At 39.6% G+C, this 141,553-nt stretch overlaps 8 protein-coding genes and 1 long non-coding RNA gene across 21 annotated transcripts; 4 read left to right on the top strand and 5 right to left on the bottom strand.

The window, feature by feature from the left end:
• The first annotated feature begins 12,422 nt into the window (after positions 1-12,422).
• Positions 12,423-18,632, top strand: adra2db (adrenergic, alpha-2D-, receptor b). The gene has a single exon (XM_042493828.2). It carries the CDS (start codon positions 12,842-12,844, stop codon positions 14,111-14,113), a length of 1,272 nt encoding a protein of 423 aa, XP_042349762.1. The 5' UTR covers positions 12,423-12,841; the 3' UTR covers positions 14,114-18,632.
• Positions 18,633-24,933: 6,301 nt separating this feature from the next.
• Positions 24,934-28,073, bottom strand: LOC148188936 (uncharacterized). The gene is made up of 3 exons (XR_015777134.1): positions 27,923-28,073; positions 26,308-26,420; positions 24,934-25,267 (listed from the first exon to the last, which is right to left on the bottom strand). It is a non-coding gene; the product is annotated as an uncharacterized LOC148188936 (long non-coding RNA).
• Positions 28,074-51,367: 23,294 nt separating this feature from the next.
• slc34a1b (solute carrier family 34 member 1b) lies at positions 51,368-71,816 on the bottom strand. 4 transcript variants are annotated; one of them, XM_042493740.2, is made up of 13 exons: positions 71,610-71,816; positions 70,333-70,403; positions 69,554-69,736; positions 68,956-69,102; positions 68,536-68,679; positions 66,858-66,969; positions 66,136-66,331; positions 65,309-65,404; positions 65,084-65,150; positions 64,756-64,923; positions 64,424-64,540; positions 59,141-59,265; positions 51,368-58,652 (listed from the first exon to the last, which is right to left on the bottom strand). In XM_042493740.2, exons 2-13 carry the CDS (start codon positions 70,388-70,390, stop codon positions 58,059-58,061), a joined length of 2,007 nt encoding a protein of 668 aa, XP_042349674.2. In that variant the 5' UTR covers positions 70,391-70,403; positions 71,610-71,816; the 3' UTR covers positions 51,368-58,058. The 4 variants fall into 4 exon arrangements, with proteins under 4 accessions (XP_042349674.2, XP_087937298.1, XP_087937299.1 ...); XM_088081172.1 differs by lacking the exon at positions 71,610-71,816 and adding an exon at positions 70,488-70,702 and having other exon boundaries at positions 64,756-64,881; XM_088081173.1 differs by lacking the exon at positions 71,610-71,816 and adding an exon at positions 70,488-70,701 and having other exon boundaries at positions 64,756-64,860.
• A 3,439-nt stretch (positions 71,817-75,255) lies between these two features.
• Positions 75,256-97,186, bottom strand: rgs14b (regulator of G protein signaling 14b). Of its 7 annotated transcripts, none has more exons than XM_088081168.1 (19): positions 97,007-97,186; positions 92,426-92,447; positions 92,111-92,262; positions 91,870-91,962; positions 90,127-90,270; positions 89,868-90,041; positions 89,676-89,751; positions 89,465-89,553; positions 89,060-89,278; positions 88,730-88,806; positions 88,244-88,370; positions 86,870-86,951; positions 85,977-86,029; positions 84,587-84,665; positions 81,860-83,919; positions 76,452-76,550; positions 75,940-76,017; positions 75,780-75,833; positions 75,256-75,625 (listed from the first exon to the last, which is right to left on the bottom strand). In XM_088081168.1, exons 1-15 carry the CDS (start codon positions 97,127-97,129, stop codon positions 83,639-83,641), a joined length of 1,791 nt encoding a protein of 596 aa, XP_087937294.1. In that variant the 5' UTR covers positions 97,130-97,186; the 3' UTR covers positions 75,256-75,625; positions 75,780-75,833; positions 75,940-76,017; positions 76,452-76,550; positions 81,860-83,638. The 7 variants fall into 7 exon arrangements, with proteins under 7 accessions (XP_087937294.1, XP_087937293.1, XP_087937292.1 ...); XM_088081167.1 differs by having other exon boundaries at positions 84,566-84,665; positions 88,730-88,803; XM_088081166.1 differs by having other exon boundaries at positions 75,780-75,865; positions 84,566-84,665; positions 97,007-97,185.
• Positions 97,187-99,631: 2,445 nt separating this feature from the next.
• LOC121948540 (uncharacterized) lies at positions 99,632-104,098 on the top strand. Its single transcript, XM_042493956.2, has 8 exons — positions 99,632-99,785; positions 100,010-100,064; positions 100,177-100,242; positions 100,383-100,424; positions 100,763-100,795; positions 100,910-101,170; positions 101,414-101,512; positions 103,481-104,098. Exons 2-8 carry the CDS (start codon positions 100,019-100,021, stop codon positions 103,561-103,563), a joined length of 630 nt encoding a protein of 209 aa, XP_042349890.2. The 5' UTR covers positions 99,632-99,785; positions 100,010-100,018; the 3' UTR covers positions 103,564-104,098.
• A 775-nt stretch (positions 104,099-104,873) lies between these two features.
• Positions 104,874-109,102, top strand: arl3l1 (ADP ribosylation factor like GTPase 3, like 1). Its single transcript, XM_042493698.2, has 6 exons — positions 104,874-105,119; positions 106,042-106,185; positions 107,463-107,579; positions 108,020-108,070; positions 108,183-108,368; positions 108,597-109,102. Exons 1-6 carry the CDS (start codon positions 105,102-105,104, stop codon positions 108,642-108,644), a joined length of 564 nt encoding a protein of 187 aa, XP_042349632.1. The 5' UTR covers positions 104,874-105,101; the 3' UTR covers positions 108,645-109,102.
• A 4,271-nt stretch (positions 109,103-113,373) lies between these two features.
• Positions 113,374-125,179, bottom strand: LOC121948476 (soluble guanylate cyclase 88E-like). Of its 2 annotated transcripts, none has more exons than XM_088081164.1 (19): positions 125,029-125,179; positions 124,678-124,883; positions 124,360-124,500; positions 123,084-123,223; positions 122,820-122,954; positions 122,124-122,247; positions 121,911-122,030; positions 121,659-121,776; positions 121,210-121,296; positions 119,731-119,848; positions 118,948-119,077; positions 118,603-118,749; positions 117,509-117,655; positions 117,268-117,424; positions 117,083-117,192; positions 116,907-116,996; positions 116,125-116,283; positions 115,878-116,015; positions 113,374-114,139 (listed from the first exon to the last, which is right to left on the bottom strand). In XM_088081164.1, exons 2-19 carry the CDS (start codon positions 124,795-124,797, stop codon positions 113,987-113,989), a joined length of 2,334 nt encoding a protein of 777 aa, XP_087937290.1. In that variant the 5' UTR covers positions 124,798-124,883; positions 125,029-125,179; the 3' UTR covers positions 113,374-113,986. The 2 variants fall into 2 exon arrangements, with proteins under 2 accessions (XP_087937290.1, XP_042349810.2); XM_042493876.2 differs by having other exon boundaries at positions 121,692-121,776.
• A 1,315-nt stretch (positions 125,180-126,494) lies between these two features.
• LOC121948286 (myozenin-2) lies at positions 126,495-135,363 on the top strand. 3 transcript variants are annotated; one of them, XM_088081163.1, is made up of 6 exons: positions 126,495-126,636; positions 128,676-128,760; positions 129,784-129,950; positions 132,217-132,298; positions 132,975-133,158; positions 133,976-135,363. In XM_088081163.1, the coding sequence occupies exons 2-6, from the start codon at positions 128,685-128,687 to the stop codon at positions 134,157-134,159; spliced, it is 693 nt and encodes a 230-aa protein (XP_087937289.1). In that variant the 5' UTR covers positions 126,495-126,636; positions 128,676-128,684; the 3' UTR covers positions 134,160-135,363. The 3 variants fall into 3 exon arrangements, with proteins under 3 accessions (XP_087937289.1, XP_042349578.2, XP_087937287.1); XM_042493644.2 differs by having other exon boundaries at positions 132,217-132,370; XM_088081161.1 differs by having other exon boundaries at positions 126,534-126,648; positions 132,217-132,370.
• A 209-nt stretch (positions 135,364-135,572) lies between these two features.
• On the bottom strand, positions 135,573-140,980 carry rbm22 (RNA binding motif protein 22). The gene is made up of 11 exons (XM_042493643.2): positions 140,832-140,980; positions 139,507-139,560; positions 139,387-139,416; positions 139,131-139,263; positions 138,915-139,015; positions 138,387-138,559; positions 137,954-138,154; positions 137,696-137,860; positions 136,963-137,051; positions 136,580-136,708; positions 135,573-136,309 (listed from the first exon to the last, which is right to left on the bottom strand). The coding sequence occupies exons 1-11, from the start codon at positions 140,883-140,885 to the stop codon at positions 136,155-136,157; spliced, it is 1,284 nt and encodes a 427-aa protein (XP_042349577.1). The 5' UTR covers positions 140,886-140,980; the 3' UTR covers positions 135,573-136,154.
• Between the last annotated feature and the right edge of the window lie 573 nt (positions 140,981-141,553).

Below are 141,553 nucleotides of genomic sequence, written 5' to 3'. Positions count from 1 at the left end.
GGAAAAGATTATGTTGTGGCTTAAGACACCCATGGTTGGTGGCACAAGAGCAGCTGGAAAAGCAGCAATGAGTTGTTGAAAAACACCCAGGTCTGATGGTTCAGATGGTACTGGGAAATGCAGTAAAGCATCAGTGAAAAACAACAAGGTTCAGTGGCTCAAATGCTACAGTGTGTTGGTAAAAAAACAATCAGGTACAGTGTCTCAAATGGCGCTGAAAAACACTGCAATGTGTTGGTAAAAAATACACCCAGATCGGTTGGCTCAAACGCTGCTGGGAAACGCCATGATGTGTAGGTTAAAAAAGAACAAAAAACAGTTGTTTTTTTTTGTTTTGGCTCTAAGGCAGCTGGCAAACATGATTTTTTGGTAAAAAAACACTCAGGTTGGGCTGATGGATTTTTCTCACTTTGAACAGAGTCACACCAACTGTTTCCCTCCGTTTTCAGTCTTTAGCTAAGACTGAAGACTAAGCAAAACTTCCCCTGGCTGTAACTATTCCTGTAAGTGCACTATAGCCTTCTGAAGAGAGAAATTCTCAGGTTGTTGCTTGAGTTTTCAGTGCATCAACTTTTGATTGCCTTGCTGAGTCATCAGTGAAGGGCAGACCTCTGAGACTGTGTGTGGTTAAGTCCAGTTACTGCGCTTGTTGTCTGTTTGTTGAGTGCACTACAAATACTGTATATTGGCAATCAACAAAATCCTAGAGCAAAACAATATATAGAGTCATACAGAAGTAATTCCTCTCAATCATCAGTTATGACCCACTAGAAGTGTGTGGTGGTATGTTTATCTGCAGAGACTCTGCCTGTATTTTATTATTTTCTTCTTGTTTTGCTTTGTTCCTGGGGACAGTGCGCAGGTGATGTCGGGACTCCATGTAAAGGTAAACAGGTGCCAGACTGTAAGCGGAAAGTTTTCAAGAGAAACCTATAAAAATCTTGGACACAGTGCAGAAAAAATTGCAAATATAGCAAGGCGAAACACCAAGAACTTTACAAACAGTAGCCAACAATCCCTACATAGTACACCTTTACGTTTCAGTCTTTATGAGCTGTCTGACATACTTGACAGCAAACTAATAACACAAAAGAAAAAATAAATGGTATTTTCCTATTTCCATTGCTTTTGGCTGCATCAGCAGAGATCCTCACAGGATATGGAGGCCCATAAGGACAGGCTGCAAAGCATGCTGGGAACAGTTATTATCCATCATGAGTGCAGTGAAAACATCACAGCTTCACAAAGTTTATTTTCAAGAGTTGAAAAGAAGTCTTATCTTAAAGTTCGAGAAATGAGCAGAATCAGGGTTTGAGTAACTGCCTCAAGACATAAAACTTACTTTAAGTGTAAAGGTTCTCTTGGGACATAGAGAACAAAAAAATCATTGTTCAACCACATGCCTAAGCAGAAAAGGTTGATAACAGCAATAGAATCATCAAAAAGTATGAGGGCAAGTAGTTTGAAATGGGAGATGAAGCAAGCAGAGCGGAGGGCCGAGTAAGTGAGACAGCTATCTTTGTGTACTGAGGAGCTGACAACCGTGTTTATCCCTTCCTGTCCCAGCCAGCCAGACAGTCCAGGCACCCTGAGACACTGATAGGGGAGTTAGCCAACACTCTCTGCCGAGGTAGGTCAGAGGTCACATCTGTTGTCTTATCACATTTAGCAGAGAGTGAAAAATATTTAAACAAAGATTTGGGGTTCAAAAATCCTCGCATGAAAAATCCACAGTCTCTGAAGAACACTGTCTTAACCACGTGCAATCATTAATATAACTCATCAAAGAGCTATAAATAAATGCCAAATATTCTTGGCACAGAGTGATAGTAGTTTTCAAGGGAGGAACATGTTTCACACTGTCTGAGTGATAGCTAAGTCATAATGGGCAGGATGTGTGCTGATATTCAAAAAGTGACAAGATGGAAGTGAAAAACAGCACCTTGCAAAGCCACTTCCACAAAGTAGATTTAAAAAAAAAAAAAAGATATTATTTTTTTTAACATCAGGACTTTGAGTTTATTATATATTATAGATATTTTTACTTAAGTAAAAGTACTTTATTGGCTGTTGTATATCAATATTATAAGCCAAATATACTTAAATTGTCAAAGTAAAAGTACCAAATCCATACAGAAATCCCAATTTTCAGTGACTCCAATTTTAAAGGACTAGCTCTTCCAGTTGCACACAAAGTTAATCTGGGGTTTTCTATGTGATACTTTAGGCTAAATTCTGCGACATGTTTTTTTATTTTACCAATTGTTTATGTTATCTATAATCTCTGCTTTTTTGTGGAATATTGGATAATTTTACCTTTTTGGGCCTCCAACTTATTAAAATGAAGCCACCTCATAGGGTTAAAGGCAAATCGCTGAATGATGGCACCGCTCTTTTGTAAGTGAGCAAGGGCCAATTAAGGTTGGTAATCACAATGTATATTTTAGAGGCTTATCATATGTTTGTTTTGAATATACAAAACTGTAACCCAATCTGTCAAATAACTGCTTAAATCAATATTTTTCATTGAACTGTAGTGGGATATAGTTATCAAGTAACATAAAATGGATATACTGATGTTGAGTACAAGTTGGTTTAAAAAATTAGTCTTAGCAAGGGACAAAAGACCACAAATGAGTTAAAACCCAAAGTTGAAAAATAAATCTACACTCATGTGCTCCTCAAGCTCTCCTGACTATAAATATGTCAGTGTCCTACTTAACAGGGGAAAGTGGGGGGGCAGTCCAAGGCCAAGGGTCAGCAGATCTCTTGCTTCTTCAGTCTAACAACTTCACATACTTGATGGCAGTTCTCTTTGAACCGACGCTGTGGACAAGGCCGGCAACACTTTAGAGTTCCAAAAACCACAACTCTGCTTTTTGTCCGTGGCACCTTGAACGGACCCTTGCCTGCACAGAAAAAGCACACAAAGGAATGAGAACAAGCTTTGCTGTGTAACTACAATATTCACTTAGATATCACAGCCATACCACACCTGCACAGACAGAGCACACAAAAGGATGGAGAACGAGTTTCGCCATTTAAATACAATATTTACTCAGACATCACATCCATACGACAGCTGCACAGAAAGAGCGCACAAAGTAATGAGAGACAACAGCGTTTGCAACACATGCTTAAATAACCTACAGAGTGAGGAGGCACATCCAGACACACCTGCCAGCAATCAGACCCTAACAACCATTGGCTCACAGCAAATGTGAAGTCCCCCATCACAGACAAAGACACACACACACACACACACACACACACACACACACACACACACACACACACACACAAAACAACTCCCAACAGTGTCAATTAGAGTCACAGTGAACTGGATGATGCAGGTCTGCCAGTTATCACCAGAACATCAGTACCTTAAGTACAGTACCTTGAATGAAATGTTTATGTGTTATGTGTTAAGTTGACATAGTAACGTCAGTAACGTGGTTAGATTAAGCCACAAAAAACACATGATGGTTATTAAAAAAGATAATGTTATGAATGATGTAGTGGTGCAATCCTGGCCAAAAACACAGCAATGTCTTGGTAAAAAAACAACTTTTTCATGGCACTATCTTGGCAGGAAATTCGGCAATATTTCCGTAAAGTAAAACCACTTCTCCTGGAAGGATCCCAGCTGAAAACACAGCGAATTTCTTTAACAGCTGCTTTTCTTTGCACTATACCTGGAATGACAGCAATGACTTGCTTAAGAACAACCGTTTTTGTTTGTTGGTCTCAAACACTAGTCTGCAGTTTGGCAGGTGTATTGCCTAAGTGCCATGTCATCTACCATCCCCTTCTCCTGCAGTCACTTCAGAAACATTGATATGATATGTAGAAAATGTTACATATTTGTGGTTTGCAGAAACATATGATGTATTTTCTTCTTCTTTTCTTCTGTTCGGCCAATGGTGTTCAAATCATATGGTCCTTCTCAAAGTTTGCTCATATTCCCTTAAACTTGTTATTAGGTCAGTTTCAGTGAGAGGTATAGTACATAGTCTCAAGTAGAACAGTTATTGCTATGGTTACCCTATAGTATTAACATGGGATGATGAGAGTATTAGGCAGGCTTTATCGTGTTAGCAAGCTTGCCAGAGTCACAGTAGCTTTTGGACACGGATCCACGTAGGCAGTGTATCCTGCGGTCTTGTGGGATTACGGAAAAAGAGACGTGAGCACCAGAGCTACAGGTTTGTTACCACAGAGCAGCATGGCAAGGGAAAAGGGCTGAGCATCCCAAAAAACCCCACCAGATGGTCAGGGCAGAGAGTCCCATCTCATGGAAATGAACCGTGACAACAGGGGAGCGAGGCAGGTAGAGGAAGATAGAGGGGTGAAGCAAAAAGGCTTACAGAACCAACAAGTGTCAGCTGTCAGTGCAAGAGCAAGAAAGAGACAACAAGAGAAAGAGGTGTGACGAAGTTAGACAGGGATGGGTAACACGAGGACGCTGTCTGAAAAGTATCCAACAACCGCCTCCTCACTTTTCTGTTTTGCTGTCCACATCCATGTCATGCTCTTAAGCTGTTTAGACCATGCCTGCCACACATCCTGCCATCAAATTCAGGACTATGTTAGTCTTTTTTTTGTGTTGTTGTGGAGCACTACAGTACCCCTAACAAGGTTCATTTGACTAGCAGAATGTGCCAAATCCAGAGACAGAGCAGGCTGATGGTGGACCAGAGCCTGATGACTCACTCTGCAATCTGTGACCTTAGAGGCTGATGGATGTCACAACAGGATCCTTCACTGGACTGCTATATATAATGTTTTATAAACTACTGGGCACCATGTCACAGTGACTGGAAAGATATTTTAGTACCTGCTATTTTGTTAACACTAAAAAAATCAAAAATGTCATGCATTTTTTTAAGATGCCTGTTTTTGCTTGTGCCTTTGTCAGGGATGGAGAGTCATCTTGATCTCTTGTTGTCTCTAAAGCTATAAAGCACAGGGTGTGTTCCGAATCGCATACTAATTCTTTTTACTTTTACTACTGCAGCTGCTCTTACATAGTATATACTGTTGCATACAGTATGCACACAATCAGAACATACATTTTCTCCATAATGCTGTTAATTTGCAATATTTAACTTTTAATTAATTTTATGCATTAAATTTTGCCTTCATATGCATTCCTCTATAAGTTATTTTCATTTTGTTGTTGTTGAAAATCTGACTATTTTGTTCTCTCAAACAATCTCACATTCCTGTTATTAACATTCGACTGGTCCTTAGTCACTTGAATATGCTGTCATCCGTCATTGAGGCTTCTGTCAGCTGTCAACTAGCTGTTGAGATGTGACTTATCTGCTGCTGCGCAGAGGATTGTGGGTAAGAAAAGCCAGAAATGCATGTTGGTTTGCATACTGCAAAATCCAACCAGATGTAGTTAAACATCCTGGTATTTTTGGCACAGATTTGACATACGATGTACTGGGCTAAATCTTTAAATCTTTTTTGTAATACTATATAGAATGGGAGTATGGGTATTGGAACACACAGTCTGTCTAGCAATACTAAGTATTATATATATATATATATATATTTACATATATATATATATATATATATATATATATATATATATATATATATATATATATATATATATATATATATATATATATATTTACATATATAGCACAGGATTCATTTCATGGATGCTGGAAGCTTGTGAGCTGAACTCCAGTGGCAGCCTTGGTTATACGAGAAATCTGATAGTTACCAGATGCCTCTAAAGATTCTATTAAAATAAAGTTGACATAAAACCCAGGATCTTATTGTACAACATAAAAAGCCAGACATTCCCATTATGTAATTTGTGTTCTTTATGCAATATAATGGCTTTAATCTGTGACCTTTGAGAGATTTAATATAGAACGGATTTTAAACTAATAGGACAAAAATACTAGTGAATCAATCATGATAAAAAGTAAAGATAAAAGAAACTGTTCCTTTTCCTTTCTCCAATTTTTCGGTAAGGTAAATAATCTGCTGTATCTGAGAGAGCAGCATTGTGTGCCAAGAAAAACGCTTATGGTTGATAAACAGAGATGTTTTCTGTAATAAAAAGCCACAATTGCACTGCGCAGGCTGACGCAAGAATAACAGGGAACAAGGCCAAAGTCAAATTCAAAATGAATGCTCTAATGAGCACTTGGCCTGGTGGCAGGCTGCAGAGGGATACCTTGAATACTAACAATTCACTTTCAAGAGCTGGGATGTGTACACAGAAGAGTTGGAGAAGTAGCAAATAGTAGAGATTAAGAGTTAACAAGAAGTGCTTCGAGGTAAATTACTTCATTTTCACAGCTGACACTTGAGGACAGAGACCATGAAGCCTGATTCGAAATCGCTTAATATGGCATTAGACAACTTTCTTTGTGTCACAAAGTCACAGAAGTAAAAACTGTGTAACAAGTATACGAGACTACAGCCTTGCTAGCACCTCAATGAGGCTGTTCTTGGTCACAGTGCTTTGATCTAAATCGTAATGCTAAGCTAAGATGTGTTGAGTAGAGCTTTGATTCGCAGCCTTAACCCAACTGGTCTTGATGCGACCCACCCACACATTTCCCCATGTTCACATGTGGTTGGGTTCTTGCCAATTCCCATTGTTAGAGACTTCTAGCTCTAGGCTATATGAACTGACAAACAGTTAAGTTTTATTTTCACTGTGCTTGGTACTGCGCTTGGCACTCTGCTTCTCTGCCTCCAAAGTATGTGCTGCCTCTCTGAGAGTTCGCTGCTGACCATGATGTGACCAGGTGTTTGATTTGTAGATAAAATTAAATTTTTCTGGACTCACAAAGAACGCCACTCTGTCAGCAGCCTTTGGCATCAAATATGGACACACAATGCACCTTTTTGCATCTGAGATGCACTGTAATTTCATCCAACTCCAATGTTAAACCGCAAATGTCATTATGAGACATTACGAGAGCACAAGTGTAGTATAGAGAGCAAGAAAGTTTACTCAGGGCAAGTGGGAGGGGAGAATGATTGGTACAACAAGCACAGGACTTTGACCCTGTAGACCAGTGTTCGTGCTCCATGTGAAACTAAAAATTAGCATTTAGTTATTCTGTCACATCAGTTTTTTGTCATTTAAGTCAACCGGTGTAAATTACATCAACCATTATCTTTTCCTAAACCCAACTGAACATTTTAGTTGCTTAAATCTAACTGCCAAAAGGCTTCAAGCTTCTGCACAGGTGTCAAAATATGGTGATTAGAGGTGACATGCAGCCCAGTTTTTCTAATGCTGGCAGTCATCTGGATCCCTCAGCCTTGTGTCTGACATATAATGACGCTAGTGATCCACTGATTTGTCGTCCAGTGCCACCAGGATGTCAAAATGTATGTATTTGTCCAACACTTGATTTTTGACCAATTAATTCCTGACAAAAGTAGAAAATACAGATTTGATTTTGGTAACAAAACACTGTTCTGTGCCAAATCCTCAGGCCTAACTGTAGGCTTACGTTTTGTTCATTCTGTCATTTATTCATTGAATGAACACCGCCTCATTGAGCAGCGCCTTTGAATCTCATTCTCAGCACACCCCATCTAAAAGATCAAATGAATTAAATCACGTCAGTAGAGCATTCACAATCCCATATTTCCTCTAATCTACGTCATCTGATAACTCATGTTTAATAGTTTATTATGATGGCCAGATCATAATGACTTGTGAGTCATCAGTGAGTTCTGAGTCAATGCTGTTCTTCTTACTGTAAATGGGGTGAATTTTGAAGATTTTTAGACAAAGTATATAAAATGGAAGGACTTTTCTGTACCTCACAGCATATAGAATTGATCCCAATAGGGATTCATTTGCCCTAATACTCACATGTAGCTTCATCCATTTGTTTTTTTGTTTTTTTTTTTCATTTTAAACCACAGCTCCCAGTCAACGAAGACATAAACCAAATCAGACCCAACACTCTGAACACAAGCCACTATTAACCAACTACAAGTGTGTACCTTCCCTTAAAATGAGATGTGGAGGATCTCATTCACTGAAGTGTTTTTGCAGGAAGCCTATTCTCTAGGGTCTTGGAAGTGAATTTTAAAAGCTCCTTCCTCTGCTGAATGTGTACACAACCATTACAACTCTTTATCAAAGATACAGTCCTTTATACCACATTCCAATTCAGAGAGCAGCTGATGAAACAAGTCGATCATTTCCAGTTTAAACATATTGAAGGCAATTTTAAGGATCTACAGATTTGGTGCCATGCCTGCTTTAGTTTTTGAAATTATTAAAATATTTTTTTAAAAGTAAATAATTGCAGATACGGTTTTTTTTTTTTTTTTTTCCCTTTGAGCCTCGGCGACTTTCCTGATTAAAAAAAAAAACATCCCAAACTTCTGCAGAAATTCAAGGTGAAACTTTCATCATGGAATGTGCCGACACTTGTGACCTTTAAGGCTTCATTAACCCGCTTATGATTTTATATTCCAGTGCGGCTATGTCTTAAAGCTGTGGAAGAATTTGAGGGAAACCTTGTTTGTTTGGGACACAATAAAGGTCAGCAGTCATGTATATATCCAGATCTGCCAAGCCTACTGACAGCAATAGCAACACTTGAAGAAGGTGGGAGATGTGTGAAGATGTGTGATCTCTGAAAACAGAATGTGAATCACAGTGTGGCTGTGACACGCACACGCACACATACACACACACACACACACACACACACACACACACACACACACACACACACAGTCCTCTCCCACTTCCTCGTTTCTCCCACAAGTATATACATCAACAAAAGCTAAGCATCCTGTCATCACGCATATGCGGTTATCATATGGGGTTCTGACTAAAGTTCTGTAGGCTGAATTGTCTTCATAAAATGTTTACTGTAACAAATCACCTGCAACCTGAGATGAGGTTTTCACACACCACCTCGGGCCATTTATTCCTGGAACGTTACATAACGCAGCAGTGGGCTCCGCTCACAACCAGCCTGAGCAGCCTCCTCAGAAGAAAACAGGAAGGTAAGAGGATTGAGGCAGCAAGGGAAACACAGCCATCAATCGCTTCTGAATATGGCTGCCCTCTCAGAGATCTTTTTTGTCTTGTCTGGCCGGCAGAATCATCATATCTCAGCATGCCACATTTTTACCGCCCATAAAGGCTGAGCAGAAGTGGAAACCTCTTTTTTTAGTCTCCTGCAAGCCTGGATGTATAGGAAACACTTTTTTTAAGGGTGTGGAGCTTATAATAAGCGCACTGATTTGGCAGTGAAATGGTGTTCAACCAGAGTATTAATAATCACTGAAGCTAATGGATAATTTCTTGGAGCTGTAATTATCACTAAAACAACATCACTCAAAACATCACCTGCTGGCAGTGGGACAACTTGTCAAACCATGGTGCATATCTACTGATTGATGAGTTGATGGGATTAAAGCCGTTTGGGAGACTTGGTACCTCATTTTTCTTGCGTTTTTGTGGCCGCAGAGAGCTTCTAATATTTTAAAATGTCACAGTAAATGAACCTGGCATGTGCGTCACAGAGGGGTCACCTATTTCATACAGATGTCAAACATGTAACACGTTGTATGGCTGATTCGTTCTGCCTGTTCACTGATGCTTTTTACTCGCAATTGGAAAGTAATTGCTTGAATGATTGCTTGATTTGATTCTCAATTTGTGGGAAAACCTTTAGCTGCACAGAGGCGGGGACCTCCGGATGGACTTGCATGTATATCCACCCCTCATTTGGTGTGGCGACTGCATCATAACAGGAAGCTGGATCCAACATGACAGGATGCTGGGTATTGTTTTAATACTCAGAATAGAAAGTACAAAAGGGAAGGAACATGTGTGTAATTATTTTTTGTATTTAGTTTTCCTCCAATCACAAAATAATTTTACTGTGATGGCATAAAAATGGTTTAAACAGCTTGTTATGTCAAGACAAAGTATATAATAAAGAGGAAAAGTATTAGTCTATAAAAACACTGTGGGTATTTCCATGTGCCCTTTACTTTTCCAAAGTATTTGTGCAGCATATAATTAATTACATATGCATTTTTTATGATATGTATGAAATGTATGAAGGTGTGTGGTTGTCTGTACCAGTGAGTTGTGAATTACCTCATGGTACAAAGCAGTGATTTTCAGCCTCAATAGATATTTAGCAATGTGTGTTATACAACTCAAATTTCTGCACTTATCAAATTCTGGATTAGACAGGACAGAAGTATTAAGGAGACAGCTTTGTTCTTTCTCTCACAAACAATATGTCTGAACAAAAGTAGAGGCAATGGAGCAACAAGACAAAACACATTGTTGTTATGTTGACGGGATTTTGTCAACACCTGCAAACAGGACAAGAACTGTTGCATAACTTCTGTTTTTGACAGGCTAAAAGTTACAGGTGCAGACAGGTATTGTAACATAACCTTCAGTGTGTGTGTATATATATATATATAGGTTAAAAAACACCAATGCTGACAGAGGCAATGGCAAAAACAAGTAACAAAAACACATAGAAAGCCAGTATATAGGCCTTATCTATCTATCTATCTATCTATCTATCTATCTATCTATCTATCTATCGATCAGCAGTGTTTCCCAACTGGTGGGTCACGGGTCTATTTTGAATAGCCCAAAAGGGATTCATGAACATGTAAGTTTGCAAAATACACACTTTATTTGGTATTACAGTGAATTTCTGGCACACAGTTTTTATTTTGAAATGCTATTTCAGTTTATTCTTGCAATATGTTTAATATGTTTGTGTTCTAAGCCAGCATGATACTTACATTTTGTGAAATAAAATTGAATATGTGGTAATTTATCTCATGTGTTGAAACTGAACTTAAGACTAAGGACAAATCTGGACCCCATGGCTAAACCAATTGGGAAACATCAATCTACAGGTTCCTTTAATGTAAAAAGTTAATGTTGAAATGAAAAAAACAATTAAGTAAGAAAACAGATGAAATTTGTGCAATTGCCTCTTCCAGCAAGTGATTGCATAACAAGCTTATTTGTAATAATTCTAATTGCAAGCCATTCCTCGAATCCCCTGCAGGTTATAAAGTCAGACACAAAAGAACTGTGTTTTTCTGCTTGTAAAGAGCATGTTTGTGTTGGAGGACACTGGTTACTGAGGTCAGTGTGTGTGTGTGTTTTGTTCTCCCTGTTTTTATGCAGCAGGTAGACCCTTAAGGGAATATCTACAGACTACTGATATGTGGTGACAGTCACCCTTTAGATGATCTTCACTGTTTTTATGTTTATCCAGGGGAGTGAGAACAGAGAAAGAGAGAGCGATAGTGAGGAAAAGGAGAAGGAAGCGAGGCTGTCCGAATCCTCCTCCACGTCCTCCTCCAAATCTGCTTCTGTGTTTCGTCTCACTGCAGCCACTAAAGGATGCTCAGCCTCCAGACAACTCACTCTGGAGGATGAACACGGACACACACACATACACCAACATTAATGTTGGCATCCATAGAGCAGCTTTAGCTAGATTGCAAATCCCATACCGACAGGCTTCTGGCAGATGCTATTTACCTCACAAATAGATTATTTTTTAAAACCTCAAATTAATGTCATGCATCTGGTGAGCCACAGACGACTCATTAGCTCAGAATTAATTTCATTTCATAGTTTTATTTCACAATGACCCCTGGCTGGCCATTTGTGTGTGTGCATCCTTTTGTGTCCCTCCTGACTGGTAAATATCCCCTGGCTCTACGACTGGCTGTCTAATACCGCCGCACACATGTTATATAACTAGACCTTCAGAGCAAACAGATGCAAGCTTCTCAGTAACAGGTATTATGGTCACCTCCATGTGCCAGCATAGAACAATACTAGATTACAGAGTATGAATAATGGAAAAGAGTGAGGGTACAAGAAAATCTGGGCCTCCATCAGAGAGCTGGACCATAAAAAATGTAACACTAAATTTCACAGACAAAATGCAAGGGCAGATCAGTCAATCACTTGCATGAAAACATTTTACTTTGAACACCATGGTTTACTAATTGGCAGCCCTGGAGAGCTGATAAAGTTCAGAGAGTTGCCCTGCTGTGCTGTTTTAACTCCATATCCATCAATGATTTTTAATGACCGTTTCACCCTAAACATCAGTGTCATGGGCTGCCAGTGCCATATAACAATTATTTGCAATGATTAAAATGGAAAGCATTTTTGTTGTGCAACACAAGACTGTGCTTCTTTCCCCACTTCTCTCATGCTGTACATGTAATGCTGAGAAAAGTTAAATATGAAAAGCAAGAAAACAACAAAACAAGCCCAAAGGCTCGCCCGAAGACACTTAAATTTACAAAAAACTGTCTAAACAAATATCTCTCTCTCTCTCTCTCTCTCTCTCTCTCCCCTCTCTCTCCTTCTCTGTCTCTGTGTGTGTGTGTCTCTCCTTTAAGTTTAGAGATGGGTTGGAGTGATGTCACCTCCCTCCTGTGTGGGCATTCATTCCATCAGCAGCGTGTCTCCAAAAGCGATGTTGTTCACCAAAAGCAGTATTACGCATGGCAACGTGACAGAAGCGGAGTGACTCTCCCCGTGGAGCGTTGGATTGTGAACTTTGTTTCTTCTTCGGAACCCCGTGTGCCCGTAGGGATAATTTGGGGGACCTTTAAAAGGGGTTTTCTGTTGGAGGAGATGCATTCGTGCAGGTGCTGCTTCTTATGTGGGCTACACTATGACCGGGAGCGTTACGCGCAATGTACTTCCATGCGTTAGTGCAAGGCAGCTCAGCGCACCCAGTTTAGGCTGAAAGAAAAAAGGGTGCAAAACCACGAACATGATACGAAGGGACAAACCGGAGCCAGAATGGATTTAACCCAGTTGAGCGTGATTGTGCAAAACGTTTCCAGCGATGAGAACGCCACGGACGCACCGTTTGGCTTGCCACACTCGGAGGCAGCTACTGCGCTCATCATCCTGGTGGTCACTGTGATCATTTCGGTGACCATTGTCGGTAACGTGTTGGTGATTGTTGCGGTACTGACCAGCCGGGCTCTCCGTGCGCCCCAGAATCTTTTCCTGGTGTCTCTGGCATCAGCGGACATCCTGGTGGCCACGCTGGTCATACCCTTCTCCCTCGCCAATGAAGTGATGGGCTACTGGTACTTTGGAAGTACTTGGTGCGCCTTTTATCTGTCTCTGGACGTGTTATTCTGCACCTCATCCATCGTGCACCTGTGCGCCATCAGCCTGGACCGCTACTGGTCAGTGACAAAGGCGGTGAGCTACAACCTGAAGCGGACACCAAAGCGCATCAAGTCCATGATCGCTGTAGTGTGGGTAATATCTGCTGTCATCTCCTTTCCTCCTCTCCTCATGACCAAACATGATGAACGGGAGTGCCTGCTGAATGATGAGACCTGGTACATTCTCTCCTCCTGCATTGTGTCCTTCTTCGCTCCGGGTCTCATCATGATTCTGGTTTACTGTAAGATCTATAAGGTGGCCAAGCAGCGCAGCTCCACCGTGTTCGTGGCCAAGAACGGCCTGGAGAGGCAGCCCTCTCAGTCCGAGACCTGTTTCGTGAGGAAGGATCGGTTCGAGACGGAGAGCCCCAGCAGCCAGAGCTCCGGCAGCCACCAGCAGAGACAGGGGGAGCTGGATGACATCGATCTGGAGGAGAGCTGCTGTCCTTCGGACGTTAAACCACGCAATCATCGCTTCACCAAGCGGAGAAAGGTGGAGGGGTCAGACTGCTGCCCGCCTCAGAACTGCCGTCTCTCCTGGGCTTCAGCCCGGGCGTCACAGCTCTACCCGGAGCAGAAGAACCCAGGTGCGCGACAACAGCTGACCGCGGCCAACAAAACCAAAGTGGCCCAGATGCGGGAGAAACGTTTCACCTTCGTTCTGGCGGTAGTGATGGGAGTGTTTGTGCTTTGCTGGTTCCCCTTCTTCTTCACTTACACCCTTCATGCGATCTGCAGAGACAGCTGCTACATCCCTGGTGCACTTTTCAACCTTTTCTTTTGGATTGGCTACTGCAACAGTTCTGTGAACCCCATAATATATACTATTTTCAACAGGGATTTCAGGAAATCCTTCAAGAAAATCATATGTAGAACTTCTAAACGCACATAAACACAGAGGGGATACTGGGACAAATCTGTTTAGCCTCTCTGGCTCTGTGGTGGGAAGGAATTACATAATTAGAGCTCATTCTTCTTGACAGGTTTTTGTTCCCAAATTCATTTTAATGTAACTATTATGATTTAAAAAAAAAAAAAAGATCCAGTATGTGTGCACCTTTAAAAGTCTATGAATAAAATGTTAAGTTGTGCAAAACTATGAATATTTTAAGTGCATCAGTGTTGCAAATTTGTGTCAAACATGGTCCGTTTTTAATAATATATGCATTTATGCCACACAAGTTGTAATTTATAGGTCACTGTATAATAAGTCCTGCAAACATGCACCTTTGAACAAGAAACCCCTGTCTTGGATCAATCTCCTATGCTGCAGTGAGCAGCAGGAAGGAGCTACTTCAGGGTAAAATTGAAGTCATGAATGTAGATTTTTCACAGTGGGTGTTTTGTGTAAAGATAAAAAAGAAGATTAATCTCCTCCATCTGTAAGATATGGGCATGGGGATAATCAGGCAAGCAAGTATTGCCTGTGTGTGTGTGTCATGGGAAAAAAAAAGAAATGAAATCCATAGCTCAGATGATTTAATGTTGCATGCAATGTTTGGCATTAATACAAGTAATTCGCACATTCATCTTTGCTGCAGTTAAAGCTACAGCAAGGCCTCTCAGCCATTTCTTATCAGTGAACCCCCAAACTTATGTAAGAGTCTAATCTCACACCCCCACCGCACCATCACACCACCTCACACCACCTCACACCACCTCACAACAGAACAATGGCCAAGCAGAGGCCTGCATGTATTGGATAAATCTGTGTTTCTCATTTCAACACCTCACAATACCTCAGTATTTATTCGGTAAATATTTAAACCGTGTGACGTCACCATTCAGGGATCAGTTATTATCATTCAGCAAATTTCATTGTATTTTTTTTATTTTTTTAAATTTTATTCTCTTACAAGTAAAAATATTACTGGGAAAGGTGAGAAAAAGAAAGTCCAGTCAATTTAACTGCCTGTGACATTCCTGTACATGCCAAAGGAAGGATTGCTCACACATGACATAGCCAAAATACAAACCTCCCTCTATCTTAAAAATAACATCTCTGGACACAGTTATTGCAGGAAGAGCTGGACTTCAATCCAGCATCAAATCTTCTTGGTTCAATAAGAGAGCTTAATATCTACGAGCCAGGCCTCAGGCTGTAATCCTCTGCTTTATAAAGCTGCTATATCAGAAAAAACTACTTCAACTATCCTTTAACTTCTTAAAAATATGTAGAAATAATTCACAGAGGGAATAAATCTTTAACTTAAATGGAAAAAATATATTATTAGAAGACATGAAAAGGAAATGTTGTGGTTGGATTCAAGTATATATTTGTGCTGCTCTGCACTGTTTCTCAGACAGACTGCGGTCAGATGATGATGCATCTGGGATGTAAAGTGTGTGTGAAATGTTAAATATATGATGACATTTGCATGAGAAGTTCCTGCACTACTTTGGACAAACTCTGGTTAGTGAGAAGAAGGCTGACCAGCTCCGTATCTTGTCTGCATGGGGATGCTGAGGAAAGATACACTATTTATATCCTCGGAGGAATGTCTTCAAAGCACTCCTACGGCTCTCTGGCGCCTTGCCAATGATAATCACTCCATTTGAGGTGTGCCATGCTTAAAAGGAAATTTTTAAAAAGTTTAATGAAATGCTTTTTTGTGTGTGAAGTGCGCCCATTTTCACAAGGGTGTTCTGAAAATATCATCAAGGGAAATAAGAGTGAAGGTAGTTATATTTCCTCTTGACGTGCTGCACGTTTTATTCATGAGCAGAATTCAGACAGTCTGAGAGAAGTGCGGCTGGCGGGAGGAAGGAAGTTTTTTCTCAAAGGATCTCTTGAAACAAATGAAATGTCTGGGTCGAGTCACACTCACAGGAGGTGGTAAAATTAGCTTTGCATCTTCTTGAATTACTGGGATGAAAGTGATGTTAATTGGGACATGTGTAACGCAATGTTGCCGTGCAAATGTTATATGTAACTTGATTTTCCAAACGGCATGGATATCACCTGTTGCATTATCTGAGGAGCATATATTTATATGAGCACTCGCATGTAATTCCTGGTAGTATACTGATTACTATCTGACAAGATATGCAACTCCCTTGTTAAATCTCACTCCCCAGTTCAATTATCTTTCTAATCAACTGCTCTGTTGCAACAGAAATGGAGCACAATTCTTTTAATTAGCCGTTAGTGACTTCTGTTACTTTTGGTAAGGTCTCCTCACACACTTCAGAGTCAAATTAAAAGACCTACACATAGAGCAGCATGGTACATTACATTATGTTCAATTGCACTCCTAAAGACACATTTACACAAGACTATTCCTCACAACCTTTTCCTATTCATGAGTTAAATGCTCTCGTAATTGCATTTTTATTCAAGACAAAAATTAGCATTGTTGTCTTCTGCTGCTGAGCCTTTTTATTTATCCCAAAGTGTAAACAAAGTTGGAGACTAGTTCAGGAAGAGAGGCATAGCTGAGGCGACCCTCAACATCCCAAAAGGCTTAACGAGAGCAACAGACCAACTGGACAAAGTCAAAACATTTCCTGGTGTGGGATGCTGAGGGGAAAGCTTTCTTCTGGCCTTCTTCAAGGGGGAGGAAGAGTGGACGGTCAGAGGCGGCTGCCAGGGCTGTTTAGGGTCAGAAGTGCAGGCAAGGCTATTTGCAGTCACAATACTTGGAGGAGATGTGGTTATAAATGTTTCAAGATGGGTGAAGCCTCTTAGGATGAGAGAGAGAGAACGCTGGGGGAGAGCAGTTGCTCGTTGTCCTCTGCTATTACCTTGTTTGTCAGGCACAATGCGGCATCTGCAGGTAATTGTTTTTTTCCAATTGTCTCTAACAAGATAAGGGTTGGAGGCGAGCAAGGCCAAAACTAGCGTCAATCCCAGGAAGCTGTGTATCTTAGAGAAGAGGAGCCTGTTTGTCATTAGTGTAAATCAGCAGGTGTCACACCAAAGCGAGGGTGGGCCTCCAGGCCTTTCTAACATATAGCCCCGTTTAACACAAACAACCACTGTATGACTGGAGGTGTCAAAGAGAATCAGAAACCAGCAGCGCTAATTTAAAGATGACAGTCAGATCTGTGGCCCCTGTGTCTCTGCAAGCACATGTAGGTAGGTGTGTTTCCTTTTATACCTGTTAACTGACCAAGCAAGTGGAGATTCTGCTCATTGGCAGATTTACCATGGCATTAGAAATTTCTATTTTTAATACAATGTTTAATGTCAAACTTGGCATTGATGGAGGGCTGCAGAAGTTGTCACAGATTGTGTGAGCTATAATCTTAGAAATTTGCAGCTTTAGAGGACAAGTAGGGTTATAGTCTATATTTTCTTCAAATCTCATGAGAAACCAACGATGAATTGATGCAATTAACAAGTATTGTGTGTTCCATCCTGCTGCTGAAATTTGAAATCCCCCCAAAACTTTACCCTTGTTTGAGTGGAATTTGCTAAAAACTACAGTGTCCAACTGTTTTCAAAATTCATCAGCCTTTTTTTTTAAAATACTGAAACTATATTTGAAACCTTTTTTAAGACTTCATATAGGAACAAACAATCTTGGGACTGAGAGTCACTTTTGGTTTTAGTCTTTTCATGGGATTTGTTGTCAAAAATTTAGATATACCCCTTTTCCACCAAAATTTGATTGTGTATGTGAGTTTTTAAAACACGGGAAAACACCCCAAAAAGAGGCTGCTTTTCCCACTGCGAGTTGCCCAGAGCTGTGTACCAACTCTGCAGCAGATGATGTTTCTTTTACTGTTGTGTCACATTTGATGACATGGACAGGCCGGACAACAGGTTAGTAAACAGTAGAAAGCAGCATGGAGGCCAGTGAGAATGTCACAGACTTTTATATCTCTTATTTATTCAGCATCTCTTTCAAACTCTGTGCCAACTAATTTAGAGAGATATTTGAGCTGCTTGGGCAGAGACAGGCAGTACTTTTTTTGCGGCACATGATTGTATCTCATTGATAAAGGGGCTAAAATTGACACATTCACACGTGTTTCCATCACTGCCGATCAGAGCCAGAGCCGATACATACCAGAGACTACTGCAGTCATTTGACCCAGGTGTGAATGCTGATAATATCTTTACCATCATATACAAAAGCCAGACTTTGGCAGGTGTTAATGGTTTTTCTGTGTAGTGGGAGAGGGGCTATAAAAATATTGGCAGCCTCATCCTTTAAAACTATTCAACAAATAAAGAAATTCGTAGACCAACAACCTGACTAAATCAAAATATATTTGTTTGGATTGAAAATTTTGATTATGTTTAATGGCTGTAACACTTCTAAAATAAAGTATGCATTCTCCTGTTCTGTTCTTGTAACTGAAGAAACAACTTTGGGGTGTGATCAGTGACTTGCAGTGTGTTGCAAAACTTTCACTCCCTCAAGGTACAACCAGATTACTTAAACTATAAATTTTTCTCCTCACTTGTTCTGTATTCTGCCGTGTTGTTTGTTATCCTGCATTAGGTACTAAAATAGTTATTAAAGTAGTTATTCAAAGAGAGATCTGAATAAACAGTGTGTGTCTGTCTCTCTGTTTACTTATTATTTAGTTTTATTCTTTAATGAGTACTGTATATTTGTCTAAAAATCATTCATATGCAAAGATGTTGCCCAATTATTCACAATTCATCCACACAGCTGAACGTACAAGGCATTTATGTAGCTGTGCAAGTTTACCTTGATGAGCACCTCAAAGTCAACAGATGGTACAGATGGACAAATATAAGGTGGACAATTAGGCTTCTGTTATTCCTGAGCATTGCTGTTATTTGTCTATACACATCAGTGGGAGCATTTATCCCCACAGACTCTATTTCATAAAGTCAATGTGCTTCCTCAGCAGTCTGTGTGAGATTAAATCTTCTTTTGTTTCTAGCGGGCATTCACAGGCAATATTTAAATCCAAACAAAACATCCGCGCAGGCGATTCATTTTCTAGGGACTCTTGTGTACTGTATTTCTCTCACAATCTCTGATAAGGTGCTATTCTCGGTGCTTCTGTTATTGCTGTATTGAGGCAGATTACTGGGATGATGCCCTGCTGGACCATAGTGCACCTTGCTTCCCTTTTCTATTTTATTCCTGTCATCATCTGTAATGTAAAAAAAACACAAAACAAAAACACATACATACAGATCCTGCACTCTGCCATGTGTTTGTCCATTTTCGCACTTTGTGGTATAGCAGCCACACCATTAAAAGGACAGCTCTGACCTGTGCTATTATGGAAACTCTAATATCTAAAAGCAGGAAATGCAGTGGTCTTACAGTTATGTGAAGGTAGGTCACTACCTTACAGTGAATAATGTAAGCTTATTTACAATCTTTTTCTACACAACCAAAAACATACATTTACAAAAGCAAAGCTACCTGGTGTGGAGAAACAGAGGCTTTATTAAAAAAAAAAAAATATGTCAAAGAATCAACTGCTTGTTTCAAGTCGAAAGAGCTCTGTTGCCAGCACCTGCAGCAGCAATATTTGCAGCCATAAAACTAATGTTCGGAGCCAAGGGAGAATGAAATATTGGAAAAAATAATAATGATGTTAACTAAAAGAGTTCTATTAGTATAAAAGTATAGTGTGTGTATTTTTCTCAGTCTGGAGAGTTTAGCTCTATGTTCTGAACAACAGCAGCCCTTCAGTCTCTGCCCTGACCCAGTTTTAAGGAGTTGGAAGGGAGGGTGTAAAATGCTGAGGGTGTAATTAAAGGGTCCCCGTGCTTGTCTTCTGCCTTGGGCCCTCAAGTAAGTGAGTGGTGAGACACAGGCACTTCACAGCAGGAGCTGTTTTAATCATGCAGATTTGGAGTTGTCATGAATCTTGGAGTCACCCCAAGAATTCACACTAAAAAGAACCTGCAGTGAAATGAGAGTTAACAAAGCTTTCAACCTGCACTTCATGCAGAGACTTCATCACTGAAGTGAAAACTCATCAGCTCTCATCTGTGTCAGGAAGAATCTTCAGTCGGTGTAATAATAATAATAATAATAATAATAATAATAATAATAATAATAATAATAATAATAATAATAATAATCAAAATAATCAAAATCAAAATCAAAATATGGACTCAGTATCTAAAACTTAAAAAAATGAGTGGATCATTATTTTGAGAAAGTTTCTTATTATTTTGTGATGCTAAGTCATTATTGAGAAACATTTTCATTTTTTTCATGATTATTCTAAGATACTAAATCATTATTTTGAGATACTAAGTCATTATATTAAAACACTATTTGGATTATTTTTGAAGATAGTAAATCACTATTGAAAAACTGTCATTATTTTGAGAAAAATTCTCATTATTTTGTGTTACTAACTCATTATTTAAAATCATCATGAGATACTAAGTAATTGTTTTCAAAAAAGATTCTCACTATTTTAAGATACTAAATCATTTTTATGGTACAATGACATTATTTTGAGAACAATTTTTATTATTTTGAGGTTCTGAGTTTATTTTGAGAAAGTGTCTTATTATTTGGGTGATACTATGTCATTGCTTTGAAAAAGTGTCTCATTATTTTGAGACCAGCTCAATATTTTTGAAATGCTATGTCATTTTGAAAAAGTTTTTAATTATTTTGAGATACTGAGTCATTATTTCAAGAAAGATTCTCATTATAATGACTTACAGGATTTTTCATCACATTGGCAGAAATCACTTTCCATAGTCATAAGTGTTCAGTCTTAACATAAGAGCTTTCCCTTGTTGTTTCTCTTGCTTTTCTAATATCTAAATCCTTTAAAAAAAAAAAAAAAAAAAAAGCGTGTGTATGTCACTGCGTTGTTGCCATCAGCTTGGCACCGCTGATACATTCATACAGCTCTCTGAGTCTCCTAATCCTAAAAGAGATAGGAAGTCTTTTTAAGCAACAGTAAGAAGAGGATAACATGCTTTTACTTCTGTCCCCAAAGTAGGATCAAAATCACATTCCTCTGAGAATTTGTGGTAGTTGGGACCAATTTTGCACTTTAGATATTTAGGGATTTGTCATGTGGCCAAACACACTTCTCCAAATGAATGCTCATAATCTTATGAATCTGCTAGATATGTAAATAGGCAACACCCCAACCTACTCTGCAAAACAAATTGTGTCTTGGTGGTCCTGTGCTATTTGCATGTATTTTAAATTAGATAACATTACATCTAATTTAAATTAGATAACATTTACACATTTCGAGCAAAATTGGCACCTTTCTATGTTAGAGTCCAATTCACAAAGATCAGCACGGATAGCCACATGCATTACAGGGAAATTATTAGTGTCCTCAGAGAGTTGGTGGTAACTGAGTCACATTTTAAGGGGTGTCACATCAAGACTCTACAGTCTGCCTGAAATTTTAAGGAATACTTGTGCAACAGGCATAGATTTCAGGTGGGGGACGCAGATGACACCTCATTATTTTGAGCATGTGCATTTGTCCCCCTTAATAAAAACATGACAGTAGCAGGGAAATCTTTTTTTCACCATTGTTGCAGAACAAGAAGACATAAAGTGTTTGATTCTTAAAATTTCCTGAGTGGGGACCTTATATCCCCAGTTTCATGTTTCCACCCTCCACTGTGAAATAAAACCTCTTTGACCTGTGCACCTTGCCAGTCAGGAACTATAGACCATGCATGATCAGAAAAATTCTGCTTTCTTTTTCTCTCTGCCAATGATCTGCCTACTGTATTCTTGGCCAATGGCAACATTTATACTTTGCCACATGAATATCTGCACTCAATATTATCAGCGGCCACAATCTGTTTTTTGGAATTTGACCCTTGAAATTTTCTATTTGGTGCAACAACAGTGACAGTCAATAGCAAATATATTCATAAATATAAAAATATACATTCTAATCATACAGTTATAGAGAGCATAACAAAATAAGCCCATAAGCAGATGAAAGGAGCAAAAATCATTCATAATAATATTTTTTTATTAGAGTTAAAGTTAATTAATAGCAAAAAAAAAAAAGAATTCTATGAATTCTATTCTAAATGAATTTGAAGTAAAGAATTACATTCAGTGATGCCTGATGCAATGTTTTAGGTTGTTTTTTTTTTGTTTGTGTCCACCACCATCTTTTCTAAAAGTTTTTTCTGGGGCGGCCAGAAGTTAACATTGTAGAGCGGCCACCCTGTGTGCAAAGGCTGTCTTTTTGCCGCAGCTGCATGTCATCCCCTCTCTCCTCCCCTTGCATGCTACATCTGTCCCATCCCAAAGGCATAAAAACTCCAAAAAATAACCTTAAAAATAATCTTTATACAAATTCTCCACCAAAAGTGAAGACTAAAAGCATAAATTATCACTTTTCTAAGCAATAGGGAGAAACCAGCTGTTGGGGCAGGAAGTGAAGGAAGATGTGGGAAGGGTGGAGGAGGGTTCTCTCAGCCCTGACCTCGGTCTCAGTGACCCTGAGCTGGACGCAGCCTAATGAGGCCTGACACTCACTGCACAAGACATTTCAGAGATTTGGCTGTTATCTTTTTCATACTCTGATATATCATTGTACGTGTGGACAGACAGTCTGATACACAGGCTGAGCACTATTTTAATCACGCTCATCCAGATGTAAGATTGTTGAACAATAGCTGCCCCCACCCACCACTCCCTGAGGGGCCAGAAGTCACTAGAGTCACCCACACTTAATCCTCATCCTGAGATGGCAAGTTCTCACAAGCCTCAAACCTGCCCACAACCAGCCAAATTCAGAAAGGAGAGTCATTTTGTTTTCCATCCTGATGACCCTTTTATCTCATCCCCTGACTCCAAACTATTTTGGACCCCACAGCCAGGCCTTGCGGTCAGCGCTCCCAAGCACCCAAGGAGCTGTAACTTCAAATTGTTGCTACAAAGAGAGTGTAGTGAAACTCAGCAATCCCAAAGACAACAGGAAGTAATAAATCATTGAAAGGGGCTGATTGAAAGTGATTGCTGAGGAGAGAACATCTGTGCGAGATAGTGGCCGCTCATATGTAATGGAGATCACAATCCCTCTGTGGCAGCAAAATAAAGCGAGAGGGAAAATACAGGAGTAATGAAACATCAGCTGACGACACCCTGAGGAAATGAACTAACATCCCGCAGAGAGAACAACACAAACTGGCCCAAAGAAGGGGAATGTTTATTTTCATAAACTTTGACTCCTCTCTACTGCATCTATTTGCCTCCACCTCTCTTTGCTTACCCTTCTGTTCAACTGTCCTCTTCAGAAAATAAAGTTTATCATTTACATTCCAGGACTCAGCATTTGCTGAACTGTGTTTTCAGGGCCATATGTGGAATTTCAATGAGAGCAATGAAAATAATGTTAATCAATTCTGCACTTTATCTTTCTAATTTTCAAAGACTCATAGCACTTCATTGTCATTCATTGTCCATTTGGCTTTGTAAATACAAGGTACAAGGTAGATTTATGGCCATTTTTCTTAAATGTGGTGAAGAAATGAAATTAAAGTTGATCCTAAGTGCTGCTACATCTTGTCATTGAAGGAGGAGTTGAGGAGTTGAGGAGGGAAAGGAGCTGCTCCGTAGTCTGGTGGTTCAGCAGCAGATACCTCTCTATCTTTTTACAAATGGCAGCAGGGTGAATAGGCTGTGGCTTCTTGTCATTTGTACATGTAAATGTAGTCAATTATGTGATCTTTGTCTTAATCTTTTTTCTCTTTAGAAATGATTATAGGTATTCAACGGGGCGGGGGCTTCTTATAATTTTCTTTTTCTGTATTTTCTACGCATGTGTACGTGGCAAATAAACAAAAAATAAATACTTTGCTTTATCCTGTTAAAGTATGGACCCAAGCATCATCTCATCATAAAGAAATATAATTCAGATCAACATGATTAACAGATCCAACTATATAATCAATCAAAATATTCAAATAGACCCAGTCCATTAAGTTAATAGGAAGTAATACAACCAATACTTTCAAACTGAATAACCAAATATTAATATAATAGAAACTCTGAGTAGGACTGCACATTTATTGGTGTGTAGATTATTTTACTACTTTTACTTTTTAAGCAGCAGACTTTTAGCTGATAGATATCTGGTATTCACAGGTTACAGAGGGAATTCCCAGGTAAACAGCAGCTCAGTAATTGACTTGAGGAAATATAGGGGAGGTATTTAAAGAAGGTATTTTCAGGTGTTGCTGGAGAGAGACTCTGCATGACTGAGCTTTTAGTTCCGTGGTTATCGCTCTTTGGTTTGACAGCACATCAGTCTTTGCGATTCAGGAGAGATGCAGGAAGCCAGTGGAGGAAGGAGCTGTTCAAGGCTGAATACTTTCTCAATCATTTATCGTTCCCTCTTTTCCAAGTGTTACATGAATGCAAAAAGGAAAAACAAAAAATGAGAAGCGGCTCCTACATAAAGTCACACCTCACCTCTATACATTTTAATCTAAACTTGGAATGATATAATTCTGCTTGATTTTTCAAAATGGATTCATTCACATAATATTTGGCTGCTTTTGTGGAGTCCTTTTTCTAAAATAACATTTGAAGGTTACATTCTTTTAAAAAGTTCTGCTCTCAGTATCTCAATGATATGAGCAGTGATTATTGTGTGTTTTCAGGATGTAGATTTCAATTAAAGCATGTGTAAAAAAAGATCCAGTATAAAGGGAAAACAACAGGCCCACAATTGTACACTGTGTAACCATTTTACTGCTAGTTTGCATTCATCAGTAAGTGAAAACCCAGCTCGATAAAGTAGATTGGAGTGCTACTTCACACATGCGGGTGTCAAAAACACAGGTGCTTTTGGATCCAAGAGAGCAGAGGAGGTTAGATTTGTACTTTGCTTTGTGATCAAAAAGTTGCAACCTAAAAATACCAAGGCGCACTGCTTTGCAAAAATTAAAAAAGCCTTTGATAAAAGGGCTTAGCCTTAGCGCATAAATATTTCAACTCACAGACTTCATCAAAGCAAATGAAAACATGTGGCAGCTCACAGATATACCAAGGCTGGTGTCAGCTGCAAGCCAATCAGAGTGGCATGGGATAATTGTCACAGGTGCCATCAATGAAGTGAGTGTGCACGCAGTCAGGTCAACTCCCTGCAAACACATCACAAATAATCAGTAACATCAGATATTCACACAATTTATTTTCACAAATTATATTTGCAGATATGAAACAAAGTCCAGCTCTTCATTTAGGCCTGGGCTCATGTTGGCACTTAACTGGAGGATCCAAAATGTTTCTCTTTGTAACAGTTTCTTTCATTTATCTCCTCCCCTTCTAGACATTTCTATGGCCTCTTTACCTACTGCTTTGAGTGATTTGGAGTCACATCCATGCTGCTGTTTGTAATGTTTGGCCTCACAGTATGTTGTATAACAAACTTACTTATTTTAACCTAAAACATGACCTTTTTTCTAAACTTAATCAAGAAGTTTTATGGCCTAAATCATCACTGCCACTGATTCACAACATTAACTATGTGTAACATTATTTTTCAGCTGACTATGAGACAATGAGGTATATTACAAAACATTAGAATTTCATGGTGGAAAACCCAGCCCGTTCTCATTCCAATCTCGTAAAATAGCACTTAGACAGTGCTTTTGGCGCAAGTTAGCGACAGCAAAAAGTGTGTGCACATGAAACACCGCTGGATGGCATCAGGTGAGCATACGACCAGACAGAACTGGTCACAGTGTTATTATACGCCAGCAGACGGCACCTGCTGCGTCAGCATAATATGCACACATGAGAACGAGACGGGTGACAGCTGTGAAGTCCACATGAAATGCAGCAGGACGGTGTCAGGTTGAAATGCTGCTGGTCACAACATGATGTAAGAAGCGATAGGGTTTGAGGGAGGGCGGCGGATGGGTTCAACAAACCCTGGACTTTCATGCAGGAGTACGGTGTTTGTTTCCTGTCTGAATGTCATGTTTTTTTCTACACCTTACTATGTGCCTTTTCCCCCCAAATTCGAACCATCCATGCCAGTATGTTTGTTTCCTGACGTTCTGGTGTTGGTTGCCATGTGCTTGAAATGCCTAACATGTGTAACATCCCCCACTATGTGCCTTTTTTGACATCATGGTAGCTGTATCCTGGAATGTAAACAACAGAAAAAGAAAGATACCTAAAATGTAAAATGTTGACGGAGAAGTCCACTGCCAAAGCTGCAACATGTGACGATTGAGGATGGGAACGTGTTAGAAAACAGGCACTGCTGTCATCCTTGTCACTTATGGTCTAGATTGGATCAGCAAAAAGATATAGCAAGTAATTAATAATTTTGTTAGCAACTTGTTTTGGTAACAAAACAAATCTAAATATATAAATCTTACTTTTGTAATTTTTCCTTACAGTATTTGTTGACACAGTAGGTTATAACCGTCTGACCACTGCATCCCACATGTCCTCCTATTTTGGTTGAAAAAAGGCTGCATTTGTCCACACTGAAATGGGACAGGCCTTGTGGGACTGTTCTGAGTCTCAAAATATGGACTTCAGAGGATCTAGTGCCTAAATTGGAACCAAGCTTGTGATTTCTGTGCACTCACCATCAATTGACATTTTCAGACTCTGCTATGCTTCACCTGCCCACTAGATGTCATCATCAAGTTTTCCTGCCCCTGGCAGACACCTGTCTGCACACTGACACCACATCATCTCGTCAGCCTTGTAGTATATATGGAGGTCAGTTCATCTCTTTTGCTTGACAGGTGATACTAATAACATTAACGATGGCTCTGCTCTGGTCAAATGTCCCAGTAAAGCATGACGGTGTAACAAAGAGCCAGTATAAACAAGGACCCTGAAACTGTGGCAGCTAAATGAACTCAGCCATCATTTAAAGCTGTGCTTTTCACACTGGCACAAGTTAAAATGTCCTTTGTTAAAAAGTTTGCTTGATACAAAATAGCACATTGATATATTGAATGTTAATAGCTAAAACTGTCAGAATGATTTTAAAAATTAAGACTGGTTTATACACTGTATACTTTTATCTTTAATTATCAGCATAATTTGCTCTTAACCCCCCTTTGTTGATTTTGCCTATTTTATTGTCCTTTTTTCCTGCAGTGACAGCCTGCATGTTACAGCCTGTAAGTCAGCCTAACCTTTAAGTGCCGTTTAACCACCTGTGTCATGTCTGAGGAGTCTGCATTTGGGTTCTGACCTAAGTGGTTACAAAATCGATGTTCTGCCTGGGTCGTGGCTTTTTGTTGGACACTTACAATTTTATTCCATCTCATAGTTTTTCATCTGCTGAGATATAAAACCTGTAATGGTCAGAGTAAAACCGTCAGACTGCACTCAACATGGAACATTTCAGCTCTGAGGTCAGTGTATTCTGTCTGCTTCTCTTTTTCAATCTGAAATCAATCTTCAAGGATGGGAGAATGTGCAGTGAAGGATGTCCAATGCCCAAGAAAAGTTCGAAAGGGGTTTGAGCTGCTGAACATTGGGTTGCTAATGGGCCAAGGAATGCTATTCTAAATTAACCATAGAGAATATAATGATAGATTACTAATGAGCATGGCTGAGGTTTATGTCAGAAGGCGCCAGTGATGAACTCCCCATGGACCAATTTACCCCGCGAGCTCACCAGTTCCAACACAATTATCACACACACACACACACACACACACACACACACACACACACACACACAAAACAGAAAAACACTATAGAATCACCATGAGCGTCCTTGAACACAATGTTGTGCATGTGTTTACATGTGTGCTTACATTGCATAAGTGAAGCAGTTCAACTCCCCAATGTCTCCATTTGGTCCCTGGGCAACTTTTACTCTCCCTTTGTTCATATGAGTGAAGAGACAGAGAGCAAAGGTTGAGAGTGACACATACTTTCTTTGTGTAAAAGTTAGATAAACTTAAAGTGCACTCCCATGAGTCACACATGTGTAGGAGTCATGGGAGCGCATATGTGTACTGGCTTGTGTGTTCATGCTTTTATTTATGTATCTTGGGGATCTAACTTTTACCATGGAGGTTGGCATTGATGTTATCTTCATAAGTAGTGCTTCATCTTATTAAGACACACTTCCTGTAAACACCACCTCAGGACATTCACAAAGCCATATATTGTGGCCTTATTATAGATAACACATGCGCAAAGGGAATATGGTTGGGGCTGATCACAGTACGGAGGCAAGGAGGGAATCTCTCTGATCCTCTGTGTACAATTTTCAGTGAGTAAAACGAAAGGAGATCTGCTGTGATGAGTCAGACGCTAAGCGATGGACACTACCTCTTTGAATGTGCCTGCAACTCTTCAAAGCTACACATTGAGTAAAAACTGTTGGCTGGATAAGAAAAGAGCAAAAAAATGACTTAATTGTGTCATACCGGCAGTCACATGAGGCACAAATCCTCTTTAAGAATCGCTCCTGCACAGGGTACACACGTGGGTGACAATAACCTTGTTATGTTGTGAAGTGAATGTAGGTGCTTTGCTGACTGCTGGCTAAATGAGTAGGCAGTATCGCTGCTGCTACTGGGAACCAAAGCTCCATGACGGGGGGGAACAGGTGTGGGGAGGGGACAGCCTGCACACACCGATTAGCAGGCAGATGGTGGAAGTTCATCCCAGAGCAAAGAGGGGATGCTGAGAAAAGAGGAGAGACAGAAATATATATAGAGAGGCAGATCTGTCAACACACTCAGAAGCTCAGAAAGGTAAACATGAAAGAGTGACAGATGAGGAGGAGAGGGGCTTGAGTAGGAGCATTGAGTAGTAAATCAATTTACACTTAACAATCAGGTGATGGATGGATGCGAGAGAGAAATGACACATACCTCAGTTATCTTTTTTTTTTGAGTTATTTCAGATCATGCAACCAAATAATGTTTATAATTCATCCCTGTTGTTATACTGGTGGATTCATTTGTGTGGTGACCTGCATCATATGACATACACTGGCATGTTAGCAAAAATAGCAGCATGGCCCTGTGGATAAAAATGTAAGTCAGTTCATCGGTCCAACCGGTAAACAGCTATTGGAGGAACCGCCATGAAATTTTATACAGGCATTTATGGTCCCCAGAGGATGAAACCTTAACTTTGGCGACCCCCTAACTTTTCCTCTGGTGCCACCATCAGGTCAAAAATGTGTCCAATACTTCAGTTTATGGCGCAGTACCATCAAAACTCATGACATTCTCATCAGCCAGCTGTGCTGTGTGTTTAATGCTTATTAGCAAATTATAGCATTCTGACATGAGACACTAAGACACTGAACGTAGTAAACTTTACCTGCTAAACTTGTTAGTATTTAGCTCACCCCACTACTGTGCCTAGGTGCTAGCATGGCTGTAGACTCTTAAAAACCATCCACACAGGTTAACCTCAACAATGAGTCTCTCATCAATGTCATCTGCCATGTTGAATGTGATGCCCTGTAAATTTAAATGGATTTGGCTTAAGTGTTTCTAGCATTCATAAAATCGCTCTGAAATTTCATGTGTCATTTGCCACTGTCATATTTTGGTTGTGGTGTGGGCTCTGTTCAAGGGCAAGGTTCATCTTTTTAACTCCATTTCATTGTACAATATTGGACTGCATAAAATAAATGCAGCACAGAAAATAGAGAGAATATTATGGAACTTTAAAGCAGAATCCATCTCATCAGAGTTTAATTTGAATATTTAGCATCTTAGTGTTTTGCATAAATAAAATGTTGCCAGGGACTGTTAAAATTAGCCAAGATGGCTAAACTGGAACATTTACAGAAATGTTTATCGATGTATGAATAAATAAATATATTTATTATAAATAATAATTTAATAAATAACAATAAAACATCTGACCTCTAATTTTTGTACTTCAGAGAAGCTCAACTATACACCACCAAAGGACATCATAACCCCCTCTGCCTAATACCACCGATGGAGTCTTGGGTATCATGTTGAGTTTAAAGTGTGACCTTTAGTTAATGTGCCCTTATTAGGATGATCCGTTTTAATTAGTAAAGGGAGTTGTATGTGTGTTTTAAGGTTTGTGTTGGTTGCAGTTTGATGTTTGTCAAATATCAGATTCTGACCTTTAAATACGAACCCCTGGGTCTGAAATGTTCTACTTCTTCACTTTCATAAATTCTGTCCTTCTAATCCATATTGTTAAAAGAGCGTTGCACGAATGGGTCCTAAATCCCAGGAACAAGGTAACATTTTAGCACACTTTGGTTAGCTGCCTGCAATAATGTCTGTGGTTCACACCAGCTTAAACATCAGTATATGCCACTAATAAAGTTGAAGCCTTTTGTGCCTTGAGAAAGATGGGTGCTAACAAGTGGCTAAATAAGACTACTGAGCATCATTTTGCTGAATGCAGCTTTTACAGCCTTGATGTGGTAGCAGTGTTGAAGTGTTGTGACCATGGTACAGTTTGTTTATAGCTATCAGCCTTTAACTTTTGGTGATTGCATTTATGCTTCAAAATTATTTGTGGCGTTAATTTGTGAAAATTATCTTTCTTAACAAAACTTATGTATATCATAATCCTTTCTTTGCTGCAGAGCATATTTTCTGCTGTATTTCAAATTCCAGTGGAAAAATCCCATAGGTTTTTTGTCAAGGGAACCAGGGCGATGTTAACTTCCATGTTGGCTAACAACATGCAGCACTCTTTGTTGACCCATTCAATACTTATCAGTCAGAATATTTCTGTAAAAACCAATACTGTGTCAAGTTCAGATCAACAAAGTCTACAGGGTTCATCCTCTGGTGACCATGAATGTCTGTACAACATATCATGGCAGTCCATTCAATAGTTGTTGAGATATTTCCATCCGGGCCAAACTGGCGGACCAACAGAACAATGTTGCCATGCTTTAAGCCAAGCTGCTGGCGTGGCTTAAAATAACAGCTGTCTCATATTGACAGTGTCCATGTGTTAAAAACTGTAGAAAGTCTTCTCTGACTGAAATAAAGTAAGTACCCTGAGTTTATTAGTATATGCTTCTGTGTTTATGCTCACCATGACAGCATCTACAGCACACTGTACTCTTCAGACAGTTGATTTTCTTTAACATTTCATCATGTTCTTTGCTGGCGGAGGTGAGGATTCGTGTCACACTGGCTTATTACAGTGATGGGTCCCTGTGCTCTACCTATGAATTATGTAATACTCATGTGGCTCAGACTACAATGCCTGACAATGACAGCAGTGCAGAAATTCATAGCATTTTATCCTCCATGCCCGCATTCAATTTGAAATCTACCTCCAATCGGGGTTGCTGTTACAGCTTGAGGGGCTCATCCAGATAGAATTTGGTTTCCCTACAGATGTAGCTAATGAAAACTATTGAAAATCGAGGTGGGGGAAGCTGATACGTGGGCTGACTCATTGTTTGACATAAACCCATCAAAAGGCATTTGTAAATTGACAGCCCAAAACGACCCATGGCTCTGTTGTGGTCTTCACATACAATATTGTGATGCATACAGAGTGAAAGAGAGTCAGACACAGGCAGCGAGAGGAGCACAGATTCAAAATAATTCAGGCACAGCAGAGGTCTTGTCCAAAAATGTTGCTACCTCGACTGTAAAACATAAACAAACAAGGTGAGAAAACTGAGGAAAAAACATAAAAAAGTCAAAGCACCCTGTAACGCTCGTTCAAATCGAACATTAAAGTATGCACTTCATAGATTAGCACAATGATAACTAGTGAGCCGATGGAGCCTAATTAATGGACTCAGCTGCTGCACCATTTGGTTGGAAGGAAACTGTCAATTCTGTTTGGCTAAAGAGTAAAGCCCTCAGCCCACAATTAGGATTTAAACTGTAAGACTGCAGTTAAAATGTGAATGTGTGTAAATGTATGATTGTGATGCAGAAGAGAGCCACAAAAAAGCAAATTTGTCCTTAGCAAAAAACGCCTTACTTTAAAACTGCTCTAGTTAATATTTTTATGTCAACAATGGATGCATTCACATAGAATGTTCTCATTCATTGTTAGTGTTTACACCGACAAAAAGTAATGCACTGTCATTCATTTCTAACTGGCATAATAGTGAACCAGGAGGCTGTGATCACATGACCTATGCAGGATGACGGGGGCAAAAGAGGAAGTCAGGTGACATATGGAGAAATAACGGACTTTGTCCCATGTGAAACCAAAAGTTAACGTTAATGTAATTTGAAGTTATGTATGCACTGACATTACATCCTGCCCAACCCTGATTCTTTTCTGAAACCTACAAGAACTACTTCCTAAGATATTATATAACCTGTGACATGAGAATACATTTAATTACTGCGTATAAAGTGGGAGAGGTATCTCATATCTCAACTCTACAATTCCCTTTATTATTATGTACCATTTTATTGTTTTGGTTTTACAGCTTACATCTTTATAGCTTTGACTCAGTGTCATGACTTTCATCAACTGGTTTCCAACTGCATTAAAAAAGCTCTGATAAACCCAGTGTACGCTGCCTAATGAGCACCAAAGGCAGACAAAGTCAACATGGTGATGTGTTTTAGCTAAAGCTATATATCTCAGGAGTTGGAGACCAAAACACATTCATCATATGTCTTAAGCATGACTCCAAGTAAATGCCGGTGTTGCTCTATATCTACTGGGTGTGTATACAGGCAACCCTTTTCTATTATAAACTTTATAAGGTAATGATGTTAGAATTTTCTGTTTTTAGCTTGTATTATTACTCCCAATTGGCCAAAAACGGCTTAGGTAAATGTTTAATGCATTGTATGGTCCCACAGCAGTAACTGTCAAATATATTCAACTATCATTCTGTATTTTACACTATATTAAAATATACAAAGCTGTGTTACTTGTGGCTGTTATTTTACAGAAACATGACACACAATTTCTCTCAGTCTTCTTTCTTATACACCCCCTACACACACAAACACACACACTCCCATCTCTGTCACATCACTGTGCTGAGACATCTGTGTTCAGTTAGCAGAAAGCTTTCAGTGGCAACTGTATCAGAGTCTAAATTGTAAAAACGTTTGCAGCACATCTCTCTTTAGTCTAACAGACAAAAGCTGCTCTATCTCTGTCGCAGTTAATGAAGTCAATGTGCAGGTGTGTCACATTTTAATTGGGTGAAACATGATTAGACATGTTGATCCAAGTAAAAACATCATTCGGCTCTCTGACTATGGGAAGTCTCGTCTTCAGCTTCTCCGGTACTCATTGATGGGGTGCTTAACTGGCCCTCAAACAGGAATCCTCGTTAGATCTTAAGTATCTCCAGATGTTCCTGTATATCACTTATACTATATATGAGCCTAAGTGTCACAGTTTTCTAGCTTTTGGCACTTGGTTATTGGTGATGTTGGCCAGGCTGCCTGTTTTGCCTCTCCACTCCAACTAAGCCTGCACCTGCACCCTGATTCAAACTTTAGCCACTACAAGCTATCATTTTTCTTACTTCTGGGACAATCTAAGGTGCTTTCTCATCATTATTTCTGCAAAAGTGTTAGCTCTGTTGATGTCTTGTAACAGGTCCTCTAAACTGAAAGACAAAAATATGTTATTGGATTTAACTTCAGTTATTTGGGGAAAAAAGACTTCTCCAGAGGAAAATTGTAGTTTGATTGCTGGGTTCCATTCTTACAAGTTATATTGGGGGTAAAACAGATACCAGACAAGCTGCACAAGATGAAGCTATTGTTTATATAAAACCAATCAGTGCGCAGAAAGCACATACTGTGAGTATTGTTACGTTTATATGTGCGCATACACAATCAATCATGTAGGCTACAAATGCTCAGTCTTTTTGCATCTCAATCTCACAGTGAGACATATACATCAGCTATCTCTCTGCTCTGTTGATGTCAGAAGTGTAAGTGAGCGGAGACGCAAAGCAGTTGCTGGAGCAGAGAGGCGCTTAGATCAGGGTGCAGACCTCCTCCTCATCCTGACAGCACGCCCATATGGACATGCTAATGCTGCAGCAGCCTCTGGGCTACTGTCCAGTGTCTGCGGTTCAAACTGTTTAGAGGGGATGAATGTCTGCTGCCGGGTTTGTGCATCATGGAGAAAAATATCTATGAAAAAAGCTTTTTGGTTTTCTGTGAGGTAGAAGGGAAAGTTGGGTCACCAACAGGGAAGAAGACAACAACTGCTGTTAGGTACCAGAGCTCCAGGGTGCTCAGAAAGCTCTGGGTTAACAGCCAAATTTTGTTTGGGAATACAAATCATTAAAACACACAAACAACCAACACAATAATAGTCTTTACCTACTGTTCAGCAATTAACTTGCTCATGTTTATGGTGAGTGTTGCACTGAACGTATCCACTTACTACTAACATGAATATGAGCGTTGTTAACTCTCAAGCCAATTAATGAAGCTCATGCACTGGGTTTTGAGGTACCCTGTATGCCAGATAGTAGGCTATCAATGACTGTTTTCCCATAAATAGATGTTACCCCTGAAAAAACCTGAACCAAAAGTTTTCCTTTACTTAACCATGGAGGGGGCGCTAAATATTTTAACAGGAGAAAGGTACTATTAGATTGGGAAACAAACTTTGACACAATACTGGCATGGTTGGGGCAACTGGGTATTAAGACAAGGCAGCTGCCAGTACTGCTGAAGCCAGTTCATATGAATATTTTAAGGAGTTTAAGAAACAAATCAGTACAGTTTCCAACAGAAGAAATCTCATATTTTATGCAAATTTTGCTCGCAGGATCTGAAAAATAAGTCTAAACTTCAGCCTCATTAGCAACAAATTTGAAGCATTTTGAAGCATCCAACCACTGGAAACCATGGGAAAATGTATGGGAGAGAATGATGATCAAAAGATTTAATTCTATTTAATTTAATTTAATTCAGTTCATTTATAAAGGGACACCTCATGGCTTATGCCAGTTTAAAGTTAACACCAGTGTCAAAAGCAATGTCTCTCTGCCCTTTGGTTGAAAGTTTCAAGTCAGTTGCATGTTGGGCTTTATGTTCGGTGTGGTGATGTTTGTGCTCTGTTTCACCTGTAACCACACCCAACAGTGATGTCATGGTGTCCTGTAGTGCACCTGTACATCACTTACTTGTACATTCAGTCCCTTCTTGGCTCTGTTTTTTTTTGTTGGAGTGTTCTGAGAAAGTTGAAGGAAACAGTTCTTCTTTAAGGCGACAGTGCAAGAGCAAACCACTGTGCTGCAAAGTGTCTGCATGTTTGAAGATATGAATGTGTTTCACTCAACAACTGCATGTATGAGACCAAGAAGCATGTTTTAAGTAGACTTTTACCTCCCCCACTTTTTAGAGTTTAACACCTATTCATCTGGTTTTAACATTCTTGAAAAAACTTTTTTTTACAAGTGCATGAAAAAAAAACTTCCCAATTACATTTCTACTTGAAGCACATTGTTTGATCCCTCCTCTATAATTGTCAGTGCATGTTAAAAGAAAATATGGATGTAGATTAGACCTCTTTTAAAAATACTATTTTGTATCTTTTATCCGAAACAGGTGTCTTCCCATTTGTATGTGTATTGTGTGTATCTGACAGTGAGGAAAGTGTGATATAGTCACGTCCTTATAATCTTTAGCCCCCAAGGGAGGAGGTTGGTTATCGAAGCTATGTCCCTGTCCCCCAAAGCAGAAAAGGTCAGGAGGCATGTCCTACGGAGGCAGATGAGACTCTGATGACTGCTGCTTCTGGGAGAGCTGGTTGACAGAAAGGGGAGAGCAGAAAAGAGGAGAACAAAATAAGCTGGATAAATGTAAGTGTGTGTGTGTGTGTGTGTGTGTGTGTGTGTGTGTGTGTGTGTGTGTGAGTATATACCTGTCATATTCACTGACACATTGAGAGTTATGTGTTGCGCCTCTGCTGTTGTTTTACCTAATGGGATACCATTTCTTTAAGTCATACAACATTAAAAATGAAAGGAGAATAATTAAATTTTCTCACTTGGCAGCTGTTTTGATTTTTGGTGTCATTTTAACTCACAGGCATAATTTCTTATGCAACTGTTAAGCCATAAAGGTTGAGTCAGTCTTGTCGCTCTGCATAAATAACTCATCACAAAAGTCAGTTCTTATATAAACATAAAATTGCAGAACAATAGTGTTGACAGTGCTTAGTCACTGTGATAATGGATGTGTTTTCTAGGGATAACACCTTGCCATTTTGCTGTACAGTAAACATACTCCTCTGCGTTAATTCTTATAACAAGAACACACACAGGAGTCGCCCACTGTCACAGTAGTGTACTCATTAGCAAAATTACAGAGGCAGATGAAATAACATTTTTGTCTCAGTTGCATGTTTGCATATGTGTCTTTGTCTTGTATATCTTCCATCACAAAGGTCACAAGATTGTATACAAATATTTTAAATCTGTAATATGAAAATAACAATGTAGACAGTGAAAAAATAAATTATTGTACAAAGAATACAGTCTGTACCTCAGAACATGGCATCAACATGTTCTGTTTCAGGTACGTGTCGGGTTCCAATTTTCATGACTGACTTAAGATGAAGCCATGGCAACGAAAGCCGCATTGCATTGTTATGTTTTCATCTTTCAAAATGGGTTTTGCTGTAGAAGATGTCAGTGTGACCTCTAGAGGCTGTCTGCAATCGCACAATGACTCAGTTTATGCTTTTATGGACCGCAGTGAACCGGACTGTAGAGACTTACCCAACTGAACCCAATGCCAGCTGGAAAACTTGTGGTTGCGACTGAGTATATTAATATATTCAAGGCATGGTCAGTTCAGATCAGTTTTGACTTGGGCACTGTGTTGTGATATGCAAGCACACTGCCGTTTAGTAGGGTGGGGTTTACTTACATTCAATTTTAAGTTTAAAAAATATACACAAAAAATGTATGTACAATAATTAAAATTCTACTCGATTTATTTATTTACATGTAACTGCTGATTGAGTAACACTTCTGATACACCCACCAAATGAGAGAAAACGTACCCCAAGACCCTTTGCGTCCATTTTACACATATTGTTGAATCCGAAAACCATAGCAAAAGGTGCATGTTTTGACATTGAAAATGCCTGAGTATGTTAAGTGATTTCACAGCTGTGACCACACCCAACAGTGATGTCAGAGTGTTTTTATTAACAGCTAAAGCAAACTAAAGTTCAGGAATTAGTATCTTTATCAGCAAAATATGATAATAATGAATAAGAGTAAAGACTGCAGACTGGGTTCCTTGGGGACCCCAAGAATAAACTACTGTAAGAAAAACTGATAGATAAAAAGCACTTGAGATATGGAAAAAAGTAAACCTGTGGCAGGTTGAGGATTTTAATTTAGTTTTTTGGCTACTTGAGGCAACACAATAAACTGTGAACACACCATTGGCAAATTACTTTCTCATGAAGTTGATGAGACAGACAGTTGAATAATTGAACACCCAGCAGACACAGAGTGACATTAGCATTCTTTTGAAGTCCTGTTTCTGGCCGCGGTCTACCTGATAAAGTTAAGTCCAATTTTCACTCTCTTTTGCTCTCCACAAATTCCTGAAAGAAATATCTGGCTGTTAAAGGAAAACTTTGCCCACAGAATGACCTTTCTTATATCAATTAGTCATATCATGCTTCCTTGAAATTGTGAGGAAAACTTTGTTTTCTTTTTATACTCCATGGAAAACAGCAAACATATCCATTTATTGATTGATAGGGAACCATGTTTAACAATAGCAAAAATATATCAAAACATCTATTTATAAACTTCCACACAATTGTGCAGTATAATTCAAGTCTCATTTATCCAGTCATACAGTCAATACTTCCCAAACACATGCATTTCTGTTAAAACCTCTCGATTTAAATCTGAAGTGAAGTGAAACTTTTCTATGTTCTCTTCAAAGTGGACCTCAGGATTTAGTTTTAGGATTTTTTTAGGATCCTTTTTACATATGTCTTATTAGAAAAATGCACTGTTCAGGAAAAGGTCTGCAGAATATCCAAATGGAATATGCTGATTACATGACCCGCAACAAATTCAGAATATATTCATATTCTGATTCTGAAATTTGGAATATTTTCATATTCTGAATATTAGCTAAATATTTGTGAGATTGTACATTTACCCAGTTTTCTGGGGTCAGAACTGCTTGACATTCAGCCTTAATCTGTGTCATCTGTACTTTTGCACATCTCCAAATGTGACCCCTTAAAGCACATTTCCAGGAATGAATCAGTAAGTCTCCTACCCTACTCAGAAATACACTTGTGCTCCAGCTTGGGTCAAAATGCTCCAACAGTTTCCGGTGCTTCTCATTTTTCTAAAAGAAAACCACAGTCAGCAACTAGAAAAAAGAGTAAATTCATAATATTGCTACTGCAGATCTGCCAGGAAGTCAGCTAAGAGACACAAATGCCACAGTGCACACATACAAAATGAATTTCTCAGTAAGTCTATATGCATGACAACAACGCATAACCTTCAGGTGACTCTTTACACATCTAAGATCTAAGATTCATGTCACTGTGGCCATCACTGCCTCCAACACATGACAGGTTTACATAAACATTGCTGTTAACGTTGAGATTGAGCATAACAGTCATATAATAAATGCAGTACGATGAACCAAATTTGATACAAACAAACTGCTTTATTGGTTATATGCAGAGGTGCCCTCAAGGATAGGCCAGTAGGGGCCATGCCCCCTCACCCGAAAAAAAAATGTTGCTGCCAAGATTAAGCTATTTTTTTGGCAAAGGAAGAACTGGCATGCCTATTTTCAAACTCTCACCTCAAGATATCTGAATGAAATTGCACTCGAGAGTCTCTCCTAAACTTGAGAAGGCTTGTTCCCAACAGATGTTTTATTAGCTATCAATGTATGCTGTAATGTATGTTTTTTTATGTTCTGGAACCAAGAAAGCTAAGACAGACACAAAGTGCAGTTCAAAGAGTTTTAACCCTTAGGGACTGCTTGGCACATTTTGGGCACTTTGCATTCTTCACTTTTTTTTGATCATTTTGGCTGTGTTCATGCATGTTGCATAACTTTTGGCAAAATTGTGTACTTTTGTTTAATCTTAGAATTTCCAGTTCAGCTCCTATAATAAATCTGAAATACACTGTGTAAAAAAATGTTACATTCATACTATTAAGTGCAAAAAATATGCCACTGAAACCCATTTGAAGTGCAATTTTTGATTCCATAGCCATCAAAGCATAAAAAAATGCATTATATTATTTCTGGGTGTCATTCTGGACTTTTGCTTATGAATTTGTAATTTCCACTATGCTCCACCTGATGATGTCAGCAAGCAAAATACTAGAAACACATGAAGGTAAGCACAGGAAAAAAACACTGGAGGAAAGACCACTGAGAAGCACTACCGAACAACATGGAATGTGTGTTTGTCATTTCATGTAAGAGATTTACTCTACAGTGTGATTAGATAGCTTGAAACCGAATGCGTTTGAGTGAATATTACAGCTGTGGCTGCCTTAAAATACTTGACATGTGCAACTCAGAGTTTTTGAAAAATTAAGGTGATAAAACATAGAACTCTGGGCAAATTTTAAAAAAACAAGCAATTTCCCCCCTATTAGAAAACATCTGTTTGTTTCTGAATGTGTCTCAAGTTGCGAATAAAAGAAACGAGTTGCACTACAAATCCTTTGACAATAACAAAATCCCAATTGCTATCTGTGTTCTCACCTCAGAAAGAAAACTAATTTCGGGTGGAAAGATGAGTGCATTGTGTGTATCATTAAAATTGCCCAACCATCGACTTCTCTGTCTCTCTTCTTTAAAGCTTTGCTCTTTCCCAGTGGAGTATTTCTAGCGTCTTCTTTGTGCAGTTTCATATATCTCATGTCTGTCCGTTGTGAGCTCAAAGCACACAACCCAATAAACCTTTAGTTTATATTTCAACAAAGATGCTGTTTATGATGTGTGAAAAACACAGTCTCCGTTGTTGTAAGTCATCCTGCAGATAGACTTGTGGCTCAGACAACATGCTGGTGCAATCCCTTGGAGGTGCTGAATTTTATCAATAGATATTCAGGCAGGTGAAACAGAGCCCTATTATCACCTGTTTGAACTGTGACTCATGAAACCTGAAGCCTGCTTATCTCCAAACTTGCAAATAAATGCAAAATCTGTTATAGAAAACAGGAAGCTGTCACATGAAATAAGCTGGGCTGCTTCTACAACTCTGTCTGGTTCCTTTCTGCCTATCAGCCTGTCTTAATCACATGAATCTTTTATGCTTTTGGTTTATGCAAATCCATTTCTTTATCCCTGCCTTTACTGTAGGGCACAGCCCAGCAGTGTGATGTGTTGTAGAGATTCTGAGAATTAAATTTTACATGAATCGAGACCACAATGGCAGTTTTTCTTACATTTTTAAGAGAAAATGGCACTTCCCGAATTATTGTTACCTACATCAGTTCCTTTAAAGAGTGACGTGTTTATTCTACTCCTCTTTATCGTAATTTATGTTTTAAATTTGCTATTTCATTTAAAAGGGCGAGAAGGGCTTTATTCTGTGATTCACTCACTGTGTGACATCATATTTATGAGCCACTTCACTGTGTGCCTATCTTCCATATCGCTTTGTTCTCTAGTGATTAGGATCATGATTTGGAAAATGATCATTTCCAGAAACAAAGCAACGTGTGTCCTAATATGATGTTGTTCATGACTCCGGCCCACTGAAGAACACAGTCACATCCAAATGAGTCCATAAACAGACTCTGACATGCAAGCTGTTATCTGATGGACATTCGGCTCTGCCAATGCTCATCTGAGGCCGGGTTAGGTGAGCATATGCATGTGTGCACAAGCACACTGGCATACAGTGTACACACACACACACACACACACACACACACACACACACACACACACACACACACACACACACACACACACACACACACACACACACACACACACACCCCTGTCATTAGTGCCTGACAGTGTCATTCCTCATTGGAAACCAAACCAGGTAGGTCCCTCATGCATTACTCATTGCACATAGCCAGGCCACAGTGCAACAGGAACCTGTCAATTAAAATGGATTCATTCTGCTCATTGTGCACCAACTTCAACCCAGGAAGGAGGGAAGCGGAGCATTGGAGAAGAGTGTGAGGACAGCATAAGAGGAGAGGAGAAGAGTGTAGAGCATTTGCATAGAATGCCATTATGAGTGCGTGTGAAAATAATCACAGTTATACACCAATGAGTGTATAGCAGTGAGAGTGTTCTTCGAGATTCACACCTATTCAAATTGTCTGTTCAGTGCTGACTGCAAAATGGGAATAAGTCCCAATGGGATCGTAATGGCAACCTCTGACTAACCTTTGACCTCCACCACAACCCCCTTTCCTCATAGATATTTTATGAGCACCAAGAGTTCTTCTTTTCAAGGGCATAGTTTTTTTTCAAGGGTGAAACATATTAAGCCCATAACCAGGACATTTTGAGTGTTAAACTAAGAAGATTGGTGCCCGTCATGAGTCATCTTTTATGTTGTACGTGTCAGTACCAAACTCTACACCATTGCTTCTTTCAATGAAAGTATCCACCCACATTTTAGGCTTCTTTATTGCTGGCCGTCATAATGCAAGCATCAGTGTCTTTCCCTGGCTCACTGCCTGCAAACATTAATGAAAAAATATACATCTGAGACTCTTAAATTTAAATTGTGCGATGGTTTAAATTGTGAAAATTCAACAAGTGAGTTTCTAATGCTTAGCTCTGTTCCTAGGGGCTTGGTACACCCTACCCCCCACCCCCCAACCACACACACACACATACACACGTTCAGCTTATCCATCCCAAATAATCACCCTTTTACTTGAAATGAAAGTGAAACCACTGATCTTGCATGCACCTACTACCAGGTCAATGCGGAGCACTTACAGGTTGGAGAGTTCTATCTATGATTTTAAAAATATCTTAAAAATGTTCTTAGTCCTATCTGACACTGGTTTCCAGTGTTGTAGTACCCGAAAGCGGTCTCAATACTAGTCACAAGAAGGTCTTGGTGTCATCTCAGATTTGACTGCATTTTTACTCAGTCTTGTCTCAGTCTCAGAAAATTAGGACTCTATATTTCATTTCAAGATTGGTCAAGTGTTATGTTCTGGCAATAAAAGAGGCGAATGAAGAGGAATCCTCATTTGTTTTCTGTCTTTTATGGAAAGTCAGATCAATTTGAGGAGTACCATTTGCATATTTCACAATTTATTTAGTTATGGTCTTGGTCATGACCTAGTCTCAATTTAGGTGGTCTTGTCTAAACCACTGCTGGTTTCACAGGCCTCTTTTACATTGCCTGTTCAAGGCAGGAATACTGCGTTTTTATGGCGTCTCACCATTCAGTGTAAAAGGTAAGATCATGGAATAGCGGGAAGGAGTTGTTGCCTTTCAGTCAGCAAGGGAGGTAGTGACAGCATCTGTGTAAAAGGGACAGTCAGCAGAACCATGGGCGTCACAGTTGTGACATTTAATAGCGTTTTATGTGTGCGTACCACCACAGGAAATTTTAATAGAAGCTAGCAGCAGTTAGCATCTAACTGAAAGAAGAACAGTGGCCAAAAAGGGCGAGGACGAGGACGAGATCAGCTGCCATGTAATAGAGATAATAAATAATAGTTATTTACATTGTTATTGTTATGAACACCTATATGTTTCTATAACCCTAATTTACAGGGAGGTATCCTTGGTAGCCCAGCTCTCTTGCAGTAATGCATAGGCGATCCTTAAAACTGTATAAACACAGTCTGAACATGGTGCCACTGAGCAGGTCCACTGGAGCAGAATCGCGCTGCTATTTCACTTTCCCCACACTGATTCTTCCTGCCAGCCCCGGCATCAAATCAATCACATTAACACAAACCAACTGAAACACAGCAGTACTGGGGCAGTGTAATAGTCCAGCATAGCAGCACTGTTTCGTTTCAACCTGTGCTGCCATGCAGGCAACCTATGTCAATACACAATCTAAAGATTGGGAACAAAGGGGGTCAAAAAGGGCCCATAACTAATTTCTGCCTTTGGACTATCTAGCAGGGTAACAGCTGTGAAAATAACATTAAAAAGGGCTAAACACTCATGAGGGAGCTGGACAGTATTCTTGGTCTCCACATATGTGGCATCGAGGTTAGGTTAAAAAAACAAAACAACAATAATGATGCAAATTCTTCTTTCCCTACATGGTGCAGAAAGCAGTTAGCTGCACCAGAACATGATGTTCTTGAGGTCGCACTGAGTGTGGCACTACTCTGCTCCCCTCAAATTAACAAACAGCTTGAGTGGACTGATAGCATTAATAGTTTGTGGTGGTCCACTAAATACGGATATAAATATGCAATGAGGAGCTCTGTTCTTAAATTGCATTCACTAAGAAGGATAATCTCAAAGTTGCTGTATTTTTTTATGATTTGACAAAATAAATGTGTTTTAAAATATATTCTTTGCAGTTCTTGCCTGCATGTGCATACAAAGTTATTGTAAATCAGGTGTTTTAAAAAATAATTTGTCACACAGTCACAGTAATGCAGAGACACAATGTAGTTTTCACCAGATTAATGTTCACAAATGAACTATTTCGGTTGTCACTAGGAGTGGGGAAAATATTTTGAAAAGGTATATGAAACTGTCTTATATAACATTTTTAGGTGTGTACAAGAAGTTATTTGCATTAATAGAGGGCGAATTCAATTTAGGCATTTCATACCACAAACAGGTCCCAGTGGAAAAGTTCTTCGTTTTTGGCAAAGTTTATCAAATTCTCCGTCTAACCGGAGCCGCCAACAAACTGTCAACAACAGGGAGAAAGGGACCCAAAAAAAGCAACATGCTCGGACTGAAAAGAACTCACATCTCTCTCTCCATCTGTCTGTTTGTATATCTGCATGAAACTCTCAGACACAAAGACTGTGTAGTCTGCAGTCTGTCTTCTTTTGTTATTATGTGGAGGTGGCATCACAAGCTGGACTTGATTGATGTGAATTTTCTCAGTGTTTTATTATATTAAGCTACACAAAATAAATTGTGCCTAAAAGTTAGTAAATGGCCTATCTGTGTCATTATTTTGCAATTGCATTTTCAATCTAATTATCTTGTCTTTCCCCTTGTCTGCTGACTGTATATGAGGAGGAAACTAACATGCACTTGTGCAAGAGTTGGAAAGCTCGCCAACAGAGTTTTCTTTCAGTCTAGATGTGAGTGAGTGAGATGAGCAGACAGAGCCACTTGACTTTTAAAGATCAAAAACATTTGGTCTAACCTCTGAACCATTTGAATGGAGAGCACTCTCCTTTAGAGGCTGACAGACACTAGATGATATAACAGCACTTCACACGCTGCTGGAAAAAACAGCACTTAAGCCAGTAGATATTCATGAGAGTCCAAGCCCAAGAGCACTTAAAACTGTCAATAATAATTTCATTACTTTTTTTGGGTCATTTAAATGGAGTATGACTATAAATCCCCAAATGTAGTGAAAATGGGGCACACTAATGCAATCAGGATTCTTCCAGATTTTGGTGCCAAACAGAATCTTTTTTTGCAAAGTTGTACATATTACTGAAGATGAAATTAAACGTGCAAAACTCATTATTTTTTATCCTAAATGCACTGTATGTACAGTCTGACCATATAAGTACAAGAAACAGAAAGTTGGCAGTGGGTTAGGAAGGTTTTACAAACAGTGCAGCAGTTTTCATAGGAAAGAAATTATAAAGACAAGCCCAGAAATGACAGCATAGCAAAAAGGAGCTCATTTACATACACACACACACACACACACACACACACACACACACACATATATATATATAAAGAAGATGACAAGGAACATAAATAACAAAATAGTTAATAGCCAGTAAGATTTAAAAACATACTCAATGCCAGCAGAACTATGTTATACCAAAGGGAAAACTTTTCTGGCACCACTACAGATTTACAGTATACTTTTGTTTTGTGTTCTCAAAATAACAGGACTTCAAACCTAGTGGACCTGAGAGGCCAAAGAGGACAGTGGGGAGTTAACGGCTGACTAATGTAATCTGGCTCCAGATCAAAAAAAGCTCTGTACAAGTTGATGTAATGTGGGAAATAATGCTGAGTCTTGATCTTTAGCTGCTGAAGTGCATATGATGAAAAGTTGAACCAAAAGTGTTGTGATTTCCCTTTTGTTACTAAAAGACAAAGTCACCAAAATTGCTTTGAAAAAAGTTCAACATTTTGGGAAATGCTCTGATTCACTTTCTAGCAGTAAGGTGACACAATTGATATCACTCTCATGCCTATTAGTTGAAGTAACTGCAAGAAACTTTTATTTCATGTTGATTTTGGTGGCCCCTAGTGGACAAAAGTGGTCTTGTTTCAATAAGCACCACTGTCTCATGTCATAAAGATCTTGATCTTTATTTGTGGTTATGTAAGATGATGGTAAAACAAGTAAACTTTATTTTAGCCACCAGCGTAAATTCACTTATTGATGTAAAACATTCCCTCGCAGTGTATTTTGTACATAAAATAGACATATTACACACCTGTCTGCAAGGACAAGGGCCAATTCAGTATTTGTTTTCAAGCCTTTCAAATCCTGCAGTTTTTTTAGTCTGTTGAATGACTGACCAAAGTTGACTTGTGTTTCGTCAATGCTTTATCACTGTCCCTTTAGCTTTGTCTATTCTTCATTAGTTTGTGGATCTGACGCAAATTTTGGCAACGCCTCGCAGACAGCCTGCCATTCAAGCAACCACACCCTTAAATGTAAGTAGGTGATTTATAAAAAATTCTGCCTCCTTAACTTGTTATGAATGTTGGAATTATCTACAAAGAACCAAACTATTTTTTTGTACAAGACTGCAAACGTTTCTGAATGTTTATTTCTGCTGTAAAGTTGTGTATTTTACCCTACAGGGATTTAGTGTGTTTTGGCTAGCCTCAAGTGGCCATTAGAGAAACTGTTTGAGGCTCACAGGAAAAAGACCCACGTGCACGACTGAGACGAATCAGGTAAGTGATAATCAACAGGCCCAGTACACAAGTGATCAGTCAGCAAGGGAGAGTCAAAGAAAACAGTCAAATAACAGGCACAAGCAAGCAAACACAAGACAAATACTGCTAGAGCGCTTGCTGCTAGAGACAACACCAAACTGACACAGAAGGAAAATGGAAGGGTAAGAGAACAAGCCACAGGTGTGGTAATCAGATGCAGGTGAAACACATTAAGGCGGGGCAGGTAATCACACAGGAGGAAAACTTGACAGGACATGGGGATCTGAAATGATATAAAACAGAGATTAACAAGATAAACCAAAACAGGAAATGGGCAAAATGAAGAAATAATAATTAAAGAAAAACATGAGCTGACACAGGAGCATGACAAACAGCAGTTTCTGGCACTTCCACATTGCCTTCCTTTTTCAGAGGTTGTCGCTTGGTAAATAGTTGTAGAATATTATGTTATCATGATTATCATTTTTGGAAGTCACTTATTTAAATGTTTATCTACATTTTACCAGCTCCTAGAAATTAGATGTTATATTGACAAATATGAAAAATGAGATGTGTCCCAGCTGGTCCAGCCACAGGATCCAGATTTCTCCTTAGTCATTAGCTCAAGCTCAATACATTCGATACATTACCAACTATTCAGTTGTATTTCACAAAATGTTAACAACACATTGGTTTGGAACACAAATAAACTAAAGACATTTCAAGAATAAACAGAAATGGCATTTCAACACAAAATATATGTGCTGCAAATTTACTGTACTTAAAAAATTAGTGTATTTTTTTTATTATTTTTTTTTTTATATATATATATTTTTTTTTTACAAATTTAACCCGTTTATAAGTTACTTGCGTTTTGCACTGTGACCCACCAGTTTGGAATCACTGTTCTAAGGGAAGCATATTCTGTCCAGGGAGAAGAGCTCTTTGATGTTAATGAGATAAAATCTTCAGTCAGACAAAATCATTTCCACATGTGGAGAAACAGTCAGATTCAGAAATAAAAAGGCCATTTCACGTGTCATCTGGAATCACATGATCAGTACTGCAAATACAGAACACTGTCTAATAGTAGCACCCATCAACAAATAATTAATAATCCTGAACCTGAAAATGGGATTCTCTAAACTGAATAAAAATTATACATGTATAATTTTTCACCACCCAATAACTCTCAAGTTCAGCTTGTAGTTACCGAGTGCACCGATACATGCATACTATTAATGAAATCAATTACAGACTTTGCCCATTGGCAAAACAAACGTTTTGCTCTGGAGAGTTTCAATACTCTGGTGGAATTAATGATTAATCAGTCTTCCTGAAATTTTACTATGTGGGGCAAACTTTTGTATCTATGTGTGTTTGGCTGTTGTTTGACAAAACGAATGGGGGGTCGTGTGCGTTAGGACGACTGTGATAAAGTGGCCATTTATTTCTGTTTCAGATCCTGAGGATAAACAAACACACTGTCCTGTTTCCCTTTCAGTAATTTGATGGATCATTTGGTCTCTGTGTGTCTGTGTGTGTGTGTGTGTGTGTGTGTGTGTTTCCAGATTACACTTGATTGTGCACATGTGTGTGTGATTAGAGGGCAATCCACAAAAACAAATGAGCTGAGGCAAACTCACCCATGACTGCTGGTCACGAAAAAGTACGAGTGAAGAAGTCCATTTCACACAGCTGAGATTTGATTCTGACTCACTGCTGAAAAATAACAAACTACATTACATTAACTCAAGATAACAATGAGTTATTTTACAGTAGACTTGGTAGTAGCTTAAAAAGACCTGGCACTTGTTGATGCTTTTGTTATCACATGCTGGCAAGATCCACTGTGAAAATGATAGTTTTCACAGTGGATTCATGCTCCTCTTGGAGAGAAAATCTGGTCTTATATCACAAGAATTATTAAAAGAGTGTTTTTTTTAGATACCTAAACAAATGACACTGAGATTAAAAAAAAGTAATAAGTAGAGAATGAAGGTTGGGTAAGAGTCACCTAGTTATCACTACTGTCGAACTGAGTCTCGCTGAAAAGGTCACAGCCAGAAAAGGCCAGTTATGGAGCAATACTCGACTCTATTTTTATATTCTGAGAACAGCTGTCGAGATAACTTTGCAGAAAAAAATGCAGACAATTCAGCAAATTTTACTATGTTTCATATTTTTAAGGCTGACATAGATACATGTAATGTTTAAGGAGTTTTGTGTTGTTTGCGTGATATTGCATTTGTGAAGAAAATGTTTTTTTCTCACATGCCTTTTGTGAACAAAGAATCCAAAACTGGAAAAACAAATCTTGATGAATAGAAGTCATAGGGGTCCACATTTAACAACAACAAAACTATATTACATATATTAACATCCATTTACAAACTCTCACACTACTCATGGTAAATCCAAACTAACCCTCTAAAATCCCAAAGTCACAATAACACAAACAAAGTAACTGATCAGTGTTAGACCAGCAGCTCCCATGTTCGGCTAGGGAAAAAAAAGAGAGTATAGATAAAATGTCACTTTCAGTTCAGTTCCCGTCACAAAGGGCTGTATGTTTGTGAAGTAATGAACATGAAGCTGGATAAATGAGACTTATACTGATTAGGTATTAGGTACGGATTATACTGCACGAGTTGTGTGAGAGTTTGTAAACTGATGTTTTGATATAGTTCTGCTGCTTTTTAAACATGCACCCCAGTGACTTCAATTCATCAAAGATTTTCTTGGATTCTTTGTTTGTTGTGGAGGCATGCAAGAAAAACTAATTTTTCTTCTTGAATTCAATGTAACATGGGGTGAGCACTCAATAAGCAAATGTTCAATTAGGGGGTGAACTATTCCTTGAAATCATCCTCTGTTACCTTGAGAAGAAATTTTAAAGATGATTCTTGTGTGACTTTTTGGAGTCATTGACATTGATACATGTCTTAGGAGACTGTTTGCAGAGATTGATTCTCGCTGTTTATCTTTAAAAACACATCCTGCCAGCTTTGGAAATATAACGGCCAACAAAAATAAACATCCCACAGTAAAAGTCACTGTCGCATAGGTCTATTGGGTCAGTTCTGTTTAGTTAGCCTGCTCCCATCGTTTTTATCATACTTTCTGTGTTTTCGTCCAAAGACCAAACAATAAACCAGAGTTTACGTTCACTCGATCCACTGTTTCTCACTGACGTCTGTATCATGTTTCTTCTGCTAAAATGCTCCAGTTCATATACAGTACATAACCCCTCTCTGTATATCTGACCAAATGCTACACACTGACTTAATTATTTTTTTTCTGAAGTCGCCATCTGTGTCGTTTGGGACAAATAAACTGCTGGCCAAACAACAATCATATCTCTATGACCCCACAAATCCCTATTTTAAACTTTGATCATTTCTACTCTATTAATCCAGAATTGCATAGAGATCCCTTTAATTTCACATCAGCCCTCAAGACTGTAAGAAAATTAAACTAATCAAACACCTTAACTTAAACCCTCCTATTTATCAAGGAAAGGGTGTATTAGGGGCTTTCGGTTATTGTCATTAAAACACAGACAAAAAAAGAATAAAAGTTAGGGCAATCAGTCAGGGCTCTCTTAATGGAATTTAGATAACTTTAATGGGTCTTTTAGATGAAAAACCCTGTAAAAACCCTGCAAATCAAATGCCATAAAATACTTTGTACTATTAAATCCACCTCTACATCAGCGCATGAATACATTTCTTAGAGTCATACTATTTTAGGCTATGACGTGTCATGGAGAAATTAAACATCTGAGGGTGTTTTGGAGTGTATAGGGATAATGTTTCACACTGGAAATATTTCCATAAATTAGTTGCCTTTGGCGATCTGATTAAAACAGTTTGTTTTTATATGGTTTTTCAATGTTGTGTAATAATGTTAAAAATGATTGCCCCTTCTTCCACAATTTTAGCCTGTTTTGGTTTTTTTCAGTTTAATTAAAGTCCCACAAAGCTCAGTCATCTTCAACACCGAAATGAAGTATTTGGGGCAGGAGGCACAGATTTAATATTATCTGGCCGAGGCCTTATGAGTCCTCCTCACTTTTAATTAGGGGGTTAATCATTTTCAGCTGGCGAGACACCACTCAACCATCTCACAGGCACCGGGTCACTAAGTTCACGGCACATTTTCAATTTGCAATACTGAAACTGTCATCTCGTCTTAAACCCCATATTTAAGTAATCTGATATGATGCATTTTCATTTGAGTTCAATACTTATGTGTCATGTATGTCTTTTCATATGTTGTAAATGCAGAGGAAAAAAGTGTCCATCTGTATTTACTCATCAGATTCAACTGCTGGATGTCAAAGAAAATCAAAGGCCGCTTGTTTGCTTGTATGTTTTTCTGTTTTGTCATGTTATGTCTGTTTTGTTATGATCTGTTTACTCTCTGCATGATGACCAACATGTTGCAGAGTTTTAAAAAGTCAGATTCCTGGTAATTCCTTTCACACTCACTTCTGTTTTACTGCAGATTTCTGTTTTTTTTGTTTTGGTTTTTTTTTTACTTTGAAACACTTGCCTTTTTCGTCCCATATTATGCAAATAGAAAAATGTGTTTCATTGTGGTTGTCGACCAAATGTCGCTCCGTTGTTTTTGCTGCATTATAACATTATGTTTGAACAATGTTGGCATGTGTAAACACTGGTCATGGAGAGCCTGACAAAACAAATATTGGAATTAATGGAATGTATCAACACATTATGCAAGATTTATTGTCAACCCGCAGCTTGGATTATTTCCCAACATGGTCCAAATTGCAAATGGCCCAGAGGTTTTTCCCACTGCGTGTACACACTTATAGTTGTTATTGTGTTCTACATTGTGTGTACACGTAATTCTACATTTCACATATATATCAAAACATTTGAGAAATTGTAGGCATTAACATGATTCATAGTTTAAAATAATGGTCACAAATGGCTCTAAATAAAGATAATAACAGTGTTCAACTTCCTGTTTAAACAAGAATAAATTACACAGTTTGTGGATGCTAAGTAACTGAAGTGAAGTATGAATACATTTGCTGGTGTTCAGTTATATCAAACATGCTGAAAAAACAACCATCATCATATCATAACCAGCCTGCACGCAATAACAGCTGTAGCAGAGAGCATTAACTCACAAATTTCAAATCAACCACCCACTTTGCCCTGCAGGAAGAGAGCTTGTTTTGCCCCCAAAAACTTGGTCTTGGTAATCTCTCTCTCTCTCTCTCTCTCTCTCTCTCTCTCTCTCTCTCTCTCTCTCTCTCTCTCTCTCTCTCTCTCTCTCTCTCTCTGTTTCTCCTCTATTTCAGTTGCATTCAGCACAGATGTGTTTGTGCTGCTAAGGAGGTAATTATGAGTGCAGCACAGATAAAGAGCAATGCTAACATCTCTGGTTGATTTAGATCAGTTTTTATTCAAGCATTTGCATGCATTCTGACACCATCATCTTTTATTTATGAGAACTTATCAAGATATTAAGACTTTTCAAAATTCATGAATATTGTTGTGATATCCTCTTCTGTGTTAAAACCCTTCTTTATTGTCCTGAGCTAACACTCGTCTGTCTGCATGCAAATTGTGCGACCAAAAATGGAGCCATTTTTCATAATAATGCAGATATTGAGCATTTTGATTTAAAGGTCCAGTGTGTAGAAATAATTCTGATTTTACTTAAAAGTGCGTCAGGCACTGATGCCAACTTTTGTAGAAGCCAAACAGTGTAATTCAATGATTTCATTCACCGATGGGCTGCACAGCTGCCATCGCCAATTCAACATGCTGACTCTGTGGACAATAAGCAGATGAAGGTCAACGGATGCCAACGGTGCAGGACACCTAATATAGACAGAGAGCTGACCAGCAGCTTGGCCTTAATCGGGAGGTTAAGGCCAAGGTTTCAGGCTGTTGCAATCTGCAGTCCTCACCACTAGACATCCCTAGGTCCTCCTAAATCTTACATGCTGTTCCTTTAAATTGCAAAGTATCAGAGTCTGCTGTGTCCTGATTCCTTCAGACTTTCGGAAAGACTGGACTGAGTGTTTCTGTTAGACTCTTTCCCTTACTCTTACCCATCTACACACCTGCCCTGAATCAGCCTCATTAGTCTTTCTCTGCTCCTGAGTATTTCCAGCCAATCAGCTTTTTTCCTGTTCTTCAGCCTCTACACCTTGTGGTGCATGCCCACTATACGTGACTACATGCAACCAGAAATCTGCAACTATTCATTTTGTATTGGAAGCAACTGATTTGCTGTGCAAAGCATGCTGGGATACCTGCGATGTGGACCAAGCTGGCAGCGTGATGAGAGAGAGTGACAATTTCAAAAATTCAAATGTTGCTCACATCAACACAGCCACTTTGGCTGCAGCTCCAGTGACTTTCTGAACAGCTCTGTATTAATCCATGAAATACTTAAGTGAATTTTTCGCTGGTAGAGAAGTTGGGGCGGACTATGGATGGATACAAGCGACCAGTTGGGCAGGGCGGATGCGAATTGAGCAAAAATAAAATAAAGCTTAATCTTTTGAGCTCCTGTTGTCTGCCTGCTGTCTCCTGTATTTGGGTCCACCTGTTCATAACACAAAGTAAGATTTCAGTGATAATTAGTTCCTCGCGAGTGTATTTTATTCAAATTATGAACATTCTCTAACACTGAACATGATTCCCAGCTGTGGGAGCAGTAAGAGATGACCTAGACTGCACAGAAGATGCTTAAGTCTTCACCTCTGTTACTGTTTAACAAGCTATTTTACCAGCTCTAGCACCTCACCCATAAAACTCCCTCTTAAAACACAAAGGGGCTTCAGATATGACATTTCACCGCCCTTTAATGCATTTTTGCTTCACTCTTCGATGGCCATCGTGGTCTGATGCTGTAGTAACATGTGCAAGCATGCAGATCTATCAACACAGCAATTCTCATTGAAACGTATCCTCATGACTCCATTGAGCATAGCCATATCTTTGTTATTGGAAATGCAAACACATGAAACAAAACATGCATTATACAAATATTATGTGTAATTAATAGTAACTGGATGTATGGCAAAGAAGTAAAAGTCAACTACATGTGGCCCCGTGAATAAGACTGAAATATGAGTGCAGCACTTTCTGCAGGTTTGCGTAAACACATTGTCCCAAAAGGCCTACACAGTGCTGACTTAACAACAGCCACCGGCCATGTGTTATGTTATGATGTCTGTTTTTCACATGAGGGGCTGAATAATAATGGATCATTTTCACTTCTGTTACTGTGGTTAATATTTTAAAAACCATGTAAAGGTCAATTTGTCAAATTTTTATAATAAAACAAAATACAGCTATTACTACTACTACTGCTTATATAATTACAACAAAAACAACAACAACAATAATAATAATAATAATAATAACAATAATAATAAAAGATCAAATGTTTTTGAATTTAAAATCCCAGCTTGTATTTGAACCTGCATTCATTTTAATGAGTCGACCAAGTGATGAATCCAAGTCACATCTGGCTGAGTTTTGTAGAGATAATGAACGCCCACCTTTAGTTTGTAAAATACAGTCGTTGCAGCTTTTTGCAAGCACAGAATCTTTCTGTTTTCTCACTTATGTTTCTGAGTATAATCAATTAATTTGCATTTAAAAGTATTTACTTTAGGGTTGCACAGGTCATAGCTACCAAGTTAAAACCTGATTAAGTAGTAAATAGTAAGTAGTAAGTATATTGATAAACTTTTTTAGAAAAAAGGGGGATATAAAGCAAAAACTTAATTACTTTCTGTAACAAATGTAATTCTGCTTATATGTGGTGCAATTTGGTTCAACAAGCCTTCTGACTTAACCTGCTTTACACTGATACATTATCAGAGAGAATAGCCATTATTCTCAATCACTGGGTGATGTTAGACATACCGTGATCTTTTGACTAATTCTATTAAGGCTCTCTTCAAAATCTATTTGTAAATATTGTTGGTAACACAGTAACACAGTAAAAACTTTTTTGGCAAAAATCCAAAATACAATTTGTCTGGCTGTTTTCATTTTGCCACAAAACTCTTCTGTTGATTCAGCAGTAATGATGTCTCTGGATCATAATTTTGATTAAATGTATTGTAATCCCTTTGAGAAATACTCTCACAGCATCTACACAGAAAGAAATAGCTGTTGACAGATTATTGCTGTATCAGCACCTGGGTAGTGAAGCAAAATGCTTTGGAAGCAAAATGTGAGCGCTTTAGGGTTGAAAAGGTTCATGAAATTAGCCATTGAAAAATGGGGGGTGACTTTGGTCAGACACAAAGCAAGTTGTGCCTAAAGGCAAAAAGAAATTACTTTTTTGCCTCTGAAGGGATTTACTTCTCATACTGTAAAAATACAAAAGCTCACATACACATAGAACTTCATGCCACTGTGAGAGGGATGTACAGTAAATGAGTGTGAGTGAGCGTATGTTGGGAACAGGTGGCAACCTCCTAGGCTGAAAAATAAAGCCAAAAACTGCAGTTCCTTGAATGGCCACATAAGGCTGGCTCCAAAAGCAAGTCGATCCCTATACACACACGTAAAAATGTCAAACTTTACAGCCAAAATAAACATGTTTACAGCCTAGTAAACAAATAAACAACAAAAACAGTTTCGGCTTTTGTAGCTAATTTCCCTGTTCATTACATCTGTGCAAAATACCGTTGCTTTGCCATTAAATGTCTATGACTATGTCTATGTCTATGAATTTGACATACTTGGTGCCCTTCTGCATCAGTTTGTGACATTCAGGGGCTGCGTGTCAATTTGTTACATGCATTGTGCCTTTTGAAAATACATTTCCGTTGTCACAGGAAATGTACAGTTTCTGCTTTTTTGAAAAAAAAAAAAAAAGCAGACAAACATAGACATAAAAAAATCTTTTTTAGGTTAAACTCCTTTAAAAAACCACGTGACATCACGTGACATACGTCACTAACGTGGCATGCTACAAATACTAACCAATACGATGTTATTAAAAATTACTCTATTGACTTTTGGTGTCACACAGAAAAGAAACTGTGGGCTCCTGTCCTGTATGGATTTCCTCGCTCTTTATACCAAAGTAGTTGCCGGCGTTAAAAATTGCCACTGCAAAATGTGCCTCTGAAAATAGTTATATGACGCTGAGATCACTGACAGAGAAGCAGTATTTGATGAGTACACTCACTCCTCCTCAGCTCACATATGCTCACTTCTGGCTACAAAAATTCAATAAGGCGACGAAAAAAATGCCAAACTTTGGGTTTCAGAGCTGGAGCCCACAATCCAACGGGTGATGTCACAGTGGCTATTTCCATTATCTTTAAGTAGGCTGAGAAGCAGCGATAGCACCAGAGAGCCCTTGCAGCTCCTTGCTGTGAATCCCCAAATGTTAAGGCCTGGCAGGACCCTGACCCAGCTCTGCAGGACCCCTGCACTCATCAAAACTGCAGTTCCCCCTGCTCAGTCCCACACTGCAGATAATCAGCACTCAGATCAGCTCTTACTTAAAGATAAGATTAATTCTGTGCGACGTGTTTTTCGTGAGTATGTGCAGGAGTGAGTGTCATGGTAGCTTCTTGTTTCTGGCTCCCCTTCCATCTCAGACTGCTCTCGAATGCCTCCGGGGTTCACATTAGACTCAGTAGGGTGATGCAAACTCTGTCCAGACTGCCATGTCTGGTGGAGGAGATGGCTGCATCTCATTTAAAACCCTAAAACTTTAAAGAGCATGGCAGGATCAGAGGAGTATGATGAGATGAAGCTGCTTTTGTTGAAACAAAAAGTTGCTGGAGTGTACGTTTGCAGATTAGCAAGGTCCTTGAATGGGCAAAAGAAAGAAAAGGACGTATTTTCCACCTGAACCAGTACTTTCAAGTAAGACACAAGAATTAATGAAGTTTCTCTTTTTGTCAGTTCTGAGTACCAAGCTGCAATTTTACCAGCAGAGACAGACTAGTTATTTATTTAATGTGTACTCTCATCCTGTTTGCAAAGCGCTCTTCAAAGTATGTCATCTTAAAAGTGAAAGAGTCAGACTTTATTCTCTCATTAAATTAAAGACTCAGGGAGTCAAAATTTCTTAAACACACGATCAGTTGTTACAATGCAACAGCACATTCACACGCTCAACAACGCCTCCTGAGCATACATACTCTCTCACTTAAACAAGCATACACACCAAACACTACAGCGCACACACATGCTACAGCACATTCATACACTGCTTTGCAGATGACATCAAGAAGCCAACGTGATAAATCCTTTGTAGTGTCTGCGTGTATTAGGTCGCCTACCTACACTTACATAACAAGTAACTTCATTGTATTTTAACAAAGTGATCAAACATTTAGCTATCTGATAACAAGATTGTTTATATCATTAGACTTTGGGCTAACAACAGTGCTGGTTTCCTTTCCATATGACACGTTTTGTGTCATCCAGCAGAATTTTATACTATATATGGTACTTTCACATTTTCGTAACACAAAGAGTATAGAGGCTGATCAATAGAGAGAGAGCCACCCCTTTCTCTCTTTCAAACTCAGACCAGATTCAGTTCAAATGGTAAAATGAGGCAGTGCTGATCAAATATAAAACAAAATTATGTTACTGCGCTGCCTATTTCTCGCCTAAAAAGTCCACAGAAACATATTTTAGTTCACTGTTCGGCTGTAATATGAACATTTGGGAGTAGGAAGCAGGCACCATACTGTTTCCTGTATTGTAAAAAAGAGGGTGATAATAGGTTACTGAGATCAAAGGTAAAATTAAGCAGTGGTAAGTTACTGTTTTGATTATTTCTTGACTGAAATATTTTCAGAATCATGTTTAGCTGTAATTAGAGATCCATCGTTACCAGTCAGTTGCCATATTGTTTGCCATGGAAAAACAGTCATGTTTGCAAAACACCTTTTTATCCATTTCTCTGATCATGTAGCACCAATTTCAAAAGTATTTACGTCTTTCTACTGCAAAGACAGCCAAGTTTGCTGGAGGCTGCTGGTAACTACTACTGTTGATGTTAGACTTTGCATTTTGAAGACAAAACATGACGACTATGACCATAACCTTTTATGTAACATGAAAGTGGTCAAATATCAGAATTTGAATAGTTCTATGTATGAGACCATAAAATGTTAATCCTCGATTTGACTTGCTGACAGTATGCAATATTCCACCCATGACACTAACTAAAAAAAAAAGAAGTTTTTTTCATGCCAAAGAAATGTTTTTCCTGCTAAAATCTTGATTTTTTTTCCTTGCAAAAAAAACCAAATTTCTCGCAATTTTTTTTGTGCAAAAAAGTTGGTTTCTTTCCACTCTAATTCACACATGAAAAAAAAACTTTAGAAAATGGATTGCCAGAAAAAAAATGTTTTCACTGCCTCTCAGGGTTTCCATAGCTACATTTTTTGCAAACCCGTGAAATGGTATGAAACCAAGTCAGAATGCATGTATGCTTGCACATGTGTGCACAAACAAAATGGGGGTCCACTCATAAAAACATTGCTCGATAGCACCACTTGTGGTCAGCAGCTCCTCAGGGTACCTTTAATTCAGCTACAGAATCATGTTCTGTTTATGTAGTTTATCATTAAGTGAATTTAAAAGTTAATTCTTCATCTTGACAGCAGCTCACAAAAAAGCTTAAGGTATATTAAGTAGCTGTTCTGGAGCTTTTGATTTTGGTTTTTTGACAATATGATCTTTATCAGTAGATGGAGCTTGCTCAGTTGAGTGGAAATACATAAGGAAATGTCGCCCACCATAATTAGCCTGGCTTTGGGAGGCTATCTTCTATCAGTCAGTTCATTATCAAAAATGGGTTCATTTCCAAAGCATTACAAAATGGCTTCTCAATCCAATCCAACTCTTCCCAACATGTTGACATAATGCAGCTGTCAGTTTCACTACAGTGGAGTGCTGTTGCATCTCTCCAGTCCTTTTAATTTAAGCACCCTTACACCTGGTACGCTTTCAACCAGGCAGTCCACGACTGGGTTGTCATAAGCCAGCTGTGCCTTACTCTGGGCAGATTCTTTCTGTGCATTGACAGATGTTGTCTTTGTTGATATATGCTCCTTGTCTTCTTCTCCCTGCTGCTCTACGCATACAGAAATGCAGCACACAGTTGCCTTGGTGATGAGGCGGTCGAGCGGTTTGAGAGATCGCATCCACTGGGGCAGGAAGTCCCAGCTCTGGAGTTTAGTGGGCAGGTGGCGAGGACTACGGGTCTGCATCACATTTACCATGGTGATGAAGATGGTCACCCCCAGAAAAGGAGCCCCAACACCTGCCATCACCCGCCAGCCTGCCAACGAAAGGCCAAGCACCAGCGAGGGCAGGAGCAAGAAGCAAAGGAGAAGGTACAAAACTGCAAACCAGCGGTACTTGGCAGTGCGCTCACCCAGGACACGAGCCATCCTTATCGGCAGGCGTGAGAAGGGAAGAGGATACCACAGCAGAATGCCAAAGACGTTGAAGAAGAGGTGACACAGAGCGATCTTCATACAAGAGGAGAAACAGAGAGAAACTATGCAAGTGCTGAAGGATGCAGTTAACAGTCAGTGTGCTGTCAATTAGGCTGCATCCTCGGAGAGCCTACATGAACCATTTTGTCATCATGTAATATTCATTCCATAAACCACCAACACAAGACATTTTCACAGTTTGTCAAAGAAAAGACTAACAAACTGTTTTCCTTAAGGCATCCACTAAGTTGCCTCCAGCTTGCTTATGCATAAATCCATGTTCATAAATATACATACAAACATTATTATGATTTACCATCTGTAGTTAATTCTATGTTTTTGCTTGTATAGGGGAAAATTATATGTGCGGGCTCCTTTAACATTGTCTCCCTGTCTGTGTCCATCCTCCCCCCCCTGAGAGGCATATCAGTGAAAAATATATTCATGAAAATACATTTTGCCTTCGAAGTGGGAGGCGGGTGGTCAAATGGGTGGTTGTATGCTGTGAAACACTGGCTTACTTGTATGGCAGCTGCTAGCTTGTTCCCAGGACTGGCCAGAGCTGCCAGGAGGGCTGTGGCAGTGGTGCCAATGTTGGACCCGAGGGTCAGAGGATAGGCCCGCTCCAGACTGATCACACCGATACCTGAGGGAGAAAACAAGGAGAGTAAATTAAGATGATCAGGAAATGCAACAGCTTCTTATAGTATCTACTACTTTCACAGAAACTAGTTGATACGCTTAACACAATTTTTAAATAAAAGCATATTTAAAGGTGTTTTTTGAACTGTTAACTAAATGGTATCACTGCATTGTGATGAAACACATCAATAATACTAACATCCTATGAAATTTATGAGAATCAGAATTTTATGGGGTGAAAATGGCTCAATACACCATCTTTAGTTTGAAATACACTGTGAACCCTGCAAGGCTAACACTGACATATCATCATGAAACATTTGAATATCTGTTTTTGTCATCAAACAGGAGAGTTAGAGTCCCACAGGCTTGACTTAACAGGTTGAGGAATTCATTTGTTCCTCAGTCTGTCAACCTATTAAATCGGAGTATTGATTCTAAATAGCCCAAGTGTACCTGAGTCAAACACTGAATGTAACAAGCAATGGGTAATATGTTGCAATGCATTCACTTTTCATCAAATTATTTGTAATGTTTTTTTCTATGATTTTGTTGTTTGGTTGAGTGTTGTTTGTGTTTATGTGAAATAGCTGACGTCCTCGGACACAAGACAAATTTCAGAGTTATTTCAAATGAATAAATTTAAGAATGTTTACACCCTCTAAGTCAGGCTGTTCTCCTACACTGTTCTTACATATATCTACGAAAAGTAAAGCACCACAATTCATATATGGCCCACATAGTCCTGAGCCAGTAATTTGTATATAACTGTCATAATGGGGAAGGCTGCCAGGAGACTGGTGTTTGTGTCCTGTGTAAAATTAAGTGAACATTGAGGGTTTTTTTTAAAGCATGTTATCACCATGTTTTTTATGCTAAACCTAACCTACACAACTTCACGTTATGGAGGAATCTTTATCTTAAGTGCATAACTTTACACTATTTGTAATGTGAGAATGCCATTCTAGGGGAAGTAATTCATTAGATAGTAAACAAACCCTTGTATGTGCATTTTCACAAGCTATCGTACCACTGTATTTCGATACGTTGTCTTATTAACTTCTTAGCAGTTGATAAAATCTGAATTCACTGTTTTTACAAAGATAACAAGCCATGTGAAACCACAGCAATAAAAATAAATGTATTGACAACATTGTTGAGCATCAAAAATGAACAAAAGCCAAATATTTAAAAAGCAACCGAGGAGGAAAGAGGCTGAAATATAACTTTGCCAGATAAGATGACTAATGACTGTCAAATGAGTGGCTGCTTGACAACAACTGACAACCAAAGTAGGGCAATGCTGCTATAGTACCCATCTATGTAGTTAAAACTACTGACATTGTAATCTCTCTTTTATTTTCTGGGTTATTTTCAATAGATACTATCACATGGTAGCAGCAGCTAAAGGGGATGTAAAGCTATAATCTTAAGTAAAATAAACAGAAATACTTAATTAAGTGTATCTGTGGATTGGAAATCATCCATACTTTTTGCCTTTTAGCTTTTTTTCCCAAGCCGCTAACTATTCCTGTATAAAATGAAACATGATTCCCATCTCACATTTATCAGTGAGTTGCAGGCTGATGACTCAGTCATCACTGATTTTACATGCTTCATTTAGCCAGTGGCATACAGTGCCGGTTATGCAAAATGTTCTCACAAACTTCACAAGGCTCAATCAGAAGAAATAAGCAGGTTTATGTCCTTATTTGGCCCCATCTAGCTGCCAAATGGGCTGTAAGCTAACAAGGAAATCTGTGGTATTCTATGAGGCAACACTAAATTAAAGCCATTATTTACATGACAGGAGCAATCAGGTACACCTTTGTTCAATGTACAGTTAATTTATTACTGTTGCAGTGAATGTCTGTTTAGAGGTCATGGAGTGGAGTTTCAATTAATAATTAATAACTTGGAGGGGGCTGTGTGTGTGTGTGTGTCTGTGTGTGTGTGTGTGTGTGTGGGGGGTCAAGATAAATATCTCAATCAAAGGTAACAAAAATGCAATTCTTAGTTTCAGGTGATTATATACTGATGAAAACATAGTTATGGATATTATATTCCATTTCTGTCAACATGTTCTCACCTCCCAACTTTTCATATACAGGCACCTGGTCAGTTGCTCTACATATCAAATTATGACACTCCAGGTACACCTCCAGCATTAGTTTTGGACACCCAGAGACAGGGGACATGACTTTTGAAAATAAACTTCAGTTTTCACAGAAAATACACAGTTTATGCTTGTCAAATGCATAGTCTCTTTTCAAAATAAACTTAGAACATTGGTTAAAAAAAACATGGTTTGGCCAGCGTAGGTTTGGTTTAAAAACTCAGAATTAGGGTTTGGGTTAGTAACATAATGTAGCATAACGTGAAATACTTCACCAGTGTAGTATGATACATGCACTAGCACACATTGTGTTATTAAAATAACTGGAATGACTTTCAGTTGCACACAGCACAAAAACAGCAAGCTCCCAGGTGATCCTGACTTTGTTTGACCCTGTTAGAGTCCAGTTTAATAAGACATTACAAGAGACTCCCTGAAGCCCTGCACCAAATGTAACTGTGGGGTCTGAATAAGAAACTTCATATAAGTTCAACCTTTAGACTGGGCAGATGCTGGGGTTGCCCCTGGACTATGAACAGCAAGATCACCTCAAAGGAGAAACAAACTGAGCAGCAGAGTCAAGTTGGACAGCGAAAAAAAGGTGAGGCGCTCAGGTGGGCTGCGAGTACCTGAACAATAAACCAAAGTAATTGGCCTCTCAGAAAAGTGAAGTTATGAATATGAACAATCTCACTGTTTTGCTGCACTGTGGATTATGTTTGAATTTGTTTTGTTTCTTTATGCAATCCCATTATCGACATTTCCATATCCTTTGATCCCACACAGTAAACACATATGCATAATGTGTCACACTGGCATTAGTCACACAAGCCTTGTTTTCCTGAATACTACTACTGAATTACAAAGGCAAGTTGCAACGAAAGACTGTATTATAAATGAGAAGAATATGATGTGAGATCAGTTTTGGTTTTATTCTATGCACTGACATCAGCTGCTATGATTAACTGTCCAATTTGCCTGAAGTATTTCTATAGAGAGAACAAAGTGATGGACAGCTGCCAGGGATCAAAAAGTTGTTTAACTTTGCTCACATATCTTTTAAACTGTAATAACCACACGATGCTGCCTCGGGTTTCACATTCACACAGAGGTCATGACAGTGTACAAGGTTAAATTGATGTTATTCAGCATTTATATGGCCGGGGGAGTTTTAAAGTGGTTTGACCTGCTATGGTCAGCGAGGTGGGTGGTGGTCAAGAGCAAGTAAGACACTACAGATCCAAGAGAGTAAAACAAAGCCATGCAGCAAGTTCATTATTTGTGCTGTGTTCATCTTATATTTTACTAGCAGCCACTTAAAGATACACTGACAGATTGCTCACCTTTATAAAAACTAACATTTTGGCATATTTGCTGAAACTGTCATCCACACAGAGGTACAGGAAATAATTTTGGGGAAAAGTCATTTTTCTTTCCTGCTCCTTGTGCTTCAAAAGGCATTTGTCAGAATCTACCATGGCTCACAGAAAAACAACCTATCAGGGCCTATTTCCCACCTCAAATGTTTTCAAAAATGTATTTAATTGTACTGCAGAGCTGTAAAACAAGGATCTGTAAAGAAAACTGGATATGGCATTGGAGTTGAAGCCCTGTTCATTCCTATGAAAGTTGCTCAGTGGCGCCTAAAGCTGAAACAGTTAAACTGGTGTGTGTAAAACAGTGTGGCATGGCTGATTCCGGTTTAGCACCTTGTTTACTTGAATAGGGATATATAAAGACGTAATCTTGTGGCTCTTTAAGACATTCTATAGGTTTTCGGACTGAATGGATCAATTCTCATGAAACAAGTCATATTGCGGGGTTGTGACATTAAAAATCCATCCAGTTATCTACAGATGTATCTTTCAACATGCAAGTCTGTGGGAAAAAGTCTTTTTAGGCCACATGGCATCATGAGATGGACTCAGAAGTCGTAATTTCACTGTTTTTTCACTACAAAGACTGGCTTCAAAGACTGTGAGCCAGCTACAAAATGAAAAGTCTGCTCTGGCCTGTAGGCTCTGCTTACTTTTTGGCTTGACTGTTTCCATCATGCCAGTCGGGTCACAAAAAACTTCTTATTTTACAGCTAAACATTTCACCAAAATATGTGTCTTAAAACATTTGCAGAGAGAAATAGACAATGTGGGAACATAATCTTGGTTCATATTTGATCAGTTCCTGCCTAGTTTGACAGTTTGACTGCAGTTCACGAGCAGTAACTGACATGACAGCTGAGTTAGAGAGTCCAGGTCTCTGACTGGTTGTTTTTGTTTGCATTTGGCAGGGCCATTTGAAACACTATGAGGTAGCAGAGGGACATGTTTTTTTTCACAGATTATCTATGTAGCACTGTGTGGACATATTGACAGTTTTAGGAAATTTAACACTATGTTATTTTCACAAAAGTTATCAGCTACACCTTTAAAGTACTCTATGTCACCAAGAAGTTATGACGTTTTAATTCTAACCCTAACTGACAAGACAGTGCAAACACCTCTACCAAACAAAGAACAAATAGCTTTTATTTGATATTTCCCAGCAGCTATGAATACTGTGGCTTTACAACTAAACTTTAAAAGGTATTTTAAAGTTTATCCTCAGTTGTGGAGTTTCGCAGAAAAAAGGCACAGGATGTGCTGAAAATATACTAAAATTGATTAGAACTGATACTAAATGTATCTATTTATTCATCTGCCTCGAAGCAACATCTGTCATTTTAGTTATGACAGATGTTGGTATTACATAACATTTTGGTGAAAGCATGTGCTGGTGGATGTCAGCATTCTTTATATAACTTTAATACAGGGAAATAAAAAATGTTTCGGGTTTTAAAGAAATTAACAAAATGAATGTGTGGCATATGTATTTTGTGCACATATATGTTCATGCTTTAATTTATTTGATTCAGTTTGGGTGCTAATGACTTTAATTAGCTACACATTTTTAATGTTAACATTTTATCCTGTAAATGTTTGAGGTTAATTGTTGCAGAACATAGTGTATAATCTTCCTCATAGTTGGAGCAAAAGTATATTTCACCCACCTATCAGAGGAGTCATGGCTGAAGTAAAGACAGAGCTGCTCTGGACCACAAATGTTACCCCTGCACCCACAAGCATGGCCATGTATCCTGCCAGCCACCCACACGGATATGGCAGGTCTGTGGAGATAAAGCCAGGAGAGATTGAAATTACCCACATCAATGCACAATAAACACATCAATACTTGTATCTTCTTCACAGCCTTTCGATGTAATTTGCATCCACAGCAGCTCATAAAGGTTTTCTTGGCTGTTTACTCATTTGCAGAGTGCATCTGCATATTTAGCCACTACATGTGGATACACAGTGTAAAACTCTAGCAGCTCAAAAGCACCTGTGTTGATGACTTTGTGGATGACCTTTGCGACTTGGCCTTTAAGAAGAGAGTTGAGCAGCTTGACCAGAAGCATCAGACAGGTACAGAGGACAGCCAAAGAGCCTGCCAGAAGAATTAGGCCCACTGTGAGGTCAGACAGCCCGGTAGACACAAACAAATGATTACCTGCACAAAGACAGGACCAACAATCATCAGGAAATTATTATTAATAATTATTATATTATACACAGTTTCATTACATTTTTTTAAAGAAAGACAAAAGTTAATAAAAATACGCTATTTACAACAGAAGGGGCTGTACAGATACTTCTGAGTTTGAACTCACACTTCAGTGACGAATGGGACAAGTCATGACTGGGCCCACAGTTTGCAGTGCTCACGTTGCCAGTTTGCTGTAGACAAGAAGAAAGAAAGACGGAAGCATTTGTGATGAAAACACAAATAAGCAACACAGTTTTCACTGGCAGCAGTGTCAGCCTCTATTTGGCACCAAAGTGTGACAAAATGTGTCTGCGTGTGCAGGAGACAGCAGTGGAGACGAGGCCATTACCATAACAAGGTCAGTCTGGCACCATTCTTTCACCAGGCTCCTGTTCCGCATGTCCTCATTTCCCAAGGCGATCCCCGTGATTACACACTTGTCGAGCTGAGGGTGAGAGGAGAAATATCTTTCATCTTTAAAGTTCAGTGAGTCAAAGGAGAGCAGGGTTAAAGTACTAAACCTTTAGTCCTTCAACTAAAGAGTCTGTACAATTCCCACCAATGCTGTGCAAGACATTTATGCTGAGTTCACATTACAAGCCAAGCTCAATCCCAACTTGTCTTGCAGGTTTTAAATGTCTTCCTGCTCCAACACAGCTGATTCAAATGATCAGCTTGTGATGAAGCTGCTTAATGACAGACTGATCATTTAAGCTGTGTTGCAACAGGGAGAGATCTAAAACATGAAGGACAAGTGGTACTTGAGGAGAGATTTGGGAAACGCTGACTTGAACTTTCTAACGTTAGCATCTATTCCAGCCTCTTTAAAGTGGGGGGAAATCTACACAGTAGATGTGCTAATTGTGCACAGGGGGTTCTGTAACCCTCAGACTAATGTAACATTAACTATGTGCTCATTGGCCAAAGCCATTCAGTAACTAGTAACCCCACTTATTAGCTAGACTTGCTAAAAATTGCACCATATGTTTGAGCACATTGTTATGTCCATGAGTCTACTTATATGTATGCTTTTGAGACTTTGATTTTTAGAAAGAAAAATAAAAAACACAGTCCACTTGCAGAGTATCAGTCTCTAGACAGAAGTCTGAAGATTAACAGAACAGATTAACAGGCAAATTATCATTTAAAAAAACAGTGATTGGCTGATCATTTTACCTGTATGATGAGCTTGGTGACTGGCTCTGTCATGACTTTGAGCATCTCAGGTGCCTCCTCCCCGGGTTGAAGCTTGAAGCTGGTGACCAGCAGGTGTGACAGACGGGCCATGACGCCACTCACCACCTCCAGCGGCAGCAGAACCAGCACCGACAGCCAGTTGAAGCAGTCGTGGATTGTCGCCCCAGCAAAGGCACTGCAGTGGGTCACAATCATTTTCTGTGTTGCCTGAGGTCAGCCATCAGCATGATCAACTACTCCAAATGATTGCTTGTTAATCTGCTTTCAATGGCTCAACTTGGTTTTTTATGTGTGTGATGTAATGAGCATTTTAGTTTTGACTCAGTGTGTGAGTATATTATGAAAGTTTAATAAATCATGTTTATTTTACCCAGCCCAGATTAAGCAACATGCCATCTGTTCAGTGCCTTATATTTTCATGCCAAAGGGTTACTGGTGTGGGATCAATGTGGATTGGTGCCATTATTGTCGCTGTTGTAGAAATCACACTCAAATGAAGGCTGAAGCAAAGAGGCAGCGAGCAGCTGCTAATGCTTTCTCTTCACCCTCCTCTGCTTTCTCTCCTGCACTTTCAACACTTTTATCCTTCTTCCCTCCATCTAGACCACTTATCCTCTTCACTTTTCCATTTCAATTTCTTCTTCCCTACTCTCCAGCTTCCCCTCCACTCATCCTCTGCCTCACCACCGTTCTTCACTCACCGTTGAAACTCGGTCCTCTCTGAGGCTTGCATCATTGCCACTATGGTGTTCGTGACTGAAGTCCCAATATTGGACCCCATGATGATCGGAACAGCTGACCTCACTTCTAGCACTGTGAAGTGAGACCACACACACATTTTACTTAAAGTCAGGATTCTTTAAACTATATGCATGTATAGTTAAACAAAAAACATTGTAAACATCCGCCTGCATTGTGAATGGTATTGCATCACACGCATAATAATAAGACGTGACCTTCGGCATTTCAGAATGGAACATGACTCTTAATGGGGATGAAAGGTGACTGTAATTTGCTGGTGAGTGGAGGCAGCTTAGCCTTCACACTCTGCAGGGATGTTCATTGTTGAGGATGCCTTTAATGATAATGACCTACAGGACACATTTACTCATGCACACGTCCATGCCTTTGCATCTCTTTTTTTCTTTGATAATTATCTATAATCTTCCTCCTAGGTCTTTTACGGAAAGGATTTAAAAGCAGGGAGGCAGCTCTTGCATACTGATATCATTCACTTTAACCACGCAGACAAAAGAGGGGAGACCTCGGAGCCTGTGCTCGTTAGAAAGAGACAGGTCATAACCTCACTGTGTAATGGTCTTATGAGACATGATGAATTGGAATGACCGAGATGGTGGGAGATTACAGGGTGTGAAATTGTTTGATTTCATTATTTCTCTGACCCCCACCCAACCTGCCTCTGTGTAGGTAAAGCCTTATATAGCTTATTACGTGCTGCAGACTGTCATTGTTGTCAAAAAACGATTACAATCACATCAGTGAGCCACGAGCCACACTAGCTTCATTAGGATAAAGATGGACACTTTAAAAACTACCATGCCCAGCTGTTTAAAAAAACTATTTTGCCTTAATAAAAATGAAAATTTGGATTTGGGATCCAAGATTTTGTTGTCAGGGTTGTGAAAAATAGACAGGAAGTTGCAAATTATTGAGAAATTGACTAACACTTTTTTGGGGGGTTAGCCTTTTTTGTGGGATTTGTTAACAATAACATAATTATAGATTAACACATGACATGTACTTTAGGTGATTTAACAAGGAAAATGTACATTTTAAGATTACACTTAACTGCTGGAGAATACTAATGTAGACTGCATGTTTATTTACAGAGTTTAATCTTCCTCTGTTCTTATATACATTCATCTGCCTACATTTAAGCATTTAACCAAAGCCATTTTCCCTAATTTGGTCCTTAATGCTAAGCGGCAAATCAAGTAGCATAATTTACTGTATCCTCCATATTCACAGCACAGCATGAGATGGTGCAGGAAGCCAGAAAACTGAGATTATAACCATGAACCGGAAATTAATTAAATGTATTTGTTATTGCCAAACATGCACCATGGGAATTTTTGTATTTATTGCCATATTACTGTTTTTCTACTTATTATATGTTTTCATGCAAAATAATAGCCTGGAGATACATAAGCATACTGCATATACAGCATGTGCGCACACACACATATACACACAAACGCACACACACGACAACAACATATAGGCCTTTCTCAGAAAAAATGAGGCCAGTTTGGACATGTTTCCCTTTCAGAGTCTTATTTAAATCCTAAAATAACTTGTGCTAAAGTAGGCTACATGATGCTTGCAGATTTACACACACACTTTTATTCGCCTACTCACGTCCGGAGGCGACCAGACTGACGACAATGGAGGAGGAGGTGGATGAGCTCTGGACCAGCACAGTAACCAAGATCCCCACCACCAGCCCTGCCACAGGGTTGGACAGCACCGCATTGTCTTGGAAAATGTCCCCTGCCACTTTACCTGGTTAAATATGCCACCGACATGCACACAGACACACACACGCACAAATGCTGGTCTCAGACATGACAGTTGCCAAAAGCAATGTTAAACGAGATTTAAACTCCTTGTTTCCCCAAATACAAAAAGGTCACCACATGAAGCTTTGCACTAAATTACAGAGCAGGGCCCTGGTAGGACAGTGTGAACTGTTCTGCAGTGACTCACTTATTTGTCAAACATCAACTGGCTGAGTCACTATCAACCCGCTGAGGGGGCAGCGAGGGTAATAGTACTTACCCCCTGCTAACTGGAAGGCAGAGCTCAGAGTGTCCAAGGAGCATACAAAGAGGAAGAGGAGGGCGAGGAGGAGAGGGATCTTGAATAGATTGATAAAGAGCTGCTTGATCTTGCTCAGTCTCACTGCTGTGGTCTGTGGAGAGCTGTCTGTTCAAAACAAGAACCAGGGAGATGCTTTAGCTTCACAAAGTGTCCAGAGGAATGCACAGTTATCAAGAAAATCCATCACAGAAAACACAAGGATGTTTCTGGCCACTAATTCGTCCTATATTTCTCATTCTTCTTCTTATATTTCTTCATTCATGTGTTGCTGATGAAAGAGATAGCCATAGTCAGCATTCTCACATATAGAGAGCAAAGCCATCTGACATACTACATTACCCAAATGCAGCCAAATACTGCTGAGTGACTGCAGGACTTTGCCTTTGTTGCCTAGACAGCATGATCCCACGAGCCTTGCGTGTCTTTCGAGCATGCCCTCATCTAATGAGCATGTGGTGCGGCTTCTCCTGTTGTTATTTGCCTTTTCAGAGAAATCAGACCTGCTGCCAACCTAGGAAACGAATGCGTGATTCTCCTCTACATGACCCTCTTGTACCTTTCTCTTTAGATAGTCTGTCTGCCTCCCCAAGTGAAGGTTTGCTGGAGCGTTGATTGGTATGTTGGTTGAGGCCCTCAAAGCTGTCACTGAGGTCAAGAGTGGAGCCGATGCCGGACTCCCTGTCCTCCTCCTGCAGGAGTTTGGGCTGTGAGGAGAGCTGAGTGCCATGCATCTTCACCCCTGATAACAGATAACAAGAGTATACACTCAGGTGAGAGATCTGCTTTCAAGAATTTCAGAGACAAAAAAGACAGAGTGATTGGGGTTGAAATTCCCAAGCAGTGGTGAAAAATGTATTCAGATCCTTTACTTAAGTACATGCACTAATACTGCACTGTGAGAATACTCTGTTACAAATAAAAGATACTTAGTTAAAGTAAGTAAGTATAATCAGGAAAATGTACTTCAAATATTAAAAGTAAAAAAAAAAAACCCTCAAAAATATAAAAATAGAAAAAAAACCCTAATCAATCAACTGATTGATATATCAAATAATTGTTGCGGCTGTACTTGTATTAACTGTTTGGTAATTCAATTTATAACAAAACATCATATTTTAGAAACTTTTCTTGTGTTTTTTAATGCAAAAATCTTAATTTGTAAAGTAACTAAATCTGTCAGTTAAATGTAGTGAAGTTAAAAGTACAGTATTTCCCTCTGAAATGTAGTGGAGTTTAAGTATAAAGTAGCATGAAAAGAAATTACTTAAGTAAAGTGCAAGTACCTCAGATTGATACTTAAGTACAATGCTTGAATAATGTACTTTGTTACATTACCATTGTTGAGTTGTGTTCCCCGTCCAGAGGACACTATGGTTAAGGATCGAGAGGACATAGTGCTCTGGATGCTGTGTGGAGATAGGGAGGTAATTAAAATCACAGGATGACACTGTTGCAGAAGGAACACATGTAAGATTGTGTTTATCAGGCACCTGCAGCAGGAAAAAGAAGCCAAAGGAGACCAATATGTCTGCATACAAGGCGAGCCAAACTCTCACCACGCCACTGAGATCAACAGACAAGCAATTAGAAAGGAACAAAGGCAGCCCATGTTGTTTGTAATTGGCAGCTGTCCTTGATTTGAGGTCAAATTGCACACTTAAACAACATACACTAAAGAGGCATCGTCTCGCCTCTCAAACAAATGAATGCCTTGTCAGAATCAATAAGGAAACATCAGCCCCAATGTAACTTGTCTTGTCCCCCATTTCCTGCAGCTGCAAGTCAGCTCTTAAAGGGTCTCTCCACCATCCATAGAGCAGCAACTCCCTTCAAAGAATTTCACGCTCTCGGTTTAAAGAGAGCCGTTTTTCCCCTTTTCATGTCAGCCACTTTGCCATATTTTGGGGACTCCAGTGGAGGGGGGAGTGCTAATGTGTCTCTGTTAAGCAAAGAGGATGGAAGTGAGTTCAGTAATTACAGCAGTTGAAATTATAGTGATTACAGTCGCCGCATCGTTCCCATTCTGTGTGGCATCCTCCTGCAGGTTCTGATGTGTATGAGAAGCCCCTGTAAGCATATGTACGTCTGTCTGTACTTGGGAGAGTGTGAGACAAGTTCCATAGATTGCATCTGAATATACTCTGAATGCACGTGTGTGTGTGTGTGTGTGTGTGTGTGTGTGTGTGTGTGTGTGTGTGTGCTGCTGAATGTTATCCTCTAATCTACCTGCCCCACGCTCAGCTGTTAGTCAGTCTGCCAGTCTCACTGTTTGCGCTATTTGTGTTTGCCTTAAAGTCACTGTGACTCACATACATGTATCTCCATGCTGTTTAAGCTTCATCCAAAATCTTTCTACTTGAGTTTGACTTGAAGTGGAAAAATAAAAGGATTAATGAAACATTTAGTAACAGTTGTCAGTGAGTGATGGCTGACTTGCCAACATTATAAAGGATGTATGAACTGTAAGTCCCACAGCTTTAGATCAAAGGCAAGGCTTCCATTTAAAATAAATCATTCATTTCAAATAATAACAGAAAGCTTCGATATTGACTGATTCTATTTTTTTCGTTTCATAAATATTTGATATTTACATGTGTAGTAAGGTGTCTTACCTTGCTTGAAACAGTCTCAGGTGTTATGCATGCGGCCCTGGGAGGAGAAGCATCGAAGCAACGTGTAAATCATCTTTAAATAAGCTACCAGGTATCACCTTGCCTCCTGTCGATTAACCTGCTTCATCAGAGATCTCATTGTTAATCAATAACTAAAAGTCATAACTTAATGATGCATATCTTGGGAAAGCACATTATGCAGTAGGTGATGAATGATGTTTGTTCAACCAGCTGTTTTTCACCTGATTTGGGGCCAGATAAAGGATCCAAGATGAAGATGACTGTTTGATGGGATTAATGATCCTTGAGGTTCTTAATGTGCAAGAGCAGGAAAAATCTGACACCTAGTGGTAAATTTTGGAAGAATCATTCCTGCACTGGTTTATCAAATTCACTCTCATGCAGCTGTTTTCATCACATACTTGCAGTTTGGCACAGATTAAAGCCAGTATTCAGAGTATTAAACGATCATTTCTTGCATGAGGTAAGTCAGTGGAAGTATTTCAAACATGTGCAGTGTAATCTGTTTGACTTTGCAGAATGTTCAGGTGCTTAGGTACTTTGCCAGCACTCAAGATCAAGCATGTTGTGTTTGGAAATGAACTATCAGGGAGATTTTCAGAAATCTTCTCAACACACACGTACGCACGTTTACTTACACACCCAGCTAGCCCCCAAGGCAATGTCCTCCTCGCCATGGGAGAACATCGTGATGGCCTGAGTAACAGGGTAATTGTTAACAATTAGTCAAGCCACAGTTTTGTTATATCAGCAGTGCTCTCATCCAAATCTGCCAAACCTGCTGACCCCAGACTTGCATCCATGAACTCAGAGGAGCAGAACTTAATAACCCACTAGAGTTTTTTTGCTGTCCAAACTATTATGAGAGCTGAGAGCCAGAGAGATAACAGCTCTGTTGTTGTGCAGGCAGTTGGACTGGCTGCGGTTGTCTGTGGTGGTGAGGGGATAAATCCTTTAGATTTGATGCGTCAAAGAGACACAGATATACACGCACATATGGACACACACAAGTAATCACTTATACACACATGGCTAAATCTCTGGCGTAGTTCCAGAGCTTTTTAGTAAACCCCTTTCCCCCCATGATGCTGGTAATCCCCTCTCCAGATGTGCATGTCACAGGTGGTTGCTGCTCAAGCCTGGGGATAAAGCAAACAGAGGCCACCGGGTCGCCATACACGATCCTGCCATTCAAAACACCTGCCAATCAAAGAGCAGTGGGTACATGCTGTTAGTCCTCCTCTGGTTCTCAGTAGGCTGCATTGTCCTAATCCTATACTGAGACATACCATATGATGCTCTTTCAGTAAGCTCTCAGTCTGTTATTTGATTCAAGTGTATCATAGGACCGTGTCAGTTAAATATCTCTGGACATATGGCAGATGAGACATGGTCATCCACATGCCTCACATGTCTAAAATTAAAGAAATGTTTTGCTTTGAACCTTTTTATTATCATCAATGTAGTGGCAAGACACTTTAACTGTAGCAACAATTCTGCCCAGGTGGCCAAAATGATTTGGACCGGCATCAGCCCAGACTCAGCACGCAGGATTGAATAACTTTGGCCAATTCGAGTTGCCCGACTCAGCTGAGAGTCCAGAATCAGGTCAGATAAACTGGCCTGGTTATGCCGCTGACACTGCCATCATTCTGCCATTACCAAGAATGACCTGGCCCAACATTGGCCCAAACTCGGCATGCCAGAAGAAATAAGTCTGATTACCTGAGTCGGCGAAGACTCGGGATGGATGACACTTTAGAATAGGGCCAAATAAACTGGCCCAGTTCTGGCAGCTGACACTGTCATCACTTGGTCTTAATAAAGAAATAAAAGCTCATTCTCGTCTCCGGCTTCTTCCCACATTCCAAAGACATGCAGCTCAGGTTGATTGGTGACTCTAAATTGTCCTTAGGTGTGACTGTGCGTGTGAAAGGTTGTCTGTCTTTATGTGTCGGCCCTGTGATAGTCTGGCGATCTGTCCAGGGTGTACCACACCTTCCACCCGTTGACAGCTGGGATTGGCTCCAGCACCCCCGCGACCCTTGCGAGGACAAGCGGTTACAGAAAATGAATGAATGAAAGCTCATTCTCACCTTGGTCACTGCTGTCATCTCGATAAATAGTCTGATGAGGTTTTTGGCACAAGCAAAAATGATTCTAAATTTTGCCGTTTTGCTTGTGTAAGTATGCTGTTGAAATGAAAACTGAACCCTTCACTGAGGCTGCATATTTTGCCCAGACACAAGCTCCCCAGGCTTGCAAAATCAGCAGTTTGGAGTACAAATGAAATATTTAGTTAAATAATCCATCAGTCAATTATTCAAGTGCTTTAAAATAAAATGCTACTGGCCCCGACTAACATGAATATCTTTGGTTTTGAACTCTTTGGGCAAAACAAACTTTTTGAAGTCATCCCTTCATCTCTGGCAAATTTAGATTGGAAGGTTTCCCTTTATTCTGCCATTTAACAGACCAAAAACTAAGAAACTAAAAACTATTGTGTTTCTGTTACCTTAGAATGAGGCGTTTATATGTGCATACAGGACTGTCCTCTTCCATGAAGTCAGCCATGTTGTTTCTACAGTAGCCCAGAATGGACAAATTAAACACTGGCTCTACACAGGGCAATTTGGGTTGTTTCATTAGCCACCATGGTTTCATTTACAGACTTTGAACACAGACGAGGTGAAGTTTCAGTTTTCCATCCTCACCACTAAAAGGTGCTAACTACTACACACTCGACCTTTAAAATAATTGGCACATCAAAATAGCAGGAGTTTTAGCCCTAATATGGTGATTATTGTTGATGAGACTGGCAGGATTTCAGAACAGGGTCTCTTGTATTTGACTGCTGACTGATTGAAATCTGTCAAAAGGCTAAACTTAACTATAGGGTGCCTTTGGCAACTAAAAGCATTTTTGAGAAGGCTTTTATTCTAAGTGGAAATAGCAATTTAAATGTAAAAAGTGTGCAGCAATTTAGCTTCATAGTATTTTATTTAATGTTTTCTGCTTCATGTGTTTTATATCTGTTGCATCATTAAATTTGTTGTATATGCCACATGTCTTTAGACTGCTTTTATGTTAAGACAATTTACACTCTGGTTGGATATAAAATCATGAAGTTGTGTTATTCTAATATAATTTAATCATTAATGGTGCCATCTATGAAACAATAGCCTCTTAGCTGTTACCCAACTGGGATTTGTTTGTGGAATTTCCTGTCAGCTGAAGATCATCTCATCTGAATAAAGTAAACTGCTTACCTGTTTTGTGTCTGCTGTTCTTGCAGTCAGCGCCTCTGTGGTGCCATAGGGGAATGGCTGCTGTTGTGGTTTTGCCCTTAGAAAGCCATCTAAAAGAGACTTTTTCAAAACCATTAAAGCAACTGCACTATTCATCATTATGTGGTATCTATCCTGTAATGGCTATATAAAACATACATGCTAACACACAAACATCATTGCAGATGTGAATTAGCAGTTTTACAAAACTGTTTCTCCTCACACAGCCTCCTGTTGTTACATTATGATATCAATAATCAAAACTGTATTTTGAACCTTCTGTATTTCGATGCAGCTTCAAGTGTCGTATGGTTAATGTGCATGAGAGTAAAGACATGTTCACTCAACAGCATCACTTTATTGTCAATACATATTCAGTGTGGTATGTATACGACACTCACAGTACAATGAAACAACATCATCACAGGGGTCCTTTTGTTTACATGCGATTGTTTCAGTGTGCATTAGTTTGTGTGTGTGTTCAGTTTGCCATCTTTAAACCGTTTCCTTCAACCAGTCATAAGTTTATTACTTGTGTAGTTCAGGATTATCTTCAGTCATATTTTGTATGTTTCCCTGTGAACATATGTACATTTGTATGCATGTTGTGTTTATGACAATAACTTGGTGGCAACACTAACATCCCTTCATTTATCACTTCAGCTCTTCCATGGAGGACAATGGCGAGTCAGAGCCATCAGGACACTCCTGAAAAGCAGGGAGACACATGGAAATGTCCACCTTCAACTCTGCTTGCATTTGCATATTTGAAATATGTGTTTTAAACAGTGACATAGAAACAAAATGTATAAAAGCACCAAATTATTTAGAAATATTCCTGAAAACAACCAAAAAATGCCACCTTCACTTTCTCCAGCTCTGGTCTGCCTGGGAGTGATTTTTGTGAGGAAAAGGCCTGTAAGGTGAGACAAGGCAGTCCGATCAGATCTGACGAATATAAAAGTACACTGTTATTAAAAAATATGAACACTGGAAGGTATGATTTTCAGGCTGCTGCTTACCTTCCTCGTCTGTTGCATCTCCTCTGTGGATTTTGACCTGTTCTTCATGTGCTTCTGAGGAGAGGTGGTAGAGGGACACTAGAGAGACAAAGATGATTATATTAAACAATGCCAAAATGACTCAAATACTTTGAGTGTAAAATAACTCTGATAAACACATACACACATTGCATGCCATACCTGTATCACACTGTGTATTCTATCAAAATGACAAAACTTGTACATTTTTTGTGATCGTATGACTTGTCTCCACATGGACGCATATACTGTACTGATATTATTTACTTTGTGGATACATTTTGGTTCACACGAACTTTATGTATACATCAGAAGTTACTCAACTGTCTTTTATGTCTATATTTATTGCATACACAGACCTCAGTGGAGTGTTTTTCATTAATCCTTGACCTGTTACAATCTGTAATGATGGTAATAATAATAATAATAATAATAATAATAATAATAATAATAATAATAATAATAATAATGTTATTTATTAGGCTTCCACACACCTCACTTGCCTTCTGCTCCATGGCTGACTTGAAGATTTTTTGTAGGAGTAGTGTGCTGGTTTAGGATTAGATGATTTCCTGTGGAATACTGTTGTGCAACTGAAAAGACAAGAGAAAGAAGCTTTGCAGTCATGTGGTTTTATACAACAATAGTTAAAGCAAGACCCTTCACAAGAAGTATTTAATGTATTGATATAAACTGGCCATTATTACTTCAATTCAAATATGGACAAGAAAGCTAATTTGATCCATGATGTTGTCACCATGAGCATCACTCAATATGAGATCACATGCAAGCTGACAAATGTGGAGTTATGGCCTTTGTTCACTAGATGGCGACGCTGACTCAGAGACCCACAGCTGCTACCACTTCACTTTTCTGAGCATTCTGCACGGTGATTTTCCTAGGATGTTTTACCCTCCCATTTTTTGTTTTTCAGTTGTTTTTTTTAACTAATTGTCACACTGAGATGTACCCACTGCTGCTCCAATTTTTACTTCTTATTTTGATTTGCAAAGACAAAGAAAAACACACCTGTTTCACCTTGAATTAATTTAACTTTTCATCCTACTAACAGAAATCACAGCCACAGATGGCCTGGTTGAAATGTCTTTACTTGATGATAATGCTTCTACTGTTTCCTTTAAAATATTAAGATTTTTGTTACTGAAGGTTATAAAATAAAGGCAAGTAAAATTCTATTTCAATTAATTACCCAGGTAGCCAAAGCAACCTGGTCCAGCATCGGCCCGAAATTTGCATGCTGGAATGAATCAGACAAGCCGCGTCCAGTGGCCCAACTCAGCTAAGACTTGGGATAAATGACACCCAAGAAAAACTGACTTTTCAATTCACACAACACACAACAACACTTTATCCGTCCCCGAGGGGCAATTTGTAAGGCACGCAGAGCAGTAAGGTAAAAAACTACACATAATGACAATGACCTAAAAGACAAGAAATAAAATAAAACAACAACGTGGGGAAAAGAAAAATGCAATAAATAAAGCTCTGCATGGTTGCCCAACACTGCCAACACTGAGCAACCAATTATAAAAACCTGAGATTGACAGATAGTTTCTCCAATACCCAGAGATGCAGATTAAAAGGTTTTTTTTCAAAACTTCACCTGTACTAACAAAGAAGATTTTTCTTTTAAAAGGGATCGAGCCTGAAATAAATTGACATCCTCACACGCAGTGGGAGTCATGCAAGACACAAAAAACAATGTCTGCACAATTGAAAGGCCACGATGAATACCAGCCAACAGTCACAGCCAGATCCACAGCTGGTGTCAGGAGCCCTGACAGCCATGAACAAAACACCTCTGGGTCTGGATCAATTTGAGTGAGACAGTTTTTTTATTCTCCAATGACCTCAGTGCTGCCTATCAAAGTCTGCTTCTCTCTGACATCTGCCCAGTCAGATCAGATCAGTCAAAATACTTCTTGGCATCTTAGGGTGAATGGATGGGTTACTGGTTTCCTGCTCTGTAGGGCCTTTAAGTAGAAGAGAGACAGATGAGATCCTAATGGCAGGGTAAGACACCTGAGAGTTCAGATGAACTCCGACTTCACTGATCATACAGCAGTGATGTGTCTGAAAAAAAATGTGAATTTAAAGGTTTATTCTTGGCCTTGGAAACAGCAGTTCGGCAAAAAAATAATTCTCAAAACAAGGTAGACTTATTTGGTGTTTCTGAAGCTTTAGGCTTCATCTTGTGGCCTTCCTCTGCAGAAAGGGATGACAGCTGAGCTCCTTTAATCTGCTGACAAGGCCACAAAATGTTGCTGAAAGCTTTTTGAAACACAGAGTAAAGTGACCTTGTGTTGACCTTGCTTTATTTGACCAAGTCGCCTCAAGATTATGACTAAGTTTCTTGATACTTGTCACAAATTTAACTATAACTTTTGGCAATTTGTGTTTAGCATTTATAAATTTTTGTTTTCATATTTTAGGTAGTAACACCTAATGTGGCTATGTCACTTGAAAGCTCATAAAAAATGCTTAATACCGTAAGTACTTTCTTATAACATTAAATATCAAAATAAAAAAGATCTTTAGGTATAACTAAAAAACACGTACATACAAATATTGCATATCATATTAATGTTATCCCTTAATATAATATCTTCTGTTTGCCATTTGTGTTGACTGCAGTGTTCAGTGTTTGTTTTTAAATGTGGACACCAGGAGGACTAGCTGAGCTTTAGGATCCCTGTTAGCTTTGCCCTAGCATATAAACAAAACTTAAACATCACTTAATCTGCTTTATCAGGACTGTGTGGGTGTGGTTTTATCAGATTTCATTGACAATTACCAATAATTAGCATTTTTAATTAAGTGTTACTAAATCTTGATTGCTGCACAGAGATATATGACTGTATAGAGATGTATAAAGAAAACTGGACTCAAAAACAATTCCCGGCTTTCAACTTCGGGTTTTGTCACATGATGCCATGGGGCCCAAAATACTTTCCCGATGGACTTTCATGTAAAATAGATGTCTGTAAATCAGTTGTTATATTTGGTTGTTTTCACCTTTCTGGTGAAATAATCAAAACTGTATTTGTTCACATAGAACCCCATCATCAAGTTTACTGAGACAATACATTTTCAGGGTCTTTAAAGCAAATTCTGATTGTGTTTAACTGCTTCTGGGCATGAAATTACTGATAAAATGGTTTCTTCCTGGGAAGTATGTTTATAATCCTGACTAGTCTCAAGATCTGGCTTGGCGAAACAAGACAGTCCACAGAACTGAGATAAAATAAAATGTTGACAGTTGCCTCCTCATCTTACTAACGTGACAACGACTAATCTATCCCATGATCTCTTGCTGCTCTACAGGAAGCACTCAGGCCAGGGCTCATGAAGAATGAATGTGAGCTGATCGACAGGAGCTCACTCACCCACTGTGATGGCTGACGTCAGCGCCAAATTTGATAGTGCGGGGCACCCAATGACAAAGTCCTCCTTGGACTGGAATATGTGATACTCAGCGTGGCCTTCCAGCTCAAACTGAATTCTCTGTACCGGAAGGAGCGACCCAGTGGAGTGTTTCCAGCTTCTTTCTTACATCAGGCCTATTATGCACATACATGTCGGTTCAGCTGGCAGACCCAGGGGTATACAAGACTGTTGTACTCCATGCACTTACTCTAAAAATGTGTATTAGAGCCCTTTGAGGGATAGAGAAGGATAATCTCAGCCTTGATGGGAAGCCACGCATTCAGCGGGTCCTAAGTGCTCTCTGACCAGCTGACTGAGGGAAATGACCTAAATGAGAACGATTTCCCTGCTTGCCTAACCCAGTCTCTCCCCATTCTTTGGTCTGTCACTATCGCAGACGAGGAATCCTGTCTTTGCCGACAAGGGATGAAGGGCCGCATAGGTCAGACTGAGGCGACTGGAAGTGCTTCTCTTTTGTAGCTGGGGTAGAAAAGTCCCTGTGGCTTTGAGAAACACTTCTCTATCGATTAATCCACATGAACAAGTTAACAACAGCCAAGGTGACACATCTGAAAACATTACGCCTTTTTGCGGGATTCACACAAAAAACACGCACAAATGCCCAAAATGCTCATATATTAGGTATACAAGGATACACACTCACACACACACACACACACAAAAGCAATGCTGAGACTTTCGCCTTAAAAGCTACTCAAGAACTCTTTCTGCTAGAATGGACTAATTGAATATTTTGCCTTGCAGTCTTTTTTTTCCTCCTTCTACCATCACTTTTGACTCAAACACTGCAAGAGGAGGAGGATAAATCTGAGGGAGAAAAAGTTTAATAAGAGCAATTAGCCTTTACAGTCTAATAAAATGCTGATGTGAGTATCTGCATTGCATAAGAGGAAAATCTGTTCTGAAGATTTGAATCCATAAACAGCGGCAGAGAAGATTGGCCCAGCTCAAATCTTTGAATGTTGGGTCAACGCTAATTAACTCCCCACTGGAAGGCATCACATGGACTTCTCAAGCTTCATTTTAGTGTATGTGAGACAAAGAGTTTCATAAGAACAGAAAAGACATTGAAGCAAACAGTACGGTCAGGTTGCATCTACATAATCACCCTTGTCTTTTTGAAAGATCGGGAACAGGCAGGGTGGAGGGTACGCACATTAAAAACACTTTAACAGGTTCTAAAAAAATAAAAAAATAAAAATAAAAATCATGAATCAGAGAGGAGATTCACACATTGTGTCAGGAGATGTCGATTTGACAATACTTGACGTTGCATAATTAGCACTGGTAGGAGCTTTTAATACAGTGAGAAGAACTTGTCTGATTGTAAAAGAGCTGGTCCATCTAACAAGTGATGGCTAAAGACAAAATCGCTTCTCATATTGTCTCTAACTGGTCGTCATCAGACGTCCTTCATGTCCTTTCAGCCAAGAGATGAGCGATAAACACCTTGGAGATAGTTTCCACGTCTTTGGTTCAACTAATCCTCATAATGTTAGTCGAGAAGGTGAAACTAAAGCCTGGGCTGACATCGCCACCTCACCACATCCCTGCTGTTGCTAATCACAGATCACATGCTTGGGATGTGTATAATTATATAGCAACATGCAGGCACATGGAGGTGGTTAGCGCACCAAGGTGAGCATGTGGACAGTAGCTGCACCAGCAGGAGAGAGCACTATAAGACAGCTCTCAGTGGCAAGGACATTATGTCCTGTAATTGATGATGATGAGCTGTCTTTTCTTTTCAGCCATGCTCAGGTGTGACACACACACACACACACACACACACACACACACACGAACTCCCCCCATCTGGATGAATTTAGTCAGCAGTCGACCCACACAGCTGCTCCCAGCCTGAATCACAGCTCGACCATGTGTATCTCACCTGATAAAGGAGTCAGTGCTAATGAATCTACTATCATTTTCATTTTTAACACACTGAGCACAGAGTCTGTCCTTCAGTGTCTGAGCAGAATCTTTCAGCGCACAGTAATGTGCCTGCATTGATCTGATGGATGGGTTTTGTTTTACACCACTTATGTATTCCTCTGCAGGACTCTCAAAGGCACAGTGAGCACCAGTCAGAGCTCCCATTAGCAGAGTATTGAAAATAAACACTTCCCCAGATAATCAGAAGCCGTTTGTTATCCATCCCAATGTAGATTACTGACAACAGCAGAGATAGGAGAAAAGCATTGGTGCAAAATGTGAGATTTTCTATGAATTAGGAGACACAGGGGTTTATCTCCAGACAGCACAAGACGATTAATCAAGCGCAGAGATGCACTGAGTGACAGATAGGAGGAGAGAATGAATGATGGGAGTGACAGAGAGAGAAAGGGCAGGCAGACACATTTACTGACTGAACAAGCACAGCGATCACCCCCAAAAATGAGATTAGTCAAATGCCTCGGGGAAATTCACTCACCTCCTTTTCTCCCTCCTTCCTTCTCTCAGTACAGACGTGCAGTGGAGTAGATGGCACTCCTCATCCCACTGCTGCTATGGTGTCTGTTAGAGCACACCCCTCTCTGCCCATTCATAGCTCCACCGACGCACCACTCATGCATGGACACACACACACACACACACACACACACGCGCACACACAGAACACCAGGTGTGCCAATCACAGCTCTATGCTAATGTCTCCAGCTGGGCAGACAGAAGCTGTGGGCGTGACAAACAGGTATCATATAGTGCATGTTATTGTTTTCCCCCATAGCTTTGATCATTGTCTAATTGTTAATAACTTTGGGGACAATCACATTGACAAGGTAGGTGAAAAAGACACCCAAAACCCCAAACTGTCACGTACTTGGAAATATGCATGCTGCTGACATCATCGAAATGGATGAATCCATCTATGACTCATCTAATTTGTTTTGTAACCCATACAATAGCCAAATACACCCCATAATAGTCCTTGCAGGCTCCTCAACTTGAAAAACACCTTCCAGCAACAAGTCAGGATACAGATAAAGCAAGCCATTGGCTACAGACCCATCACAAAGAGCCAATCACAGCACTGCAATTATTAGCCGTCACTGTGCAAAAATGACGTCATTACATGATGGAATTTTAGGTTTCTCGACCAGGATAAGATAATGTAATCAAAGCTAGTTACAAGTGACACCTACACAGACAGATACACATCAGGCTTGTTTTACACTGCATGAGTCATACAGCCTTTCCACAGGGGCAGAGGGTTTTGGCTGCCCCACATTTAAAATCAAATCACGTAGCATTTGTCAAACAAGAAACTGACCTCAATGATTCACCCCAAAAAAGATTCCTCACAGAAGGCTCAAAGCTGAAACCTGACATCTTTCCCCAACAAATACAGACAGAAAGAATTAAATTTCATCATAAAGACAGATTTAATTCTTTGGGTACGGGATATTTTTGATGATCACACCATCTGATTAATTCCCTGTAAAATCACATCACTAATTCATGATCTGAACCCTGAGATGTAGCCTCAGGTGGAAAAGAAAAACAGGACTTGACCGGGGCTTCTTAAAGTGCCATCACAGCAAACAAGATGCATTTAAGGACCGCAAACACCCATTTATAAAGTGGAAAGTAAGCACACAAACTGAAAATTGGTAATTTAAAATATTTAAAACTCATCTCAGTAAAAATAATCTTAATTCAAATTCAGAAAAAAGAGCAAAACACTTCAAAACACCCATTTGGACAGTCCTGTGCAGAAACATGTTTTTGCTTAGAGTTCGAAGAAAAGCGTGACTGCAATGTGAGATTGTGAGAAATTAAAGCAAAGTGAACTGCATACTGCACATTAAACCATCAGCAAACACTCAAGCAAATACACAGTCTTTAGGCTGAAATGAGCTGAAACTTCTTTTAAAAAATGTTTGACACATTAAACAATTCATGGCAACTAACGTGTAGTGTTTTGAAATGACACTATAAAAGTTTGCCATGATCTTTCTTCTTCTTTACATATTGCCTCAACAGGATAATTATCATAATTATAGGAGAGATGATAGAACACTGTTGTCTCAGAGCTTATTTGTAAACAATTATAGAAAGTGCTTGACCATTTCTCACCATCTTTTTACATGATTGGTCACGTAATGTTGCGAGATATCTGTCGTAGTTTCTGATTGTGTCCATCTCTCTCTCTCACACACACACACACACACACACACACACACACACACACACACACACACACACTCTTTCAAACTGCTGTTTCCCTCAAGTCTTTGGTTTCTGATTCAGCAGAGTCAGAGGTTTTCTCCACTGTACCGCATGAACTTGACGTTCCTTCTTCTTTGACATTGTCCTCTTTTGAGTCTGCGTTGGAGGAGGTGGTCGTCCCGAGTTCCTCTGGCTCCGAGTCCTGTCCCTGGTCTGAGGGCAGCTGCAGGAACAGAGGGATCTCGAGCTGCTCTTTGGTCAAAAGGCCTCGTTGGTCATCAACCCTGCAGCACTGAGCCCTCGTCAGCATGTCCAGTAACCCTGACACACGAAAACATCATGCAAATTCTGACATTTTTTATTCAAACAAATAAAGAACACTGTGCTATTTTTAATCTGCCTCCTGCATTTACATTTTATAGAGGGGGGTAACATTAGAAAACACAATGCTTTCTCAACAAGTTTTACAAATATAATATAACAACAACTTTGTCCTTAAATAATAAATAATATACAGTATATTAAAAAGTAATTATTCAAACCCCTGGCTAGGATACATGGGGAGGGCGATATGCGCCAGAACAGCTTCTAAGTGCACCCTGCGGAGAGACGATTTTGGCCATAAATGAGAAACGTGACTTATAAAAAAAGGTCCCTTCCCTTTGTGTGGGACCTTGTCTTGAGAAATGATTTATCTGTACAGCTATTGTTGTTGTTGGTTGCCAAGAATGCACCTTAAAGCTTCAATTGAGAAACAGTTAACAGATAAAAATCAAGGTAAATTCCACATTTACCTTGACATTTCTGTCTACATTGACTGAAAAATATCTTTTAAATTCAATATTGCTATAGATTCCTTGCTGTGAATGTTATGGAAAAATCTCTTGACAGTTGTCAAATATCTTTTGTCTTACAGTATAAATTGCCATGTTACCCAACCCTACTAGATGCTGCTGAGATGTCCTACCCTCCATGTCGCGGTTCTTACTGGGCTTGTGCTGAGTCTTGGCTCTGTCCGTCTGCAGCGATGATCGGGTGTCCACTCCACCTGCACTCACTGCTCCTGCCTGGGACCAAAAAAGTCCAGCGTTATTAATGTATGAATAAAAGTTTCTCAGGTTTTAAGACCAAATAAGATTGTGGAAATTACACAAGGCTTGATTTTTTTAAAAATGTTGATGCTTTTCATACAAAGATTTTGATGGTTTTCAGAGGCTTTGAACTGTGTCCCAAACCACTCTCTAATGACACTTTAGTGACCTGTATTTATTGTCAGCTAGGGATGCTTTGACTTCGCATAGGCTATGCATTGTATTGCTCAAAAACCTGCACTGTGCATCTGTATTATCTAAGATAATAGCTGTATCTGATTGGAACTCTATGTCCACAGGTATTCATTATTAAATTACTTGATTCATGTGAAAAAAATACAACAACACAAAACAAAAAAAACCAAGTGCAACAATCCAACCTTATTTAGTTAATCGTATATAACCAAAAAAAAAAAAAAAATGCATCAAATTCTCACATTCAAGAAACAGGAAACCAGCTTGTTTTCTTTTTTTTGTTTTTTTTTTTTACATACTTATACAATTACTTCAGGATCTAAAATAGAGTTCCCCAGGGATGAAGGTTTTTTTGTAGGCCAACCCTGAAGCTAATGTTGCCCTGGTACCTTTCGTCAAAAAGCCTTTTCAATTTTTCCATTGAACTTTGGATCATTGCAGAAAAGTTCTGAGGTAAACAAATGTTTATGAAACTGACATCTTTTGTTGAGCACGATAATCTTCACAAATGAACATCACTTTCAGGATTTTTGAAGCCTAAATGCAATTGCCAGAAGTAAAAAGCTATTGCCTGCTAAAACGAACTAACAACCTTTTTTAAGACACAAACAAAGTTTCAAAGTTTGCCAATGGGGATGAATTTTTATGTTGCAGGATAATGGCTTTTTTTTTTTCTTTTTTTAAAATTTATTGTTTCTTGTTATATACAGGAATTTACCTTACTGCATGCCTTAAAATTGCCCCTCAGGGATGAATAAAGTGTTTTTCAATTTAATTGAAAACATGAAAGTCTCTTAAACTAGTGTTATCTGCAGACCTTTTTTGGAGGCTTCCAACCAAAAACCCATTCAAAAAACCCACTGACTTTGAGACTATGGAACAGGAGATGCTGAAATGCTGGATTTCCTAGTTTAAAGACTCATTACTAGGATTTTCTGTAGCTGCCAATTAATTTCCTGTTGAACAATTTATCTATTATTGGATTAGCATTGCAGCTGTAATCTCTGCAGTTTGCCTTTTATAAATGACTTTGTCAGTATCGTACAAAAGTTTTTTTGCATGATGGCAATAATTATATTAACATTGGCTCACCTGTGTGACTGCAGCAGAACCACTGCCTCTGGACATATTGGTCTGATCTTTTCCTGTTAAAACCACACAAAAACACAGCTCAGTTTCTGACAGAACTTTTCCTTCCAGTAGAGAAGCAATCAGTGGACTGCTGATGATGCTACAGAGACTAACTTCCCTATTGTGTTAAACAGTGATATCAACCAGATTAAATATTTTTGACAACCAATTAACTGGTCCTCCTGGGATGCAACCACTCTAATCTAATCCATCCCCCTCTTCCTTAATGTAGTGAATGGAGCTGAGGTGAGGAGCACTGATCCAAAGTGAAGTTGGTTCTGGTCCCTCAGCAGTTGGGAAATGAGGTGAGTGAACTCAAATTGACACAGCACTCAACAAACCGAATGGATTCAGACATTTTGAACCCACAGAAAAGAATGAAGACGCAGCGAGACGCACAAAGAAATCAGAGAAGGAAAAAGGAACATGCAGACAGTGACGCAGAAAAACCAGGGCACTAAAATGGACAGTGAAAAGACTTTCTCCTCGCCGCCAGCTAAGAGCAAGTGAGAGCAAGAAAAGCACAAACACTTCAAGGACCCATTAAGAAACAATTACGTGAATAAGAAAGCACAGCCATGGCTCAGGCAGCAGAGGAGAACACACAAAGCATCACTGATGTATCACCCACATCATCGACAACTAACAGTGGCTGCAGGGCTAGAACATGCCTTTATCAGATCTGATTTAACTTAATGCATTTACTCATAGGCCAAGTGGTTTTATTTTCATCCTTTAGCTGCTTGTGCTTTTGGGGGAGCAGTGTAGCTATTATTAAAATTATGTAAACATGAATCTCTCTGGTCCCCATTAAAGTGAATCATTGCATTTTTAAAAAGGTCAAGTGTATTAACCTTTGGTTTTGTCAAGCCGTAGCGTCTTATTGGCCAGTCTGAACACAGTGCTGGACATGTTCATGGGCTCGTCGCTTCCAACCTAAAACAGACAAGGAAATAAGGTGTGTCAGACAGAAGCTGACTCCCAGTCAGTTGCACGGTTTTGTGGGGAAGAAGAAGACACCCCACAGAAAACAGGTATTGATGCACAACACAGAGAAAACTCACATTACTGCAATACAAAGACGGTGTAATCCTCATGTATTCTGCTAACATATTAGGGTGACACGACACATTAAAATTACAGATTTGATATAACCATTAACATGCACAGTGACGCGTAACGGTTGCCTAGCAATGACTGCTGAAAGCAGGAGAGGCAGACAAGTGTTAACAGACAGAATTTTAAGACACCCCGGGTGAATAGGGTAAAATTTCTTGACTGATAGATATCTTGGATTATCTTGGTTATTAAGAGCTACTGTCTACCGGCACGAGTGCGAGTGGCAGCAATAGGGTCTTTCTTCTGGAGGAGTTTTGTCTTTCGATAACACGAGAGGCTGTATATCTTTCTCCATTGATTCCCTGTCCTATACACTGTGACATAAAATGTAAAGGGGTGAGCTACAAAAAACTTCACCTTTGTACATTTGTCAGTGTTCAAATTAGCTGTGGAGACCAAAACAGTTCTTTTTTCTTGTACCAGGCTGTAAACATGTTTATTTCTGCTGTAAGGTTGGGCATTTTAAGATGGGGGTCTATTTGGATTTACTGTTGTCTTAAAGCCAGCCTAAAGTGACAATTAGAAAAAATGCAGTTTTTGGCACTTCCACATTGGCTCCATTTTTTTTTGCCTAGGGAAACTACAATAGCTGCTCTCAGGTATATATTAGCTGAGTAACTGTGCAGTGTGCATGTTTATGTTCAGGTAACAAGAGAAAGAGACAATAGATACACACAGAGCTAGTGGCTATCTGAGCAGAGAAGAAATTAGCAGTGAAGTTGTGAAGCAGTAGTAAATGTAGGGTGTTAAATATTTGCGGTCGCTCTGATCACCCATTGTCGGATTGTTTTTTGATTTTTAAAAAAGACTGCAGTTATCAATAGCCAGGTTACTGGTATGTTTCTGGGGAATGCGAATAATCAGATTCCTATGTGCTCATGTAAACACCATGTCCTGAATATGATAATAACTGGAATAAGTCTCAAGGTTATTCATATCCATGCTTACTTAATAGAAATATAACATTATTACTCATTTGATCAAATCAGAGAAGTCAAGTTATTACTTTACAATAGAGATAAAGTAATTATAATAATATCCTTATGTGAGGAACTACTCCAGCGCATGCTACATATATTGTGGTCTTATTCATATATACAGACGCTTACCATGGTGACCACGGCCTCTTGTGGCTTGAGGTTGTGTTTCTGCAGCACCGCAGAGACGGCGTCCTGTAGCGTCTTACTGGACTTCACCATGATCCCCACCGTCTTACCAGTGAAGGCAATCTCTAGGCTGAAACACACACATCCATTCAATAACCTCCCTCACACAGTAAGCACAAACATATGCAGTGCACTGTCGCTGAAATCCAGTCACGCAAAGCCTGACGCCACAGAAAAATCTGCCACCCAAAGATATATTTACAGGAAATCCTCATCTGATTTTATTTGGCGATTTGATAACGTATGCAACACAAATGACTAAAATGATTACTGTGCAGGCTCTGTGTGGTGTTAACACAGGGACTTCCCTCTAATATGGTGAGAAGTAGCATGTTGAAGCGAGGACGGGGGTGGGAAAGCCTGCTATGGTGACAAAGACTGACGAAAAAAAAAAAAAAGGAAATGAAGGAAGTAGCACAGTTGACTCACGCAAACATCACCCTTAGCTCCAAAGAGACCTGCTGATCTCTGAGTACGGAGCAGTCCTGGTCCAGCGATAATGGCTGCTGTAGAGAGAGCAAACCAGACAGAGAGAAGTGACTTTCAGAGACATCAGCATCAACTGGAGATACTTTCAAAGAAGATTGAGAAATGAAAAGAGGGAGTGAGAGGCTGAGAGGATGTCAGAACAGGAAGAGGGTAGTCATCTTTCTCATACCGCCTGTTGCAAAACAACTTTGCAGTGTGGTACAGTAGATGTAGCAGTCTCTTAATTTAAAGCTGTGGCTGGTGCTGCAGACGGAGCAGCTAACTGCTCACCTTGTCCTTGCCTTGAAGGTAGATGATGACATCTTTCAGCGGGAAACCTCTCTTCTCACACAGGCTAGCCAGCATGTCTTTGATGGCTTGACCGGTACGTGTCGGGGCCAAGGAGGCAGTGCCATCGGGTAGGTAGACACAGCAGTAGCCCCCTTCCACCCCTATCCGACCCCCACCTCCCCCAGCCTGCTCTGGACACCGGGGACTTGATCTGCCATTCTACAGCACCGATTGAGGGAAGAAGAGGCACTTAGTTATGAGTGAAAAATATACTTTACTCAAAAAAATATACTTTACTCAAAAGAATACACTTTGACATTTCATTGCAGATTTCTCTCTAAATTGTGAGATCTAACCTCTTGAAAAGTACATTTTGTCTGTTATATGTGTCAAAACTGCACCAACCTCTGTCTGCCTGTAGACGGAGCCGAGCTCCACGCTGCTGCTCGACTTGACCGACATATGGGAGACTGAAGCATGGATGTCAGATGCATCTATTGTTATTCATGAAGGAAAAGAACAAGAAGAAAGCAAGGAGAAATTGTGAAATACAGCCACAGCATGTTCATCAAGGTATAATTTAGAAGCACAAGATCTGTCACTTGACAGGCACTACCTCCCCAGGATCCTCTTTTCTGTCGCTGTTTCTCTGAGGCACTCTTTCCACCTGGCAAGCTGTTAGAGTCTGACTTCTTGTTGTGTTTGACACAGTGATGTAAGAAAACCCATGACAGCAAAATTAAAACAGGAAAAAGACACATTTATTTTTCCCCCTGCCCCTCAGTCCATTTTGTACCCGTCACTCTACCTGCTTGCCACTTACAGAGCTTCTTGAGGCCACGTTCTCCCAGGATCCCATGCGAACCGGCTCTGCAGAGAGCTGAGGTAGAAGTTTACCTTCTACGCTTGCCAAGGTGCACCTCTGGTAGAGAGGAGAGCGCACAAAGCGCCTGTAGCTGTCCATCTTCATTAGTTTAAATATCTGTCGACACAGTTGCACACACAGTCAGCACATGCTCCGACAATGCATCACTGAGCTAAAATGGGAGAGTGTGCTGCAATCCAACCTGTGCTTGAGCCTTGTTAAACATGTCAGGTGTGGGCTGTTCTAGGTCCTTCTCCTCTGTCTTGGCTGTGTCATCAATGTTGACTGAGTATGGAGCGTTGTCAGACAGGTAGGACTCGTAGATGGAGCGAGCCACTGCTTTCAGCTGGGAACACAACATCTTGTTTCTTAGCTAATGAGACATCTTTTTAACCAGGATAGATACAAACCCCACTGACACACTGAACCAATTTCCCTTTGGATTTCATCTGAGTATTTAGCTGAGTATGTAGCTTTCAATACCAATCTAAAAAGCCACCCAGCGTGTATATATCTTTACGGCTTGGTGTCTTTCCTTATTAAGTGTACCAAGAATCAAATCGACCCTTCCCCAAGCATCAACACTGGAAGTCATTGCAATCAATAAGTCCCTAAAAGGCAATTCATTTCACAGAAAGCTGAGCAACCACATAAAATCGACTGATGTGTGGACAGTCAGCAACCCTGACAATTTCTGCACTTCCTGTTTCTATAATAGAATTTAATTGACTGAACAATAATTCTGCCTGAAGGAACAACATAGATTAAAAGTTGGCTACAGCTTTTAAAGCTTCCAAGCAGGCCACTTTCATTTCAAGAAATAGCATAAAAAGATTGAAAACATCTTTTTTTTTAAAAAAAAAAAAAAGTTAAAAAACAGCTTCACTCGTCATTGAGGTCAACAGTGCAGTTTTTACTGAATTGTTCATCAATGCTTTTCAAAAGGAGCAGTGTGTAGGACTCAAGATTTTGAGGAATTTATTAGAATGATTTCAGATTGCAATCAGCTGAAACTTCTCCCATGTGCCAAGCGTGAACTCCAGCTTAGGAATCCTTTCAGTGTTCATTGTTCAGGACATTTTTACTGGAAGCTGAATTATCTGCAGAGGTCTCTTCCTTTCCAAAACAAAAAGGACCAGGGGATTTAAACCAGTAGAAACACTGAATAAAGCAGCTTCTCGTTACAAATCAGTGTTTTTCCGACACGGTTCGGCCCGTCTGTGATGGGCCCAGCACCTGCTAATGTGTGCTCACCTATTTTCTTTAATAACTTAAGATTCAGACATTCAGGAGGTTTTCACCAAGAGACAAATCATTTGCAGATGTCTCTTTCTCTCCAAACCATATGGACACAGTGATTTAAACTAGAAGAAACACTGACTGAAGCAGTTTCACACAAAAATAAAAATAAAAATGAAAAAAATCTGTGTTTTTCCGACACGAAAGGCCTTATCTAGAGCCAGTGTTGGGTTGTCTGTTCTGGACGTAACCCTAAATAGATATACATGGCTCATGCTAAGGTAAAGAATACACAGCGATTCCTATTTTCCGGTGATTATACACTAGAAAAAACATACTATCATATTGTTTTCCATTCCTGCCAACATATCCCCCTCAATCCCACAGTGGACCTTTAAAGCTGATTAACTAAATATCAAAATACTGTATCATAATTAAAGCAATATTAAGGCACAAAAAAACTTTGCAGCTACTGACTGCTACAAAGACACAATAATAGCAACTTAGCAACCAAGCTGCCCTCACTGTAAACATTAAATGTCTTGTCTAAAACTACAACAGTAAGTTTCTGGAAAATTCTAATAGAGATTATTCATGGCAGATTTCTCTCTAATGATGAGTAAACACACAGCAGCACAATGAATCACAAATGGCAGGTAAGATGTTTCACCATGTACAAAGAGGTTAGAAAAAAGGGTCATCATACCTCTTCCAATGAGCTGGCTGGGATCTTCCTGAATTTTTCACAAGCCTGCCAGAATAAAATGTTCTCTGCACTCACCTCAGACATTAAGAAGGTCTGTGGAGACAGGAACATAAGTGTGTATGAACACATATGAAATACTTCCTGAGAGTTTGTTTGAAAACATCAGCACTTGTTAACACCTATTCCTGAACTTGTTGAAAATTACAACATAACACACCAGGTGTTGTTTAGTGTGTCTCACCGTGAAGTGGCGCACTCCACACGGATCCTCCAGCAGCTTCTCAAATGAGACAGCCCAGCTCAGCACACTGTTGGCTGGGTTGGCCTCTCCACCCGGAGTCCCTGGAAGACTGGAGCTGCTGCCTCCACAGCCACGAGTCGACATGTTCAACTCTACAAACACATCCAGACACAAACACACCCATTTATCATCACAGAAAAGCCAAGAATGAGACTGAATCAGATATCGTCCTCTGTCGTGCACAGACATGTTTCAGTCTGTAGAATTGCGAGATGTGCAGGACTGTCAGAGCACGTGTTAGTTGTTCATGCTTACCTCCGTCTGATACTGCCTGGCTCTGTGAACAGAGAGACAGAATAGAGTGAATAGAGAAAGATACAGAGATGTAAGGTTGGGAAAGCCTCTAAATCAAACCATCTGATGAGAACACACCTCACTGAGGCTGTCATAGACTAGTATGATATATCTGGATAATTCATATGATAGTAGCTGAGAAATTCGACATTCACCTGATTGACATATAAAATCAAAGAGGAATAATATATAAGTACATACATTTTCTCTGAGCAAAGAACAAATGTCACTTAAATATTAAAGAAAACCTTTACAATGCATGTAGCACAGTGTACTCTAAGTACTATTAAAAGCTAGACACACACACTCAAACACAGAGGCATACATCTAGGAAGTGAAATGTGAACACCAGCTGCATGTTTCTTGCTTTTCTCCTCCATGAAACAATGTAGTGCAGTCAGTCAAGGCTGTTTTCACAGGAAGTGGTTGTGACACTGATGACAATGGCTCTCATTCAGCTTTTAAACTAGAGTTTGCAGAAATGCACACCTTGTGAAAGTTCTTCTTCAATTAGAGCATTTCACAGTTAAAATATTTCCAATACATTTTGCAAAGTCATTGCACACAAACCAGCGCTTACAACCTGCAAACTAACGATTATATTCATTGTTGTTGACTCTGTTGTTAATTATCTTGATTAATCGATTAGTTGTTTGGTCAATAGAATGTCAGAAAATGGCGTTTCTCAAAGCCCAAGATGACATCCTCAAATGCCTTGTTTTGTCAATAATTCAAAAGATATTCTGTGTACTGTCAAAGGGGAGTAAAGAAACCAGAAAATATTCACCTTAACGATGCTAGAATCAGAGAACTTTTACTGTTTTACTAAAAAAAACAAACTTAAATCAATAAATGAACTATCAAATTATTATAGCCGGTAGCCATCAAATAGTTGACGATAAATCAGTTAGTCGTTAGAGCTCTACTTTGTATTGCTCAATCCCCCCCAAGAGGTATTTTAGAAAACAGGATCGGCAGGATGGCTGGATCTGTTTTGACTGGTTCCAAGAATGGTAAATAAGCACCCCTACTCAATAATATTTTAGTAATACTGAAATATTATTTTGAGTTGGCACAGTGGCTCCAGCACAACAGTCCAGAGGCCTTTCTGTGCAGAGTTCGCGTGTTCTTTTGTCCATCTGAGTTTCCTCTAAATCTGCCCAGATGTGTGAATGTGATGTGATGTGATGTGTGAAGAGTGTGTTTGTCAGAATGTTGATATGTTATGTAGGTTAGTGCTGTGAGCTGAAACCTGACCAGAGTGTTGACTGTATGTAAAAATAAACTTGAAAGAAACATTGTCACGCACACTTAGACTGCCATTTGGGTAAATATAAGATTAAGGAAACTGCCACCTATCAAGCAGCATAATCTGTGTGCGTACATAGAAGTATTTCTTATTACTTTCTGGGGGATGACAAATATCTTGCTCAACAAGTTGTTGTATTGACGTGATGTCTTCTATACACGAGCAGATTGCTTCATTGTAGAAACCAGACTTCACTTTTGCTGATTATTTTAGCTCTGGGATGCTTTTGTAAAGTGGGAATCAGTTCGGTTGGTTAACATCAAGGTTTTCATAGAAAGTCCAGCTTATTTTAACCTAATTTCTGGAACAATCCATTAGGTATTCACATCAAACTCAACTGAGCAAATTGCTGAGTCATGCAGAAAGATACATGTCATAATTTGAGTGAAAAAACTTTTGTCAAAATGCCCACAAATGTGACTAAGAATTCCAGGTAAGAGTGGGAGAGTTCACTTGGCTAACACAAGAGAAATAAAGAATGCACCCTCAGTATTTAGTTTTTTCTTAAACAGTTTGCCAGTGAGAAGATACTGTACGTTTGTGGATTTCAGTCCATGCAAAGAGAGAAAGTGTCTTTGTTCAGCTGAGGCAACTGCTCTTCGCAACTGATAAACTTTGCCCATATAAGGCTGATATGGGCTGGCAGTTTCTGCAGGTGTGAGCTCCACTATGGCTCCACCTCTTCACTTTTTCTTTGCTCCACTGCTCAAACTCTGGCTCCTAAAACACAACATGTCAGTGCCTACAAACACATTTCACAGGAGACGCCAACACACACACACACACTTCATCCACAAACTGTCATGAAAGCAAATGATTCGTCGAAGTGTTACTTGCACACCTTTTTGGTCTCACACACTGCAACAGAGAACTATGTCTAAGGATTAGGATTCTCTGCAAATCCTTTGGATGAGAGACAAGAAGATATGCAAACACACCATGAGAGAGGAGCCTCTTGCAGCACCAATTATAGTAATATTTCACATAAAATCAAAGCACAGGAGGACCCTTTTTTTAAAATCATAGCAACACCCAGGAGTTCTCTGACCCTGTGAAATACATCTCAATATACACTTTCACACCTTTTGCAGAGCTGAACCAATTCAAGAAATGTGATGGTCTCACACAGACTCTACCGATGACAGCTCAGCCTACACATGACAGATTGGCACACAGGCATGGCTTGGTTTCCGCTTCTGACTCAAGCTGGCCTGGTCTGTTTTCAAGAGCAACCAACTGTTAGCAGCACTGTGCAATTGGTTCTGGCACTTCTGAGGACGAGAGACAGACAATACCAGCTAACACAAGAAACTGCAGTACTCTTGGTACTCTGACCTGGATGTCAACTCAAAAGTATGAGCCCAAATGCAGATTGATAAAGTATGAGCCCAAATGCAGATTGATAAAAGTAGGCCAAACTTTTTAAAATAACATTCCTGTTAACCAAATCTTTACAGGGCTACAACTTCACACACTTAACTTATTCCTCTGGTACGCTTACAGTCTTGAAAATCCTCTACGTAAGAGCTGATGAAGTCTTCCCTGGATCCAAACAACAGCCGCAGAACCAAACCAAGACTTAAAAGAGTGTTGCCAACTCACCATGTGGCCAACAGGAATCCCGAGAGTGTTGCCGTTCTTCGCCATGGTGGCTCACACACCAAGCTACAAGCTGAAGTCTTTATGTGATGCGTACACTGTCAGGGGACAAAGTTTAAGGGCTCCACCCAAACATGATGCACAGTTCCTTACACACACACATATACACGCGTGCGTGCGCGCGCACACACACACACACACACACACACACACACACACACTCAAAAACTCATCACTTGGGTCTTCCTGTCACTTCCTGCCTGGAAGGGAAGTCTTGCCATAGCAACAAGCCACAAAAGAGGAAGTACGGTTACTATGATCAAACTGTTCTCAGCCTACGTCTTGAGAAACACTATGATGTGTGAACACAGACAAGATACACGCATTCATTCGGCTTTTGATGTACAGTCACTGTGCGAGTAACTTGACACAGCTCACAGCCATACAATCTTTTTTTGCATGTGTCACACTTTTCTTTTTTAGTCATAGTCAAGTTTCCTCTTACTTGGAAGTCATTGAGATTTAGACATGAAAAGTAGAAAACAATGCTTACTGGTATTCACTTATTTTAAGAGGGTAATTCTGCCATACAACAGCTGGAGTGAAAGCATTCTCCAAACATGACTAAACTTTGCCAAGATGTACGAGGAACTTCAACTTTACATCTCTAAAATAACTGAGGACATTCTCTTTTGAAGCATAAATTCAACATTGCATGTTATCCTGTTTAGAACAGTTAAAACAAAGAAGTTGTGAACAAATGATTTTGAGGTTTGGCATACAGAGCATTACAGGTTCATCATTAACTTTATGAGTATTATTCTGCAGCAACAGCAATTAAATTAATGTAGATAGATTTAAAGTAACATGCACCAGTAGTGCAAATTGTACACATGGCACTAACCCAGGGAGCAAGAAGTGTCAAAGCCTTCCCTGGCCTTTACCCACAAAATGTCACTCATATTAGGAGAGACACAAAGTAAAGCAAAGCAACCCCAAGGAGAAAAATAACTCCAAATAGGGGCAAAAAAGAGACATAAAACTCCTAAAAAAAGACACACAATAGTGTCACAGAGACGCACAATAACTACAAAGCAAGGAAAACAACCACAAAGACTTACTGAATGACCAAAGAGACACAAAATGACTACAAGGAGACAAAACGAGAGACACAAGTCACTACAAAGAGGCGAAAACACAAACGGACAAATTACCCCTCACCCCCTGCCACCCAAAAACAAGACTCAAAAAGACCTCAAAGACACGCAAAATGACCAAGTTGGGACACAAAATGACTACATAAAAGGAGCAAAACAACAAAGGCAAAGAATTTCCTTGAAGAAAACACAGAAAATTACCTCTAGGAGACATAAGACGACTGCAAAGAGACACAAATGACTATAAAAGAAGACACAAAACCAGCAACAAAAGACACGAAATAACAGAACAGACACAAAATGATTACAATGTAAAAAGTCACCGTGTGTTTCCAGAGTTTGTGAGGCATTGTACCAGTCTGCACGAAGGGTCCCACTGTCTCAAAATCCGCCCACGCTTGTACACTAACTTTCGTTTTTACGTTATTAAACACGCACCACTCTCCAATTAGATAATGCCTGAAATGTTTGTCATACCTTCTTGTCCGTCGTGATGCCAGCAGCGATGGTGCACCATTTGTCATATTTCCTGAATTGCTTTTTTGCAGCAACTTTTGCCAGGTGGGAGAACCTGTAGTAAAATCCTCTCAAAACGACCATCTTCACGGAGACAAACGCACCGCATCAGGAGGAGGGAGATGCACACGCTGGAAATTCATAGGTAGGCTAATTAACAACTTTAATCTCACCTGACATGCGCAGAAGCTGCGCACGCAGGTGTAAGCACAACTTGTTAATTAACAGTTCACCTTTTTTTCCCCTTGAAATTAGCTTGACTGGTCTGTATGTGTCAACAACTTTCCTTATATATCAGATTGTTTTGCAAAGTGGCTATTTGTGGAAGTAACTTTACAGCACATATTCAGCAGTGACATTCCTATAATAGGCTTGTTTAGCAAAACATTTATGACTTGCAAGGCAGTTTACCCTACAAATAGCCTAATAAAGGGAAACCGAAAGACAAACTGTACCATGAATGAAAACTTCAGGGATCAAAAGTGTTTTTTTGAGGAAATGACATGTTACCTAGCTGAATCACACTTTGATATGCAGCATTTTTAGCATTATGGCTAACATTGTAATGGCAGGCCTTACCTGGTCCAGAAATTGTTGTAAAATGAAGACATTTTATGAATGTAACACATCACATTGTCATTTAAATTCCCATAATGTTACATTTATTCATTTGGTTTTATTTATTTATTTATTTTTATCAGTCTGTCACAGGTGTCATCACCTCAGCTGTAGAGTTACTCTACCTTCATAGCTTAATTGCTAACATAAATAGATTAGCATGCTAACCATAGCATCTTATTTTGGGTTCAGGTTGAACATAATAACTGTTGACCTGTGAACTATGGATGTATTACAGGGAAGTCAGTGCACGTGTAGCATTCAGTTATTAGGTGGTATAAAATGCTAAACTTATAATTTTATTATGCTAAATCTGATGTTAGCATGTTATAGTAGCATTTTAGCGTAAGCTCATGGCTCACCATGAAAATTCTAAACTGAAAACAATATTGGTTATATATTGGTTGCTAGCCTTTCCAATACCAAAACATACTGTCAGCTGGTGAAAGCAAAAATGATCTTGTCACTCATGTGCATTCATAGCTTTAACTAGAGCTGCCCAAGTGCTGTGGTAATCATAAAATCCAGACCTTTAGTTTTATAAAATACATAGAGACACTTAAACACTTAAATTAATGTGATAATTAACAACAAAGTGTGGACAGGTGGACTGTATAGTTCAGATCTTGGTCCTGTGTTTGTCCATGAAACCTTCCTTGAAAGAAGAAAACTTGCACAGTACTTGAATGAATAATCAGATATTAGTCAACATGAGGATTCTTTCATTGCCATGAAACAGAAAGACATAAAAGCATGCAAACAATTAAAAGCACAGATGAAAACATTAATATTCATTCAGAGATGAGCACAAAGTTTAGTTTGATATTTTTATGTTATAATTAACAATTAAGACTTAAAGGGCAGAGTAGCTCTGACCTTGGTTCTGACTTTAAGTCTGTTTTTCCTTTGAATAAATGAATGTTCCCTCATACTGTTAGGCTTCATTGTTTGGGTACAACCTTAGGTTAGATATGGAGTTAAATTGGCCCCCCTCAATAACGTGTTTTAAACAAGAGATGGGGTTAATGTACAGTTTGGTTGGGGCTAAGACAACAGAAACTGCAAACTGATAGGGAAACATCATTGGCTTTCTATATGTATTCAGCCTGGTCTTCATTATATTGCACTATCTTTGACTGGGAATGTGAACTGGATGGAATTTGAATCCACAGACCAGTTTTGGTTACTTCCATTTGGAGTTTGCATGTTCACCTTGTGTCTATTTCTGATGCTCTGTTTTCCTGTCACAGACCAAACACATACAGTTTTTTTTAATCAAATAATACTCCAAGTTGCCTTTTAGCTGTTAGGATTAGGAGTATGATAGTGTTTGTGTTTGGTATTCTGTCGAATGTGCACCCCGTCTCTTTCCCAGCGCATGCTGGGATGAGTGCCAGCTACCCCTAATCCTGAGGGGATAAGATAAACGATCAGCAGCACTCTCTGCTGGCCACCACAAGAATAGACACAGTGTATAAAGGCCAGGGATGACTTCAGTAAAAGATATTTTCTTTTCAGTCTTAAATTCTTCAAATTCAGTCAGTTTGGCCATAAACATAAAAATTATGAGCAAAGTCATCCCTAGTATGTGTCACATTGCATAGCATGTGCAAAGGCAGAAGACAGTGCATGAGTACACCACTGTCTTGATAGATAGATAGATAGATAGATATACTTTACTGATCTCAAAACTGAGAAATTGGGGTATAGCAGCGCCATACAGTAACGTGCTATACTCCAACATACCTCTGTCTCTCTAAATTTATTTTTCTATGTATATATTATGTTCTTTGTCCATTTCTTGTTCTAAAGGTGTAAAAAGTATACAAAAAAACAAAAAAAACAAAAACATATACCATAACCTAACCTGAATGTTACTCCACAAGATTAAAAACAGCCCCTGCAGCCTAACAGTCATCGTTGCCATTGCTCCCAACTATAAAACACACAAACAGCAGCATTGTTTGTGCCATTAAGTTCCAGGAAAAGAATTTATTTGCATTGGTATCAGTGTTTATAATCAGCTCTGCCATGCCTTTTCTGATGCAGAGAGCATTCGTTTAGGCAAAACAGAGCAGGTTATCATTCAGCCTCTGTGTGAGAGGAGACATCAACACCACAGGTAATGGAAAAAAACATTTGAGCATTATTTTCTACCTTTTATAATGATATTTAATACCTCATGTGCTATATGTGTGAGTGTAATGACTTTTTCTGTTTCTATTGTGTTTAAATGTTGTTATATTCTATTATTAGAGACTGATATTTATAGATGAGGAGTCTCATTCTACTGTTAAATTTATTCTTAGGTTAAAGCAATTTAATGATATGAGTCCTTTTCAACAGAGAACAGCTATGAGAGAGATATCCCTCTATCTTTTGCTCAGTCATCTACTCGTAGGTAACAGGCCATTTTTTAATTTTACACTTTTATATTTTCTTATTTTGCATAAATATATATCCCTGTTTAGCTCCACACACTCTCATATTATTTTATTTGTACTTTATTTTAGTTGGCTTTGGCTCTACCTGCTTTCCTGTCGATTGCCTGAATTGTGACGCCTCTAAAACTCTTGCAGGTAAATCAAAATAGAACATCTGGAAATGTCATGTGGCAGCTTATGTGCTTGAACATCATCTGGCATTAAGTAATTGCAGAGTGTGATGCAAAGGAAAAAATGTTCTTGATACTATTTTTTTTTACCTGTTTCCCTTACAGATGCTTGTGATCTCTGCCCAGCCAATAAAACAAAATGCGAGAGTAAGTGCCATCTTTCTTTTCATTTGTTTACTTGAAGATAAATACTATGCATTTTATATATGGGTACATTAGCTACAGTAAATGACGGTGGCATGTGGCAGCACAATGAGGTTAATTTAACATGGCAAACACAGGAGACTTGATAAATAATGTAATTGCATATAAATTAGAAATTAAATTATTCTTATCGCTTAGGGTATTGCTGGGCAGAATGTTTTAGAAGTGAGCACATTTATTTTTATTCTTAGAAAAAAAGTAAAATAAATAGGATGTGTCATGTATGCTCTGTTGTAAATTCAGTGCCGACTGTGACTATCCTCATTTTCTGTTTTATCTAGACCCTAAAGATGTTTCATCACACTGCAAAAAAGGTAACGTGATAATATCCTTGTCTGTGGCAGTGGACATATAGAACGACAACTATCTAATTACCAAACTCTATCAATGTGGCTTCCTTCCCCTAAAATATTTACCCTGCCCATCAGACTTCAAGCTTTCTGTCAACAGCAGCAAAGCCAAACCAGAGGAGGGTGATGTCATCACCCTAACTTGCGTCGATGATGTCCCTTCCACTCTGAACTTCACATATGGATGGAAGAAGAATGAGAAGATAATCAAGGATGGCAAAAATATGAAGAAGCTGGTTCTCAAGAACGTGTTGTCAAATAAAGCAGGAAAGTACACCTGCTTTGTGAACGGCTCGTGTGGCTATCACGAGTCTCCGCCACATGATGTCACTGTGGGAAGTAAGTGGACGTCTCCCTGCTTATTTCACACAGCCACACATTCCATGTGCCAGTGTAATGTGGATTTTAGCTTATTTAACCAGCCTGAAAGTAGTGCATTGTACAATTTCTGGATTGAAAATGAAAAAGTCGAAATATTTTATGAAGATAAGATGAATAATAAAATGCACACTTCAATGACTGTTGATAGCATGTTTTTTTCTGTCCGTCTGTTTATCTTCTTCTATCTGTGTCCTCATCCAGACCAAAGTGTAGTGATACTGGTGATCTGTGGTGTTGCCGCTTTGGCCCTGGTCGTGGTTATGGGGCTAGCTATGAAGTTCAAGCTGAAAAGAGACAACGGTAAGGGCTCAGTTCAGGCTGTCTGTGGTATTAAACAATACAGTGGCCATATTTATATCTCAAATATATCACCTTGAATGCATATGATGATGAAAGATTTACTTCAGGGCTATGTACCCCATGTTGTACAATTTAGAGATAAGTGGTTACTGGTTTAATCCTTTGAAAACAGAGCAAATTTAACATGGGATTTGACATGGGAAGAAGGCAAAGATTAATGACAGATGAAAAGATGGCAAGAATTCTGAAACACGTACAAAAACAATGAAAATTAAAAAAAAAAAAAAAAAAAAAGTAAATGACCTGTTAAAAGTGCATAAAAATTCTAATAATTATGTAACATAATTTTAAATATGGAATTATGGTAATTATAAATACAGTTTTCCCCAAGCTATTTCCCCCCTTTTTCCCTAGACATCTTTTTTTTTAATAATTAATAATTTTCTACATCATCAATTTCCATCAACATTTTCTAACCAAGTTCCTCTTTGCCTTTAATCAACCATGTTTTTTAAAGAAATCACACCAATTTGCTCAAGGTTCAATGATTTCAATACTTGTGAAAGGTATCTGAAAAGCAGCACAATAAAAGTGAGGTCCAGGTTTCAAAGCGTTAATGATAAAATACCGAACAGTAAGTACTTCTGATCCAATCTTTTATTGCCAAGCTTAAAAAAAAACCCACAGTAAATACTGTGGAAGTGCTCTGGAGATTTTTCAGCCTTATTGTTGGCATGCAGTAAGACAAACCCAGTGATGCTGCTGGTCCCTTTGCCTCATCTTCAGTGACACACTCAAGCATTTCAAAAATTCACTGCTGATGCACCACTAAAATAAAACTTGATTTCAGTGTGTGTATTAGTACTTTTTGTGTTAACGGTTGTGTTCTGGCGGACCTGAACACAAAAACACGATACGGTGGTGGTGGTGTAAAGACAGGATTTATTGGAGTAAGGAGTGACGGTAGGTGGAGGAGGGAAGGCGGTCTGGGTGAGGTGGACCGGAGGTTTCCTTTGGCAGATGTTTGGCATGGAGGTTTGTGGTAGCGGTGGCGTAGTCGGCAGGCAGTGAGACGCAGGAGAACTGAGCAAACAATAGAGGACGATGAGCACAAGGCAAGACAACAACACGAGGTCAAAACACGATCAAAAAAGTGTAGGAGGCTCGAGAGTCACCGGTAGAGACGGAACAATCCGGCATCGAAGCGGTGGAGAGTCCAGGGTTAAATACTGCCGGTAATGAGATGATTTGAAGCAGGTGCGTCTCAGCCGCCGATAAGGGTAACGCCCACCAGTTTACGCACACACACACACACACACACACACACACATATACACACATACAGGACACACAGGAGGATAAAGTGAAGGAAGGGGGGTCTCAATTTAATTAGGGTGAGGTGTTGTTTAAAAAAATGACAATACCAGTACACTTAAAGTGGTACTAGCAAAGTATTTCATTTGATACTTAAAAAAAAAACTACTTTTATTGATACCCATCAAGCTAACAATTTTGAAACTGCCATCAGACATCACACACATGTAGTATAGCCATACTTTTAAACGTTTTGATGCCATCTCGCTGAGCTGCCTACTCTGTCAAATACACAGCACTCCACTTTACCACAGACTGTATGGGGTCGTAGCTACTGTGTTAGTGGGCCAGTTATATTAAAGCGCACTTGTGGTGATTGGCTGCGAGCAAAACTGTTCAAATATTCTGCTTTTTTTTCTAAACCTATATTGAGTGTTGAGTTATTTTCCAGCTACATATTTAACATAAAGGTTTGACAGTAGTACTGATCTTCCCATCTCTACAAGAAAGCAAAGACATTTCCCAATTTGTCAAACTTCTCCTTTAATTAATGCATAAGGCTATTTTCAAAATTACAGATTGACTTCTGTATTTATAAACAATCGAGTTCACCACTCCAACTCTCTCTCCCCCTCTCTCTCATTCACTCTACAGCTAAACACAGAGAAAGGATGAAGCAGAGGGCAAGGGCGGAGCAGAGCGCCGGACCTGCTCCATTCACACCAAGAGAGTCTTAAAAAAGAAGCTGTCTGTCACCTTCAAAAATAATCAATAGTGATGTTTTCTTCATAATCTGCTGTTATTTCATTTGAAGAAATATTTACATTTTTTCAGTACATTCAAAGTTTCATCTATTCAGCTGTACTTTCCAAACACATGCATTTCTGGTAAAAACCTATTGGAGTCTTTCATTGACGAAAGAATAGATGTTTCTCTTTCAGTTCAGTTATAAATATTGAGGTTTTAGCAAAAATGCATGTGTTTGGAAAGTACAGAGCACGTGTCTGGATAAATGAGACTTGGATTGTACTGCACGATTTGTGTGAGAGTTTATAAATAGATGTTTTGGTATAGTTTTGCTGTTGTTAAACATGGTCCCCAATCTATCCCTAAATCAATATGTCCACTGTTGTTCACTGTCACATGGAGGGCATGCAAGAAAAACATTTTATTCACGACTTCAAGGTAACATGACATGACTAATTGATATACAAATGGTTATTTTATGCATGAAATGTTCATTTAACATAGCAATAAAACCTCTTTAATCTCTCTGAGGCTCTGTGAGTGATGAGAAATGTATAGCCATTTCCAGATCAGGGTGGATCCTTCGTTTCACCCAGTATTCATCATAGTCACGCCCACTGACCAGAACGCCTGTTCAGTTGAGGAAAAAAGTCTAGAAACGTTATAATCCAGACGCAGGACAGGCGCGCTCAAACTAATCCCACTGAATGCTCTACTCACAGGAACGCACACTACAGACGACCCACACAGAGCAGCTTTACAGCGCCAGGCATGTAATGGATATATGGGATGATAATGCTATCTACCCCTCTCCAAGAGAGGCATGGATGTGGGATTTGAGAGTTGACTCATGAACACAGAAATAATAAGTTCCCTGGTTCAACAACATGATATAATCCTTTGAAGTTCACATATTAAGCTCTGCGCATACTGTCACTCCCCATGCTGCTCACAGTGCCTTTGTTTTTCTGCATTAACAGCATGTTTCCCCCCTCAGCCATATGGCAAAATTAACTTTTTTCCATTTTTCCTCCCTACAATATTCGTGTGTGTGTGTGTGTGTGTGTGAGTGAGTGAGTGTGTCAGGAAGGAGTGTTTACTCAGTTTCCTCCTATAGCAGGTGGCTAAGGGATAATCCAGGTAAAGCCACTGCAAAGTGGAGATGGAGGGATGGACAGAGGAGGAGGAGGGGGAGGGGGGAGGGGGATGTGTTGGCCTTTGCATGGATGACTAGGGCTAATTCGGGCCTCCTAATCCCAGTCCCATCCACCCTCCCCCTCTTCCTGCTTGCTAACTCCACGGCGACAGTGAGGAGCAATAGCCGTCCAGGTAGACATTACTATCACATACACACATTGCACTTTACTCACTCAAGTTTACAGAGGAGGAAGAGGAAAAATAGACGGAGGTTGCTGGAACCTTTTCTGGATAGCTAACCTGTGTGACCTGGATAGCTAACACACCTGTGGGAGCTTCACTGGAGAATGTAGCTGTAGCCCTCCAGCCAAACCACAGGAAATACGCCACCATGGGAGAAGCTCAGAAGGTAAGTGACCTGATATGGAGACTTACAAAACCAAATGTGAACTTATGTGAACTTAAGCATTTGTTTGATACTAGCAACTCTTTACAGGTTGTTATGGCTCTAAAATGTGTGACAATAACTATTTTAAATTATTTAGTTGCTGCTGAGATGCTGCCATGTAGGTCTTTAAATTGCTCTTCTTGTCAAATGGTGCTGATACAATGATTATACATCTAAGTGGGGCCTCTAATGTGCTTTGATCTACACTTAATAACACATACATTACAGTACCTGTCACCTTGAATGAAATATTTAAAGCTACTGCACCTCTTTTGTCAGCAGTGTGTCAGTCTGCGATTGCGCAACCTCGCTTTCAGTCTAATCACATTAAACTGTGCACCATTATATGAATGGAGCTCAAATCAAGACCAGTGCTTTTCTAAATGAAACAATAGATTAATTCTTACAGAATGAGGGTGGGTGGGAGCTATGCAGGAGGGAGGGAAGGAGGGCTAGAGATTGGTGGGTGGGTGGAGCGAAGTGGGCACGGATGTGTGGTCATGTATGTAACCAGAGCTTTGACCTCAAATCAGAAAGAGGTCAGTGGGATCAGTTCTTTAGTGTGAAGAATGCCTGTAAACCTTTTCTTGTTATATACTTTCAGATATTATGTCGGATGTGCCAGAGTTTATCGAAGAAACGTTGCACCCTCATAGTAATATGGTTTTCCAAGAACCTCATATGTAAAAATAGCTGAGCCACCTACATGTTTTTGCATTCTAAACCCAAACATGAAATTCAAACATCTAGTGACAAATGACCTGTCGTGGTACAGGCCGACTTCCAAAGAAGATATTCTACAAAATACTAAAAGATGCAGTAGTGCAGCTAAGTTTATTTTCTGTCCTATACTTCCTTATCGCCTCCCCCCAACTACCTGCAGGGCTTACTCTCTGTCATTGAGAAACTCAAGGGATCCACAGAGCAGGAGGTCAGGATAGTGCTGCTGGGGTTGGACAATGCCGGCAAGACCACCCTGCTGAAGAGCCTCGCCTCTGAGGATGTTAACACCATCACACCGACACAGGTGAGGGGAGGTTTTATGTTAAAACACACAAATACTTCCTTCATGGCATAAAAAGCAAGAAGTGCCACTGACTGATGCTTGCAGATAATGTTTTGTATCCTTTTTTACCATGAACAGCTTAAATGGTTTATAACATCATTACCTTTCATTAAGGTTCATCATTAAGTGTATTTTAGATAAACAGGGTGCATCTGCCAGAAATATGCCCTCAATATTTGGTTAACCAATATTTTCCCACTGTTCAAAGAGGTTATGTCTGCTGTGACTGAATCCTTTTACAAAAGCAGCCATGCAGTGATGGATTCATCATGTTTAAATGACACTTTTCAAAATATATTTTGTATTTTCATGGATCTGTAACCCAGCATTATAAAAGGCAGGGGGATTGTATCTAATCTTGTGAGACCAGCTGGACCAGTGCACGCTGTCGCTCCAAGTAAGGCGATTCAGATGACCTTTGCTTTCCCGGCACGCTGTGAAATGAAATGATTGGTCTTACAGTACACATGGTTTTACCAGCAATCATTGAAATAATAATTTGTGGATGTCCCATTAGCGTGTTAAATTGTATGTTAAATGACCTTTCAGCAGGACACAACCTTCCTGATTTGTTCCCAACACATTTTCTGAGAGGATTCTGACATTATAGGGAGCTCTTTTTGTTATCACCATCCTGTGATATCTAATCTCTAATATTTTTTAACTAATAGCCTTGTATTACTCTCACAAGACAAGACATAAAGCAAATGTAGTACCAGGTCCTGGATGAGTGTGACGACTCATCAGACATTGAGCAGAGAGGTTGCAGTCCAGCATGACAAGTCACCACAAAGCTAAACCAGACTTGACACATAAACACATACACTGCACTTGATCCTTCCAGTCTTATCCTAAGATTTGCTCCTCAGCTGGCCCTCAGGATAAAGTTGTTATACAACCTTGCCGACTGAAGCAGAGAGGAGCTGCGTCGTGAAAAACGGCCACGGATTAACACAGTGACCACTTCCTTAGAAATGCTCAGAGCACATGTTGCTCTCCTGCTGACACGTAACAAGGTTACATTACAGAGTAACCAAACAGTGATTCACTTAACACCCCCCACACACACACACACACACACACACACACACACACACACCTGTGCTGTAGTACATCCCAGCCTAATGAATTGCTTCATAACCATTTGTGAGGCTTTCCAGGTGCTGCGTGCTGGAACTGTGTTAAATTGAAGGCAGTGATGTGCGGTGCAGTGACTCCAGCTTTGTGTTTCACTCCAGGGCTTCAACATAAAGAGTGTTGCCTCTCATGGCATGAAACTCAACGTGTGGGACATTGGAGGACAGAGGAAGATCAGGCCCTTCTGGAAAAAGTATCTGGAAAACACAGACCTCTTGGTGAGTGACTAAAATGAATTTAAATCAATTAATTTTTCCACATGGGAGACATTTACTTTAATCTCGACTTGGAACCCCATTAGTGTTTACGAAGTGGTTGCTTGAGTCCAAACAGCCTATTGAAAATACACCACAAAAAGTTTATGAAGCTATAAAGATCCATGACATTTAGCTCTCGCATATGTGCAGAAATTAAGCACTTTAATTGTATCTCAATGAAGGAGCTTGTTAACCAAACTCTAATGTTACGGAGCATTTTTGAAAGCTTGACAAGTGTATCTGCTGTTCTCAATTAACACTGACTTGTTGGCTGCTGCACAGGAGCAGCAGTTGTGTACTGAAACCTTCAGGAGTTTAAAATGTTAAGGCCAAAAAGAAAACTTTTCATCTATGAATGATCTGTCTTTACAAATCGTATTGTAACATGTTTGCTCTTTCAGATTTATGTTATTGACAGTGCAGACAAGAAGCGGTTTGAAGAGACGGGGCTGGTGAGTTTGAAGTCATTTCTGCATGCACACAAATTCTGAAAAGAACCAAAGCAAAACAGCTAAATACATGTGAATGTCTTTTTTTTTGTTCACAAAAATTTTCTGTCTGCAGGAGCTGTCTGAGCTGATTGACGAGGAGAATCTAAAGGGCGTTCCAGTGCTCATCTTTGCCAACAAGCAGGATCTGGCCACAGCGTCACCGGCCAGTGAGATCGCCGAGGGACTCAACCTGCACACGTACCGGGACCGTGAGTGGCAGATTCAGGCCTGCTCAGCCGTGTCTGGGGAGGGAGTTCAGGTCAGACTGAGTCCCAACCTTGATTTATTGATTTTTCCTCAGATGGAAACTAATTAACCATATAAAAGTGCTCTGACCTGGTACACAATGATGTACTGAAAATCGGTCTGAACGGCTTTAATGGAGAATTTCTCTCAACAACCTCTCTGATTTCCTTAGTCTGATAATTGTCTATTTTATATCTTTAAACTATGTAACTGATTTTAAATGTTCTATTTCCCCTAACAGGATGGCATGAACTGGATTTGCAACAACATTGTGAATAAGAAGAAGTGACCGAGCCTCCCAAACAACACTGGTCGCAGTCAAACAGAGAACCAGCATCACATAAGGGATTAAAAGTCCCTAAAAATGTTACTACATTTAATATCAACACACCTCACCCATGACAGGTCCTGGCCCCTTCACAGATTTAAATCATAATTTTGTTTTTACAATGTTTGTCATTTTTATGAATGTTTTGCAAATGTAGCTAATTCAAAGAAAGATTTTAGCTACAATAAGTGAATTAGGCATTTATTAATAATTGTTCTGTCCTAATTAATGTTTGTTTTTGTTCCCCTTAAATCAAGGATCCTTGTCTGGTGAATCTGTGTGCTTTCTTAAGCACCAAGAAAACCAATCTGAGTGTGTAGCCATGTAGAAGTGTTGGGATTTGTCAGTTACATAGACATCAGTTCAGTGTGAGTGTAAAGTGTGTTATGAGGTTTTTGACATTAAAATAATTAGTCATTTCTGCTTTTTTCTGTCTTTTTTTCATGTCAGTAATTAAATTATCTCTCTGCATTCACACACAAACATATTAATGGTCAGATAATAGTTTTAAAAGCCATCATTGAAAGACGGGAAACATGTGAATGTGATTGTAAATGTCAATGCTTCCATGAGTGACAAGAAAAACAATAACAAGCTGTCAACTTAGTTTATTTCCACACCACAATGACAAGCACTCATATTGTACAGAGAGAGAGAGAGAGAGAGAGACTAATTGAAAAGCAAGAGTGAGAAAGAAGAGAGTTCATAATTAAACACTCACATGGCAAAACAAGATATCAAATCTTCAAGGCACAGCAGAGCAAACAGTGCGGCAAATTACACGCAGAGAGGCTGACTAATTTGCATTGGAGAGACTTTTTCTCAAAATGTTTGTTTTATATGTTAATTCTGGGACTATTATGTAGCATGCAGACTGATTGTAAAGCTTCCTGGATCCCTTTTCACAGAGGTAGTTGGCCATATGACACATCTAATGTCGAGCTGGGAGCCCTGGGTTATTCTCCTTGCAGAAATACAAATGGCCTACTTTGTGGGAGCAACTTTGAGGTAAAATCTGCCTTCACCTTCTGTTCTGAGATCGGCGATAAAGATGTGCAGATCATTGATTTTAGAGCTTGCTCTGTCTTTACCCATGTATGGCTCATCTCCACTGGGACGACAGCAGACAGAAACCCCCCAGACTCGCAGACCCACACAGCCCTGTGGGCTTTCCTCACATATTTGTCCTTTACACTGACCTTGGTGTAGGCTAAGTCCTCCATTCAGCCATTTTGGCTCTACTCAGCTGCAGTTGGATTTAATGGATCGTTTTGTTTCTATTGTCTGGAGCTGTAATTAACCATCTGAAAGCACTCTAAAATCACATCAGCTGGCAGGCTTTGTTCCGTGCCCTCCTCTACATGAAATTATGCTAATGAATAGTTTTTTCTTTTTCTTTGTCAGGTATTTATGAGTGGGTTTTTTGGGGAAAAAATAAAAACAGCTCTCTGGTTTACTTGCTAAAAATGAGTGAATATTGAGTCATCTCCATAGCAACTAAAATTTGGTGCAAGTTCTAAAACATTTTTTAGGCATCAAGTCCTGTTGAGCGAGCACAGCAGGGTGTGCAGACCAATTACAACTTGTACTAAAGGATCATTATGGCTGTTTGAAAGAGACCAGACGGCACAGGAGCTGGGCTGGTGAGGAGGTGAGTTTGTGGTCTGCAGTCTGTTGGTCACTGTTACCTCTTTTACCAACAGGTGGCAGTATTAGAGAGCCTGACTCATCTCAAGGCTGACAAAGAGGCTTTGCTCTTTCCAAATAGGTGATCTGACACACTCTGATTTCTCTCATTTTGTTCCAAAGCTTTACATGGAAATACTTATCTATGTTAACTGTGTTTTTTGTAGGTTATATAAACTATAGTTGATTTAGATGTAGGGGAAAATTCCACCCTCAAGAATAACCAGTTTACTGTTAAAAAAAAAACAAGCAAATAAAAAAAACGTTTTTGTATTTGGATTTGATTTTAGTATGTGCAGGATGTGTATGTATAAACTGAGACACTGTTGGGAGAAATACATGATAGAGGAGACAGTTTTGTTGTTATAGCACAGAAATGAAAATTTGTAAAGGAGCATCTTGCCCCAATCTTGGGGCTTGATGCATTGATGGATTATCTAGAAGCCTTTAAGCCTTTCCTTAAGGTTAGTTGTCTTTATCTCAGCATGTCTTCCTTTAGCAAGTTTGCTTAAAAACATTTCAAAAAGTTGGCTACATAACTAGCAGGAGAGTGCCCCACTAATGAGTTCTAAAATGGTCCAAATATGAATGGGCTTTTGGTTAGATGCCTGAAATAAGGTCTGTGGTTAACACAAGCTTAAGAGACTTTCACATTTTCAACACTGAATGCATCAGTAAATACTCCACTTGTGAATTTTGAAGCTTTTATTTGTCTTTAAAAAGGCTGTTGCTATCAAATGGCTACATGAGACTACAGAACCCTATCACAGCGAACAGTAGGATAGTTTGTTTCTGGCCTAACGCTAGCATTTTAGGCCTACATCTGGCAATTGCAGTTAGGCTTCAAAAGTCCTTACAGAACACCACTTTCCACACAATACCACAGAGCTTACTTTTTGCAGTCATCCAAAATCCAATGGAAAAATACCATTGGCTTTTTGACAGAGGAACAAGGGCAATGCTAACTTCCATGTCATCACTTAATGCTAATGATTGCAAGTTATTAATGCTAGCAAGCTGTTGAAACTATAATATTATGCTATTGCTATATGTACATAGATATGAACTATATAAAATCATATATGACCATATTCTAGATAATCCAACTAAATCATGTTTTGAAGTAGGATGGTCCTGGGTTTGTTTGTTGTTGTTGTTTTTTCCTTTTCTCAGGTAGTTTCTTGTTCCTAATGGCCTAACTTTAATTTTTTTACTCAAAAGGTGAAAATTATTTTCTCTTCTTTTTCTTTTAAGATAAATTGACTTGCACCACAAATTCCCCATCATCATATATATTAAAGCTGTAAAACTTCATATAAATATATAGATCACCGTTTTGTAGTGATAAAGAAATCAGATCAGTTTACCCTAAAATACTTCTGGTGGAATAAATCTGAAGAATGCAGCACTTCAGATGAAATGCCATAATTCACTAGAACATAGTCATTCAATACATGTGTTTACAGTAGATTTAGAGCCATTATTTGGTTAGGGGAGGAATTAAGGAGGTGAGAGCTTCTTCCCCCATCATACAGTATTTTAAGCTTTGAATCTGTTCGTGTTTTTACAAGTAATTTTAACTATTACCTCCTAATATCTCCTTTGTTTACTTCAAAATGCAGTCTTCATCCTGAGGTGATATGATGTCACTCCCAAACAAGTGGCCCCTTAGCACGTGTTGCCATGGCAACCCCGCCTGTTACTCCTGGTTCACAAGCCACCTCTTTTCTTAAGTCCAGCCCTCCCTCTCTCTCTTGTTCTCCATTTCTTTCATTTTCCCAAGCTCTGCTCATCAAAAGAGAGCCTGTTCAGGACGATAACACATTCCAGGTAGGAACAAAAAGACACGTCTGTTTTTGGTTGTCTGTGAGAGAGATAATTAACCTTGTTAAAGGAACAGGTTAATGAATAGTGTTCATTATTTTTGCAACATGGCTTAATATTGCGCTCAAATGTCTCATTTAAGGACTGTTAAAATCTTGCAAAGTGGTTATTTTTTATTATGTTGCCATTGTTCTCATCTGTAGTTTTCAGCAGGTTGATTTATCATTCAACATAATTAATTGAATTACTGTTACTGTATCTCATTAATGTGTGTTTATCTGTTCATGTAGATCAAACTGAAATGTTTTTTTCCCCTAAAGCTGCAAGAAGTATCCCCAGGCTTCCCATCATGCCGGAAGTCGCCCACCTGCCCTCCATGAAGCCCCCTCCACCTAGTTTCAATGCGACCCCAACGACTTCCAGCCTCCTGGCCACCACCACGCTCCTCCCATGGGAGGAGGTGCACATGCAAGTGCACACCATCCTGATTGTCGTGATTTTTTGCGTTGTCTGCTTCCTGCTCCTGCTTGCCTTCTTCTACGCCTTCTGTTTCCACTTCTCCATCGGTTCTCTGCCTAAAGACTTGCCCACAGCCAACAGATGCAGCCTGGACCGTGAAGACGCCACCTATAAGTGCAGTTCTTCTGATAACCAGTCAGTGGGGAATGTCGTCTGACTGCAGAAGCTGGATATATTTGTTCTAGAATTACACTATTCTTGTTCTCGTAGCATTTATGGATGTAACAGCACCGCAAGGCAGAGAATAATGACACCTAAACCAAAGTATTAAAATCTGAGACATTGCTTTAACTCCTATATTGATTTAATATGTTTTGATATGTGATTTGTTTCTGCGCTTGACTGATTTTTGAACAGGAGGAGGGTTTTCAAATACTATAATCACAAAAAAATATAACATTTTGAACCTGAAATACAAGTGCATGTACTAGGTTTCCTGCAGGTACACATACATATATGTCACATGAGCACACACAATAAAAACCTATCCATTGAGAAATTCGTTCAATAAAAAACTGTAAAATATATGTAAATGTAATTGTGAGTCTGAATGCCAGTGCCTTTGAGTGACAAGAAAATAACAAACGGATCTGCACATGGCTCAGCAGTCATCTCGCTTTATTTTTACTGAGCTGACAAGCGTTTACATTGTGCCGTGGCTGTGTATTTGACGAGACTGATATAGAACAATGAATCCAGACATGCAGGATGAAGGAGAGATGAGGGAGTGGGACTGGGGAGAGATACAGAGGGATTTATCCAAAGGATGAAACAAGATGTCAAATCTACAAGGTGTAGCAGAACAAACAGGAAATTACTGAGCTTGTGTGCAGCTGAACTATGTGGCAGTGACCACTTTTTGGTTTTAAAACATGTTATACAATGGTTACAACACTTTAATGGCAATTCCTCTGAGACATCTGATGTATTTGAGGTATTAACTGGAGAAGTGTCTGACTGTGATCTAAGTGTGAATCATACAATGATAGCTACAGTTTATTTCTGTATTGTCAGAGCTAAATAAGTACTGATGATTTAGCTGTGCAACAAAACACCACACAAGGCTACTAGCAATTTCAAGCATTACAGACTACACCATTTACAAATCGATGCAGATTTTCATGGCATTACTACAAGAATGCCAAATAACAGCAAAAATGGCATTCCTATCTGACATTTGACCTAACATTTATGGAGTTTTACATAAAGCGCTTTAGAAACAGTTAAGACAAATTAAATCACCGGCTATAGCACCACCTATCTTGTATGTTGGTTCACGATATGGAGCACGTGGCACTCTTTGAGCAGCGCGAGTCACAGGAACTGGCACGAGACTCCATGATGGAGTCTCTGCTGTCAGACCCAGGTGAGTCCAGTTCCAGGTGGGCGTCCTGGAGGCCGTCCTGCAAAGCATCCTTGTAGTGGGACTGGGGAAGATGTAATTTATTTAATCACACTGATAACAAAACTCAAGTGTAAAACAGCACAGCACTGATGATGGCTATGGATGAAAAGAAATAGAATGAAGGGTTCCCACCCTCATGAAATTCCTGAAAGAGTTCCAACATTTAAAAATAAATAAAGGTTTTCCAGGTCTGGATATGGTTTGGAATTGACAAAATGTTTTGGAAAAGTTACACTGTTGGATATTGGTTAAAATATGTTCAGAAAAAAATCCCAAAAGATGTCTACTGTTACACAGTAAAAACATTCCTTGTATTACTAACTTAAAACTAGTGCTATACTGCATAACCTTTGAAATGTCACGTGATACACATTGGACAGACAGTCACTGTGTTATAGGCAAGGCTGTGCCTTGTTTTTCTCACAGAGGGAGAAAAACAGTTAGATGTTAAAAAGTTGTGTAATGGGTCAACCAAGGCTTTCACACTGAGGTTTAAATCCTGTTGATTCAATTGAATTTACATTTTTGATTGAATCACCAGGAATCATGAATATCTAGCCACTGTGCTTGGTCAATGGTCTACTTTAATGGGGTAAGACTAAGGGTACATGACAGTAGCAAACTTTAATTCATATAGGTATTTCGATCGCTTATTTATATATATATATATATATATATATATATATATATATATATATATATAGTAATGTTTATTTATCAAGACACAAATACAAGTCAAATTGCATTGAAATCCATCCGATCTTTGGTTTTCTACCCCCTCATAAGGGACATGGGCTTGACATGTTGCAAAGTGCCCGTATAGCATAGGTAGTTGGTGGCAGAAATGTCTAATGAGTAAGTTAATTTACCAAGCACTAGCACTTAGTTCATCTGCAAATTCTTGGGAACCCAAATGCAGAACAAAAAAGCAGATGGGCATGCAAACGAAAATCATGCTTTTAATGCTGATGATGACATCCAAAAAACAAACAGGTTACCAAAAACACAAAGTACAAATAAAACAGGAATCAAAAACCAAAATGAAACAAACCAGGATCACTACAAAGAACACTGGTGAAGACAGAAGCAGAACAAGATGGTAACAGCAGGGAGGATTACAGGGCAGGAACACCACAGGAATAACAGGACACCACCACAAGGTAGAATCAGAGACAAACTGACAAAAACAAACACACAGGTATATATACACAGGTAGCTAATCAAGACAACGACACACAACTGAGGCAGATGGACACAGGGAACAGGAGGAAAACACAGGTATTGGCTAAATATTGAAGGTGTGGCAGAAAACACAAGGAAGAAGCAAACAAGACTAAAACAGAACAGGTGTTCAGGAAAGACTAACAAGGAAGGACAAGCCAGATTGATAAAAGACAGGTAAAACTAAAAGTAGGGCAGGAAAACACACAGACAGGAAGTAAATCCAGACATGACACATGTGGAGTGTAAACACAAAATAAAACAGGAAACAGGACATGAGTAACAAGAAACAAGGAAAACACAAATAGAAAAGATCAAAACAAAGTCCACACTATAACAAAACCCAGGGTCATGACAAGGTCTACCCATTCTAAACTATGTAAATAAAGTTATAGAAATGGTGTAAAATATTCAAGTTTTTAAAAAGTTTTCTAAATTTATTTGTAAAAATATGTGGGAACCCTGAGAATTAGAAGTCGTAGTTAAAACAGAGGCATTAAAAGTCTAACAAGTTATAAATCCTTAGCATCACCTCTTACCTTATGAACCGACATCTCCTCCACCCGACACTCCTCCATCGACTCCTCCAGAGAATGACCTGATATCTCCATCTTGATATGATGAGAGCGAACAGACTTGACATCATCCTCGTCCTGCCCCGCCACCACTGGGAAAACCTGGGGGCAAAGACAGAACAAGATGCAGGGAATCAGAGATGATGATGATGGTGGCAATGAAGCAAATGAGAGTGTAAACGATTTAAGGATGACTTGGATAAAATCTTACCAGCCCCTCCTCATCTCCTGTGGCCTCAGGCCCTGAGACATTGGCCTTGCTGATGGCTTTACTGATGGTCTGGGTTTCAAACTGAGGACATGCCGCCTGAGCATTCCCATCTTTGTCCCTCTTTCCTTTCAGCCAGTAGGTCTCGATTTCAACATTCCCCTTAAAATGCAGAAAGCAGCAAAACATAAGATTTAGGTTTAAGGACAAAAAGGTACCTGACTTGTGCACAAATATTCAACGACGTGCTCACAGGCACAATTTTTGTTATGAACACGAGGAAAAATGGCAGGTAGCAGATTTTCAATAGTCAGAATTCTCTGATGAAAAATGAGTTGCTCTCACTTTCTTGAGATTGCCGCCTGTAATCAGCTGTGTTAGAAACCTTTGGGAGTCACTTTGCCTGCATTATCACTGAATGTACAGCCTCAAAGTCAGACCCGGTGATAAATAGACTGGCAAATCAACAAGCAAACCGAGATTACCAGCTCTGAATGCTAAGTGTGCTGACTCCCCAGAGCCAAAACATTGTGAGTTATTATTATTTCATGTATTTCCTAGATTCAGGCCTGTTTATTATGTGTGACTGCTGATACATAAATCTGCCGTTAACAGAGACTTTAGTCTCAGTGTTTAGCTCCAGGTAGGTTGTGTATAATGTACAGATAACATGTAGAGGAGACCCTGTGTGTTGCTCATATGTTTAACATGCTGTTATAGTGGTTGGGTGAATGCAATTAATTAGGTGAGTGTAGTTGCTGTGGTAACAGATTTTAACCCCTAACCTTGATGGTGATGGTGCCCCTCCTTTCAAAGATAAAATGACTTCCTTTCAGGTGCTCGTAGGTGGCGCTGCTGAGCTGAATGTGCATCTCCTGAACAAAAAAAGAGTAACGAGTTGGTTACAATAAAATCACAGAATCACTTTAGTCATCATATAGTGTAGACTGAGCTTCACTACCTTTCCATTGCTCTCCATAGCAGATGCAGTGTGGACCGTGTCACCATGCAGACCGTAACGTGGCATCTTGTGTCCCACCACACCTGCCACCACCATTCCAGAATGGATGCCTGCAACCAGAACAACACATTCGTTCATTCAAGTGAGCACAGACATAAACACATAAATAGGCACGTTCTACCCACCAACACGGATCTGTATGTTGTTGCCATTGGAAGGATCTTTCAGGTGATCTATGGAGCGCACCATGTCCAGGGCCATGTCACAGATGTTGTGAGCATGATACTTTGTCTTCTCTGGAGCCCCGGCCACCACCATGTAGGCATCTCCAATAGTCTCCACCTGGAAAAGACAGGAAGAGCAGCTTTCACACAGCAGTACGTAATAGATTGAGTATATTAAACAGAGGAAAAATCACACACAAACCTTGAAGACGCGGTGCTTCTCGCTGAGCGTGTCAAACAGCGTGTACATGGTGTTGAGCATGGAGACCACCTGCATTGGAGTGATGTGGCTGCAAATGCGAGTGAATCCCACTACATCGCTGAAGAGAATGGTCACATCTGGGAACACCTTGGAGAAAAGAGATAAAAGAGCTGATGAACAGGCAGTTTTATACACTGCACACAACTACACACACACACACACACACATACACACGGGTGAGGGAGGCAGGCATTCATGAGCCATGTTTTGTGCCTGTGTTGTTATGCATCATCAGGAGACCACTTTCTATCAACCTGAATTTCACTGTGGCATAAAGTCTCCAATAGTAAGTATGCAGAGGATTTATAAGGATGTGTGCGTGCATGCATGCGTGCGTGCGTGCGTGCGTGCGTGCGTGCGTGCGTGCGTGCGTGTGTGTTTGGGTACCCAGTCAGTCACTATCTACATTGGGCAAGAAAAAAACTCAGTTTGTACCCTATGGTAGCTGATAGATTAGACCTTTTATCAGAAATGTGTGCCAAAGTTTGACATGATTTGGTGAGTTAAAGAGCGTTATTTGAAAAGATGTATATGTCTCCCATGTCTATGTGACAAATAGAAAGCTACAGCCAACAGCTGGTAAGCTTAATTTAGCCTAAAGATCGGAGACAGTGGGAAACATTTAGCCCGGCTACGTCCAAAGGACACAAAATCTGCTCTAGGCTGAAATTGTAACCGAGCTGATCTCATCTAACTCTCTGCATAAAAGGGAATGAATGTAATGTAATGTCTCTTTCCAGAAATCATGAACTGGTTACTCAAGATAATACACAGGCCTTGTTGTGAGCAGTTTCATGTAGGAACTATTTTCTTTCTACTAAGCTACACCCACCAACTATATTGCCGCAGGAATGCCATCTAGTTCAATAGAAGCCCGACACCTCTGCAGCCAATATCCAGCAACTCACACCAAAACAATTTAGATTGATGGATAGCATTACAGGTAAAAGTAAAATGTGTATTTTTGACTTGGGGGTGAACTGTCCCTTTAAACATGTGTTTCAATACTGTGTATGATACTCTATAATCCTGACCTCACAAGTGTTTACAGCCGGCTCTCCTTTGCGCAGCCGTTTAGCCACTGGTTTGGGAATCATCCTGTACAGGAGGTCATCAGTCTTCTTCATCTCATAGTCCAACATCTTCATGCTCTCCTCCAGCTTACTGGACTTCTTCTGCTCCTGCGCTCACAATGAGCAACAAGACAGAATAATAACACTGTGAGTTTGTTTCTATTTCTTTCATCTCAGGTCTGCAGGGGGTAGGTGATCTGGGGCTTCCAGGCTGAAAGAAGGGCTTCATAGCAACTTTGCATAATGCAAAGTGACAAGTGAGCTGATGACACATATAAAATTCAGCTGCATGTTGGCAGAGGGAACCTGTATGAGAGCTCTCTTCAGCTCCTCTGACTGCTGTGTGCCCGCCAGCACCAGGTCTCTGCTGGAGTCGTGCATGCTCAGGTCATTGATGTACAGGCCAGTCTTAAACATTGCACTGAGACTCTCCATCCTACACACACATACGCACAGTTAAAGAGAAAAAATACAAAACGACATTCAGCGATGGTAATTATAATAAAATGTACTTAAACTAATAAAAAACCTATTCTGAAATAACAATCGCAGTAAAAAAAAAAAGAAATCTAAGGATGAAAAGACAGTAATTCTGACAGATATTATTTTTAGTTTCCAACAGTATAAATGCTGTAAGCAGTGTGATTTGGCATTTAACATTTCAGTAGTTTTGTCAATACAGGCATAAGGGCATTTACTTGCAAAACAAAATGTTTGAGAAGAGGAGGGAGATGTTTTGGTAATGTACTCTGTGGAAAACACTCTCAGTTGCAAATGGGTTCCCATTAGGCTCACAAGAGCTGCACTGTCTGATTACAAGCTAATTAGCAGCTCATTTCATGCATGGTAAGTGCTGTTAGAATGGGCCCCTGATTTGATTCACTGCCCAGGCTTTTATTTCCAGCCTCGTAATTCAGTTTAGCTCTTGCTGCTTTTTAGAATGTTTTACTTTTCAACTGCAGCGTTTTAATAAAGATCTGTGTCTATGGGTGTGCATGTGTGTGTGTGTGTGTGTGTGTGTGTGCGTGTGTGTGTGTGTGTGTGTGCGTGTGTGTGTGTGTGTGTTGGGGGGTGGGGGGGGGGGCTTACACAGGGGTTCCCAGGAAGATGATGGACTCCCACTCTGGCATGTATCTCATTTGTCCTTTTAGTTTGAGGCAGCGGCTCCCATCGCCCCAGCTCTCCATTGCATTAGCGCTGTTACCGTCTAAAAAAGAGTACGATAAAGGAGTACAGCAAACATTTTTCAGCAGTAGAAAGTAACTGCGCTGTTAACTGTGTCTAATAGATTTGGCAGTTTGGCATTTTTAAAGGAACAGTTTGACAATTTTGGAGTGCACTTTTTCAATTTTTTGCTGTCAGTTAGTTGAGAAGATTGATAGCACTTCTATATTTGTTTGTTCAATATGATGCTAGAGACAACAGCCAGTTTGTGTAGCTTAGCAAAAAAAATAAAGAGAGTAGGGGGGGAAAGAGCTCACCTCTGTCCACCTGTTTATTAAATAATCTAGTTTTACAGTGAGGTCATTAGTGTGCGCCTGTCGCCATAGTTTTTGCAGTATGTCCCACACTATTGGCACTAGTTGGCCTTTTTCGGCTGTTTTTCAGCCGAGTCAGCATGTTTAATCAGCATCGTAAATGACTGAGCCAGTCTGTGAGAGAAATAACTCTGATTGGCAGTTCAGCTCAATACACAAGAAGAGAAGTGAGGAAAGCCAACAAACGAATAAAGTCAAGAGGCCATGAGATTGAAACAGAGTTGTTGTCCTAGATAAGGTAATTCTTTTAGCCATTGAACTCCTAAGTAAAAAGATTCTTATTTGTTTTGGTTTTTGTTCACAAGCGCACCTTAAATATCTCGTTTTCCCTTCATCATCAGGTTGTATTGTTAATGTGCTAAGTGGCTCTAATTTGTCCAGACAGTGTTCTGGTTTCCCTTTTTGAGTACTGAATACAGACCACCACCACCCGCTGGTACAGAAAGTTATTTCCTCTTACACAGATGTCGAACATACTGTATGTGCCAGCTGGCCTTTGGCTATAGCCTTTGCAGTTTGTTCAAGTGTTACCTTTTGGCTGAGACACTGATATTGTGAGACAACGCAACAGTTGCCTTTGTCGCCACTATTTATGATGTTGGTTTAGTGTTTTGGGGCCTTAAGGGAAATAACATTTAATGGCTTTCTGTGGGTTTTGTGCTGGGCTGTTTCTTAAATGGGAGTTCTCTTAAGTTGAGTTAGTTAATAATGGAGCTTTAGGCAGATTTTGTTACCTTAGGACAGAGTCAGGCTGGCTTTTTCACATCTTAATGCAAAGAAAAGTAAGATAATGAATCAAACTTCCCATCAACTCAATAACTTTTAACAAGGAAGCAAACAAGCAAATCTCCCAAATTGTCAAACTATTTATTTAAAGTGAGATTCTTTTGTTTTTGAATGTGTTTGTGTCTTTAATCGGTCAGTGTAATATTGTTGTTTTTATTGTAGTAATATTGTCAGGCAGACCAGTTCAGTGTCTGTATGTTCAGGTCTCACTGTGTGTCTTTTCTGATTATATAAAGGTCATGACCTTTGTAATCATCTCCAATGATGGACTGGAAAGCCATGAGCTCCACATCTACGTCAGCAGAGCGATTGGCATTTTCATAGTCCGAATCTGTTAAAAAAACAAGGTAAAACTATCAGAGCCACAAACATTCACATTCACACCCTCCACCTATGACAACCAGGGCTGGGATCATTTCCACTGAACTCAGTTAACTTAAGCTGGATCATGACACCCAACAATTCCATTTCTGCAATTGCAAGACCTTATAAACTCTCAACTTTCATTCAGCAATGTTTTCAAGGTGAAATGTTCATGTTAGAGCTGTGGCACAACAACAGACATCCATTTAACTAAACACCTGCTCTCTTTCGTTAGTTAATGAAACTGAAATTGAGCGTGTCTTTTGAGACTGACTGTGGTGAAATTGATCTGACCACGAGCCAGAGAGTCCTTGCCCACCAGAAACACACCCCTGCGAGTGTATGCATGGCTCCCCCTCTTACTCTGGACTCGGTTGTGAAGGTTCCTCTCTCTCTTCACGGGCTCCTTGGACATGATCTCAAATAAGTTGTTGGGATGGGAGATGATCTGTGCACAGATTTTTAAATCAGTATTTTTATTCCTTACCAGCACACCGTTTAAAGCTGATATGTTCAAACATTTGGCTGGAAGCATTATAATTGTCCCTGTCTGAGACTGGAACATGTAAAGAGACGTCTCACCATGTTCCAGGTGAACTCCACTAGGGGGCGAGCCAGCAAGAAGGCATCATTGATCTTCTTCCCATCCAGATCAGGGAAGACTGTAGCCAAGCCTGAGCCGACGTTGTGCACCACCATGTCCTGAAGAATCAAAGAATTGCAGTGATTGTTCATTCATTTGATGCTTTATTTCATTCATTTGGTATGTTCAGGAATGTGTCTCAAAAGGATTACCTGTCTGAAGACTATGTTAAAGGGGAAGACCTCGAAGAAGAAGTCAGAGGTGATGGGCAAAATTTCCTGCTCCTCCTCATCCTCCTTCATGATGTAACGGTAGGCTGAGTTGTCAAAGTTAAGCCTGAACAGACATACAGATCAGTATGTTTTCTAAAGTTTAAAGTTTAATATGTAGCAGAAGAAGTATTTATAGGTACTTAATGTATGTATTTCTATAGTATGTTTATATATAAAGGCCTAGCAGATTAGAACATTTTATCAGTCAATATTAAATCTATTTCAATACTTGGCATATTTATTATTATTTTTTAACCTGTCTTCTAACTCTCCACTCAGACTTTAGCGTTTATCAGTTATAGGCCACTTTGGCCTATAATGTTTGCAAATTTTTCATCTATTAATGTTTGTTTTTGTTTTTGTGTGTGTGTGTGTGTTTCATTGTTTGTCTTTACAGTGTCAATAATCATAATGGTGTACCTCTTCTTCGTGTTATAATAATTATTATTACTTATTCTGTCTTTAAGAAATTAAATATTTCCATCTTAAGTGTAGTGGAGTATAAAGTAGCAATAAATGAAATTACTCAAAAATATCTCAAAATTGTGTTTACATACAGTGCTGAGTAAATGTAGTGTGTGTGTGTGTGTGTGTGTGTGTGTGTGTGTGTGTGTGTGTGTGTGTGTGTGTGTGCACCTCATGGTGACATGGGAATAGTCTCCAACCATCTGCTCAGATAGCACCTCCACATGGATGTCAGTGTCGTAGAACTGTTTCCCCATCTGCCTCAGCTGACCCATGGCATAGTGCAGGTAGCCTTTGCGCTTACTCCTGCCGGTTACGGAGGAATAAAATTCAGTATCACTTAAAAGAAATTAACAACACAGCGTTCTCTGTTTGCCCTGTTCTTGTGAGTGATAGTCTATAAATGCATCTGCCCTCCTCGGCCCGCTCTCAGACCTGTAGTGGAGGGTGACTCCAGTGGCTGACTCCTCCTGGCAGAAGAAGGTTGGAGGCTGCACTTTGGGGTAGCTGAAGCGCAGGTACTCGTGAAGATTATCAAGGCCATTGACAAAATCACGCACATGACGGCCCAGCACCTGAAGGCAGATATAGAGGGTGACAGGTCATGTCTTTGATGACTACTCTACCTTTTCATTGCAGTATTTCGAAAGGGAGGCTCCACTAATTTTAGACTAAAAGGTCATTTTACTTGTCATGGGGAGAACAACTCAGCCTGTAAAAGCAGTTGCATAATGGCTTCTGTGGTCCTGGAGGAAAATCAGAGAAAATAACCCCCCGAAAATGTCATGAGAGGGTTTTTTTTTTTTTTGGTTTGTGCTCGAGGAAAAAACATTTTAACAACAACTGAGGATGAGCCTTTTTGAAGCTTGACACATACAAGTGACTACAAACGAGGATAAATCATACTTTGCTGCTGAGATTTTGGACTTTAAATGATAAAACGCTTTCGACCAGGCTTCTGTTTGCCATTTCAAGTATGTGTTGGCTAATGCCAAAGCTCCTCAGCCTGCTGATTGAAAACAAGCACTCTCTTCACCCCTTGGAGCCTGAGCAAATTGACTTGATTTCAGTTGAAAACGTGGGAAGAAGGCAACGAGCAATGAAAGGAAAAATGACCCAAATATTGCCAAGAAATTAGTAAAAAGTACAAGAAAATTACCTGACAATTAGAAAAAAAAGATAAAAGCAAACAAGGAAATGACCTGACACATCGAAAAGCAGCACAAGAAAAGCAATGCCACTCAAGATTTCAAAGGGTTAAACATGCGCTCTGAGTTCTCATTAAAAGTTGATCAATGATTGCGCCCAAGTACTCAAAATGTTCTATTTTTTCTATAGGCTGATAATTTAATATGAAAGGAAGGATGTAACTGGTGGTCCCACCTGGAATTGTTTACACTATATGTTCTTTGTTTTGGATGCATTCATTTCCATTACCAACAAAAGATGGTTGTTTAATTTGTGTTAATGGAAACAGCAGAGGTGACAGCACACAGCCTTGTGGTGCTCCATTTTTGAGCTTTTATTGACAGATTTGTACGAGTTGTTTCTTCTTTAATAATAACAACAAGATACACAAAAACTATGAAAAGTGAAGATTTAAAAATCTTTAGCACAATAGCAGTTTAAGGATACATAGGGTGTTAAGAATTTCCTCACACAAAATGACAAAACAGTTCTGACAGCTTTGAGTGTGTTTTGGTTTTTTTACCTTGAGTATCCTGTCATAGCCGTACTTTCCAACAAAGCCAAGAAAGTAGACACCCCAGGAGTTCATCAGCTCATTGTAGGGTGTCCCTGTCACTCCACTGGCTGCCTTTGCAATACGAGGAATCACACTCTCACTATACACCTGCAGACACACAGACCTCATCATATAAAAAAAAATCTTTTGACGTCAGGACTGTGAAGCTTAAGGTGAAAGCAGAGAAAAACTGCAGACAAGTTGACTTAGATGCCCTCAGACAGCACAGCGATATTACTATTCAGTGCACACATACAGTTATATTTTTCGTTTCAGACACTGTACCTGGTGGGTGACAAAAGAGTGTAACCTGACATCAGCTCTCTCTCTGACCAGCTTCCACACGTCGTCTCCGTACGACTCCTTGATGAAGTCGTGAAGACTCTCACACAGCAGCCCGTACATTATGTCTCTCTGGATTGGAGCTCAAACTGAGCACCGTCAACACTGCTCCCCAACTGATCGACTTCCAACAGTCCTCCCAAAGGCACCTGCAAATGAATAAGAAAAGTTCAGAATGATGACTGTTTCACTGCTGCGAGCTGAATTTGAATGCATTTAGCTTTCAGCGGTGAAGCTATAAAAAGCCATGCACTGAATGTTGCTGTTTTTGTTTTCTCCTGCTGTCAACATTACCTGCAGAGTTTTGAACGTCCTTAGGCTAGCCAGATAAGGTTTCATCTGAAGGCCAACAGGGCAAAAGGTTTTTAAAGTGCCCTTAACACAGTTGCCCTTGAGTCTGAATGGGCCTGTATTGTTCTTGCGTCAGCTGTCATTACCTGGTGGCTCTGCGCCTCTCTCTATGTGACATTAACACACTGCGGAGGCCACCTGTCAAACACAGATGACACCAGACACAAGTCCGCTTTTCATTATCTTTCTAGTCTATTCAAGGAAATTTCACTGTAAATCACTTGATTTTCAATGGACAATTAGGCATGTTAACCTCATTTGTAATGAATTGTAATAGGAAATAGGTTTAAATAAAATAGAAGTAAAAGATTGATTCTAATCACTAAGGCTTAGTGTGATACAATGCCAAACAAAAGCTGAAATTTTAGTTGTTGAAAGGAGGCTACTAACCTGTACTGTGGCTTCTTTTTCCCTTTTCTCCTAAAAAAAAAACCCTTAACAGGCAGCAACTATTCTACTTCTATTCTGTGTCTGCAGATGATTTTTATGTGACTTGGGATGACTCCACATTTTCTTTCAGACACCGGGAGGCTTCCTACTGGGGGGATATAGCGGTGTTGTGGAGCAGGGCAGGTGCGAAATCGATATCCAATCTCAACAGGGATAAGGAAAATGTTTTTTTCCCTCCTGGCTCCTGCTGAGCTCAATGAATCAATTTATGAGGGGGAAAAAGCTGCTTGATAAAGACTAACTCGAGATCAAAAAGGCCGACCAAATATAAAGTTAAAAAGGCATCACTTGTAATGTAACGCAAAATGCGAGTTTATGCAGAATTCACTCCTGGAGTTTCTCAGCCGTTGGTAAGACAGTGAAAAAATGACAACAAAATAGCAAAAACATTGTGTTATTTATGAGTCTTACACTGCTGAATAATGGAGAAGTATGAAGAACGATCAAAACTCACAGCAGAGAAAGAAAAAGACATCAATGGTCTTGCGCCAACAGAAAATGGAAAAGCAAACTACCCCAGAATTTAACCTTTGACCCCAAACTGGTAAACTGAATCACAACCTCTAATTCCAGTGCCCTCGTACTGCAGTAGCTCCCATAAGCCTGTGTATGTGAGAAAAACATGGCGGGCACAGAGGAGAGACATAGAAATTGTTTGTGTGTGTCTATGTTTGCAGTGGAGAGGTTGAATGCTTGGCCTCTCTGAGAGCTCCATGTCTCTGTCTGGGCAGCAGCTGTTATTACACACACACACACACACACCCATACACACACACACACACACACAGAGGGGATCAGATTTTTATTACAAAGAGACTCGAGGTCAGGATGTAAATCTTTATACGTGCCCCTTCGCCTTAATTGCCCTTTTATACCCTCCCCTTAAACGCTCCCTCCATCCACCCTCTTATCCCTCTGCTAAAATAACCCAGTGAGGTAAGCACCCGAGGCATCCTGGGATGAGATTTATACAGACTGTTCCTTCTTTGCTGAGGAGAGTCCGAAAGGACTGTGGAAGCATCCCAGCTCCAGTACGGGACAAACCACACGACTGTCCAGACCAGCTCCAACACCCAACAAACAGGCAGGCAGGAGTCACAGGTAAGGACTGAGGTGAGAGAAGTGTCGGCCTTAAATATGGTCAAAATAAGGAGGACAGGAGGCGTTGTTTACAACCTGACTGAACAGAGTATGAACTGTGGAAGTCTTTTAATGAGGTGTGAAAAGGAAACTTGAGAAATTATATTTCTATGATGCTAAAGAGATGTGTTTTAAATGTAGATGATGCACTGTGGTTTTGTTGCAGTTGGATACTTCTGATTTTTCTAATTATACATAAAAATTAATTCACAAAAGGAAGTTCACACAAGAAGAAAATACGTTCTCTAATTTTAGAAACTTAAAGGGACAGTTCACCTCGGAATCAAAAATCCATATTTTTCCTCTTACCTGTATGTGCTCTTTATCAGTTTAGATTTGCTTTTGTGTGAGTTGCCAGCTGTTGGAGATATTGGCCATAGAGATGTCGGCCCTATCTCGAATATAATGGCACTATATGGCATTTGACTGGTGGTGCTCAAACAAATGCATTTGGAAATAACAGCAATGTGTCTTTGAAGAAATCATGATCTGGTTAGCCTACTCCACAGACTTTGTTGTTAGATGTTCATGTAGGAACTATTTTCTTTCTACCGAACTACACCTGCTAACTATATCACAGCGCAAAGGAGACTTGCATCAAGTCATGGACAGGGCTGCAAACCTTTCAGAAAAGCTTGGAGTGAGATTTGAAAGGAGGTGAAATTTTTTTTTGTGGTGGTGGCGCTGCATGTGTAAATATGCTGCGCAGCAGTTTTTTTCCTTACACAAAGCGTGGCATAGCCTGGCCCATTTTGTGTAAAAAAAAGTTTGAGAAAAAAAAAATCTTAATTCTTTCAAGTGTTAAAACAACAAATAAACATGCATGATTCACACACAGATGTGCATTAGAAAACATTAGAGTGAATGTCAAACTGCACTGAACTAAAAGTGAATTATGCCTTGACCGAAACACAATAACTGTATGTCTACTTTATGTTACACTGGAGCAGCCAGGTATGTTGTGTGTGAAAACAGCATAACTTATCCTACAGCCCACCATCACTCCCACTTAGAGAATGGGTGAAATCAAAGCAAGGCAGATAGACTGGGGCACCAGGCCCCCAAATCACTAAATCCGGCCCTGATAAAAATGGAAGCATCAGTGCGCAGCTGGATGAGAGATGTTGTCGTATTTAGAAAGCATTCCATCCAAAGTCTGACTGAGGGTAAGTATGTATAGCTTCAGCTGGAGCAGCTGAGTGACCTGCCCACCAGTTAGGCTACATAGCTTGCCCACATCGATTAACAATCAGCCCCATTCGCAAATTGGTCTGAAAGCAGATACCCTGAAGAAAACTTAGCATTCAGTTAGCTAAATTAGCTTAAAGGAGAGGTGGTTAAGGTTAGGATTAGGGACAGGGTTACATCTAACCCTACACTATTTAATACACACTACATAGTGAATAGCGGAGATGATTTATATGGTTAGCGGGTGTAGTTTGGTTAAAAAAAAAAAAAAAAAAAAGGTCTGTGGATTATCTTGAGTTACAGGCTCACGATTTATAGAAAGAGACATTGCTGTTGAGTTTTTTCAAATGTATTTTCGGTTTTGGCGCTTTGAGTACCACAAGCCAAGTGCCATCTAGTTCCATATATTTGAGAGAAGGCAAACATCTATACGGCCGATATCTCCAACACTCTGCAACTCACAAAAACAATCAAGAATGATAAATAGCACTACAGCTAAGAGAAGAAATATGTATTTGTGATTTTGGAGTGGCTTGTCCCTTTAAGCCAAAAATCAGTAAAGGAGCCATGAAGTCAAAGCACATAGCTGGGGTAATAACAGTCACAAGAAAATGGAGCTGCCTTTAGGATTTGTTTAACTAACTTCAAGATATAGAAGATTATTTTTTTGCATTTTCAATAAATTAAATGTCATACTGTAGGGGATTTGCAATTGTAAATGATAAATTACAGAAGCTGATGTATCAGAAAACAAACAATTTAGAAAAGTCTTAATAATAATTATTCCAATGTCAACATGTGTGTCCATCAAGACAGCGACGATGCAGTCAAACCTGGATCACAAGACGAAACAGAGGATGTTGCAAGCAAAGGCTCTATCTAAGGGGGCCAGGGGAGGTGAGTGTTGATAGTGCAATGCATTAATTTGACACAAAATTAACATAAAAATAAACAACATTTGAAAGTAAGATAATACACATTCATTTAAATTCAGGTATACATCTTGTGTCAAGAAAATGGTACATTTCTGTGCATACAGTGCCCATATTCAAACCGGCATAATGTTGTCAGATGTAATTAAACCTCAAAACATCAAAGTGTGCAACCCCACAGTTTGGGGACACATGTGATATGGTATACACCCAGATCCCAGGAGTGCCAGCGTGTTGTCGAAATTCTCCAAACATTCCAGCAGGGACCATCCCAGTTATTTGTTTTCTACTGCTGTCCGCCGGCTTTGAAACTAAGTCTCCTAAACTCAGCAAAATGTGACTCCCACCAGTGAATCTTGCGCAGGACGATCAAAGGCAGCGCCTCAAGGGTGGCACATGCCCAGACTTCTCCCAACACTTTTCATGTGCGAGAAAGAGGGCTATCCGCTCTTACATGAGTCTTTCATCCAAAGATCCTATTTATATGCCCAGTTACCCATGCAACCCTGGACCACAACAAACATTACACACCCCTTGACATCATCTCGAGGCTATTTCAGACCCTCCACTGTGCCATGATATAACACGAGAAGAGACCCTGAGCAAAAGCTGCACGGATACCAACTTAGTGATGCTGCACACAGTTTGGCTTTTTTTATATCAGTGCCCCTCAGCTGTTTAAAGTCAACAGAAACAAGAAGATGAGAGGAGACATTATGCCAAAGGTCCTTATTAGTCTATGTTACTTTTCTTCTCTCTCCAAATGTCTGGAAGTTGCTGTTATCATTGCTTTTACACTCACAACCAAATGTCATGATATATTTATGCAGGGTTAGAGTCACCTCTTCACCCCATGCAATGCCACACAGCAGAGAAACCTGCGGCAAACAGACTTTTCTACTCTGATACTTCCATTTTGAAAATGCATAGGGACGTTTAATGTAATGACTTATTCAAATATCTCAATTTGTCTGTCGTGTTGTGTCAGAGGGTCTGAACCTTGGGAAGAAGATCAGCGTTCCTAAGGACGTGATGATGGAGGAGCTCAACCTTCCATCTAATCGAGGCTCTCGCATGTTTCAGGAGAGGCAGAAGAGAGCGGAGAGGTTCACGCTGGAGAACACTGCCACTGGTGCTATTTACAACGCCAACACTGTAAGGAAATGAGGCACATAACACATAATGGGCCTCATGCGGCAACATTCTCTCAAATCTCTCTTACATTTACTCTTCATTTTCTGGTAAGAGAAAAAAATAAGAAAAGTCAGCTCCAGATGCACCAAATGCTCTAAACACAACCTGCTCTTACCCAGGTGTACTCAATGAGTCATGATTTAGCACTTCCTAAACACTATATAAGGACAAGTTTTGTGCTGTGTGCAAAGACTCTGGCATATGGCTGAGACTGGAGACACGACACCAAAAAAGGTTGTAAGAAGAACGTCAGCAGTAGTGAAACTGACGTAGGCCTACTATTAAATACATTTTTAAAAAAGTAAAAAAGTAATTTCAGGAAGATGTTTTTAAGAATCAAAAGTAAAAGTACACATGTAAAAGGGTTTAAATAAATGTAATAAATCAAAATAATTAAAAGAAAAAGCAGCAATTCCTCATACATACAGTGTATATGAGATCTTGAACCATTACATTTTTTTAGCATTAAAAATGTATTTCACGAAACAAATAGTCGCCAGTTAATTTTCTAATTAATCGACTAATTGTTTCAGCTGCATTTGTATATTTTTATATTTTTGGTTTGTGAAAAAAAAAGTAAATTAGCTATCTAATAATAGTTGTGGAGTAAAAAGTACAATATTTCCCTCAGAAGTGTAGTGGAGTAGAAGTGGAAAGTGGCATGAGATTAAGATAATCAAGTGATGCAAAAGTAACCTCAGATTTCTATTTAAGTACAGTATTTGAGTAAATGTACTTATTTAAAGGTCAGCTCTGATCAGCAGAGGGATGCACAGTGACTGAAATTACTAAAAACCCAATTACCAAATTACCAAATTACCAAATTATCAAAACCCCATCTAAATTTATAAAGGATATTAATGCATTTTGTTATATGTTCCTCAAATATAATTTTAATTTTTCATTGTGTTAGACAACAATGTATGGACTGTAAAAGCAAGATTTTTTTCTCTTATCTTCGTATGAGTGCTTTGGGATTTTTTGTTCACTGTGAAGGCGTTCAAGAGTTTTTCTTCACAAGTAAAGTGGTTGAGTAATTGATATATGGCTGATCATTTTGTGGGTGAAGTATGCCTTTAATGTTTTATAGCAGCTTGTTGCAGTATTGATCAAAGAGCTTCAATTAATGACCAATGAAGTCTGATCTTTCTCAGTGTCTGCTGTCTAATTTCTCTGGAGTACTGTAACAGACATTTATCATCTTACTACAATAACTGTACGTGCAAAATGGGCTGTTTTCACCTTGATGAATGAATATATATGAGTAATATTTTTTTAATTTGACAGGAATATGCTTCACAAATAATGATCCTTTTTAAGGACAGATATTACAAGGGTACCTCAGCAATCTAGTGTTTCACATATTAGCAAGACAAATGGACAATATGGAAGCAGCACAGGCAAATAAATAACTTTTAGAAAATGTCTATTTTTTCAACTAAATGTCTTTAGTTTGGGACAAAATCCAAAAATGATTTATCTAAACATCAATGTCATCTTTTACTGCCTCCTACATACCCACTTCTTTTATACCCCACACCTCGAGTTTGTGATGCAGACTTTCTGTTGAAATAACTTTCTCCTTCAGACTCCCTCAGGTTTATGAACTATGTGTCTGTCTCTGGGCACAATTATTGGACACCATTGGACAAATGTGACATTTTACATTTAACTATACAAAAATCAATAAATAAATACATTTTAATTACTTTATAATAATATTACATTTAAATTAATGAAAAATCCTTTGTTTATTCTCTAATGATTATTCTAATCATTTTTATTGCACCTTGTGCTTTAAGCATATTCTCTTGAGGATCCCAGCCACTCATTTCACTGCATATGTTGAAAATACAATTATGCTTGCATTCACTCAGTTCCAGCTGTATTAAAGGACAAATCCTTGTTCATGGGCAGACTAAACTATTTTGCACCTTTAAGGGGTGGGCGAGGCCTCAGAGAACTTCCACTATTTTTTAATGCTAATGCCAGTCTTTCAACCAATTTATTAAGCTTATTTTACTTTAGTTGTGGCACTGATTACTTTGAAATACAAAAACTGCTCACAAAACCAAACTTTTCATTGTCATCTTTTCAAGGGCCTCCCACACATTGGGGCCCTGGGTAATCAAACCCTCTTTTCCACCAGTGAAAACACCACTGGTGACAAAAAAATCTTTGAATCTTGACATAAGCTCATAGATATCTAACTCTGTCCATTCCCCAGGTCCATGCAGAGGTTGTTCCTCCTCCACAGATCATCCCAGAGCCACAGGGAGGAAAAGAGAACCAGATTTTCCCCATCGCTGGTAAGCATAGCCTGGTCATGAACCTCCAGAAGACTATAGCAAAGAAGGGCAGCCCTGACGTCCTCGCTCCAGGTAAATGGTTAATACCCTGTGATGTAAACCCACAGACTGCCATAAGCCGCACAACTAGCTCACCACAATTCCAAATGCTTTGGCAATGCATGGACACTGCATCTCACTTTGCTGGTGTTCACTTTTTATATGGAAATTTATTGAGCAAATAAATGAGTTTTCCTATTATCAGTGCCAGAGGAGCTGGCAGTTTGCAGAGAGCGGTTATGTGAGCATCTTTGCTGAGTGCTGTTGTGTATTAGTCCTGACAGAAGGCACTGCTTACAGTCTGACTGACAGCGAGCTGAGCTCTGTTTATTATCGGGATTCGCACTGAGATCTAATTACTGTAGTTGCTATTGTTGACAGGAGTGACATCAAAGAGATTTATATGAATATTAGATCTGCTGGTGCTTTGTTGGGGCTTGATTTTTTTTTTTTAAGTTATCTAATGGGTTTTGTAATTAGTTTCAAAACCAAAGAAAACATTTTTTCTGAACAATGGGGAGAATTATTTAGCCTACACAGAATTTTAAAGTTTCTCAAAATTAAAATAACAAAGCTTTCATTTTACCCATATTTGTATGCCATTTTTACACACTGACATCAGACTTGTTTCTGTCAGGATATTCTGGACCTATGAAGGAAATGCCTCATGAGAAGTTCAACACAACAATAATCCCCAAATCCTACAGTTCCCCATGGAGTGAAGCTTTGGGAGACAACACAGAGCTCCTGAACGCCCTCAATACCCAGCTGCCCCAGCTCCCACAAAGACTACAACCACCCAACTACAGGTGCTTCAACAGGTAAATCTGCCTTTCCACATCGTCTACATCCCAATGAAAGCACTGGGTGATGGTTGAATCCTCTTAAGTTGGAAATACAGGCATTTCGACCCACCCATCCTCAAATAGACCCGCAGATGACCTAACCGTATCATCCATCACAATCATCTCCTCCCTCGGCTCTACTCCATGTTTCCACAGTTTGAAAATGAATCTCTGGCCTGCACCTCCTTGGAGTGTGGCTGTGTGACTGGCTATTTTGAACCCTAGCTCTTGAAAGATAATCCACCAAGGGGGCTGCCAGCTTTTAATGCCCCCCACAAGACAAATTACGCACGAAAGGGAATCACCTTTCTTGTGGCACACAAGCAATTGCATCACACCAGCAAGGCAGCACAAAGGTTAAGCTTGGGCAGCCGGAGAAATGGAGAATGTATGAAAGACAAACTCTGACTTTATTCAATTAAGGCTGTCAATCACTCGGTTCCTGCCAGCCAGTCTGGAACTGTACCCCCTGCGGACGGATCTGTTTACGCCCTCAAGATTATTGTGAAGCCTTAATTAAATCTGAACTCTAATGGTCAGAGCGGGTTCATAAGGAGAAAAAGTTCACCACACACCCAGTTTGAGTCATCCTAAATCCCAGGTGGTTTCTCCTGTTAGACAGTCCAGTTAATATCAGAGATGACTAAACTAGGTATCATGTATCATTTAAAAGTTTCCCCCCTTTACAGGAAGGAGCCTGGGTCATATGATATTTCGGCTCATGTTCTGCAAGCAACATGAAACACAATGCATCCAAACTGCTTAGTAACAAGCTTTTCTTTTTGTCTCTCAGATCTGCAATGCCATTTGGCGGAGGTCTAGCCAGCAAGAGGGTGATCCCAGTGATTGGCTTTGAGGCAGTTGAATCCCAGTGCCTGCCCGGCCTCGCTCTGGACCGCATGTGTCGACGGCCCAATTTTAACAGAGCACCCAGGGGATGGGGAAATGATTACTGCCCTGAATCCAATGAACTATGAAAAGGGCTGGTGAGCTTAAGACTGAAGTTCTGCCCTGCTCTCTTCCTGCAAAGATGATCCATCTGTTAATCAGTGGGCACTGCAGGAGAGAGAAAGAAAACACTCCTGCATGATATGTAAAGTGGTTTGCTACTGCTTGACCAGATGAGGTAAACTGCTTGGATCTGTTTATTAACACAGTAGAGTCCCGGACAATGCTGCCACAGGCTGAACAGCTCTATCCGTTTCCTTTTCTTATCTTAGCAGTATCTGATCCCATCAATGTCAGTGCCTGGCACCCTTCTTTACCCACTCCCAGTCTGCATCTGATAATTTTCAAGCTTTGCCTTTACATCTTTATCCCCTCTTCGTCTCCTGCTATTGTGTAAGAGCAACTCAGGATTCCCACACCTTCGTACACATCCAATTCAAGGACTTTCCAGGCTCAATCCTCTCAGATTGAAAGACCCAAGTGGTATTGTTTTAAACACTGATCAAGGTTAATACTGTTCTAACGCTGAAAGAACATAATTAGAAAAAGCAGGCTTTACGGAAGCTCACAGACAACAATAATAAAAGAGAGGCTTGATTGTGTAAATTGTGCTGTTACACAGTGATGACAGACAATATCAAAAGAACTACAATTTCTATAACACATAATATATTAATTCAATCGCTTTCATTAGCCACTTTTATGCTGCCTGTTCCAAGGCGGGAATGTCACACTATTATGCTGCCTCACCACTCTGCACATAAGGTAAGATCACCAAAGAGACATAGATATCTCGCCTTTCAACTGGCAACAAAGATTGTACCATTGCTGAATCGAGGTGTGTGTAATAGGGACAAGCTGGCAGGATGGGCTCGGGACGCAGGAAATTTAAAATCCAGAGAGCAACTATTAGGGGCTAACTCAAAGAAGACATAAAGGAGCCAAATGTCTGCAAAGTGGGAAAACACTGAGATCCGGGAGCTCCTGGTCCTCTGAGCAGAGGGCGAGATCAGCCGTCATATAACAGCGATGGTAAATGATTGTCATTGCCATGATATGCCATTGTTATAGTTTAGAAAGCGCTTGTATGTTGTATGTCACACTAGAGGCTGACACTGTTGTTGTTGATGTTGTTGCCTCCAGGATGCTGGCATGCTGTCTAAAATCACAAACTGTTACAACATGATGACATTATTTGGTTCTATGTAAAAAATAAAAGGTGGCAAAAAGAAAGGACTTTGTAGAGGCTCTATAGTGCGATCTATGTTAAAAGGGATACTGAATCATGTCTATTTATATCTGAAAAGTTTTCAAGGCCTTGAATTTTTCCCCTGAAATTAACAAATTATTAAGGATTTCAAAGACCTGCTGGATCCCTGGCGACTGTAGGAGACACCTCGGCATCTGCAGAATTTTAATGATGAACATGCACTCAGAGGTGATCAATGACAAAATTGCATCATTTTAATGACAAGTGAAAATAAAGAAAGCCTTACATTAGACAAAGTCATTATGCTGTAGAATATTTAGATTGTGTCAAATAAAAAAAGGAACTGAAAATTAACAGATTTAAAAAAGAAAATGCTCTTCCAATTTCTACTCCATGTTGCACGATGTGCCAAATACAAGCTAAACTCACAGTATACATTTTATATATATACACAATGGCTCCGACCACAGGAGCCTGTAAAAACCACATGGTCCTGATCACATTGGCTAGTACTCTCATGTTGGAAGTCTGCTGGTGCCGTTCTGGTACTTTTCAACTGCAAGTAGTGACAGAATCATTGTGTAACATCCTGGTTGTCTTTCCAAAACACAGATGGTCCTCCTTCAGTTCACTCACTGCACTGCAGGTGGCAAAATAAATCAGATGTTATCCCGTGAGACATAGCTGTGTTTTCTCTCAGAAGTAGTCTGCAGGTTTCAGGCCCACTGACGGCATCTGAAGTGAAAGCACCTGACCAGGTTTGACGTAAGGAAAAAGTATGACATCTAATGGCTGTATGACTTTACTCATGCTGCTAATCACCATGACGTGAGCCATGTGCAGCATGGGCACCCATGCGCTGAGGATCCTGGGAGGGATAGTGGATTTGACCAGGTGGTCTCATGCTCATTGGAGGGGGTATAGGTGGAGCCATGGGACCCATGGGGTGAAACATTGGAGGGCCGAAACCTGATTGAGCAGATATAAAAAAAAAGAACACAGTGTTATGAATCGACCTTTTCTTACTGTGTTTAAATCACTTTACAATGTGCTATCTGATGAATATATTCTTCTTCGCTGCTTTGTGAAAATGTGTTGTCTAAACCTTTAAAACCAGATCAGGATTACAAAAGTTGAAAGTAGAATAAAGTCAACAGGATTATTTCATATGTAACTGTTTTATATCCGACATATGTTACTATGTGTGTGATATGAGTGAGATCATGGTTATTATGTTACCTGGAGGAGGCGGGTTGATGCCTGGAGGTGGGGGTAGAGCAATGTTCATGATCGCAGGAGAGGTGCTGGGGTCCAGGTTAAAATAGTTTGCAGGAGCTTCTTCATCTAAAGCTGGTGGTGGAGGAAGAGCTACAGCAAAAAGAGGAAAATAAACAAATTTCAAATTTCTTTTAGTAATGATAATTTCCACTAAAAATCCCAATAATTTCCTAGAATATATAACCAAAAAGACAAACAATCAACAACCAATGATGCATTGTAGACATTAAAGACTTTTAAATTTTACCAACATGACTGTCAGTATGTGTGCACAAGTACACGCGCATGCACACATGCACGCACGCGCACACACACACACAAAATCCCTGTGTTTGTAGACTCACCTCCTGGGAGTCCAGGTACAGGATCCAGTCTGGTGCCCATCTCACTGACACCATCTTTGATGCCCTCCTTCCCTCTAGCTGCCTGAGACCTAAAAAAACAAACACGCAATATATATTAATCACATCACTTTGTTTGACCATCGCTGAATGGTGTGAAGGTGTGCAGCAGCAGAGTTCTGTCCAGAATAGAAAAGTTCACGTTCTTTGCCGTGTCAAAGCTCTTGCTGTGTCGGTGAGAATATTTTAACAATGCAGTCAGCTGTTAACTCTCACTTGTGACTGTGATGGTAGTTTTATTCCAGGCTGTTATTTTCAAAACACACATGCTCTTAGAACACCACCTGGCATTTAATGTGCAAATTATCACTATGAAATTTCACATCTCCTCCCATGTGCTACACTTAGTGAGCTGTATGAAAGTTACTGAATTTTCTGATGGCAGTTTATTTGGGTTGCATGTCCTGTATGCTAAGCTACATAGTGTTTGGCCATCAAAATGCATTGAAATGTTACCTTTTTTAAATCTGTGTAGTTTTATTAAGTTAATGCCAATGTCTGGTCAAAATTTCACACGAATAGCTGCACTGGAAATATGTGTGATGTCTGATAAAATGGTAAAACCAGTATTATCACAAGTTTAATTAACCTGTGGAAAAATGATTAAGCGTCTGAGGGTCAGGTTGGTAACGGACACCCTAAGGCTTCACTTTTACATTCTTGATAAGCTTCTTACCTTCCCCACTTGACAGTGAGCCTCCTTCCATTAATGATGAGTTTGTTGAAGGACTTCTCAGCAGCCATTTCCGCTGCCTGCCGAGTGGCAAACTGGATGAAGGCACACTGCTGCCTCTGCACTATGGTAATGGTGCGGATCTCACCGAACTGGTAAAAGTGACTCCTGCAATAAAACACATAAATGTCCAATAGACCCCTCAACACTGGAAGAAGTTTGTAGGAAGATTGAAAAGTTGCAATGAAATAGAAACCTTACTTGAGATCTCCATCAGTGACAGTATCTCCCAACCCCCCTATGTAGAGGGTGGTGATGGACTTGTCATCTGGTGGGTCCAGTCGGGGCATAGTTGAGGCCCGTTTTAGCAGCTTGTCAGCTACTGGGTCATTGATGCCATAGTAACGGTCCTTTATATTCTGGTCGGCTAGGGGGTCGTCAGGATCTGTGGGCTTCTCGTGCCTGAGTAAAAAGGAGAACCAGAATGAGAAAACATTGATTGTGCAACAAGTCTGACAAAAATAAGGAATTTACAGTCAAACTGAAACACAATAACACACCAACATCTATTTTGCCTGTGAGTAATAAAAAAATAAATGTACTATAAGAAAATCAAGATAAGAACCAATCAGCACACACTGCTGACCCCACAGCACCCAGTTTGACCCTTAAGAAACTGCAGCCTGTCACTCACCTGTAAGGACACTCCTCCCCTCTCTTACACTCTCCCTTCACCCAGAAGGAGCAGATGTGCGGCCGGTTCCTCTTGTAGTATGGGGTGGTCCGAGCCAGTTTCAGCAACATATCACTAGAGCTAGGTGCTTTCCCAAGCTGCCCCACTGGCCGTGTGCCGTCAGAATTGGCTATCTAAGAACACAGATGTCCGAACAGACAAAAGGGATCAATGGCAAAAAAGTTGCAACCTTATAGAAAAGCATGAACTTCTTCAGGAAGTTGCCTGTTTTAGTTATATCTCATAGGTGAACCAAATCTCTTAAGTGTTACAGATGGTTCATATTTACACCTATTTCCTGTTTGTTTTTTCGTCAGACCCTGTCCAGGCCTTTATACTGCAGGAAAGACAAATAACTGACAGAAAAATTGGATCAGAATGCGCTGATACTCATTTTATACTAGTGTTAGCTTTTGTAGTTGTGTGAGAAACACAATAAATAAAATTAAAAAACAAAAAGATTTGGTCTGCATCAGAAAGCAATCATACCTCTCTTTCCATGTTCTGTGTGTAGTACTCTTTGTTCACATCTGACTTAGGAACTTCGTCTTTAACTGACAGCCCAGTGTCTCTGACCTGGATAGGCAAACCTGTGAGACAAAATGTGTGGATTAAACTCATATAACTACAGTACGTGTCTCGGCAAGAAATACATAACGTGCTCAGGCTATATATGACAATTTCAAGGAGTCGATTGAGACTCACCATACTCCAGGTCAAGTAGACATGTCTGACAAACGTTCTTCATTTTACTGCAAGTCTGACACACTTCGGTCTTCTTGAAACGCATCCGTGTCCCTGGACACCACCGGAACACGGTAAAGGGTCGAGCACAGATCTGATGGACAAAGAATGAAAAAAATATATAAATGATCCTACATGGAACTTAATGTAAATAGTTAACGATAAACTATGCTGTGTGCAGCATAAAACAGACTTTAAGCATCAATGTAAACTATACCTTGCATTCTTTCCCATACTTCTCCTTGGTCTGTAAAACAAAGAATAAACAAATTTGAACCTGCACAGCCATTGATACCGACAATACAAGAAAAAAAAAGAGTCAGGAATGCTCACTCACCATACGGATGTAAGGGTTTTCTCCTAAACATGTCTGACATAGAATTGGAAAATCCTGCAAAGACAAAAGGAGAACAGATGTTCATTTAGTAAAAACCAAGCACCATATCTGTTATTCATCCAACAGTCCCCTGATGAGAGTTATCTGAAGCAGTCTCATTCTCTGTTTCACTTCGCTGTGGGCATCTTGGCAATGTTACATGTGTGACTACAGGGAGTGAAATGGGACTTGCTCACTCCTTCTTTTCCATCTGTTGAAGGATGCTGTTTCAATCTAAGTGCTAGCTGCTGAAAATGACCTCGTCTTAATCCATCCTACTGACAGCATCAGCCAAACACCTAAATATAAGCAGCTCTTGTGGCTCAGGCGTTAACTACACAGTCTAGAATTGCAAAGTTTGTAATCTGGTGTCTTAATAAAACCAACATTGGCCAAAGGCCTTGCTGTGTCATGGCTCAAAGGAGGACACTGATTTGTAGCCTTTTATAGTAAGGTTATGGAACTATTAAGAGGATCGAGACACAGTTGCTTGATGCACAAATAGAACAATGAACAGTTAAAATTTAGGAGATAAGACAATTTTAACTTGGCTCAAATTAAAAAGTTAAATCAGATAGTTTCCTAAGTCGATGACCAGCAACAAGGATGGTTAAATAATAAAATCACGAGAACAGTTTATAACAAAGACCACATCTCTTCTGCTATTCCCATGAGTCGTAACATAAAGTTTAGAGTGACCTGTCAGGTAAACGGATTGAGTCATTTCCTTTGAGCGCCTGCTAAGCTAACGCTTCAGTTAGTTATGTGTGATACAAGTTTACATAAAAAAATAGTAACACGGAACAAAAGAAACTAGCTAATCCAAAATAAAAGGTCACACATTATGAAGTCCCGGCTTCGCTCGCTGTGGATTAGCTTTTACTTAGGGCAACTACGTTTTATTGTTGTTAGCCTTTTGCTGCTAGCATTCACTAGCTCTAATAGCTAACTTTGGCATAAAACATGTTGCGATTACATTATCCGAGAGCTTGTTTTAAGCCCAATTTCGGATGGTATCCCCAATCTCCTGTAGCTCACTATTGTTGGGTCCAGGTGAAATCAGCGTTTATACTAAAGCTAATGGAGTCATGTTTATTAGGGCAGCAGCCACGCTTCGACTAGCTACTGTTAGCTAACGGCTGGCTAATTAGCTACCAAGCAAACCGGTTAGTTTTGTGGCAAAATGGCCGAGTTTATTGTCGTGTTAATTTCTAAAATTTAACACTAAATGGTCGTGTTTTATTTGTACATTCTGTCCGGTACATTGTAAAGCCGATTAAACATACCGCGTCTTCCCAGTTCTGTCTATTGTAGGTGTTGGATCCCAGGGACGTCGCCATTTTGCAGAGAGCGAGCCAAATGAGACCACAATGCACCGCGGCAGAGACAGCCACGTTTCACCTTAGGGTGTCGCCCTATTTCAATAAACTATCAGGCATAATCTAATTAAGGAAAAAGAAATACAAATATAAGAAGCAAATGAAAATACTGGGTGAGTTAAAACAATAAATAAATAAAATTTTAGATTTGCACCATGAGTAACTCTGCTAACGACAGACTACATATTAGTGAGAGACACTAATGCGTTTGTTATAAAATAAGTGTAGTTTATATTATATCAATATGCATGGAGACGTGGAGAGATGAGTGCAGATTTAATAATATTTATCATTAAACACAACTTTAGAGAAAATTGAAGATGCTGCTGTAACATGTCATTTAACAGTTGAAATCTGTAGTTAGTTAGTCCATATAATAAATATGAATAATTGATGAAACATTACCTAATGTTCTGTCATTAAAAACTAGCACTAACTCTATACTTAAAACTTACAGCTCCACACTGACCGGAATATATATATATAATGCATTAGTGATATAAACCAGTAGCATAATATAATATAGGCTAAGGCAATCCTTCATTAGTCGCAGCAGGGAAATTTGCATAACCGCAGGGAGAGGATAGTGCAAACAAAGGTAAAAACCACAAAGCAATATAATATAATTA

The sequence above is a fragment of the Plectropomus leopardus genome, chromosome 8, assembly GCF_026936395.1.
Source record: "Plectropomus leopardus strain MGB_pleo_1.0 chromosome 8, ASM2693639v1, whole genome shotgun sequence".
NCBI lineage: Eukaryota > Metazoa > Chordata > Actinopteri > Perciformes > Serranidae > Plectropomus > Plectropomus leopardus.
Note: the sequence above shows the minus strand (reverse complement) of the source record. Positions and strands in the feature narration are given on the sequence as shown.

Bases quoted from the DNA above. Each gene is read 5' to 3' on its own strand.
- adra2db (XM_042493828.2), top strand. From the start codon at position 12,842: ATGGATTTAACCCAGTTGAGCGTGATTGTGCAAAACGTTTCCAGCGAT.
- slc34a1b (XM_088081171.1), bottom strand. From the start codon at position 70,531: ATGCAGACATATTGGTCTCCTTTGGCTTCTTTTTCCTGCTGCAG. The intron at 64,924-65,083 runs GTGAGTTCAAAC...GTCTTTGTGCAG, and splicing joins GTCCCATTCGTCACTGAAGT to GTAATCATTTGTTTGTGTCT. The intron at 58,653-59,140 runs GTAAGCCAGTGT...TCTTGTATGAAG, and splicing joins AGCTAGCAGCTGCCATACAA to ATCGCTCTGTGTCACCTCTT.
- rgs14b (XM_088081166.1), bottom strand. From the start codon at position 97,129: ATGGTCGTTTTGAGAGGATTTTACTACAGGTTCTCCCACCTGGCAAAA. The intron at 88,807-89,059 runs GTGAGCAGTTAG...CTCTCTCTACAG, and splicing joins ACCTTCAAGGCAAGGACAAG to CAGCCATTATCGCTGGACCA. The intron at 88,371-88,729 runs GTGAGTCAACTG...TGTGTGTTTCAG, and splicing joins GAGCTAAGGGTGATGTTTGC to CCTAGAGATTGCCTTCACTG.
- LOC121948540 (XM_042493956.2), top strand. From the start codon at position 100,019: ATGAGAGAGATATCCCTCTATCTTTTGCTCAGTCATCTACTCGTAG. The intron at 100,065-100,176 runs GTAACAGGCCAT...ACTTTATTTTAG, and splicing joins GCTCAGTCATCTACTCGTAG to TTGGCTTTGGCTCTACCTGC. The intron at 100,796-100,909 runs GTAACGTGATAA...CCTGCCCATCAG, and splicing joins TTCATCACACTGCAAAAAAG to ACTTCAAGCTTTCTGTCAAC.
- arl3l1 (XM_042493698.2), top strand. The intron at 106,186-107,462 runs GTGAGGGGAGGT...GTTTCACTCCAG, and splicing joins ACACCATCACACCGACACAG to GGCTTCAACATAAAGAGTGT. The intron at 108,369-108,596 runs GTCAGACTGAGT...TTCCCCTAACAG, and splicing joins TGTCTGGGGAGGGAGTTCAG to GATGGCATGAACTGGATTTG.
- LOC121948476 (XM_088081164.1), bottom strand. From the start codon at position 124,797: ATGTACGGGCTGCTGTGTGAGAGTCTTCACGACTTCATCAAGGAGTCG. The intron at 121,777-121,910 runs GTGAGACGTCTC...ATCTGTGCACAG, and splicing joins TGGAGTTCACCTGGAACATG to ATCATCTCCCATCCCAACAA. The intron at 118,750-118,947 runs GTTCCCTCTGCC...TTGTGAGCGCAG, and splicing joins TGAAGAGAGCTCTCATACAG to GAGCAGAAGAAGTCCAGTAA.
- LOC121948286 (XM_042493644.2), top strand. From the start codon at position 128,685: ATGCAGTCAAACCTGGATCACAAGACGAAACAGAGGATGTTGCAAGCA. The intron at 129,951-132,216 runs GTAAGGAAATGA...TCCATTCCCCAG, and splicing joins CTATTTACAACGCCAACACT to GTCCATGCAGAGGTTGTTCC. The intron at 133,159-133,975 runs GTAAATCTGCCT...TTTGTCTCTCAG, and splicing joins AACTACAGGTGCTTCAACAG to ATCTGCAATGCCATTTGGCG.
- rbm22 (XM_042493643.2), bottom strand. From the start codon at position 140,885: ATGGCGACGTCCCTGGGATCCAACACCTACAATAGACAGAACTGGGAA. The intron at 139,561-140,831 runs GTATGTTTAATC...TTGTCTTTGCAG, and splicing joins GACAGAACTGGGAAGACGCG to GATTTTCCAATTCTATGTCA. The intron at 136,709-136,962 runs GTGAGTCTACAA...TTTTTGCTGTAG, and splicing joins TGTACCTGGACTCCCAGGAG to CTCTTCCTCCACCACCAGCT.